The following is a 105,309-nucleotide window of genomic DNA, read 5'->3' as shown; positions in this document are numbered from 1 at the left end:
AGATTAATTATTTTATTATTTTTATAAAATAAAATTATTAATTTAATAAAATAATATAAAGCATGGGACGCCTTTAAAAAAAAAAAAAAAACAGTATAGTGTAATTATTTGGATGTTCTCAAAAACTATAACTCTCACTCTGGGCTTTTTTTGTTATTTTGCATTAGTTTTATTGTAAATTTTAAGAGCACTAAGTGACATTGTTATAAATTGCATTTATTAAATATAATTGAAAAATATGTTGGTGTCAATGTGTTGGCAACCCTCATGTTGTTTGGTGGCACATACAAAGCTATCTAGACACAAAATACTGCCTTCTAGAATAACATCTGAAAGGTCTTGGCGTCTTCGATGTAATGAGGTGATGCATGCTCCTAGTATGCACCAAGTTTAGCTACGACAACTTTTCTTTTCTTTTTTTCTATGTTTACTTTATTTCCACCTTGAATTTTATGTTAGCCCCTTAAAAAAATTAAATAAATTTCTGCAATTTATTTTTCATTCATATTTAGTCTCTATCATTTTGATTTTTTTTTTAATAAGCCATGAAATGACAAAGATTTTTTAATTTCACCCCTGCTATATTTTGATATTTTAAATTTGATTTTTTATTCTTTTAATTGCTATTTATTTTTTTTGTTATAACTTTTAAAATTGATTTTTTTATATATATAATTTCATCTTTTTTCTGTTAGAATCTATCATCATTCACATATATATATATATATTTGCAAGTTTTTTTAAAATTAATATTTTTTTCTATGATTTCATTGTTTTAAATTAAATTAGTCGGGAAATAAGTATTTTGGTTAAACTTGGGTTCATGATTTCTTGGGTTGCGAGTTTTAGAGATTTAAATCAAATCTAGAAGGTTCTCTAGGTCCAAGATTTCCTTTTGCTTTGCTTTTTTTTTTCTTTCTTTTTAGGTTGATTTTTTTTCCTTATTTTTTATTTGTTTTGCTTTGTTATTTTTTATAGTTTGTATTTATATGGTTAGTCCTAGATTCCATGATCAAGTTTACCAGTTTCAAAGATTAACGTGGTTTGACTTTTGCTTCCCCTTCTTTTCTAAATTATTTCATTTCAATCTCACCATTCAAACTTTTTTTTTATTTTATTTTTTTATAAAATTATCTCAATCTTATATTTATTATCGAGAAGTTTGTGATTTCAATCGATTTAATAAAGGCTAATTTTGTTTTTATAAAATTATTTTTTTATAGTTTTATCATTCGACATTAAATCGTTTGATAATCAAAATAGGTTCAAGTTTTTTTTTTTTTTTGTTATCATTTGTTTCTTGTTATATTATTTAAATTATGAATTAAACTAGTTTCTTTATTTTTTCACTCTTAACATTCCTTTTATTTTCATGCAGCATAACAAATCTAGAAACGAATCGTGGAGGGTGGTGGTTGACTGTAGGTGTTGGTTTCAGATGTGTAATTCAAGAGTTGTTTCTCCTATTATGTAAATTTTGCAGCATGATAAAGTCAAATTTTGTCGCAGCCATGTGAGTTCCTTTGATTTTTTTTATGAGAAAAATCGATGCAGATTTTCTTCTCAACAAAAAAAAGAAAGGTAAAATTTATATAGTTTTCTTAATTTAGCTGAACATTTTGGATTTGGGATTTCTTTAAAATAAAAATCAAATGTGAAAGGGAAAAAAACCATTATCAAGGAAAGTGAACAATTTTAAACTTCCCCTTCATACGGGTTATTTTTGGCTGTTGCTTTCTTTGAATATAGATAGATAAAGTTGATATCATTTTATTTTTTCTGGTATCATATATTCTTTATCGATCTTACCAGTTAAGGATGTTGGATGTTTAAAAATAAATTACAAATAATTGAATTAGTAATAAAAAATCCAGTTAATTAAAATTTAATGGTAAAGAGCTGCCGGACACAACTAACCCGAGATGATGTCAAAGGGAGTTTCGGCTTAAGGCATGTTAGCAACACTGGTACGGAGCACATTTATTCTCACCACAGAAGGCCCAGAATAGCGGGCTTCGTAATGCTAAGAGGAGATCTGTTTTTTATGGGTAAGGCAGGGGCGGCCCTGTTGGCTATTGAGGTCTTCGGCGGCGAGATTTTTTAGGTAAAATAAAGACCGATGACTGCGTTGTGGCGTCCCCGTGACTCTGTGAGGGCGGAGCTTCAATTGGTGAATTTGGTGCGATGGCCATCCTTGATTTTATCGGACTCTCTTCGAAATGCTATAATTACTTGCTCTCTCTCGTGATTTTTTTAATTTCTAACCATGAATTCTCGGTGACGAAAAGGGGTTTGTATATGAGAAGGTGCTTACAATAGCTAGGCCCAGGAGAGATTTGCTGGACTTCTCATTCAACAAAACATTGTCATTTTTGTTAAATATATATGTTTTTTAATAGGGAAAATTACCTGACCATAATGCAGTTTGATATTTATTCAGGATCACGACTATTTTTTAGAAAATTAAATTTTATATCATTGATCAAAATAGATTTTAAAAAATTTAATAAAATAACTATAATACCATCGTATATATCAAATCAAAAATTTCATCATTATTGTGCCATTAATTCTCTCTCTCTTCAACCTCACCTTCTTCTTTTTTCATGTTCTCTCGGTCATCTTCTGTGTCAAACATTCAAAAGGAAAGATTAAATACAAATCCATCATTTTAGATAAAATCAAACACAAATTCTCCTTAAACACCTTCTCTGTCACCTTCTTTTCTCGTGTTTTGATGTTGTAATCGATTTCTTGTTTGGGACTCAGCAATAAATGGTACATTTCAATTCTTTTCTTGAATCGAGATTTCAAAATCTATTAATAGTGTATTTTGTTATTGTTAAGTCATTAAAATATACTTTTTGTTTCCTTGATTTAACAAAAAATTAACAAATATGGTGCTTAAAATTTCAAACGCAAATCCTAAAGATACAATAACCTTAAACAATTTGATTTATTTTTGTTCAATCGATAAATTTCACACTTTCAGACATGTTTTGGATAGTAGAAAAGCAGGTAATTGAATTCTTATTAAAAAGAAACCCAGATTAAAAAAAAAAAAAAAAAAGAGTTAGTGTTCACGCAACCTTAATTTTCGAATGTTCTTAACTAGCTTTTTGGTTTGGTAATGAAATGGTAGGTGCAACTTCTCTTATAATTCATTTTCCCTTCATGTTGTCTCTTCAGGACAACGCATATTGGTCAATGAACATGAATGCATACAAATTTGGATTTTTTTGTTCCTGGGAGCACTTCTTACTACAGTCCATACGAGGTAGACGATAATTAACCAAGAATGGATGTGAGCAGGACAGCTTGGAAATGGACGTCAGTAGTGAACGCTGAAGATCAGCACACAGCCACAGACACGTGGTTTGAAGGAGATGAGGACATGGGAGTGCATGCCATTCCCGAAGAAAGTTAGAAGTTTGTTCCTTTTTTGGTTTTTCCAGTTAATTGATTACATGACGTCCAAAAGATGGCTTGTCCTCTTTGTCGATCACGGATCTTCCATTTTAGAAGTTCCTGGCTAGTTCGTCCGAGTTAGAAAGCATCTTTTTTTAGCGGCATTTTAGGTTTCGAAGCTAAAAGGGATCCACAATGTTTATCGATCTCTTGCCTATTTGATGCTTGCCTGAAGCTGTTTTCATGAGATCAGTTTTTGTGAACATCTTTCCGATCTCTTTTTGTCCACAGGAAAGAATTTCTCCTTCTGCTGAAGTCTTATGCATTTGCGTATATTTCTTACTGGTAGTTTATGTTTACTACATGTGTTATGCTCCAGACATCATCTTCAACTTGCACATTACTTAAAATTGTCCTGGGCGTGAGCTAACAAGGAAAGAAGTTCATCTTAAATCTTCATTTATTGATTTATTATCTAGTCAGAGTGCTGTACTAAGATGGTTTTTTTGATAAGGCATTTGAGTATTGCTGATCATATGGTCAAAAATTTAAATTTTATTATTTTATTTTATCTTCTAATTAAAATTAGCTAATAGCAAAAGGTTATCTAAGTTTATGTAAATTTTAAGTTTAAATAGTTTCTGTAAAAAAGGGTTAGATAGCAGGTTAGCATATCCAAGATTACTAAAAGGGTCATAAATTAAATAAGATATTTTTTTTTTACTTCAAGGAGAATGACCAGCACAAGAAATCCATCAAGGTGGTCCACGGCAATCATGCTTTAATCAATCCCAACGTTGACGTTGTTTTTCGTTTATCCCCTCAACCTTATCACCGAGGGAAGTGTCGCGACGATTTTCTTCCATGGAATCATATTCGGTAGACGTCTCGAAAAGGTCATCTCATTTCCCATACCTCCCAGTTCATTTCAGTGTACAGTATTTCCTCTTTGAAAAGACGAACAGCAGCTTTCCTTCGAGCAACGCCCCTCTCTGCTCGACATCCCAGTCAAAGAACTCATTTTCTTGAGATTAGAACTATTTTGCAAGTCAAATTGGGTACTACGACGGAGATGTTGACGATTTTCTTCATTGTGGTGGAAAAATATTTTTTAAAAAAAATTTAAATTTTTGATATTTTAAATTATTTTTACGTGCTGAGTAATTTTTCAAAATAAAAAAAAATATTATTGACATGTTTTTCTAAGTAAAAAATACTTTGAAAAGGCACCAAATACAAGGACGAGACGAGTAATCTGCTTTCATTGGAAAGAGTTATACTGGCATGTACTTAGAAGTAGACTAACATGTAAAAGGACATGATAGTTAATGTAGATGAGGACATGATAGTGTGTGTGTGTGTTTCCTTGGCACAGAATAGATTTTTCTTAAAAGAGTATTAGTCAAATTTACTTTAATGCACTCAATCAGTATGATATATCCAACTTCTGTACTTGATTATATGCTAAGCCTCTGGCTTACCTGTACACAGTGAGCGGAGAGAGGGGGCTGGCAGGCCCCGGTCCCTGCAGAGAAATACCTTTTCCTTATAAATATTTTATAATTTTAATAAAAATAAGTGTAATATTTTCTTAGCCCCCTCCTAATTTATAACTTGGCCCCCTCTAAATTTTTTTATCTTGTTCCGCCCCTGCCTGTGCAAGATTCGAATGTTTGTGGTTTTTGTCTAAAAAAAATAAGTTTTTAAAAAATATTTTAATTGTAATTTTAATAAATATATATATATATATATATATTTAATGAAAGTGGTTATAAAAAGAATTTTTAGATGTAAAATAAATCTTTATAAATAAAAAAACATGTTATTTGTTTTTATAAAACCAATGCTTGAAGCATAATTAGGGGGGACAATGCTAGAAACATAAACTAGTTTACTAACAAAGTAATTTTTTATTTGTAGTTGTGTAATAAACATAAGCTACCAATAATATAATCTTGTAAAAGTCATGTGTGAAAATTGTGTTTTTAAAAAAGTAATGGTTGAAAATAGTGATATTTTAAAAAATAATTAAAAATAAACTACCATAAATTACAAGAAAGGGAGAGAAGAGATAAAAGAAAGAGAAAAAAAAAAATTTTTTTGAATATTTTTATTTCAAATTAATATTTTTAAATTATTTTTTCATGTATTAATATTAAAAATATTTTTTAAAAAATATATATTATTTTAATCTATTACAAAATAAAAAAATACTTTTAAAAAATAAACTCTAACCCTTTTATTATTGCTTTCTTTCCCACAAAACAAAAGACCTAACGGTTACAAACTAAAATCCTAAAGAGTACTTAAAGTTCAAGTATTCTTCATCCATTAAACCACCATGCGAGGCAAAGTACAGTTATTCACTTAGCTCCTAACAAAACCCACAAATGGGAAACCGCTGTATTCCTGAACTCATCTGATCTTGTCTGCTTTTGGTAATTAATTGTGCATGATTATAATTGTTTTCTAAATTTTTTTTATTTAAAAATATATTAAAATAATATTTTTTATTTTTAAAAAATTATTTTTTATATCATAACATTAAAATAATTTAAAAATATTAAAAAATATATTAATTTATAAAAAATTTAAAATTTTAAAATTTTTTTAAAATTAATTTTAAAACACAGTAACAATCATACGACGTTTTCACCTAAAAGCCGACAAAAACAAACGCTGATCCTTTGGGGACCGAGATATACCAGATTCCTCTTTTAATTGAACTCACACGTGACTAACATTCTCCTTTCCAGAATTACCACAAGCCTAACACGCGCCCCACATCTCCTCACTCTCTCCACCGTCCTCCTGTCCCTCAATCCAATGGCCAATACCTCTCTATTTCTACATCATACCTTCACTCCGTCACCACTCCAATCTCTCACAAAAAATCAATGTCTTCAATTCTTCTTAAATAAAAATTAAAAACCCTGTCTTTCATTTTGTTTTCTCTTTCTCTCAGTATAAAAAAATCATGCTACTTAAGGCGGCACCAGCCTTTTCTCTGTTGAATACTAGAGGGGATAGTTTTGGTCCCCTGTTTTCCTCCGCTTCTTCTTTGTCTAACAATAATCTTGCTGTTTCTCCTTCAATTCTTCGCCCAAAAACTGGGTCTGGATTTCTTGTTTGTGCTTCAAAAGGGGCTACTAATAAGTCTTTAACTGGTGTTGTCTTTAAGCCTTTCGAGGAGGTTAAGAAAGAACTGAATCTCGTGCCTACTTTGCCACATGTTTCTCTTGCTAGACAGAAGTTTACTGATGAGAGTGAAGCCGCCATCAATCAACAGATCAAGTGAGGTTTTTTTTTTCTTTTTTCTTTTTTCTTTTTTCTTTTAAGTCTTGTTGTTGAGCGACTCTTCTTTTGCGGTGAAGAAATGAATTATTTTCTTTAATTGATGTAAAAAATGATATCTTTATATTGGAGCTGGATTAAAATTCTATGTTTTTTTCCTGTGTCACGAGTCTTTTTATAAGATCCTTTCTTTCTGATCTTTTGAGCTGTTTTTTTCCTCTGATTTGTTTCTTGTGCTCTGTTCTGTAACTTTTGTTTTTCTGTGGAAGATCGGTTTGAATCAGTATTGCTGAAGTACTCTCACGTAGTCTTTTTCAATATCTAGATCTATGTTTTCTAACCATAAATTATGTCTTTTTTGGAATGACAGTGTGGAGTACAATGTCTCATATGTGTACCATGCCATGTTTGCCTACTTTGATAGAGATAATGTGGCCCTCAAGGGCCTTGCCAAGTAAATTCTCGTGGAAAGTCTCTGTTCTTATAAGCTTGCTTCTCGGTTGTATGTTGCTAACGCTTATTTATGGTGTTGTCTCTCATAGGTTTTTCAAGGAGTCAAGTGTTGAAGAAAGAGAGCATGCTGAGAAATTGATGGAATACCAGGTAATTAGCTTCACATTGTGATATAGTCGTCTATTGTTTTTCACCTTTTCAATTTAGCTTTAGAAGTTATTTATTAGTTCTACAATGTAATTGAATCTTCAGTTACTGTTGTGAAATCTTTCAGAACAAAAGAGGTGGAAAAGTGAAGCTGCATTCTATTTTGATGCCCCTCTCTGAGTTTGATCATACGGAAAAAGGAGATGCGCTGTATGGTGAGTTTTGACGAGCCTTGTATATGTTAAAACGAGAAGTTAAGCAAAATGGATAGATTTTTTTAGTCATTGAAGCTGTTTTGTGATGTCCAATGTCATTTGCCAGTACTTTGAATATTTCTTCTCATTCTATGTTAATTTTGACCAGGTACTCATGTACTGAATTGATCATGCTAAGTCATGTAGTTAATGTATTGGAATGCGATTGATTTACACTAGGTCTATGCTCGAATATCTCAATCAGGGCATGATTTTCTTTTTTCTTTTTTGGTGCTTAGCTGTTTCTTGGCACAAGGTATAGTTGCGAATTTGACCTGATGGGAAATATTCAGTGCTGAAACTACATGGACCTGTGTTAAGAATCGTGTGTTAGTTATGGCTTCATAAGCAGCTTCTCAAATACTAGTCTTCGTCTCTGTGTTGTTAGGCTTATGATTCATGTTTAACTTAAAAGAATTTGTATGCATCCATTAGTTTACAAGAAATGGCCAGCAAAAGACAATATTTTGGTTAAGATTAGGAGTTGAGAAACTGATGGATGAGTTGAAATCTGTGCTGCAATGCATTGTTGTCTGTTTTTTTTAGTTATGAAATATTTAGTTTTATCTTCAATTTACCTTATTGTTGATTCAGCTATGGAGCTTGCCTTGTGTTTGGAGAAACTAACAAATGAAAAGCTCCTGAACTTGCATAGTGTAAGACATTTCCATTCCTCAAGTTCGAATTTAATGTACAGTACTTCATTACATGGTAAATTTCACTTTGCACTTAGCAAGTGATGCTGCGAGTAGTATAACCTTTTGGGAGACAAATTTTTTTATGCTTTCTAGTTTTGTTTGCCAAGTGCTTACAATTTGAATTAAATTCTGTTCAACAGGTGGCTGATCGGAACAATGATGTGCAGTTGGCAGATTTTGTTGAAAGTGAGTTTTTAGCCGAGCAGGTATGTATAGCTTTCATGTTGGCTTACTGCCACCGAGTTTTATATTTCACGGCTATGGCGGGCCAGCTGAATTTGGGTTTTGGCCTTTTTAATTGTGTGCTCTGTAGGTGGAATCTATCAAAAAGATCTCAGAATATGTTGCTCAGCTGAGAAGGGTGGGCAAAGGACATGGTAAGGAACTCTCTTGAACAAAGTTCTTCCTTCGCCGTATTTATTTATGAATTTTAAATGTGTTTTTTTCCATCCTTTCTTTGAACTGATTTATTTTTTCTTTGAATTATCAGGAGTATGGCACTTCGACCAGATGCTCCTCCGTGGGGAAGAAGCGGTTGCATAATGATGAAGCGATCTTGCTTAGCGTACCGTTTATGAGAGCGTTTTATGCAATCTTTTTTTTTTAATCTAGTTTTTGTTCAGAGGTTCTTGGAATGTGTTTCAGTGGTTGGTTAAACATACTTTAATGTTGTCCAGGATCGAACACGAGCTAAACCATCGTTCTTAGAGATTGAAGGTGGTTCAAAATTTATGGTTATCCTTCACTCCTAATTTTAGCGTATCTTGTTCTGCAATTGCAACCACTACAGAAAGAAAAGTGTAAAGGGAAATGGTTAAAAGACCTTCAGCCGCTCTACTCGCAGAATGCTGAGTCGAATTCTTGGTGGGCTCGTGTGCGTGTGCCAAGATACGATTCCCCAGAATTATAAAGTTGAAAGTTGAAAGTTGAAACTGAGGCGAGTTGATACGGGATAAATTGAAACATTCTTGGTGGGCTCGTGTGCGTGTGCCATGATACCTTACCTGAATTGAATCTCGATTCGGGTTAAAAATAATTATTTGTATCTTTACGTGAGTTGAGATTTATGACCTGATCTAAGTTTTGCTCCTGTTAGTTTTTAAAATAAATTTTAAAATTATAATAATTATTATTTGTTTTGCTCCTGATTAGATTTTAAAATGGGTTTTAAAATTATAATAAGAATAATTATTTACTTTTATATTGACCGGTCAGCAAGAGTTAACTTAATGAACCTTTTCAATTCGTGACTTAGATTCTCTTTCAAGTTGATATAAGAGTTGAGTTTTTAAAATATAATAATAATAATAATTTTTATTTTATATTAACCTGGATTTATGGTTAATCATCTTAAGTTTGTGAATTTATAATAATTATTATTTTTATATTAATATTGACACGGGTTAAACTTGGGTTGACCTTTCCATCTTATCGTTGATTAATATTTGAGTTGAATTTTAAAAATTATAATAATAATTATTTTTTATTTTTATATGTTTTAGTTGAACATTTTAAAATTTAAATTTTTTTAAGTGATATTTTAGAAATAAAAAAAATATAAATATTACCTCTCAAAACCTGTAATCTTATATTTTTATTTTAAAGTATAAAAAAATAATTCTAAAATGATAAGAGAAACATTTATTTTTATATTGTTATCTGTTGTTTTTTGAATCATTGCATTTCAATCTTTACCGTATTCATTCTTTTTATCCCATGAAGGGTAAGATTGTCTAATCCTAGTCTTCAATACAATAATCATCCATCATATCTGCCCCCCATATGAAAACATGCAATTACATTTCTTGATGCGACACCACTCTCAAGTGCTTGTCACCTGGCAAATCCTTATTTGCCAGATGGGGATGTCGAGGCTGATGGTACCTAATCTCTATTCCTACCAGTTCAAGAGATCGAGATTGCACCTGGAACGTGAATTGTTCGGGCCGACAGCATTTATCTTCAAGTATCCAATGATGAAGCGAAAATTACAAGTAGCCCACGGACCGGAACCAGTCCAAGGATATCGGCCCAGATAAAAATTAAGACTTTGGTTTGGTTTGGTTTGGGCTGAAATATAGCACTTGTTGACAATTTTTTACATGAAAAAAATCTAGACCAATCACAGCAACATCTGGTCATCTGCCCCCCCCCCAATAAAAAAAGAAAAAAATAAGACTGGAAGTTTTTTTTTTTTTTTTTTCCACGGGTTCGAGACAGATAATTTGAAGCAGCGAAACATTTTGAAGCAGCAGAAAAGGTCATCTATTTCCATTTTCTGGATTACATGTGCAAAAATGATTATGAAACCAAGGGAAATTACGGTAGTAGATATTGTTTTTAATGTTTTTTATTTAAAAATATATATAAAAAAATATTTTTAATATTAACATATTAAAATAATAAAAAATAATAACAATTCAATCGTTTCTACAGGCTAAATAAAAATATAAACCTCAAAATTTAAAATCTCATCTCCATTATTTTCCTTCTCTAAAGTAAAGCCACCACGATGTCACCATCAAAGCCGGCCACTGTATAAATTCAAGCCACGTACGACAATTGCAGCAACCAAATATTAAAGTATTTAGAGTATTGTAATAGTTATTTTTAAAAATATTTTTATTTAGAAATATATTAATATAATATTTTTTATTTTTATAAAAAATTATTTATAATATGGATACATTAAAATAATATAAAAATATAATTCTAAATAAAAAAATAATATTTAAAATCTGATCCCAAACAATCCCTTCATCACCAACAAAGAATATAACAACTCACATGTACCGTGAACGTCATCCTACGCAACAACATCACTAGGTCTCATATTTTTTATTGAACCCTAAATTGAAACGGATCATGTTCCCTTTCGACTGAGCTTCATTGGATAATAAGAGGGATGATGGATGGGAAAAATACGACAAGATCTTGGAGTTGCAAGGCGTAAGATAAATGAGTTTTAAGCAAATGTTTTGCGATACTTTTTAAAATATTTTTCTTGTTTAAAAATGTATTAATTTTTTTAAATATTTTATTATACTTTTTAAATGTGTCTTTTTATTTCTATATTTTAAAAATATTTAAAAAAAAATTCAAATTTTTTTATTTTTTTAATAATTTTTAAATTAATATATTTTAAAATTATTTTAATATATTAATATCGAAAATAATTTTTAAAACATTAAAAAATATTATTAACATATATTTTAAAACAAAAAATTATTTAAAAATCAACTGCAACAACAAGCTAAAGGGTAAAAAGACCACGTGCCATCATATTATTGGGTTACTTGCATCACGGCGAAAAACAAAAGCATCTTAATCGTGGCGAAAATCTGCAAGGCGCAAGCGATACACCGCATCAACAGCGTTTTCTTTCTTCTCCTTCTTGAAAACCGTGGAGGCATCCTTTCCCTGTTGATCAATTCCCAACTATACATTCTTCTCTCTTTACCACTCTACTACCGTCTAAAAAGAGAAAGAGGAGAGAAAAACTATAGACGCAACAATGTTTGCTATTCTGATCTTTGTGTTGTTATCGATAACGACGCAATTAAAAGCTGATCATGGATTCGATGTCCGTCACCACCTGTCCACTGTAACAACGTCTCTTTCTCTCTCTTTCTCTAGATAATCTAATTTAATTTTGTTTATGGAATAACTTGCTTAGTGCTCGCTGCCATAGGATCACAAATCAGTGTTCTCGAAGAAGAGAAAACAAGCGAATTGCTAATTAGTTAAGTGTAATTATTTAATTTTGTTTGATAAATTGTGTGCAGATATGATGTAGTGAAAGATATTGTCAAAGCTTCTGCTAATAGCACTCCTGATGGTTGCACTCCTATCCACCTAAACCTTGTGGTAATTTTTTTCTTGCAAAATTGTAGATTGATGTTTTCTTGTCGTTCATTTGAAATGTTAAAAGTCAATACCGTAGCTTGAGCAACTAGGGCGTCTAGATGGCTTGAGTTTGTCTTGATGGTTTTTGCTTTACGGCTGTTGGTGTTGGAATGCTAAAATTTTGGGTTTAAGCTAGCTGATAATGTAGCAGATTGTCTGTAAACTTTGATTAAGATTTGCTAATTTGCCGCCGAGTACCTGCTCAAGTAACTAACTGATATTGAAAGATGCTTGGGTTTAATTTTTTTTTCTTTGGGGTACGATTTGTTTCTAGGTTATGGGCATGATTTTGCACTTGTTGTCACGGAAAAATTTGAATTTCCCATCTTTCTCTGAAGATGATTCCCCGGACTCAGGTGTGGCTTCTTTAAAAAAAAAGCTGTGATGCCCTCAGAATTACTTGAAGCATCATTTTTTCTTTATAAATGAAAACTTTCAGGTGTGAACATAATGTATTATGCACTTGAAATCAAGGACTTCCTACCAAAGTCAGGAAAAAGGCACTAATTGTAGTTTCTGAGTTATTGAAATTTGTAGAACTGGAGCATGCGAGTTATCATATAGTGTAACTTGTATGTTAGCATGCCGTAGTGTGTGACAGCTGGAACGAGCCATGCATCTGTTCCTACAGTAGGTGTCACTTGTAGAATTTGCTTAAACCATTGTGACTTTTTCCTTTTTTTTAAGGGATGATATCTGGAGCTATCACTTTCTTTCTTGGTACCTTTTTAATGATAGCATGACCCTTTGCTTGGACATTTTACATTGTTGGTTACTTTGGATGGCATCTTTCCGATTCAACCTTTTAATTTTCTGGGTTTTTATGTTAATTTCTTCTAATTCTTGTAGTGATTAGGTGCTCTGATAAAAGTTATTACTGTGTATTTAAAACCAAAATGAATTTTAATCCTTTGGAACTTCCTAGGCAAGACATGGAACTCGTTCCCCTACCAAAAAGCGAATGAGAGAGTTAGACATGCTGGCTTCTCACTTGGAAGAGCTCATAAAAGATGCTGAAGAACAAAATTTGTCCTTGGAAAAAGTTCCCTCATGGTTACGGGGATGGAAATCTCCTTGGAGAGGGAAATTGAAAGGTGGAGAATTGATCAGGAATGGAGAAGAAGAAATGTACAATCTTGGAATCAGGATCAGAGAGAGATTTCCAGAATTATTTGAAGAGGAATACCACCCTGATGTTTATCCTATAAAGGCTTCACAAGTGAGCTCTGTTCTAAAATACTCTACAAGGAAAATTGTCTTTTCAATATCTTTTTAGATTTTAAATCTGAGAGATTGTTCTCTCCAATCAATCCCAATTTCATACCTGTGCTGTTCTTGTAGTCTTTAACTTTTTCGTCCGGTTAATTTCATTTACTTCCTTTTTATTCTCTCCAATCTGATAGATTCCTCGCGCATCAGCTAGTGCTGTGGCATTTGGCATGGGGCTGTTAAGTGAGAAGGGAAGTCTGGGACCTGCACGACAACGAGCTTTTGCTGTTACAAGTGAAAGCCGTGCGAGTGATGTAATTTTGAGGTTTCATGATTGTTGTGGAAACTATAAGGTACCGTCCAGTTTTACTATTTTTTTGTTCATGTTTTATGTTTTTATGCAATCCAAACAACTTGTACATTCCAAGTCAATATTTATTTTGTATGGTTATTTACTTTGTCTTCCCAATTTCTGAGCCCAATATGATAATAGCTTCATTACTTTAAAATAATTAATTTCTTTGTAAACGGATTTTAGATGGGACTTGTAGATTTGGACACTATGTGATGACTAGGATAGGATTTGTAATTTATTGAAGTTAATAAGATACATAAAAGTTGTGGATTTGCATATTAGCCCATGTTCTCTGCCCAGAGTTGTTATGATGCAGTCAATTTCCTCTCAGAATTACATGTATGGGTTCAGGTTTTTAGGAAGAGGCAGGAGCCTGCTGTCGATAAGCTCAAGGAACCTGTCCTGGATGAAATCACTTCTGCATTAGTGAGCCGCTATGGACTCAATTTTACTAGACAGGATGTTGCTATGTTGTGGTTTCTGTGTAAACAGGTGACGATGACTCTGTCTCTTTGACTATATAGTATGAAATAAATCTCATTCTGTTATGGGTCCTGAATTAATTTATTTAGTTTACTTACTTCTGGTGCAATGTGCCGTTGGATTTTCAATTCGGCAGGAAGCATCTGTCTTGGATATAACTGATCAAGCTTGTGGTCTCTTCAGCCCTTATGAGGTAATCTGGATATTGGGGCTGTGTTGTTTTAGGTCCTTGTTTCTCCTTTGGCTAGCGCTGGTGATGAATGAATACTGTTCACAACTTTTCAACTTGGTTTTTATAGGAAAATTTGAGCTGTCCTTAATAATTGTCCCTGATTTCTGTATGTCAATAAAATCATGAAGTCTGTCTAGCATGATCACTTGAATACTTCTTTTTTTGGTCCATGTGTTAAAAGAAATGAGAAAATAGAATGCTCATGCTGGATTGACAAGAAAGTTATACATGGCTGGGTAGTTTCAGAAAATTGGTGCATTTGTAATTGTATGATAGAGTGTTTTTATATGAAACCTGCAATGGTAATTTTTCGATACAATCTAAAGAAGTATTTCTCTTTTCTGCTTTATCGATATTGATCAGCAACCTATACACATTCTTAGGTTGCTTTGCTGGAGTGGACAGATGATCTGGAGATGTTTATATTGAAGGGTTATGGTAATTCAATAAATTATCGAATGGGAGTGCCATTGCTTGAAGATGTTGTTCAGTCCATGGAGCAAGCCATTAAAGCAAAAGAAGGTAATTACAAGTTGTCAAATGCTGGAGTCTGTGTTCTTGTTTTATGTCGTTGGTTAATTGTGTCCCTTTCTTTAGGTTACACAGTTGTGTCTCTTTGTTGAACAAAGCATATTTGAACTTTCATAGTCCCTTTGTTGAACAAATATTTTTTCTTTCATATGCATCAGTGAGCTGTGGCCAAGGAGCAACCTATTGACATTTTTTGTGATTTTTTTTTTTAGATTTGCCTTTTGATCAGGTTAGCATTTGGCACAATCTAAAACTAGCTAGCTAAAGCCCAACATTGAGTGCCAGGACCATGAACACTCGGTTATATGATTACCTTGTCATTTATTTGACCACCTTATTTTACATCTTATATTTTGTTCGAAGTTTGAAGTCTTCATTGGTTGCTATTGTTAATTCAATTTCAATAAGATATTTACAGCACCAAAGGGTGTAAATGAGGTGGTAAGTTGAGTGCCCGTGACAACCTAGGTCATGGTTTAAACTCCTACCCTTGGATAGCCACTCGCCATCCTATGTATGGGACCAGGTAGTTGAAGGGCCTGGGTTAAGCAAGGGCTTGGCTCACTCGGTGCAAATTGGGGCCTGGCACTTCCAATCCTGAGTGGTGGAGGATTTGTTTTGGTGTCCCAAGGTTCTGCAAAGACCCCAGTTCCTCATAGATTACCAAAAAAAAAAACGAGTTATAGGTGTCATCTTCAAAGAACTAGTTAAGGCTTTTTGGTGGAAATTTTTCTTCTGTGGTGCTAAGAGAAACAAAACATGATAAAGATGAACCTTTTCTTGCTCTATTGTTGTTGTTGTTTTTATATTGTTGATTGTCGTCATCTTATTATTATTGTTATCAGAAAAGCATGCTCCTGGAAGTTATGAGAAGGCAAGGCTGCGTTTTGCACATGCAGAGACTGTGGTCCCATTTTCATGTCTGCTTGGACTTTTTCTTGATGGTTCTGGTGAGCTGATTTCAACCTTGGACTCCATTTTTAGCATCTGTCTCTGCATGAATGAAACAATTTCATGATTATATTTATATGCCTATCAATTCAGCCACAGATGCAATACCTCCATAAAGGAGTCTGTCTGTGTTGTATACTGAATCACCATTTATTTTCACAAACTTTCAGAATTCCAAAAAATACAAAGGGAAGAACCTTTGGAACTTCCTCCAAAACCTCCCCAGAGTAGAAATTGGCGGGGCAGCACTGTGGCTCCTTTTGCTGGTAACAACATTCTGGTCTTGTACAGCTGTCCTGCAAATTCTGAAAGCAAGTACTTTGTCCAAGTTCTCCACAATGAACATCCCATTCTGATGGCGGTATACTTTTCTAGTTCACGTGCTGATTATGCTTATGATTTTGTGTGCTTTCTTGATACGTTCTTCTAGTAAAAAAAAAAAAATCAAATACTAACTTTTATGTTTATGTGAATAGGGTTGTGGTTCTGATTTTTGCCCATTTGAAGAGTTTAAGGTACTAGCATCATTCAACGCTTTGTTTCTAATTTACATGATTGAATTCACCTATGCTGATTGCATATTCTTTTTCCTTCTTCAGGAAAAAATAGTTGCTCCTCATCTGAAGCACGACTATAACAGTTTGTGTACTGTACACCTGGAAGCACCAGAGCAGAAGCCTGTAGCCAGTAAGTTATCACAACTGTTTCGTTGGCTCTTCTCTATGCAGAATGATGATACATCGTCCTCGAAAGATGATTTATAGTTTGTTTTTGAAGAATCAAAGAAAGATGATTTCTTACATGCTACTTTTTCCTTCTTGGTGCTCCCCTCCATGCATACTGATTTTCAGCCAAGGCCATCTCTCCCCTTTAGCCGAGTTTCTTTTGGATTGATCTGATTGTCTCACGGCACTGAACTTACTGGCACGATTCTGAATTCTGCTCAAGTTTTTTTTCCTGACAGATCTGTGCCTCCTTTTAACAGTTCTACTCCCTTTTGTATATCTGAAAGTGAGATAATCTTGTAATTTCATGTAGATCGCCTGATGGCTTTAGACTTTAGTTTAATACCGTCCCTTTTCTGCCATATGGAACTTATATTCTGGTTAGATTTTAATAGGCTTCACTTTGCGTGTATCCCGTTTTCCACGATCAACTACAATACGGATCTAGCCATTGTCTGCAACGGCGGTTTCGTTTAAATTTTTATGTACATGTATCTACATGTAGTTACAAGAATTTGTAGAGAGCAGCATATTGTGTGGGAATAAGGGTTCATATGCTGGTAAGGCGGAGGAATCATCTTTCGCTCTTGGCGATCTGCAGGGAACCGGATTCATCGTGAGAGTTTCGTTTGTATTGGAGCATGGTTATTAAACTAGGACCGGTCTGGCTGGTTGATTTTTGACACGGTAGTCAGGTCTAGGTAAGATAAAAAACTAAAATGAGCAACATTCGATTGAGACTTATGTTCATGAAAAAAAGTTGTGTTTTTTTAATGTGAAATAAAAAAGAAATTGTTTAAATATTTTATCTTAAAAGGATAATGTATTAACATAGTATTTTTTTAATGTGAAATAATTTTTTTTTTATTTTTTAATTTATTATTTATAATATGTATAGTTTATATTTATATGGATTGTTTTTAAAAATTTTTATATAAAATATTAAAAATTAAATAAAAAATTTTAATTTTTTAAGTTGATTTAGATTGATCATCGAGTTGAAACAGAGAATTTCAAGTCCGCATATCTTAGGATATGTTTTTATCTCATGACTAGAGGGCATGAGCCTAAGATATCTATCAATCTCCGGGCTAAACTTGTACAAGTATAACTCATGATAAATCATGATAAATGGTAATTTGGATTTATCGTAGATGTGAGTGTAATAAAGATAATGGTGCACCATTGTCAGAGGTGGTAACCAGTCACACTTTAATTATTTTTCTAATATTATTTAAAGATAAAAAACTAAAAAGGATCAACATTTCAATGTACATGTGTATTGGAATAGGAAAATGATAGTTTTGTTTTTTTCAAATAAAATTATTTAATTATCTTCCAGGGGCTAGAACAATATTTTCCAAAGTGTTTATTTGTTATTAATTTATCAATCAAGGATAAATTGATATATTATATTTTATAGTTAATTAAATACCTTTTAAAGCAAGAAAAACAAAAAACGAGTGTCTATGAACTTTTTCAGTTTTTTAATTCTTTGATTGCACTATAATTATATTGATTAAATTACCCTTAAAAAAAATTGATATTCAAAGGTATTTTTGTATGTTCACCATGGTTTTTATAGTTATAATCATTTTAAATGAGATGTAGTTCGATATTTTAACAAATATAAATATAATTAAAAAACATTAGCTGGCGCGTGTCACACACGTCTTAGTGAGTGGGGAGGCACTAATTCTATTTGAGCAGCGTGCACAACACCTTCCAGTGATCAAACAATGCCTTCTACAATAATGTTGGAAGAGTCGCGTCATCCTTTTTCTGGTGGTTATGCACGCGTGTATGATGGAGTAACAATTGTACTCTAATAAATGTTTTTCTTTCTTTTTCCTTTTCTCTCTCGTTGCCTCGATTTTCATCCTAACCCTTTCAAAACCTCAAATGTGTCATGTTAGTTTGTATTTGTATTAATTTTAATCTTCATTCTTTTAATTTAATTTCTTGTATTCAATTTAGTCATTGTTTTTTTTATTGTTATTTCTTTTTTTATATATATCTTTTTCTTATTTTTTTTTTCAATTTTATTCTGCAATATTTCATTTCATTTAATTTTTGTATCAGATTTGATCATCATTTAGTTTTTATGCCAAGTTTGGCACTTGTTATTTTAATTGTTATTTTAATTGTTTTAAAAATTTGGATGATTAGAAACTTTGCTTCGTGATTTTTTTCATGTTTTTCTTTTATATTCAATTCACGAGTTTTGAAGATTAACCTGTTTTTTTTTAAATTTTTTTCTTAATATTTTTTTAAATTTAATCCTTCAATATTAAGTGATCAAACCTTGACTTTCATGATTTTTTTGCTTTTCTTTATGTGAGGTCATCCTAATTTCATATCTTAGATCACGAATTAGTTGAGTTGACTTGAATTTTTTTAAAAAAAAAATATGATTTTTTTTATATTTATTTTTCATAATTTAGTTTGCTTGAGAGTTGACATCGATTGTTTTATTTTATTTCTTTTGTGTAGGGTGAGATTAGCCTAGTTTCATGATCGATTAATGAGTTTGGCATGTTGAATTGAATTGGGTTTTGTTGTCCCTTTTTCAATTTTTATTTCAATTTGTCTTTTAGCGTTTGTTTTGCTAATAATTAAGCTTTGAATTTCTTTTATTTTTTTATTTAGAAGGTTATGTTGTTCTCATTTTAAACTTTGCTGATCTTTGCTTTGAATACTTTTTTAAAATATTTAAAGAATATTGTTTTATAATACTAATAAATGTTTAATTTTTTCACTAGTCATTGATTTTTTCACTAGTTTTTTTTTTTAATTATAGTATTAAAGTAACCCGGTCCCAAAACTTTCATACTTTATAAAAAATAGTATTATCAACCGAGCATCTTTTTATTCGTTATAAAAAAATTAACCCTATCCATAATATATCGCTTGCTAAGATAACGATGACTAATTGAAAATCGACTATCCAATCTCTTTAATTTGTTTCTTTTCACTTCTAACGTTCCCCTTTTTGTCTAAGCATGGCTCTTCTTCTTTATATCTAGAAAAAAACTTTTCCTGGTTCATACCGTTTACATAGTCCTGTGAAGTTCCACGAACAAATTCAACTGGGATGTATCTCAACACGCATTGCTGAAGGTGAGTGCAAAAGAGAATGATATTACTTTATTATTTAAGTGACTTTTTGGTCTCGAGAAGCCCGTCTAGCTCAGTTGGTAGAGCGCAAGGCTCTTAACCTTGTGGTCGTGGGTTCGAGCCCCACGGTGGGCGATTTCTTTTTTGTAATCTAATCACAGACGCAGATCACGTGCTCCTGTAATCTAATCAGAGTAAATCCCTCCATCCATTTGGACCAATATTCAAAAATAAATAAATCAAATAATGATTTTAATTTACTAATTCTTGATATATTTTTATATTTCAGAAAAAAATGATTTTTTTCCCAATACTTTTCAACAAGTGTATCTTGATCCAATTAAGTCTACTTTAAAATGATTTTTTTCCCAATAAAATAATGATTTCATTAATGATTTATGATTTTTACATTTGCGTTTTTTTAATAAAAAAATGAATATTCGGTTTGGTTAATCAAATATTTTATTTTTTAACATTCTTTTATACTTGAAAGTACCCACTAAACTTAAATTTAAAACGCCTTTTCCAAGTAGATTAACTAGAAGTAGATACATTGTCTTTCAAAAAAATACTCAAAGCCAAAAAATTAAACTGAATGAATCTTTTACCCACCGTTTGAACAAATCTTTTGAGGGCAACCCAGGTTCTTTTAACTTTTTTTTTTTTTGTGATTTTTTAATTAATAAAAACACTTGAAATTTTTTTCCTAAAAATGTACACGTAATATTATGTATTGAAAGTCTTAAATCTCAATTTAAATATAAATTCATCCTGTACTTGGGCCTGATGCTCTGGAAAAATGTACATAAGTTGTTTGAAAAAAAAGAAGGAAAGAAATCGATCCTAAACACCATGAACATTAGAAAAAGGTTATAAAGCAAAAAAATAAAAATAAAAAAAAAAAAAAAAAATAATATATATATATATATATATATATATATTTCATTAATAATAATTCATTTTTTCCCTTAAATCCTCGTTTCTACTCACTATCAACTGCCTTTATGAAAAAAAACCCACATCAACAATTACTAACCCAATCCACTCCTGCATTTTGCAGTGACGATTTACCATCTTAAATATTATTTTCAATTTAATTTCATACTCAACGGACATTCTTATTCCTGCTTGTCAATTGTCAACGGGTAATAACAGTATCAATCCACCCTTCACTCTCCACGTGTACATTGGCTTACAAGATCACAGCCATACAACCCCTCAAAACAAACGAATTATCTCAGTTTTCCGTTTATTTATATCTTAGATTTTATATTTAAAATGCTGTAAAAAAACGCAAGCAATATATATATATATCTGAGTAAATTACATAAAAGCCGCTGTTTCTCACTAAAAATACCATCTCCAGCTACCACCCCTGCTCAAAACCCTAACCCCCACTTCTCTCTCCCCAAACACACACAGACTGCAAGAATAAATCTTCAAAGACGCAAAATACCCATTTCGATCAATCAAAGCAATCATGGCGACGCACTCACCAAATCTGGAGTGTCGCATGTACGAAGCGCGATACCCAGAGGTTGATATGGCAGTTATGATACAAGTGAAAAACATCGCCGACATGGGCGCTTATGTTTCTTTACTCGAGTACAACAACATCGAGGGTATGATCTTGTTTTCGGAGCTGTCTCGCCGTCGGATTCGGAGTGTTAGTAGTTTGATTAAGGTTGGCCGCATCGAGCCTGTCATGGTCTTACGTGTCGATAAAGAGAAAGGCTATATTGATTTGAGTAAGAGAAGAGTTAGTGAAGAGGATATTCAGACTTGTGAAGAGAGGTATAATAAGAGCAAGCTTGTTCATTCTATCATGCGACATGTCGCTGAGACTCTGGGTATTGATTTGGAGGTAATTTTTTATCTCGAATTTTAGGTTTTTTGTGGTTAATTGTGTCATTTTGATTTCAGTTTAGTGAAATTCTATACTGCGCTTTTTTTAGTGTTTATATATAAAATTTTAGGTATCTATTCAGAAGTAGATTTCTGGGTTTTTTCTCTCGATGTAATATTAGGGTTTTGTGACATTATTTTTTTGAAATTCGAGATTGTTACAGTTTCTATTTATTGAAAATAAGGGGTGGTTAGGCTATTTTGTGCTTTTTTTTTATTTATAAATCTTTGTTGTTTCAAGAAATTGAATGGGGAATCTTACTTGGAGTGAGGTTAATTTATTTTACAATGCAGCTAATTTGCTGCGATGGTTTCTTGTTCTTGTTTCTGGATGTGCTCCTAACTGCAAAGAGTACACAAGGGAAACAAGGGAAATTTATTGGTGGCTGAACTTAATTGAACCAATATAATAATTTGTTTGATTTGAGTATATCCCATTCATCTGCTCCTGTAATGTGTGGTTTTTGTTCAGTGACATTCTTCTTTCCCAGATTTTCTTTTGAGTTCATCATGACCTTTGATAACACTTAACAGTATGTCATGGTCAAGAATTTGAATGCTTTCAAATAGTTCATGCCTAAAGAAAATCGGTACTTATTACAGGAATTGTATGTCAATATTGGCTGGCCTTTGTACAGGAAACATGGACATGCTTTTGAGGTGAGAATTTGAAGCTCTTCTTTGTGGAGATTTTTCCTTCGTCTTAACCTGTTATGCAGTACTTAAGGAGTTGAATGCAGGCATTCAAAATCATGGTGACTGACCCTGATTCAGTTGTGGGTTCCCTCACCCGTGAAGTCAAGGAAACTGGCCCTGACGGACAGGAGGTAATCATTGTTCAATGAAGTCTTTATCATATTCTCTGTTGATTACTAATATTTCCTTCATGGCACAGGTAACCAAGGTAGTGCCTGCTGTGTCAGAGGAAATCAAAGAAGCCTTGATTAGGAATATTAGGAGAAGAATGACCCCACAGCCACTGAAGATACGGGCTGATATTGAGATGAAATGTTTCCAGTTTGATGGTGTTCTCCACATTAAGGTCCAACTTTCTTCTCTTAGTTTTTTCTTCATTCTTCTCCTATGGATGGTGTTAATGCACATGACCTAAGTTTACTGAATGTAGACTTTCTAGTTTCTTGATGCTATTCTAAATTACAAAAGCTACCTTTGACTTTGCAGGATGCAATGCGGAAAGCTGAGGCTGTTGGCAATGCAGATTGTCCTGTGAAAATCAAACTGGTTGCCCCTCCTCTTTATGTTCTCACCACACAAACCCTAGACAAGGTAAGCCTTATCTTGGGAACTCTCTTGGGATAAACTAGAGAGCCTTAGGTGATGATAAATTTGTCTTTTTAAAAAAAATCATGGAGGCAGCTGTGAAATTTTATGTGCAAGTCCCAGCTCCCAAATAACTGATGATGTGATGCTTTGGGAGAATGGCAATTGTGTAATGCTTATGTCTACATGCTGAATCTCATTGCTTTTATATTCTTTGATGCTTTACTCAACATAAAAGCGAGTAGGCAGAGGTCTAATTGATTATACAATGATGCACTAACACATGTTAGAGGATATAAGTAAATGGTCAAACTTGCTGTGTATTGTTTTTTATTCTCCTCCCTTGCACTTGAGGTGACAACAATGCTTTGCCCCTCACTTGTTTTCCCATTTCTTTTTAATCACCTGGTAGGGAGTGATTAGCTTGCCTTATAAAGTGAAGGCCAGTTCATTTTCAGATTTTGAAATTTCCTAGGTCGTCATTCATGCAAGATGGCAAGTTGTCACCGGCATGGTAAATCATCCTTCAGAAAAAAGAACTCTGATCAATTAGGATTTTTATCGTGTAGTTTCACTTAATTTATGTTGAGCTATTGTTGCACATTTTGTTGGAGGCCACAATATGAACTTGGCTGGTACCTGTTGATGATTAGCCAGTTTACAGGCCAGCATTCTGATTCCTATGATTTGTTTTCAAGCTAGAGTCAAAGGTCCTGTCAACCGTATTTTTAGCCGCTTCCTCGGAGATAATTATGGGATGCTGTCAGATGAATGGCTGGTATGTTGCTGATGAAATGCTCTGATTTCTACTGGTCTATGCAGGAACAAGGAATACAAATTCTCAGCCAAGCAATTGCTGCTTGCACTGAAGCAATAGAGGGGCAGAAGGGGAAACTTGTTGTGAAGGAGCCACCGAGAGCAGTGAGTGTCAATTTTTCATCTGCTCAAGGGTTTTTATTTTTTTAAACACTTAGTGAAACTTGAATCCAACTCTGACCTTTTGATGTCAGTCCAAAAGGGCTTCGTTTTGGACTATTTGTTTACTTAATGTAGAACTTGAGTTCCATTCTGGGCTTCTCTGACTTGGTGTATTGTCTTTTAGGTGAGCGAACGAGATGATAAATTACTTGCTGAGCACATGCTTAAGCTACGGAGTGCCAATGAAGAGATCAGTGGCGATGAAGATAGTGGCGATGAAGAAGACACAGGGATGGGAGATGCTGATGTGGAGAACTCAGCGGGCATAGTGGAATGAAAAAGGCAACGGATACTGCTATTTTTTTTTTTTTATTGTTTTCCCAAATTTTTTAACAAGGTTTTGGGAGCGTTGTATTGATGAGTTATTTTACCAGTTTACTGAATTATTGATAGTTTTTAGGAGGATACAGAACAAGTTATTGATCTAACTGCTAAACAATTTGCTATCATTCTCTGTGTTGCCCTCCTGCTATTATTCTTGTAACTTTTGCTTCTTTTTCCCCCTCGTAGTCTTCCACAAAAGTCCTAAACTGAAATGGTGGGGAGAGGCTTTTCTATTTTGATTTGCTTTCGAGATTTATTTTGCATAAAAAGGAAATGGTTTGGTTGCCAAGATGATATAAATAAAAAAATTACAAGTACGCCACTGTAGGTAAGATTCGCGACTTGTAGGAATCCTGTGGCTGGAACTTCTCACTATACGTTTAGCTTATGCATTGATTAGATTGATTCTTGGTTCTTAATTGACCATTGTGTAGGTAACTCGCCAATCAAGGCAGACCACACGTAACTTTTTCCTTTTGAGGGGCTGGATTCAATGCTCATAGCTGTACTAGCCCGTTTGCCCGTGGGCTGCTAAATGAGGCCTTTTTTTTTTTTTTTTTTATTAAACTACAATGAATTTAAAATAAATATTCACAAAAAAAAAATCATTCTAGAGAAAAAAAAAGATTTAATCAAATTCCTCTTTCTTACTAATGCATCTTTTTTTTTTTTGACAATCTCTCTTTTATCAAAAACATGTTTTTTTGAATAAAAGGCTTAAAAATTAAAATACATATTTCTAATAATTTTAATAGTTTAAATTAGGGGGGAAATGCACCTTTTTATATCAAAACTCTCTTTCCTTATTTATGTTTTTTTTTTTTTTTTTTTTATGAAAACATGTTTTTTTTTAGTATGGTTTGAAATAAAACATTATCAATAAAAAAAATATGAATTTATAATTTTAACATGGTTATATGAAAAATAAAATAATAAAATTTTTTAAAAAAATTATAATAAAAATGTCAGCGATAGTGCCCAAATGTCAGCAAATTTCTTTCTTGCTAACCTGGACGGGTTTTCTTTTCTCCTTTGTAAAAATAAAAAAGGTCAACGATAGTGCCCATATAGTTAGAAGGCAAACTTTTAAAAGGCCCTTTACCCTTTCTCTTTCTTCTCCTCCTAGAAAACGACATTTAAAATCCTCCAATGCCATATCCTGTCTGTGCTTCCTAAAACCCTAACCATAAAACCCTCTCAAAACGCCACCACTTTCACTCGGCTCCGCCCAAGATGTCGGTGATGCCAATAGTACAAAGGGCGTTTGACTGTAATGATCCCAATTCATCAAATGATTATGAAAATAATTCCAACACTAATTATAATTTACTAGTTGATTTGAAGATTAATAAATGGAAGGCGTGTAAAGGAGCGGCGGCAGTGGATTACATACCAGTGGTTGATTCAATCACTGAAAATTATGTGCTTATTCTTTCGATGTATAAAAAAAACATTTAATTGCTCAATCTTAAGGAGTTGCTACCATGCCGATATCATCAAACACCGATATCTATTGGACTATTAGATTTAAATTTAAGGATTCATTTAAATGCAAACCACACAACTTGTGTTCTCGGAGATCTCAGACTGAACAGATCCTACTGAAGAAACAGAAGCAGCATCCGTAGGCACTTGCTTCTCGTTGACACAACTTAATGTGCATGCGGGTCTGTATCACATTTGTCTATCGTCGAGTTGAATTCCGATAGCTCGGGAATCCTGACAATAGGGGCAAGTTCCATGAAGCTTCATGTATAGATGCTGGTCTCTTGGCATTATCGATGCAGTCCACCCCCCCCCCCCCCCAAGCTCAGGTAGGATATCATTTTCAGGCAGGTGGGATATCCTTGTTCAGCTTTCTTCGCTGCGTGGACATCTTTATATAACCGAATAACTAAATTAAATTATCGAGCAGATTAGTTCATCGAGACAATTTCCCCATCTACACACTAAAAATATCAAGCAGATTGGTTAATTCATCACTTCTCCCATCTACACAATCATCTCCCTTCTAATCATTTACTGATGACTACTAATCTCTACAGATGACAACCTACGGTTGTACATAACAACTAGTAAAGATTTATCAATGCACAATAATCAGAGCATAAAAACCTGAATCAAGTGCACATGTTATATAGTAAGACTTAAGAGAATCTGCAAAAAATCATCAACGAGACGAATGTACGGAATTCACATAGAATGGCAGGGCACAATAGCTAATCAAGTATTTCCAGGATATTGCAGCTTTAATTGGACACAGAAGCACCAGGGGTTGCATAACATATCAGTCAGCTCTATGTTATGTTAAGAAACAAGCACCCAAAAAGACTCCAAAACAAGCAAAGATTGGCTGAACAAGAAATTTTGCAACGAAATAGACACCGGAAACTTCTATTAATGAAAAGATGGACATGTACAAATGCAGCAGGCAGAGATTATTTGGAAATTTTAATACAAGAGAAACTAACATTAAAATGAGCGTAGTCAGATTACATTACATAAGTGATGGACATGCATAAGCAGTGTCGTCTTTGACGAGTTTTCCATTCAATGTTCCAACAGTCCTAACATAGCAACCTAGCTCGTCCCTGCAAACGTAAGTTTGATTCGTCATCGCTTCACCTGAAAGAACAGAATGATCCCTAACCTCTATCCAACCATTGGAAACCTGCTTGTTCATAACATGGCTTGACAACTTCCCGTTTTTAATCTTCTCACTCACTGCATGAGTAACATTAGTAACAAGCACGAAAGTATCATTCTTCAACCCAGGGAGAGTGACAGTAATCACTTTAAGAGGATACTTTCTCTTGACAATAACACGACTAACCAATCCACCCACATCATTCAACACTCTCGCTTCTCTTCTCACCTCGATATTCTGTTTAACAGTGTTATAAGTCCCCTTCCTTTTGAACTTTATGGCGCTCCTAAACTTAACCTCCTGCAATATACTTGTAGTTAAATTTCCTGAACTCGACTTAACCCACCCTTCTATTCGCGTAAACTTCTCCGCCTTGATCTCAAACAATCCATCAAGTGATTGAAACTCTTCACCACGACTTATTTCTGATGCAGGATAAACATTCACAACGTTCTTCGCTTCCACAATAGTCGAGGATGAATCCAACCAGATATGCAAATTCGCATCAACAAGCCAGTACTCAATCCCATCCGTAACTCCAACACCGAAAACATGATCTTTCTCGTCTAAAACCATGCCCAAAAAAGGCGTCAAATCAAAATCATACGAAGGTAAATTAAAAGCACCAATTGCTACGACAGGTTTCCAAAACAAAGGATTAATCCCTCCGGTAAATATCACCGGAAATGGCATTTCTGATCCTACTAATTTCCCATCAATTGAAACAAAAACCTCCCTAAACGCGCCATTACCCCTCGGATTACTCATGTTATTCATTCTAATGTAAGAACTCGACGGATTGGAATACCAAAACTCATCAGTTCCATGAAACGACACGTATAATTCCAAAACGAGCTTCCGTGTATTCAACGGAAATCTAACCTTCTCAAACTTAACATCAAAATCTCCCTCTACTATAAACCAATAACCCTTAGTGCTATCGGAAGCTGAAATCGGAATTATTAAATCAGCTGGTGGGTCATACATGCTCTTGTCTCCAAAGAAGGGTAATTGTAAAGCTGGAGCAATTAGATTTTGATTTTTACCCGTGAACGGAACCTTGATGGCGTTATCCGTGTAGAAATAAAGAGTGACGTCAACATGGTAGACGCCAGTGTAGATATCGTCGACGATGTTTTCGAGCATGACAGTAAAGTTAAGGTTGTTTTGTTGGAGGAGAGAGGAGTATCTAGTAATGTCTTTTCGAACCTTCCAGAAGATACCGCGTTTTCCGGGTTCGGCGGTGCTGGTGCGGAGGAGCTCGGAGCCACCGAGCCATAAGGCGGAGATGCGGTCGTGCTGATCACCTTTGGATTTGACGTGGAATTCGAGGGCTACGTGGGACCAAGGAGGGGGGCATTCGAATGGTGGAAAGTATGGGGTGGAGTAAGGAGGCTGGTTCATTGTGTTGGCAAATGAATGCTGGATGATGAGCAGTTCGCATGATGGCTTCAAACGATCGGACGGTAGAGGATGGGTGAGCTCGAAGTATTCTTTGGATTTGGGTTTGGGTTTGGGTTTGTGCGATGACGACAGAGGTGGTGAGGATGGTTTGAAGAAGCGTTCTGGTGAAGTGGAGTGTGTCAGTGGAAGGGACACTGTGAGGAAAAGGAGAAGAAACAGAGTGGGGAATGGTTGCATTTTTTCTTTTAATTTTTTTTTGGGTCTTTCCGTTTCTGACGACGGTGAGGAATGAAAACCCAGTTAAAGATAGTTAGCGCAGGCAAAATTTTAATAAGACGTGGTGGGCCCCAGACTAATGACATTTTCCTTGCATGTTACTGTTTTCGTAGTGATTTGTCTATCACAACACCACTTTTGGACCCTTTCCTTGCACGTTACTATATTTTAAATATAACATTTTATATATATATTTACTCCAATAAAAAATATTATTTTAATATATTTAATATTAATACAACCACTTACTTTAACTGATCTTAATATAATTAATTTAGTTAATTTTTATATAATATCTTTATATTTAATATTTTCATTGAAGATAACCTCTACAGTGCTGGATATATTGTCATTGTTTGTAGTTGGAGATGCCAATCATTGACCAATTGCTGTGTAGTTTTTTACCAGTAATTTTTTCAAATAAATTAACCATTTCAATTTAAATTATTTATTATAGTGTAGTATCAGATACGTTGCGTTCGTAAAATTCAAACATTTCACCAGCAAAATCTTCATTTCTAAGAGTGGATAATTATAATTTAATTTTTTTATAATTGATAACTAGTTTTCTCCATGAGCACACACAACGAAGTTCCACAACATAATTTCCTTGCAATGATCCATTCTAGATCCCCATATCCCCTGCTATCAGGTATGAAAATGATAAAAAGTTCGAGTTGAGAATGAGACTGTTATAAAGTGTTGCCCTCAAGACTGGTGCTCGATCCCCTAATAACCGATGACTTTAGCTATACAGAGAGGGTGGCACCAGCTGGACTGCTCTTGGCCTTAACATTGGCTCCCTTGCCGACCACCACCTCAACCGTCCAACGACGTCGCCACCCTCCACTGCCAAATGCAACGGGGCATGCATGACCTTCATTGTCTTGGCATTCTAAATCTACTCCAAATCCAACAAGCATCGAAACTATGTCCTTGCTCCCTTTCACAGCTGCTGCGTGAAAGGTTGTGAAACCATAATGATTCAAGACTCGCTAGCTCACCTCGTCTTGCGGCCATTAGTACTGGTTCTCCATACTCCACAGTACTGTAGAATCCCCAGAACCCCCTCCTGCATTGTTATGCGTTCTTTCAAATTGAAAAGCAAGAAAAAATCAACTATAAGAAAGGTAAAAGCAGAATAACAAAATTTAAGGGCTCGAGATTTTTACAGTAAAATCACAGGTTCAACTTTGAGTGATTAAACAAGCTGACGCTCCTCATCACAGCTATGCAATGTAAAAATATATATTATTTAAGAGAAACTAACATTAATCACGAAAGAAATAAACAAGTAAAGGAAGTTTATGTGGGTCTAACATTTCTACCAGTCGATCTCTCCATTGCAGGTGTGCGGAGTAGAGAAAGAGGAGTGGTGTCTTGTTGGTAACAGGCAGTGAAGTTTGTGGTTTTTGATGATCAGTGCATGTGAATACGAAGGGGTCTTTTCTGGAGACCTTTTTTTCTTCTTCATTAATTTGAGTATTTAAATTTTATTTTTCTTAATTCTCAACCGAACTTCTTTCCCCTCTGTGTCAATTTTTTTGTTATTTGATGAACTATCATCTGCTTTTAATTGTCATTTGTAACCCAACTTTAATTCTATGTCAATCGAATATATAAACTTTAACTTTTTATTTTTATTTTGATACACCAATATTTTTTAAATGTTTCAATCAAAAAAAATTTAATTTTTAATGTTGGTTTTTAGTAAAATTATAATAAATTAAAAAATTACTTTAAGAATTATTTTAATAAATGGCGAGTCATCTATATAAAAGACTAAAAAAACATTTGATAATTAATTAAAATAAAAAAAATAACTTATTGATACGTTTAAAATATTTATTATTTTAACCAAGCAAACTTATATTATATCATTGCAATATGAGTGCAAAAAATTAACGAAAAACATTGCGGCCATGGGCTTGAATTGGGTCACAGTGGCTTTTGATGCATGTGTATATGGCTTTCTTTTAGCTGTATCACGGATGATGGGCCTGGAGCTATCTCCGAGTTAGAGTTGCGTGTGTGTTTTTTTAAAAGTATTATTTTAAAATATATATTAAAATAATATTTTTTATATTTTTAATTTTAGTATACTATAGTAATAAACAAAAAAATTTGATTAGCTTTTAAACAATGCATTAAAAAATCAAAATTTCTTAAAATTTATAGTAAAATTACACTTTAAGAAAATGTTTTCAAATAATATATTTTTTTTATTTTTCTAAATTTATTTTCAATATTAACATATTAAAATAGTTTAAAATATATGTATAAAAAAATTATGCTTTAAAAAAAAAACAACTTTAACACCCCTAAAACACTAGAGCTTGTTTGTAAGTGTAATTGTGGTTATTTTTTAAAGTGTTTTTTATCAAGAAATATATCAAAATAATATTTTTTTTATTTTTTAAAAAATTATTTTTGATATTAGTGTATTAAAATGATTTAAAAATAACAAAAAAAAAATATTAATTTAAAATAAAAAAATTAATTTTTTAAAATACAAAACAAATAATATCGTAAATTTTATTTCATAAGCGTACTGGCAAAATTTTATACATTGGAAGTCAAACGAGGGCGCTAGCCTGGGGTCTGGCGGCCTGCCCTTTCGTTTCATAACCCTGCTGCTAATAACTTCATGTAGTTATGACTACATCCTTTGTGTAGCAAGATCAGATGGTTATAAAAACTTTAATTTTAATTAGTTGTAGAAGTTAATCATGTTGCTTAAAGCTTTTTAAATTATAAAATTAAATAAATAGTATTTAAACTATTTCATTTCTATTAAAATATTAATTTTTTCAAATAACATGTAAAAAAGAAAAGAAAAAATTAAGATCAGGATCATAAATTCATCATCCTGATCATTAATTTTAATTTTTGATATGCTCAATTGCTCATTGCCTGCACAAGACACCGAGCAAAAAGAGTGTGTCAAGCAAGCTGATCCGGTGGAGCCCACGGCCATTTTTCTAAACAACAACCCAGAGTCGTTATGAGCGAGCCTTTTCATTTTCAGCATGCCGGTGACAGACAGGCACTTAAACACCCCCACGTGTTAACATTTGATGCTCCAAATTTCTAAAAAGCACAGAAACGTTCATGACAGGCAGGTAAATTTATCGCCAGGAACATTCCATCGTACTCTTCTTCCCTTCCCGCAAAAAAACGCTCTCAGCTGCCAAGGCTGGTATGCCCCTTCCGTTTCAAAGAGAATAAAAGAAACAACACATACACACCACACTCACCTCTTTCTATAGCCCCCCCCCCCAAAACACCCCCGTCTCTTTCAAAACGACTTAGCTTTTTATTTAAAACGCCATTGTCAATACCTCTGATCCTCTCTTAAACTTCTTCTCTCTCTTTTGTTTTCAGAGTGAAATCCTCCGTGTCAATAAAAAATGTTTTACTCACACCAGCTTCTAGCTCGCAAAGCACCTCTTGGCCAGATATGGTGATCTCCTCTTCACCTTTTTTTGGAATTCTATAAGCTGCTTGCTTCGCTTTTTTGTTATTAGGATTTTAATTCTGTTTTGTTCTATGCATTTATCTCTATTTATTTTTTGAAGTGATTAGTAATTATGGTACTCAGCAACGCTCTATTTCTGCTGATTATCTTCTTCTTTTTTTTACATAATTACCCTGTTTTTTTCTGGAAAAACAAGGAATGTATTCATTGTGAATATAGATTACTTATATTGAAAGGATTTTCGGTTCATTTTTTGAACTGAGCGACTGGACGCGGTTTATTTTAAGCAAATATGGAGTGTAGTATTTGCATGATATTCTCTGTCTCTGTTAACTGAAGTGGGTTTATACGATAATCTGCGTTTCTTCTGTTTGACGAAGGATGGCTGCAACCATGCATGCAAAGATCAACCGAAAGAAACTCAATAAGCTCAACATCATCCGTATCTGGTTATTTTACTTTTAAACCATCTCTATTTTCTTTTCCTTTTTCCAAATCCGCTTAAACCGATTTAGCGGACTTCCTTTTTGCCTGTTTCTACAGTGAAGAGATTTTGAATCCCTCAGTGCCTATGGCTCTTAGACTCTCTGGAATTCTCATGGGTACTCGTCTTGTCTCTCTCATTTAAGAGTGTTTTCTTTTTCTTTCAAGTTAGGAGTTCTAACTTCTATCTGTTTTTAATCAAAGTTTAAGTTCGTAACAGAGACATTTCTCTTCCTCTCTTGTTTTTTTTTTCCTCTCAGGTGGAGTTGTTATTGTCTATGAACGAAAAGTGAAGCTCCTCTATGGTGAATCTCCTTTCATTCTTTTATTGACCAGTACTTGAATTTCAATTTCATAATCTTATTGATAATGCTTCTTTATACTCTGGTTTTCTTCGCAGATGATGTAACCCGCCTGCTGGTACATACATTGAAAACATATAATTCAACAAAAAAAAATCTAAATTCCGTATTGTTTTTCCGTTTCAATTTCCGTGCTATGATCAACTATTATTTCGTGACGCGTTGCTCGTTTCTTGATTTGATTTTCGTCAGGTTGAAATAAACGAAGCATGGAAAGTGAAGGTAGCCCCAGACCCCACTGTCCTTCCTAAGGGAAAATCACAGGCCAGGTCCGTCACTGTAAATTCTTATCCAAGCTCTAAATCAGCGTTTTTTAGCACATGTTTGGGAGGAGTGGCGTATTTTAGCATGGATAAAACCTGGCACTTTTTTAAAAAAAAACTTCATACTAGTTCAAATTTACGGGGACGACCTCCGCGCATTGTAGCACCGGTGACAGTTCACACCTCACAGTGATAACGATACTTCATGAATTTTGAGTGTGAGTTTTGGGTGCTAAAGCAAGGGTAGTAAAAGTCGAAGTGCATGGATTTTGTTTTGTTTACTTTGTGATGCTGTGTGTCTATGATTGAAGGAAAGAGGCAGTGACTTTACCAGAGAACCAAGAAACAGATGTGGGAGAAATTGAGCAATCCCTTAATTACTCCAATGCTGCAACCACCACCATGGGTTTTCAACAAACAGCCTATTTCACCATGGTAAATTGTTCATTTTATTCTTTTATAGGATGGTACATTGTTTAATCACTCTTAAAAAGACATAAAACAACTCCAGCATTATTCATTAACACTACATCAATGAGTTATATGAAGTTATGCCTTGTGCATTTTTTGTGGTCAACTACGCTGTGTTTACTTGGTGGCAAATTAGCGCACAAAAACTTGTGGACTGTCTATCTGGTAGGTTTTATTGTGCATGAGCAAATGGTGACCTTATTTTGTTTGATGGGAAGGTGTTTGATAAACGAACCCAATTAAGCATTAAGCCGCAAAAGGTCTTTAACCCACACAAATTCGAATTAGTTGCCTTATCTTTTATCTGGTAAATTTATGTTTAGTCCATTGTCTAAGCTGTTGGGTTGCAGTTATGGATTTTGCTTCAGATGCCTTGTGCATGTTACAAAATGCATATTATTGTGGATGTATAGCAATTAGCATTGATTATACTAATATTATGTCATTGAGGTAGAATTCATAATACAGCTTTTATGGTGCTACACTAGCTTGCATGTCAAATGTATAAATTTCTAATCTTACATTCAGTGAAATTGAAGTCAAATTTACAACTATGCATGATCTAACCTAAGTCATTGCATGTGATTTATTAAGGAATCAAAGCATATCAATGGTAATAGAACTACATGCACTCGCTGGGAAAAAAAAAGTTGTTAAAATGAATACCTGCTAAAATAGGGTATGCAGCTGATCACTTTTTGACCCCTCTATGTTGTTCAGCGGCTTGACAATGTGGATGAACCGTTTGTTAACAATGATACCAGGGAGGGAGATGCATCCCATCACTTACATCAAGGTTTCCATTTATTACTTGCCGGCTTCTCCTCCATCCAAGCTTTTAGTTATGAGTTTTCTGGCATGCTGATATTGTTCCCTTAAGTTAACTCAAGATGCCTTTTCAGCTGATGCCGACAACATCACGTTATTTGAACGTTTTGATTCATACCAGGCTGATGCTGATGCGTACAATCGCTTTGAAAGGTGAATTCAATCATGATGCAATATCGGTTCTGATTTGCATAATTAGTTCATGCTTTTCATAAAGGGCTTTGCCGCTGCCTGTGCATAATGTGGTTCATTCTAGTAAAATTGTGTGCATGGAAGTTAAAATTCTCTCCTTGTGGTTGACAAGGCATTTCCCTTACTTTAATCTTATTGGGTTTTCATTATATTCTCATATGCTGATCTTGGACGATGGTGTGGCAGATTTGATATTGAAGGGGATGAAGAGACACAGGTGAACTTCACTTCAGCAGATCATATGGATATCCCAACTACTCTCATACCCTCCCCACATAAACAAGACGAAGCTCAAAGAGGTCAGCAATATAAAATGCATGTTAGACAACTGCTGCTTGTTTTTTGATTAATTACTTTTATTGAATGATTTTGAAGTTGATATAGTGTATACTTCCACCTTGATTGACCTTTGTCCTTCGACATCTATATATTCCAATAGAAGGTTATGCGACAAGCACTTTGAATTGATATATACATCCCACCAAATCGAGCTATTTTCCTCTTTTTCTTTTTACCAACCCTTCTCCTTCTATGATTGTCATGATAGAACCTGGTTATAATTAAGCTGCACATCATTTTATGTTTGTGTTGCTTGCTTTTTCAAGCTTAAGTCCTTCGAGTTGATTTATCAATATGCTTGGTGAGGATAGTATCCACCGTCTCAATCTCCTTGCCCATTGACATCAGTATGCAAATCGTAGGAAAACACAAAAATGATAGAAACAAGAGGATGCTCTTGAATGACACCTTATTAAAAGTGTTATGTCTTGCAGACTGAATTGGAAATGAAACAGCACCTCATTTTATTTTATGTTTTATTGTTTTTGACTTATTAATAAATTTCTTTATGAAGCTTGTAACTGGCTTGATGTCATCGCTTCATTAACCCACAAACATCATGTCTAAACATGTACTTCAGAGAGAGGAAGATCAATCAAAAGGATGGCTCTCTAATTCCCTTGCCTCCCTTTTTCTTTCTACCTCTTTAATCCAGAAGCCTGTATATATGACTTAGTGATTTTCTGGGTAGAAGCCAATCATTAAACAATTGAATTATTTCAGATATGGGAGTTGACATGCTGGATGGTCAATCATCAAATGCCCAATTAAAGTTATTATTTATTAAGATGTTATACTGTTGTTGTCTTCTTTCTAAGTTTTGTCCTTGATTTGAGAGAATGCCTGGGTCCTTGTCACGGATGTGCCAGTATATGTAACCTTTGTAAATTATTCTTGATTTACATGCATGGCTCCTTCCACTGAGATCCTACCTAATCTAAGTTAACTGGTTGCGTGACTAGCCCCATTAACTTCATTTATTTGTAACTCTTTAGCGATTTTATGCTTAAAAGTTTTCGGAGACTACTTATACTGATAAAGAGCATTCAGCAAAGAAACTATCAACCTGGGTACACGTGCTTATGTTAAGGTCTTCCTGCAGCGGAAGAAAACCAAGACCATCATCCAGAATTCCAAGTCAATCAACAATTTAATGAATGCAAAGGAGCCAGGCAGGTAATTAATTGTAACATCTCCTGCACTGATAATATCATTTTATAATAAAAGAACAATACAAGTACAACAAACTTCAAAGTATGGATGCAACAGGATCAGCAGAAGCGAAGGCCAATTAAAAGGAAAACAAGAAGACAAGCAACTACTACCGTTGATTATGAACAAACCATTATTCCAGGTCATGTATACCAGTCATGGATTCAAAATGCTTCTGACATTGTCTCAAGGAGAGGAAGAAAGAGGAAGGTCAGATCTCGATTTCCAATATGATTCGCATTTCAGCGAAGGTTCACCAACTAAGCTTGTGCGAGGAAAACTTTGTGACTTACCATCATACGAATTACATAGTTTAAGAATTGCTAATTGTAATGGGTGCATGAGTGCTCTATGATACTTGTAATCGTCAAATTTTAAAAAATCTTGAAATTGTTACCCTTTTGAAATGGAGAGCAAAAGGGAAGGGAAAAAAAAAATTATCTTGATGCTCTATCGATAAGTTCCCTATTCTGCTTTTTTTTCAGGCATGCATGGGTATTATGTCCACTACAAAAATATCTAACCTCATGGAGCTCCCACCTACTGTTCTTATTGATGATAATGGAAATAGAGAAATCTATTATCCAGCTCCTCTTCTGGAACTTTGGAACAAAAGTACCCAACCTCCTCATGACTCCCCTTCTGGTGAGATTTAAACATTATAACTTTTAAGATTGTTATCCAAGAAGATTTTCCTAACAATGATTAGAAATTCGTTTTGTACTTGTGTAAGAAGAAAGGACTTCTGCACCACCGCCACCAGAACCATCAAAATCGTCACCACAAGGAGTAAATTATCAAGATACAGTTGGATATGTAAGTCCCAGCAGCAGTGGCTTGGTTCTTTGTTTTTTTCTTTTTTCAGTAGAAACACTATAGCCTTTCTATGTTGATTGTTTGGAGTGTAGACCTTTGATGATGTTCATAGTGGAGTTGGCTCTCAGTCACTGGGTACTTCGATAGAGAAGCTAAGAACAAACGTTGTGAATGATGGGTTATCCATGGATATCCTCATGGAAGAACTAAAAGCCAACCTTGGGAACAATGGTGTGAGGATGACTGAAGCCAATATGGCAACACCTAGGAATTCTGGTATGTTGCGTCTATCTCCTCTGCTTCAAGGTAGTTAGAGGATTATGATTACACTTCTCAAAGTTCTTTTCTTGATCTGAATTACAGGAGATGGAGTGGGGTCTATTCCAAGCTCTGGATCAGGACATGGCATTCCACCACATTATTTGGAAGTCAATTTAGGACGGTTAGTGGAACACATATAAATTTAGCTAGAGTGATGAATGACTGTGTAGGAACGTTTCATTGGGATCACTGTGGAGTTAGCTTTTAAGAGTTAAGACTCATTATGCTCTTCAGATAAAAGAGAAATGATGCATTTGGTATTTAATGTACTGACTATCGACAGATCAAGTAAGAAAGGACGTCATTCCTCATCCAGACACAGTGGCAGTAGTCTTGAGACAGTAGTTGAAGAGGATCCTTGGCGGTTTGCTGATCCAAATTTTGAGTTATCAAGGCTGTCTGAGAATGGCCCAACACCTGATCAAGGTAAATGCAATGGCAATTCATGTCTTTGGCTGCGGTGCTTTGGCTATTTGGTTCTACCTTTTCCAATCAAAGAACCTAAATCCTAATTCCCCCCTGTTAAATTTGAACCTAAATCCTAATTCCCCCCTGTTAAATTTTCCACAGAACTGTTGGTTGAAACTGAACCTACACAAACCCAACATCTGTTTGTTGGTCAGCCTGTTGACAAGATAGCTGATTCTATCCGAATGTATTGCTCTTATCTGGCCTTTTGTTGAATTTATTTAGTTCTTGCGTTTGTCATATGATCATTAAACTCATTGACCATACTTAAATGTGCACAGGCAAATGAAAACGCATTTTGAAACGCCAGGAGCCCCTCAAGTAGAATCCCTGAACAACCTGTCTGCTGGGATGAACACAAAAGCAGCAGCTCTGCTGTTCTATCAAACTTGCGGTATCTTCTTTCTCGTGTCATCAGCAGCAGTTGCTCTTTAATTTTTAAAATCAAATGCTAGCTTGACATAATTCCAACTGACTGAAACTGTGATTTTTTTTTTCTTGACCTGATTTGATTGAAACTTGGATAAATTGTATGCAGTTCTTGCGTCCCGTGATTTCCTAAGAGTTGAACAAAAGGTGCCTTATGGGGATATTCTCATCTCTAAAGGAGCCAAGATGCATTAATAGGTCATCATCTTGTATGTGTACCTTCTTTTCCTTCTCTTCGGACATTTTTAGGATGATGGTCTTACAAATAACTCACAATGTTTGTTTTATGCAGCTTACTGTTTTATTGGAGAGCAGGAGTTCACATTCCTGTGAGATTCGCCAACGGTGAGATAGCATAAATAGCAAAGGAATCTCCTCTCTTCTCAGGACAGTTTTTATAGTATTAAACTGTTCTGGACTCTAATGTAATCAGGATTTTACTCTTCTTCCTTGCATTATAAACATGTTGTATTCATGTTTTTTCCAATATTTTATAACTATTGAATTTAGATTGGTGATTGGGGTTCCCTGTGCTCAATAGATCAAAAACTATATTTCTCACATGCACACGGAGATTTAAGACATTTTTAGAAAGACTGCAAGGGAACCAAAATTGCTTAGTGCAAAAGCGAGCAAGGGGGTTCTCTTTCCCAATAATCTGTCTTTGGCCTGCTAACGTTAAATTAAGAACATTGTTATGAAGTAAGAACGCTACTGTGTTCCTGAAATTAAGGACTGCTTGAGTGATGGTGTATCAATTGTTTTGCATTAAAATAATATATTTTTTAATTTTTTAAAATTATGTTTGATATTAATATATTCAAAATTTATTTTAAAAATATAAAAATTATTAATTTTTAAATTAAAAAAATTAAATTATTTCAATTGATTATTTTTGTTTGATTTGCGTTTTAAAAGCGTTTTTGAAAAAATTTAAAATTTTTTTAATTTTTTACTTTAAATTAATTTTTTTTATGTTTTTATATCATTTTGATATCATTTAATATCAAAAATTATTTTTTTTAAAAATAAAAAATATATTATTTTAATATATTTTCAAATAAAATATATTTTTAAATATAATAACAACTACACCTTCAAATACGCTAAAAACAATCACTTAGCCGCTGATTAAGAATGTAAAATGTGGTTCAATGACTGCACTCTAAAATGTTACCACGAGCTTTTTCTCTTATTTATGTCTTCTGGAAGCAATCCCGTTGGCAAAAGCAATAAATGCTTGATTAATCTTATATTAGAAATATTGTTGAAAAGTAAAATGACAATAAGAATATGAATAATTTTTTTTGTCTATTGGTGTGAGTATATAATTGGATATAAAAAAATATTAAGAATAAATTAAAAAAAATAAAAAGAACCAATTTGTTTTTGCCATCCCTCCTATTAAAAACAAAAAGATGGATATATATAGTTTCTCGAGTAAAAAAAATACATATGCATATACAATATATGTATATGTATATGTATATGGTATATGTATATGTATATGTATAGCTACATATGAATAATTGTTTTGGTGAAATAAATGAATTTGCTATATATAAGACGCAATTAATTAAAAAAACCAGGAGACATAAAGTAAAAAATAATAGCCAATTATATGTATATGTATATATATATAGATGTATATGTATATGTATATGTATATGTATATGTATAGCTACATATGAATACATTGTTTTGGTGAAATAAATGAATTTGCTATATAAGACGCAATTAATTAAAAAACCAGGAGACATAGAGTAAAAAATAATAGCCAATTGGGATGGTATATTCTGTTTCTGTTTCTTTAACAAACAATCCCTTGTATATTAGAGGTTGAAGATAGAAGCAGAGACTTAATTTACCAAATACTTCGTAATTTGCCTGTACATGACTTTCAACAACATCAAACCGAACTTCATTTCATTTTTTATATTTTTTTTTAATTCATGAATAGGTTTTCTCGTGTTTTTTATTTTCTTGAAGCATGACTGGTGCAATTTATAATCATAGAATATGTCTACGTTGTCATGAAATTAATTAAAGGCAGGAAAACATATGATGCACATGAGATATTTCAACAGTATTTGGAAATATGGTTATGTTGTTTTTAAAAAATTAAAAAAAATTGCTAAAATATTAATTTTTTTTTATATATTTTTTGAATTATTTTAATGAGCTCATCTTAAAAAATAATTTTTTAAAAAAAATTAAAAAATATTATTTTAATATATTTTATCATGAAAAGTAATTTTAAAAATAAGCATGACCAGACTTGAAACTGGTGTAGCTTCGGTTGCCAATGCATGGATGATTCATGAGCAGATAACAATAGGCAAACAAAAGGAAAAAATTTTCCCACTACTTCATACTTTATCCATTTATATTGAATTATATATATTAATTAATAAATCATTTGAAACTGCCTATAATTTCATTGATTTTAGAAAGAAGAAAATCATATATCAACTATGATATGCATGACTTAATTTAAAATCCATGAAGCGTGGAGTGATATACACAATCCTAGAGTACTTAAGTTTTCCATCTGAACTCTTAAAATTTTTTTTGTAAGAAATGACATTCGAGAATTATGTATGATTTTTATGCGGCTGAAATTATTATTAACAAGCACATAAAGACATGGTGTATTCACTAGTATACACAGTTGTAGAAACTTTTGTAGGTTATTATGGATTGTTGCAATTTTATTTTTTTTCATTTTAAATTATCAAACTCTTTTTTCTACAATTTGATTCCTGTGTGATCAAAATTAATGATTTTTTTATTATTATTATTTCCTAGGGAAAGATAAGATTTAAAAGAAAAGGGATTAAAGTGAAAAAAAAAAGAAAGATAAGTCAATATTAGCTTAAAAAAGTTTACTTCTGATACTTTATTTTTCAATTGATAACTTTTGGTACTTTTAGTTTTTGAAAAACTTAATTTTGATTTAAAACTTTAAATTTTTTGTTATTTTTTAGTCATTAAGTTTAAAAAATAAAAGAGAAAATCATCATATTTCAATTAAATAACAAAAACATTATCGCTTGAAATAGATTTTAACCACAAAAAAATCAATTACAATGCTATTAAATTTCATTTGATACGAAAAGTTGAACTAGAAAGTTCTTTTAACTTTTTTCAAATATTTGTGAGGGTAAATCCCAGCTTAAAAGTGGGTTTTTTATTTTAAATTAATTTTGAATTTTTGAGATCATTTTGAATGTTTTAAGGTCATAGATGAGTTTATAAAGTTATTTAAAGTATGTTAAAAAAATATTTTTAATAAAAAATAAAAACTGTGTTGAAAAATATATATATTTTTTTAAAAAAATCAAAGCTCCAAACTTTCCAGCAAATCTCTGGTCGCTGATTTCCAGGGCATTTTCAGCCACTTGAATTACAAAATTGATCCTTTATCATTTAAAGGTTTTTTTTTATTATTGTTATTTGACCATAGAAAGAAGCTTTTTTATTTTGTCGCATAAGCTTTAATCTTTTTTTTTTTTTTCAAGAATATTTTTTGACATAAAAGTCTCGCACACCTTAGTTGTGTTTAATATATAAGATAAATTTTAAATAAAAAGTTATCAAATCAAGATAGTGCATGATTTAGATAAATTAAATTCGGGTTCACTTGAGTATCTTTTAGTTATTTTTTAATTAAACATATATTTTATTTAAATTATATTCTTTAACATTTAACCTTGATGATGGAAATTAATACATTATAATTTATTTGATTTATTTTTATGAGATGATTAAATTTTCATGACTTGACTTGTGAGTTAAGCTAGTAAAACTAAGTTGATGTAAATCGATTCAATATGTTGTCGTATAAATATTTTTAAAAAATATTATTTAATAAGATATTGTCTTGATATTTTTTTAAAAAATATCTTTTAATATATGTTGGATTTTGAATTTATAATTTGAAAATTATTCTCTTAAAAAATATGTTTACCAATGCATGGATATTAATTTTTAAATTTTGAAAAAAATAATTTGACATAACGAAGCGTGAGATAAATAGTATTAATACTACTATTATTTTGGTAACAACAGGGCCGAGTTCAAAATAACCTGGATCCATTGCATCTTTAGCCAGGGCCTTCCTAAAAAAGAAGGTTTATTGGTATTTGTATTTAAATTGTATTAGGGAAGTTTTAAAAAACTAATCAATCAGTTAAACAAAAGAATTAATTATGAAAAAAAAACTAAAGAAACCAATTTAAAAGTCAATTTGGTTTTGATCTGGTTTTAGTTTTATAAAATTGAAACTGATTGAGCTAACCAAACCAGATCAATCTTATTTATTTTGAACTTATTTATTTAATAGAGCAAGAAACAAAGTACAAATACAAACTTATGCTAAACCTAAATCATTTTTTCCTTTCAGCCGCCCCTCCCTTGCCCTCTCTCTCTGATACTAGAAGGCAGAAGCATTTGCAAAAAAGGCACAAGCGTAGGATGCAAATTTTTTTGCGACTGCATCCACTGCCGCCACCTCCCCCAAGCCTTCCTATTGGCAATGCCATTGCAAATCCAATTGGGCATGCCACTCATGAAAAGAGTTATTCAACCTTTTAATCCTAAGATCCCCACCATTTATGCTGAAAGTTGAACTGGGTTGCCTGCTTTTTCTCTATTGATTCATGAATTCCATGGCCTTTTTAGCCTTATGGTCTCGAGGAGTGTTCCGGGAACTGGTGAAGTTTTTGGCACCATCTGTGCAGACAATGGGTTTCCCGGTTTTCAAGCAAAAAGACCGGCCCGACCCGGTTCGGTTTGAACCGGTTTTAAGCTCTGTTCGGGTCAAAAATTCTAAAAATTAAAAATTCCGGTTCAGTTAGCTTAAACCGGGCCGTGAACACCGCCACGTATTGGTGGGGTTTCAGTGGTGAGAACGTTGTGGCGAGTGAGGCAGGGCAAATGGTTGCAAAGTCATGACAACTCAGACTCTATAAATGATTTTTAAAAAAAAATAACTAATAGCACAATAGCAATCAAGCGGATAGCATTAATAGCTTGTCAACAATTATTATTTAAACACTAATAAAATTAAACCATTTTTGCATTTTTTATTAGGTAATATGCATTGAGATTAGCGCGCGCGCATATAATTCCATCCCAGTGATCTGTACTAAATTGAAATCATTTTATAAAAGTCATAATTATAGATTCTATATGTATATATAAAGAGAGGAATACAACTTTGAAGATATTGTATAATTCTTAATGAGAAAACTTGTTGGGTTATTTATGCTAGATTTTTTTTTTACCTTGAAGCCTTCGATATTTTTTTACTGGGTAATCCTTTGAGTAGCCAACCGATTTAATTTAGTTTATTTTTATATTATATATTTGTAGGAAAAACAAAACTTATCAATAGATAGAGGACGACTTTCATAAAAAAAAATGATGTTATGTCTATAAATTAGTAAATTTACATGCAAATAAAGTAAGTGTGGGTAAAAGATTTAAAATCCCTGCCATTTACTCTGTGAAACAAACAGCGGATTTACCAATGTTTACACAAAAGTTTCTTGTAGAAAAAAAAAAAAGAAACAAAAAGGGGCATTAAAGAACATACCATATTAATTTCTTGTAACTCCATAACAGAAAAGCACTTATTTATACTTTGTTCCCCCCACGTCTTCAATAACACATAATCACAAATCACAATATCTCCGTCATCGTTTTCTCAATAGCCCCCAGCAAACCCTTCCTCGCTTAGCAGTCTTCCACTTCCCTAAAAACCTTCCTTACTCCTCTCTTCCATTCATGTGGCTCAACTGGTTAAGATCGCCCTCAAGATTTCCCTCCTCCCCGAGATCACAATCTCCATCACCAAGATTCTGTTGCTCTTCCTTCAAGGATATCCAAACCCTCGTCACTGAAGAACCCGAACCCATTTCCCCCAAATCGCCCTCCCTTTTCCACCGGGCCCGGATCTCCACTTCAGTCCTCCGTTCATGGGCCCACCGCCATGCACACCCATCGACCAAGCTATCTATTTCACCGCCGACCCACCTGGACCAGCACATCATTCTATACTTTACTAGTCTCCGCATTGTCCGCAGAACCTTTGAGGATTGCAGGACCGTCAGATCCATCCTCCGTGGTTTTCGTGTCCAGATAGACGAACGTGATTTATCGATGGACGGTATGTATTTAGACGAGTTACATGATATTATTGGGTCAAAAAGAGTTACTTTACCGATTGTTTTCATCGGAGGAAAATATATTGGCGGGGTCAAGGAAATCACCGAATTACATGAGAGTGGAGATTTGAAGAAGCTGATTGGTGGGTTACCGCTTTCTGTCACCAATGCCTGTGATACATGTGGAGGGCTCAGATTTGTTCTCTGCGAACAGTGTAGTGGGAGCCACAAGATCTACACCGCCAAGTATGGGTTCAAAAACTGCACTGCTTGCAATGTTAACGGTCTGATTAGATGCCCCACTTGCGTTCCTTCGCTACGTAGGCGCGGGTCATCATCATATTAGCCCAGAAAGTCAAACTAAAATTATAGAGGACAGTGTTGTTTATTTATGGGAAATCCCGTGTGTATTTTAACGGCTTACATTTATTTTGTGGGATTTGTTTCTTTAGATGTTTCGTAGTCCCAACAATTCTTTTTTTTATTATTATTATTTCTTTAGTTCTTTTTTTTTAATCTTACCACCAAGGTTTATTTTGCTAGTTCAGACAACCAAAAAAAAAAAACTTATGTTGTTATGTGGAATGTGGAATGTATTTGAGCTTATAGTTTAGATCAATGGTAAGTAGCCAATCAGGGGTAAGTCGCATATTTTAATGTCGTCTTGAGTTTTATCATCCTTTTCTTGAAAACTTCGACAGTTCTAAATAAAATCACTTTTAAAATGTTAGAGATTCATTAAGTCGTGTTGAATTCAGTTTGCATTTTCTCATGAATTTGTGCTTAAAAAAAAACCTTTTCATCTCATCCCAGCGCTTTTCCAAGGCATTCATTGAGTGGAATATTTATTATTCCTTGATTGCTCTAGGCATGGAGATAAAAATCTAAAAAACCGATGCTAAAAGGATAAGATATATTATAATTTATTTTTTAGGGTTCCAAAGTAAGAGGTGGAGGGAAAAGTACATAAATAAATGTTATAATTATATCTTCGAAAAAAGTTGCACCGAGTCAAAGCGAAACCCCCCCCCCCCGCCCCTACCCCCAAAACCTCAGAAGGCTTACAAACACCTTCAAAGTAAATGTATTACTGGTATTGCTATTGCCAAAAAATAGTTTTGATTTATTGATAGGAATCAAGCTGATATACATGATATCTTGCATGTATCATGATCCATATTTATTTGCTTAAAAGGGATTGTCTCAAAAATAATTTAACGAACTTCTGGTACCATAATATAGGCAATCCATAAACGCATTCAATTAAAAAAATTAAAAACTATATATAAAAAATTAAAATCTAAACATCATGCTAACTAAACAGTAGTATTAACTCTGAATGAAAGGTTGTAGCACAAAAAAAAAATTTCGTACGTATCAAAAATTATTGAATTAATGTATGATAGTCATAAATCTATCTTTGAATTCTAAGATTCGACCACCAAATACACCAATCTTGATAAAAACAACATATTTACAATTACTACTCCATTTGTGCTGTCCTGACAATGTGCATCTCCTCGGCACATTTACTTTGAGCCAGAGACAAATTTACATAGCAATCACATTCCATAAGATTTGTCAAGACAAAGGTTGCTGGTCGAGGTGCAAATTTAGCTTTGATCTCGAATCGCTTATGAAAAGTAAGCATTTTTACATATTTCTTGATTGCACGCAGTTGAATAACTTATCAGATATCAAGACAAGGTTGCTGGTTCACATATATTGTTATGACTAGGCATTTTAAAAGTCATATCAGATAGCGCTTGAGGTGATCGAAGGTAATTGTTTTTTTTTTTTTTGCACTCGGGTTTTTGATTTTTTTTGTGTATGCTTATCATTCAATGTGGTGTTTTATCTATTTGTTGGGCTTGCATGATGTTCAGTGAGCCTGAGATTAGTCATGATACACGTAAGCTGACTAGGATACCTTAACTTATTAAAAAAATTAGTATCAGATATCAAAAACAGGTTCATGTGATCTTTTTGGTTTTCAATTTTTCTTTTTTCTTTTTCTTTTGGTGAATAAGAGTTAAAATCATATCAAATATTTTCAATTAAAAAAAACACAATCCAGAAAAATCTCAAACAAATTGGGATCAAATTTGAAAACCCATATCATCTTTGTAAATTCATGTTCTGCTCATAGTTTTGGTTCTATTTGATAATTGACAATGATCGGCTTTGTTTTCATCACACATCCACAAGACATGTTTGAACCATTCCATTTTTGTAAGAAAAAATAGTTTTTTAATCAATAGTGCCATAAAACAGAATTTTACAACCAACGTATTTTTATCATAATTTAGGCAATGTTGTAGAGTTTTCTCAACAGCTTCCCTGTAAATCTTATTTTATTTCTATTTTACAATCCTAATGTTTAGTCTCGATTTTCAATTATGGCCTTTCCCTCTACTGATCTCTTTTCTTTCCCTTTATTTCTCTTAAAGCCCATCAATAATTTTCAATTATTTATAGTTTTTCCCTTTGTTGATATTTAAGACTTTCAATAATTATGATAATTAATACTTACAGGGAGAACATGGGAATGATGGGAGGATCATATCACCACTGTTTCCACTCCTATTTTTTCGATGATAAATTTAATAAAAACTTCTGAGTTAAATAGGCACCATGCATGATAAATTATTTTTTATACTAGGGCATTAAAATAATATGAAAATATTAAAAAAATTTTAATTTCAAAAAAAAATTTAATTTTTTTCAAAAATATTTTTAAAATACAAAAATAAATAGATGTAAGTTTTACTTATTCCCACAACTGCACTCCTTTCTCAACAGGGCGGATGCAAGAAATTTTGTTGGGGGCAAATTAATAATAAAAAAAAATATTTCTAGAGTGTCAAAAGTTCGAAGTTAAAAATTAAAGTTATTCAAGAAAGAGGCATGGAAAAAAAAAAAAAAAAAAAAGACTTGCAGGTGCCGGGCCTGCCAGCTCCCGTGCCTCCGCCCTTGTTTCTCAACACGCATGAACATTTTGTCGATCTTCCTTGCCATTAAATATACTTGGTTATAGAAAATCGGTAATAAGGTCAACAAATTTAATCTAGTTGTTTTTATTACTATTTATTTAGAAGTGGCAACACCAAAATAAATATAAATTCTAAACTATCATCGGAAAAATCCTTATAAAAAAATAAGATGTGCTAAGCTTACTCAAATTAAAACATACATGTACATTGGTCATCAATTGCTAAGTTCTAATGACATTAACTGACAAGGGGTTGTTATTAAATAAAATGCAATATTATATTTATAAAGGATCCAATAAAATATTGTTGAGAATTCTCATTTTTTCTTTTTTGTTCAATACTAGCTTAATCGGGTTTATTATTCTTATTTTTAATTACCGTATTTGAAGTTGAGACTAAATCAATTTTTTATTAAATTATATTTTTTTTGTTTTAAATTAATGTTTTAGTTTTTTAATTATTTTTATGTGTTAATAAAAAAATAAATTTTTAAAAAATAATATATATATATATATATTATTATATATATATTTTTTAAATAAAAAATAGTTTAAAAATATTTTTTATGAGAAACAAAATCCCTAAATCCAAGGAAAATCAGGCTCCACAGGGACGTGCATTTGTCGAATGGGCTTTGCTAGATCAAACTCTTTTAAAACCAGCATGTGCACAAAAAAGGTCCGGATTTCTCTCCTCCCCATTCTCTTGTAGGCTTAAACCTCAAGCCATGGTTCTCGAGATCCTCCACAAAATCCCCAATTAATCATCTATCCCAGGCCCATCTCCTCCTCGTTCCTTCGCCTTTCCCCAGCTCAAAATAAACAATCTCTTACAATGTTGCAAGTTTTTCTCCATCAAATCTGCAAGCTTATTTTGTTTATCCACGTTAGCACATTTAACTAACAAGCTCTGTCTTTGTATCTATTCCGCAACACAATCCAGTAAATAGGTCGTTTAAATGGCATTATTCTTCGTGAAATAGTGTTTTTATGGCTAATTAATATGGATCTTATTGGTACAAAAAGCTATGGTGTCTTAGTGCTTGCACTTCGGTGATCAGATTTTAAGTTCTGATGATTTAGTCACTAGCGGTTTCTTAAATCAACGTTCTCGTCTTTCCACTTCCAATTTGCAGAGCTGCAGAGAACAAGCTCTCCAGCTCTTCAGTTCGTTTTAAATTGATAAACCTTTAGCTATCTGTTTCGTGAAAAACCAGACAGTTTCTTCGTTTTACAAGTGATCTACAATTTTTTGTTGTGATCAAATTGTTAATCATGAAATTAAATGCTCAAATTAATATTAACATATTTCCATATTCAAAAGGCGTGGTTAGAGTATTGAGTTATATTTCAGTATTAAAGGACTGAAATAATTTCATGGTTCTTCTTTTCCTCTGTTTTGGCTCTTCTGCAGAACCCCTCTTTTAGTTTCTTATTTGCCTATTCCAGGCGTTATCTTGTATCTCATGCTTATAAAGAAGAAAGGGACACTGAAGTAATTATAAGAAATTAAAGAGGTTCGAGGACTGATATTAGCAACTCAACTAAAAATAGTTGAAAGACTACACTAATATAATATAAAAATAACAGGGACATATTTAAGGATAATTTAACTGATTAAGTTTTTGGTTTTTTCTTCAATAATTATAAATTCAAATCCTTTAAAATTATCAAAAATTTATATAATTATTAACTTCAAAACTTATAAAATTAATTAAAATGCATATAAACTCATTAAAATACCCGTATTCGGTTGATAACGTTTCAGAACGAATTTGTGAGAGATAAAAAAAAAAAAAAAGGAATGGTTTTCCGAGAAATATCTGGTGTCGTGTTAGATACTGTACAATGAAAGCACTAAAAAAATCATCGACCTCAAAGAGATAAAGCTTTGTGTGGCTACAGGCCTCAAAACAGCAACACGAAGCACCTCCAAACAAAAGCCCTTATCGACTTGCAATTCTTCCACTGTTTCTCAACCATCCATGAAACACTGTTATGTCTGGTTCATAAAAATGACATTGCGCGCAGTGGAAAATTAAGACATGAACATTGAGAGGAGACTTGATTTCAACCAGGGGTTCTAACTTCTGACTAGTTCAACAAGGACGACATTAACAAAAAAACAATTAAGTTAATATATAATTCGTATCTTTTGATTTCTTAATTTGTCCGTTGCTAGCCAGGTCTTTTCCAAACACCAACCGCGAAGGAATCTGTTGGCTTTTCGGTTTATGTGTTCTGGACGAAAAGAAAACCAGTCAACTCACTTCCTAGACGTTGCTGATTAGATAATTTCTACCATGGTTACTAGCATACTGTTCCTGAAAAAGGAAGAAAAAAACATGGTAAGATCCAAGTCACTACTACCTTTGTCCAAGTTACATTTGTCTGCTGTAAGGATAAAGATCAGAAGAAGAAATCAAGATGAATATTCATCTAATAAAACCAGTTCGACACTCAAGCTGTACCCAACATATCTGCAAACCTTACTTAATTCTCATGCCTTGGGAGTAAGGGCATGACTGGTTCTAAGTGAATGACTGTGACATATATCTGCCATGACTGGCAATCGTTTAATAGATTATTCAATTTCTTTTTAATCTTCTCTCTTCATCAGTCTCAAACCTCGAACGTGATGGTTTTGGTATAAAGTCCAATGCCAGCAGATTGCGGGTGAGGCTGGTGGATTATTCAATGTCACAGCTTCATCTATAAATTTATTGATCATCTATAAATTTAAAGTCTCGGAGGAATGCCCCATGGATTTACCTACCAAGTAAACTACACAATTTAATGTAATTATCACGCCTGTATTTCTTATACCTTTTAATTGGTAGAGGATAATATAAATTATATCTTGAAATTTCACTTAACAACTTAAATTACTGAATTGAAATGATTCTCTGATATGGTATCAGAATCTTAATGACCAAGTGATCATAATCTTATTATCTCTATTTATTTAATAAAAAAAATCAAGCACAAGATAATATAAACTTATACAAGTTTTAAGTCTAAAAAATTTTATTTTAAAAAATAATATAAAATCATAACTTAAAATTCATTTAACCATTTAAATTATTAGATTGAATTTTTAACACTAACAATACAAGACAGCTCAGCTCAGTACTTTTCTGATGCATGCATGTTTTTACAGATATTAGAACGCAGGCATCTATAAATGCTTATACTTATTACATTATAAAATAAATCTGAATTTAAAGATCGCTTCCCATTACTTTATTTAAATTAATTTGTTGGTTTAATCTGTATTGACTTAACTTCAAATGAGAACAAACACGCAACTTAACTTCAAACGGCTTTAATTCTTTATCCGACGAGCCAATTTTCAAGATTAAATTCAACTCACAGATTTTAATTAGGTCTTATATTCCGATAACTAATTTGCGCGTTTAATTTCTTCGACTGCACAGCATTTAGGTTGATTACAGATTCTATGTGATTTTGATTTTTCCTAATTATTCCTCGTGTCAGAGGAGACGTACGAGGGTGCTTTTATTATATCTTGGATTGCAAGTGATCTGGGTTCAGTTCATCAGTCAATACAGATTATGCTTCAGAGTCTTTTTAAATAGTTTATATTATTTTTTAGAAGATTAAACCGTTCTCTAATCTAGTTTTAGACAAATCGCTATACCTGAATTAGAATCCTGTTCGAAATGAATTTATTAATTTCTCTTAATCTTTAAATTCAAAATGATAACTTAAATTACAAGTCCTCCAGTAACTCGACCCGTCACCTCAGGAGTGTGACTGCATATGATTCATTGACACGGTCATGACTCGGGACTGCTAAATACCCATAGACGACCCCCGTGTTTTTTTCGTTCAAAATCTGGATAAAGCTGGTTGGAATTATTGGCTTTGACGTGCGCTTTGGTTAAAGAGAGGGTGGACCCCATTGCGTTCTTTCTCCATATACAGACATCATTTCCCTTTCGTTGTCTGCTCAGTGCTTCCCTTCCAATCTAATTAAAACCAAACAGTTTATTTAATCATGTTTTTCCAACACAAGCATGGAAGATCGGAGGTGGATGTATAGCACCGGTCTACTCCTGATTAACACCAAACAGTACTGAACCGGAACACGAACCATATGCATGCTCGATGTTTCAAGTAAAAAGATGATGTTATCTCTCATAAATCATGTTAAAGAGCAAGCGGCCAGCTATTAGAAAACAAAATGAAGAACACGAGCGAAATAAGATTTTCCAGCATATATCATTTGATTGGTGATTGAAACCCACGCGCTGGTTCGTTATTTTTATCATCTTCGCAAAGTACAAATCTTGAATTCGCATTACACGCGCTAAGACTCAGTCTTCTGCTTCAGAAATTCTTGGCCACCCACGCTGAAGAGCACAGGATGGTTACGAGGCGGCGGTGGTGTTAAGGTTTTTTTTTATTTAAAAATATATTAAAATAATATTTTTAAAAAAAATTAATAATATATTAAAATAATTTGAAAATATAAAAAAAAAAATTTAAAAAAATAAAACAAAATTTTGAATTTTTAAAATCACGTTCTCAAAAACTTTGAGATAGAATCATTATTATTTGGAAGATTATACGGTACAAAGGTCCGGTAGGTGTGGCTTATCACTATATAAGATCTTAAAATCACAGAGCCGATTGAAGTTTGCAATTTACGTTTGTAATTATAAATATATAAAAAAGACGAGGTCTACCATGTTTTGTTTGGTAGTCAATTTGCTGGTTAACTTACTTCCCAGGTTTCGACTTTGCTAACATAAGCAACATACTTTTCAAAATAGCTAGCAATTTCCTTTTTAATATTGATGAACACGTAGTAAGAACTACTTTTTCGCACTAATAAAGTGCAAAAGTCTAATCAGGCTTCTACAAGGGAGGTTAATTCAGCTGTATGGTATTAACGATTGTAATAAGGATTGCTGCAAATAGGAAAAACACTATAAATTCTTGATTAAAACCCTACATAAATAATTTTAAAAAATATAGTATAATTGGTCAGATATTAAATTTATTTTATAAAAATTATCAGTTTGAGTCTCACAAATCTCATAATCACTAGAGACTTACATAATTGTTAACTTTAGAGCCTGTAAAATTAGTCGAAATACCTACAATTCAATACCAATTTAATAAAAATAAAAACCCTACAGAAGGCAACAATAATGTTGCTATGCGAGATCGGTGTAATGGTGAGACCACTTCTCTTGAAATTATGGAGCAAATCAATCATATATTTATTTAATTATATCATGATTGCTTGTATTTTTATTAATATTTTGTTAATCCTTGCTGACGCTGTAGAAGGTGGGCCCGGATATGCTTCTACAAGGGAGGTTAATTCAACTGTATGTATTAACGATTGTAATAAGGATTGCTGCAATAGGAAAAACACTATAAATTCTTGATTAAAACCCTACATAAATAATTTTAAAAAATATAGTATAATTGGTCAGATATTAAATTTATTTTATAAAAATTATCAGTTTGAGTCTCACAAATCTCATAATCATGGAGACTTACATAATTGTTAACTTTAGAGCCTGTAAAATTAGTCGAATAACAATTCAGAAGGCAACAATAATGTTGCCATGCGAGATCGGTGTAATGGTGAGACCACTTCTCTTGAAATTATGGAGCAAATCAATCATATATTTATTTAATTATATCATGATTGCTTGTATTTTTATTAATATTTTGTTAATCCTTGCTGACGCTGTAGAAGGTGGGCCCGGATATTCTATTTTCACAAGTAATGTTTCTGGTGGAAGATGGAAGGAGTAATCTGAAAGCGATTTAAAGAAGACTTTGAAGGTGCCAAACTTTAGGAAAATACGTGGCAACTGATTGGGTTGCTCATAAAAGCAATTTTTATTTATTTTCTTAATTTTTCTTTTGTTGGTGCTTATGATGAGGCGCACCCATTCACCATGCAGTCTCATGCCTGCTTATTTTATTCTTTACTGGTTAGGATCTATCTTTCGATTAAAGGGTAAGCAGAGCTAAAGAATAAATATTTCGTTTTTAATAAACCTAAATGCATAATTATTATAAAAAAAATTAAATTTAAAAACTAAAACCTTAAAATTAATTTTTTTAAAACCCGCGGGGTGACTACTATAGGTCCATCCATAGGCAAGTATTTAAGTTTGTTTTTGTTTTTTTTATTCAAAAAGCATTTTTAAAATTTTTTGAATTTATTTTATAATTTTAAATCATTTTAATGTGTTAATATTAAAAAAATATTATTTTAATTTATTTTAAAATTAATTTTTTAAAAAAATAATTACTATTATAATTCTGAATACATATAAATAAAGTGAAATAAATTTATTTTTCTGAGTAAATAATTCATTAAACAAGTTTCTTTCTTTCTTCCCGGGCTGGCAAAAAGTTTTCCATTACTCTATCGATTAAAATAGTTGAATTAATATGTTTGTTTTTGTATTTTAAAAAAAATTTAAAAATTTTTAAATTTTTTATTAACTTCAAATTAATATATTTTGTATTAACTTCAAATTAATTTGTTTAATGTTTTCAAATCATTTTGATGTGCAGATATCAAAAATAATTTTAAAAAAATATTATTGGCATATATTTTTGCACGAAAAATTATTTGAAAAGCAACCAAACTATCAAATAAAATAAGATCAATTATAATTATTTAAGCTTAAATCCATCACCTATTAAATTTCTTTAACCTAAGATGCTAAAGAAAATTCTTACAGTGAGCATTGCATGGTTTTTAATACCTATGAATTTTTTTAAAATAAAAAAATAATAATCATGGAAATAGAAGATCTTTCCCGTATTTGTCGAATTTATCAAAAAAAAACTGATCATTACCCATAACTACATGGAAAACGTTGAAAATGAGATTATGACTACGAAACAAGAAAACGCTGCTAATTAATCAGTATAATAGTGTCATTAAGTTTGCCTCGACCCCGAGATAACATCAGCCTCGACTTTAATAGAGACATCAAGGAAACAACCGAAGCTCCCACTGAATCCAATTACAGGGCGAGTTCAGCTTTTTACTGTATAAATTTACAGTTTATGACGAATGTTTTTAGTTTTTCAATTGATTTGCTTTTTAGTTATATTTTTTTCTGTTTAATTTGGTTTTTAAATTTTATTTTTTTTCTATTTAGTTATTATACTCTCGTAATATAAATCTCAGGTTTAACAAGTTAATTTGATTTAATGAGTTAATTTAGTTGATTCAAAAAAAAAATTTAATGAGTTTTTTTTTTAATTATATATTTTAATATTGATTTAATTGAAAATTAAAATTTATAATTTTTTTAATTTTTTTTTATTTGATTATTCTGATCTCAGGAGAGTTTTTATCATATTCCTCATTCCATAGCATTATTCATTGTAATAATACTTTGTATTATTATATATATATATATATATATATATATTTTTCTTTTAAATTATTATTTTTTTAATTATCATATTTTTATGGCACGGCCTTACAACCAAATCCACATCCAAAGCTTTTGGGTTTGATGTTATAGTAAAGTTGAATCAAATAAGTTTAATATTATTATTAATATTAAAAATATTATTATTTATATTATAAATGTTATTTTTGGATCAGTTGTTGTAGTAGGCTCTTTTATCTAGTTTTATAGATAGGTTCAATATTTTTTGGTTTTAAGTTTTTATACGTATAATTTTTATGCTAAAAAAAAATTCCACGGCATAGTGCGGTGACCAACCTAGGAATCACTATCCATCAATATCATTTTACTATTCTTCTAAAATATTCCAATTAATGTCCAGGCAGTAGGCCGCATGATTACTTGGACAGCAATTAGTTAGGAAAGCGACCGAATTTCCCGGTTACCTTTATTTACTTCTTCTTACCGATCAAAAAGTCTATAACATTGACGGCACCTGACTGGAAGGACTCCAAAATTAACAGTAATGCCTGATTATTTCATGGAAAGTACGGGATATTATTTTTCAGAACGTGCTGTTTATCGTTACAAAAGTTCTCAATAAAAAAAATATTTTAATTAAAATAAATTTGATTTATGCTTAGAAAAATATCATCATTTTATTTTAGATAAAAATTACTTTATAAAAGATGTGAGAAATTCAAAAATATTTTATTATTTGTTAATTATATAAAATTTAATTTTTAATTTTTTAATTGCTATATATATATTTGTTTTTTTTTTATCCCTTAAAACTTGATTTAATTTGATTTTTATATTAATTTTAGATATTGATATTTTAATTGTTATTTTTTTTTCCTTATCTTTTTTTTAATTAAATTTTTTTATCTACTAAGTTTGATATTTATTATTTTGATTACATCTTATTTTTTTAAAATAATTTCTTAAATTATATATTTTTTAATTTTATTATTTTTCAATTTTTTTTGTTAGATTTAATCTTTATTATTTTATTTGAATAATTTATTATATTATTGTTTTTTTAATTTTATTTTTATTTAACTCTTTTACATATAAGATGAGGTTCTCCTTTTTTTAATAAATTAAAATTTTTTTAATAAAAATTTTTAATTTATTTTTAATTTAATAATTTATTTTTTAATTAAATACTAAAAAAAATATTATTCAGCTTATTTTTTTACAATAACACCAAACATAAAAACAAATTATTTTTCAGGAATTAAATAAATAATGTATTTTACAGCAGTAAAAAAGAAGTCCAGTACCAGAAATTTAAAAGAAAAAGAGAAGACGCGTTTTCAAAAATCAAAAGCGTCTCTCAGGGGTCTAAACATGTCTAAAAAATCCAAGCACACACGCGAGAGAGAACATAGTTTTTGAATGTTATCTTCTTCTTCCTTTCCTTGTTTCTCTACCTGTTTACAATTCAATACAGCTGGTGTTTGGGCACTGTTGTTCTCATGGAGATCAATAACTGGAAAATCAGTCGGTTTGGAGTTCTAATCTTGTTTTTGGTATATCAAAACTTGATTCTCTGCTTTTCGCTTAATGATGAAGGTAAGTAAGTGTGTCTATGCTTGTGTTGTTCGTTTCTGGGTTAAGCTCTCGAGAAAGTAAGTAGTGGAACAAGTGATAAAAAGAGCAAACGATGATGATGATGCAGGTATGGCGTTGTTGAAGTTGAGAGAGGGAATTGTGAGTGATCCATACGGTGCGTTGAAGAGCTGGAAAATGGATTTTGGAGTGATTAATCCCTGTTCCTGGTTCGGTGTTGAGTGCTCTTATGATGGCAAAGTTGTAGTTTTGTAAGTTTTTTTTCTTCTTCCCTCATCTTGTTTTTAAGAGATTTTGACTTTTCTGTTATGTTATGTTTGGTTTCTGGGAAATTTAGGGAAATGAAGGAGTTTGAAAGAAGCTGTAAAGTTAAGGCTTACTAATTTACTAACTTCATAGTATTTTTGTTTTGAGAATTCAAGGTTACTTTAAAATTTAGGATGTTAAAATTTATGATTTGGTCAACTTTGTTATTGTTAGTTATGTAATTAATCAAGTAAGTCAATGAGGAAGTAGTGGTTCTTTGTAATTCTTTTCGAAAAACATGTTAGAACAAAGTAATTCTCTTTAAATTCCTTGCGATACTTCTAAATATTTTATTTGATTTGCTGTAAAGATGACTTTTTGCTGTTGTATTTACATACAAATTTTCTCTTCAGCAGTTGGTATTGATTTCATGTGGTCATTCTCTCAGTAGGATTATTTTTAAGTTCTTGTTCTAAAGGTGAGTTTGTCATATAATTCGCAGGAACTTGAAACATCTTTGTCTTGAAGGAACACTGGCACCTGAAATCACAAACCTTGTCCACATAAAGTCTATGTGAGTATTCATTAGGTGACTGATATTTAGAGCCCTTCCTTCTGTTTTATGCTCTAAATTTTAATCTCTAGCATTGTCTCTTAATGTTTAATTGCAGTATTTTACGCAACAACTCATTTTCTGGGATCATCCCTGAAGGGATTGGAGAGCTGAAGGAGTTGGAAGTGCTAGATTTTGGGTACAATAACTTCAATGGGCCCCTTCCACCTGATCTTGGCAGTAATCCCTCCCTGGCAATCCTGTGAGTGTCAAACAATTTTTATGGTCAACGAAGTTATCTTCTGCTTCTGTCGATATATTAACTTATTTTCTACCTATATCCAGTCTGCTGGACAACAATGAGCGACTCAGAAGCTTATCATCTGAAATTCAACATCTGGAGACGCTTTCTGAATTTCAAGTAGACGAGAACGAGTTATCTAATGCAGCTAAAGGTTCATCCTGCAACAAAAGATCCATTACATGGTACGTCACTATGATCAACTTGATGATACACTCTTGTGGGTGATATCACTCTGGATGTCTGGGGTAAACTCCAGGAGATGGGTCCTAGTGAGGTTCTTGTATGGGCTCTTTAGACCATGGGGTGAAAAATTTCCCTAGTGTCTTTGACATTGAAGGGACCTCTGAATTGTCATACCTTAAGAATTTTTCTTGAGTTTATCTTGTGTTTCTTGATCTTCTTTGTTCACAATGTTTTAAGTGCTCCATGCTTTTATAATATAATGCTTTTTTTTTTTTTCATTTTTTGATAGGAATCTTGTGCATATAGAAAATGCAGTTCACAGACGACAGCTGCAAAAAAATAATAACAGTACACGAGGGCCTCCCCTACCGCCATCTCCAAAGCATGCAGCACCAATATCAACTGTGACTCCTCCTCCTCCTCCTCCTAAGAATGGTTCCACAAGTGATCCATCCTCAAATGGTTCTAATTCAACTTCCAATTCAGCTCCAGCTCGTTCTCCGGGAATACCATCTGAATCTTATGTTGCAATCATAGCTGGAGCTATAGGGGGCACCCTAGTTATTCTCATTTCAATCATCAGTATATATATCTGCAAAACCAGCAAGGCTTCTGTCAAACCTTGGGCCACAGGATTGAGTGGACAGCTTCAGAAAGCATTTGTAACTGGCAAGTCTTTCTTCTTGGTAAAATAATCAAGTATTTATTGGGACTCCATTTCCACATTGGAAAGAAGTATTCTTGTTCCTACATCTATTCCATAAATATATTATCTGAAAACCTGAACCGGATAATATGACGTGATGATATTGAGTTTGACTAAGTTGAGTTAATTTGGTGTTAATCTTGCATGCTTTTGTGATGATTACCATCATATTTCTGTATTTGATGTCATAAATGTTCAACTCTTGACCAACACGAGTGTTTTATATTTCCGTGTTCATGTTTTAACCTTGTCTTTGCACTAACATGATTTAGATTTACATTTCAGGTGTGCCAAAGCTTAAGAGATCTGAGCTTGAAGCGGGCTGTGAAGATTTTAGTAATGTAATTGGTTCTTCACCAATTGGCACACTATACAAAGGGACGTTATCTAGTGGAGTTGAAATAGCTGTGCTAGCTGTGGCATCTGTTGCAATAACATCTGCCAAGGATTGGTCAAAGAATCTAGAAGTTCAGTTTAGACAGAAGGTAATCTACGTTTAACTCCCATTGAACAATATGTGCTTATGGTGTGATCTGGCATTTGCTAATTGTTTTCTCATTTTATGCTTCAGATCGAGACATTATCAAAAGTGAACCACAAGAATTTTGTTAACCTTATTGGGTACTGTGAGGAGGAGGAGCCATTCACAAGAATGATGGTATTTGAATATGCTCCAAATGGGACACTCTTCGAGCATTTACACAGTGAGTGAGAATCATTTGTTATTGGCATCCTTGTTGCAGAACACATACCAAAAATAAGATCTTTGTTGTTGAGATTCATTAAATAAAAACATAAAGATCATCATTTAGTGTGTGTTTGGTAAGGCAGTTGAAAGTGTTTTTTCAAAGTGTGTTTCATCTGAAAATGCATAAAATTAATTTTTCAAGTGCTATGATTTTGACTTTCTCATATCAAAACTATAAAAAAACAATAATTTTGGTGCCTTTTCAGACAAAAAGCACTTTGTAAAATCACTTTAATAAGCACCTAAACTGCAATGCTAAATGGAGCCTAATCAACTTGTAGAGTTAATGCAAAAACTTTATATGAAGTATATTTTTAAAACAAATGATGTTTGCAAGTATTGCCTCATTAATATTCATATTAAAACTATTGATTTCTCTTATTTTCTTAGATCTACCTTGTATCCTGAGTCGAGTCTTTCATATGCAAACGATCCATTAACCTCCGATATTGAGAAGATAGTGTAAAGAAAATGAATGTTGATTAAACGGAGTGCAACTTTACAGGTTTCTTTTTCCCTTGTATGGGTTTCATCACTTTGTGAATAAGAGATTTACTTTGCTGCACTGAGGTTATGGAAGTTTTATGTGCTTAGGATCTTGAGATGGCCAGCGGGTCAGGCATTTGAAAATCATAATCTATCTTTAGTTCTTGCCCCTAGAAAAAGAAAATTTCCTCTCTCCGTTTGCTTTGTGTTTGGTTTTGTTGTAGATTGTAAATCTTATTATTAAGTTTCATCTTGCAGTTAAAGAATCTGAACACTTGGACTGGGGGATGCGGCTAAGAATCGCAATGGGCATGGCATACTGCCTTGAGCATATGCACCAGCTGAATCCACCAATAGCTCACAGCAACCTGACCTCTTCGGTGATCTCTCTAACTGAGGACTATGCATCCAAAATCTCAGACTTCACCTTCTCAAATGACATAATTGCAAATGAGATGAAACTATCTGGCAAGAAGCTCCCAGATGTGCCTTCGGCACTCCCAGAAAGTGATGTTTACAATTTTGGTGTCTTGTTATTTGAAATGGTTACTGGTAGGCTACCATACTCGGTGGACAATGTCTCACTTGAAGCCTGGGCATCAGACTATTTGAGAGGGTACCAACCCCTCAGGGAAAAGGTGGATCCAACTCTGGACTCGTTCGAAGAGGAAAAGCTGGAGAGAATTGGTGAAGTAATAAAATCTTGTGTGCACCCGGATCCAAAACAAAGACCAACAATGAGAGAAGTTACTGGAAGGTTAAGAGAGATAACTACATTAACACCAGATGCAGCAATCCCAAAACTTTCTCCTCTGTGGTGGGCAGAGCTTGAAATTTCGTCCGCAGAAGCCTGCTAAAATATGATCGGGCTGTAAGTATGAGCTCAATTTCTCACTGTTTTTAGTTATAGAGGCACAAAACCAGTTGCCTGGAGGTTTTTCCCCGCTTGTACCTATCATAGGGAAGGGAGATCAGTTACTTGTATATACCCGAGTTGGTGTGCCTCTCTCTCCCTGTTCTATACATATATCTGTAATTTCTTTCTTTTTTAGGTTGGAAATTGGCTGGGAAATGAGCCATAAGCACAACCACACGTAAATTAGTTAATATTCCAGTTGTTCTTGTTCCTCCTCTCCTCTCTCTATCTTTCACTCGTTGAATTCTGATGGTGATGGACTTCAACTGAAGATTAGAGGCATAGAGCGAGCAGCGCCAGATTAATTCTTTTTTTCTTTTTTCTTTTTACCTTTAACCATAGTATGACGATTCAAAGCATCCCTGTCTAAATAAATATACTGTGATTTGTGATGACTCTGGCTGCCAAAATAAAATGTAAAGATCAACTATGGAGCACAATATCCACGAAAGTTCAACGAATCTGCCCCGTTTGGGGCTGCGGTCAATGCTCAACACGGTGGCTTTCTCTCATCCCAGTGGATTTTGATTGCTTTTCCAGATAGGCACGGAAGGGGCTTCCTTTTTTTTAAAAAAAAAACAAGGTGAAGGACGTAAACATGTAAGATGTTCATAAATATAGTAATATGTTTTTTGGAACATTGAAACTTCATATTCAGGTACAATATTTCTCTTTAAAAAATATTTTTATTTTTTTTTCAGTTTTGTACTAAGTTTTACTGTTTTTCAAATAAAGAAAATGAATAATACAATTTGTTCTTACATACAAGCACTTTTTAGTAATGTAAAATATTAAAATTATTTTTTTCATTTAATTAGTGTTATAAATTTTTTTTATCATAAATCTAATATAAAAATTTCCTTTTTTAGATAATGATGGTTTTTAAATTTGAATAAAATAAAATAAAATAAATATTTTGTAATTAGATTGTCATGAATACAAAATATTAAGAGAGCTATTATAAATTAAATTATAGTTTTGATTTTTTATGAAAAACAGTTGTAATCTTGACTTTTTTATGAAAAAAACCATTTTCATTCTCATCAAATGAATGCATCTTTTTATTTCTTATTGAAAAAAATAAAAATAATTTTATATTAATTCATACACCATTATCTTTCAAAACTCAATGGTGCTATGTATGGAAGAAAAGTTAGAGTTTGTTTGGTATTCTTGTAACAGTTGTTTTTCAAAGTGTTTTTTACTTGAAAATACATTGAAACAATATTTTTATTTTTTAAAATTTATTTTTTATATTATCACATCAAAACGATATGAAAACATATAAAAAAATAATTTAAAATAAAGAAAAAAAATATAAAAATATAAAAAAAAAAAAAAAATTTCAAAATATTTTTAAAATAAAAAAACAAACAGGATTTTAATCAAAGTTATCATCTCTTATTATTAAAACTGAAACCAGGGTATACTACTTTCATTTTCAGCATTCTCAAAATGCATTTCAAAGGGAGGGAAAAAAAGAAAGAAAGAAGAGTATACACTTGTCATTCTCGAAATACCAATATACAGATCTTTATGGATCAAAAGTTCTATAGAATTAGCACAGCCATAAACAGCAGGCCCAAGTCCACAGCCCTTTTGAACATATTTTACGGGAAAAAACCTAAAATCTGTTTGAAAATATGCAGGCCGAAGAATTCTCCACAATCATGGTGTTGGTGGGCACATGCGAGGGTTCGATTATTCCCACCTGTGAATCTTGGGCTCCATTCTTTCAAGCAACAGAGGCAAAAATCATACGTCTTCGTGCTTTTCAGAACAAATAAGATACTGCATAAATCTCTCTCATGCGACAGAAGAAAAAAATGGAAGACGTATTTCTTTCTTCGTGTTATTTTTTATTCAGGAAGGAAGGTGGTCTTCACGTTAACACGAGCTTTAAAGGATCGAAGTTAGCAGTTGACATGCCGCAACTTAGTAGTCCCCACGTCTATCAGAATCTTCAAACAGAAATATGATCATGGACCAACAAATTTCCAGTGCTTATAAATACCTGCATATTCAAATCTACCCTCACACAATTACAAATCACTTTTGCTCTCTGCTTAAGCTGCAACAACCTCCACAGAGAATATGGCAAGCAACCAGCTCACAATTGTCGTCTGCTCTCTGTTGCTGCTCCCATTAGCCTTCCTTTCAACAGCTGCCCATGATGAAACTACTCCAACCAAGCCGGTAGAGAAGAAAGTCGATGTGGTGGTTGAAGGCATGGTCTATTGCCAAAGCTGTAAGTATTCTGGATCATGGTCTTTGACAGAGGCCGAGCCAATCCCTTCAGCTAAAGTCAGTGTCATTTGCAAAAATTTCAAGAAACAGGTCACTTACTACAAGGCATATGAAACCAATGCATATGGTTACTTCTATGCACAGCTTGATGACTTCAAGATGAGCAACAATATTTTGGACCATCCCCTCCATGGTTGCCATGTGAAACTCATTTCATCTAGTCTTGCAAACTGCAGCCTCCTCTCCAATGTTAACTATGGACTCTATGGTGCTCCACTTCGATTCGAGAACAAGGTGTTGCGAGGAAGTCATTACGAAGCTGTGATCTATGCTGCCGGTCCCTTGGCTTTCCGACCAGCTCAATGCACTCCTGAAACTCATGTCTGATATTACTGCTCTTTCACTGATCTTTTAGGTCGTGACTTATCTTCATCTCTGTTTTTATTCTTGTTTTGTTCCCTCCCCTGTTGATTTTAACTATAATCTAGGAATGGTGGCTATCTGTTCCATTTATTCAACGACTTTGTTTCCTTTGCATGAAGTGTTACTTCTTTACAATCACAATGTTGTTGTAAGCTATTTCTTTTTCTTGGCTGTATTTGCGAAAGTATTATAATGACATAGATCACGCCACGATGCAGATGAAGATGATCAATCGTCATTTTCGCTTTGATTCCTGTTTTAATCCCTCTTCTGTTGATTTTAGCAGTTTTATCCGGCAATGGTGGCGATTTGTTGTATTTCTTCAATAAATTGAATTCCCTGGCATAAAGAGTTGCATTTTATCTATTACAAAGTCGTTGTTTAGAAATTTCTTTCTCTAGGGCCCAGGCTGTATTTGCAGACATCACAAGGACTCCGATGACAGATCACAGCACAATGCAGATGAAAAGCATGTTTCGAAACACAGTCCAAATCATGTGTTGATATCAAAAATAATTTTTTTTTAAAAAAAATTTATTTTAATATATTTCTAAATAAAAATTATTTTAAACCAGAACCGTTGCCACAATTCAAAATAAGCTCAAAGATAATGAGCTGCAACAGAGATTGGAATAAAGATAGTGCAGGCAAACGCTAAACCACATTCGAAGATTTTGATACGAAGCATGATCAACGTGATCAAATTTTAACGAATTCAAGCACAAGGCAAATGTTGTGGTAAATCACAACACATTAAATAAGCTACAGATTGAAATCTTATGTGCCATTAATAATAACTGTTCCTAAAAGTCCAATGGCATTCCAAACATTTTATTTATGTCATCCATGGCCGCTTTTGTAAAAACTGTTGGCTCAAACAAATCAGTGTTGCTTACTCTGGAGGACTTGGGTGGTGGCTGACCTTGTTGATGTTCCGGATCATCATCAGGAAGTATTGAAAATCCGCAAACGTCTTGTTTCATAACCGGTGTTTTATCCTGCTTTGGTCTCTTGGTTCTTACAAAATCCATTGGTTTCCCAAACATGTTGTTGATATCATCCATAGCCTCCTTCAAATTGACTGTAGGATCTACTAATCCGTGGTGGCAAACATTCTCCACCGCCGCCGCATCTAAGATGGTAGACCCGACAAACCTGTGAACAACTGTATCCTCTCTATGCTTTATTCGAGGCAAGCTCTCATCATCCATATAATCAGAGCTTCCAGTTGGAAGATCCTTCGGACTTGGGAAGACAAAAGCATTTAAAGGTAAAGCAGATGACCGAGAACCTTCTGCCAGATTTCGAGTCTTACTCTCCTTTAATTTATTCTTCTGAGTTCTGTCACCATTTTCACCGCTTTCTTCATCATCAATGAATATTTGGAATGGTTCTTGATGAATCCAGGAAATTTGAGCTCTACCATGCACCTTCAGGGAAATACTCTTTTCTTTTTTTCGATGTAATGATTCGGTTCCATTGTCCAAATTTTCATCAATAAAGACATCAAATTCACTGTTCAAACTATGCTCTTCTTTTGGTCGACTTCTTCGTGATCTACTTATTGGAGCAATCTCTAAAGGCTCTCGAAACATGCTATTGATGGCGTTCATGGCCTCCTTCATATTTATTGTAGGGTCCAAGAGTCCATGATGGCAGGCATCTTCTGCTTCTTGCTTCCCAACTATTGCAGTGTCTACAAACTTTACCACGACCGTGTCATCTCTGTGACACATCTTGGATTCATCTGACTCTCCTGTATCCCCTTGCTTCTTAGATGCATCTCTCGGTCCAATCTTTTTCACATGCTCCTTCTTCGTGGACAGATCACTGCCCAAGCCAAATTCACATGAATTTCCTGAAAATCCAACATGATTAGATTCCTTCATTGGCTTTACATCCTGAGAACTCCCATCCGGTATCTTTTTAGGTCTATCCTCAATTCTGTATACATTCTCATCGTTCTCTTCTGTCTTCCTGGTAGATTGAGGTCTTTTATCACTCCTTCCTGTCTGGTGCTGCAAGACCTCTGTGAAAAGTTAGATGACAGAAGACCTCTACGAATAATGAAGGACGGTCAACATCTAAAACAAAATGAACACCACCTGGATGTCCTTTTTCTTGTGTTTCTCCATGCGATGAAGGAACTGCTCATATGATTTCTGCAATTCATCAACAGGCTCGGCGAGGCTGTTCAGAAGTTGTTTCAGATGGAGGATATTGCTTAGTTCTATTTTCAAAAGAAAAAATCACACACCACCCAAAACCATCAAAGGGCTATGTAACATAATGACATACAAAAGTTACTATTTTAGTAAATGGTGTATTTGGCAAGTTGCTATTCTTTTTGTAATGCAATAAAGCTAGTAATTAGCAGCCATAATATGTTCTTTGCATGGTAGAGGTAGATGGTCAAATAATGAATAAGGTTTTCATTCTCACATGAGTTCAGAGTGAGGTTTAGCTTATATTGACAGGAAGGGGAGAACAAAAAAAAACAAAATATAGCTTCTAGCATTCCCTCAGGAACCAAGAGGTGAAGCCAATCACATGAACAAAATGCAAATACTCAGTAAAATGACTGCATTTTGCAGTCCATTTAGATAAATATATGTGTGTATGTGTGAGTGCTCAATCAAGCCAGCTGCATCAAATGAAAGGTGAAAGTGGCTAAGAAACCCAGTTGAAAGGGAAAGAGGCTTTCATCTAAGCTCGTAATCCACTATTTTCTCAGAAACCTTGACATTCTCAACCTTTAGCCAACAGGTAAGAGTAGTCCCACCTAAAAACTACATTGCCGAGAAAAAAAAAAAAACATGCCCACTGTCTAGATGCAGAACTGGGAAGTCACTAAACTGCTAATCGGCCTCATGCTTCCAAAGTGTTGCGTTACAAAATCCATGTACCACTCATTCAGATGTGTTGTAAGCATTTACTGATAATGTGCAGTAGAACTAAACATCAAAGGTTCTCTTCCATTCAAATATTGAGATGTATTTTGAAATGCAGAAACTTACTTCTGAACCCCTAAACGGTACATGTTCTCAGCCTCTTCAAATTTCTTCATCTTCTCATAATACAGAGCATATGCCTGGTAGAATAACGACCGCTTTGTTCCTATGCGATTCATTTCCATGGTGCTCAACAGCGCTCTTGGATCATTCACATAATCCATCTACTCAATCCCATTCAAAATAAACAAATAACCAAAATTACAATGATAAAATACAGCCAGTCTTTCTTAACCTTTAATACACTTTTATTTTCTCCGATTTCATTTTCTATTCTGTTTGCCCATTTTACTCAAACACTAAACAAAAACAGAGAAATCAAGCAAGAAAATAAACAGCCCAAGTTCAAAAATCAGAGTTATCTAATAAACCAATCCAAAAACCAATAAATTAGACAAAAACATAAAAAAAGGGAAAGAGACGGATTCTGAAATTCACCAGCTGTAACCAAACACGAAGGTAGCGCAAGTCATTTCTGTAACGCCTATCCGACTCAAAACTCTGTGTGCATTTTTGCAAAAAACGAGGCAGCTTTTGTTTCAGTGCATCCGGAAGCAGACACTCCTTCAGTTTCTTAATCCCCCTGTTTAAGAACAGATAATAAAGTTTGGTTAACAAAAGCAGCGGCAATATTATTATTAAAACAAGCAAAGAAGAGAAAAGAGAAAGATTAGGAGTACCGGAGCCAAGGAAGAAGAGGGTCATTGCCAGTGTAAGATTTGATGTCCGATATTAAAGAAGAGAAGAGATCATTGTGTTTGTGGGTTATTGACTTCTTTGTTTCCATTTGGAAATACAAGAGTTGATTAGTTGCTTTGTTTTGTTGATAGAACACCAAGTTAAGTTGAAAAGAAGCAACCAGAGAGAAGAAGAGGGAGGAGCGCGGAGGATTGTGGGTTTTTGAATTTTTTTATGAAACTACTATAATCAGAGTATAGACCTGTAACCTGTTACTTTGTTCATGGCTGAACCTGACTGGGTTCGATTTGGGTCTGGGTCAGGCCAGACTTATCTTTATAAGTCCAAAGCCCGGACCGACCATGTTATTCAGGCTGGTTCATAAGCCCGGGCCCTGCCCATGATACTGTAGCCAGGAAAAAACCATCAAGTTCATGCATCACTAAGACCTTCCCCGTCAATTATTGGGATTTTTCACTGAATTAGAACATCGATCGATATTATATAATCCCATTTATGGACAGGAAAGGAGAAAGAAAAAGGAGATCGGTGGCTGAGGGCGTGTTTTGAGAGAAAAAGTTCAAACAACTGATCAAATAGAAAATAAAATAAAATAAAATTTATTAGATGGAAAATTAGGGGAAAAAAAAGTTTAAAAAATAACTCAAGTGTACTTAAGTTAGTCTGTTAAATCTATTATTTAACCGTGAGATTAAAAATAATTTCATAAAAAGTCAAATCAAATCAAATTATGAAGCTAACCCAATATTGAATGGTAAAAAAAAATATTGAAAAACCTAGAAAATAGAGTTAACTCAGCTTAATTTTTAAAACTTATAACCCAAATCATGAGGTTGAGATTACCTCATGGAAGGTAAACCTGAAAAAAAAAATCAGATTCATAATCAATTAGATGCCGAGAGATAAAAATGAGAAAAAATCAATAAAATAAAATTTACAACAAAACAAACAATAATCAAAATAATTTTGACCTAAAAATAGAAATAAAATGTCGATTGGTGAAATTTAAAAAAAAAAAAAACAACTAATAGAATGATCTAAATAAAAAAATGAGAATAAAATTTATCTAAAAACGACATTAAACCAAGTGTTAAGTGATAAATTTTAAAAAATATAAATCAATTAAAAAAACTTAAAATAAAAAAAAATCAATTAAAATAACAATAATTAAATTTGAAATAAAAACAAAATGTCAAAACACTTTTTATTTTTTGAATCTTAATGAGATGAGAGAAAAAAGATGGAGAAGAAGAAATAAAAGAAAAGCACACCACCATCTTGTCATGATTGACCACCATAAGTAACCTCACACATTGTTTGTTTGTAGTGGATAACTCCTGTATGTTAGTGCGTGCAATGCACATGTTGATCACTTTACTCTGTCTGTTTATCATTATCCACCAAATTTATTTCGGTTTTAATTTTGATTTCTTAACTCTTAGCTGTTTGAGATAAACATGATTTTATTTAATTTTTTTAAAATCAAACACTTGAATCTTGTTGCGACATTGCGAGAACTCCATATCCAAGCATCTAAAATAAAAATACAAAATCAAATCTCAAACAAAATCTGTGTGAAAGGATCAAATTAAAAAAAATATCCAGTGACAAAAAAAATTTCTTTAACCGTGTAAATCAGTTTCTAATGCTAACAAATAAAAGGAACCTGGTATTTATTTAAGCTCTAAATTTGGTCTTCAAAGCTCTAATTCTTGTAAATTAATGAAGTTAAATTTTATTTTGTCAAATCAAGTAAAGAAATATTCCTATAACATCAGGAACACACAATCATACAAACAAATCACAACAATCAATTCTTAAAAAATAGGATCAAATTTAAAAAAATAATCAAGGTACCAAAATGAAAAAAATGTAACGGAAAAAAAAATACTACACTAAAATCCCTCACATGACACGGTGAAAACACTGCATTGATGCCCTTTATTTGTGTATTTATTTTTAATTTTAAATCTAATAAAGATGATACGGGATGGACATCATATTGAGCGCCAAAAATGATATTTGGAGGCATGTGCCGCGGTCTCTTGCCTCTAAAGCGTTGACACGAAACAGGAGCAAATTGATCATGTAGGACCAGTTTCTAAAAAGCTACAGAGGATTAAAAACTTAAAAGCTAAAAACTCAAAGTAAAAAAAAAAAAAAATATTTGACTATATATAAATAATAGTACGGTGATAAAAACTTAAAAATACGTTATTTTAAGTTAAAATTTTATAATTGATAATATAATAATCACTGTAGATTTATATAATTATTAATTTTAAAATTTATAAAATTAGTTGAGATACACACAAGTTGATCTGAACATTTATGTTAATAAAAAATTTAACATGTATATAAACAGTAAAATAAATAGAATAGTAAAAGAAAAAACAAAAACACTGATTTATCATATTTCTCTAATCCCAGTTCAACCCTTTTCAGGCATTCCACTAAAAAAATCTGAATTTCAACTACACCAAATGTTTAATAACGCAGAAGGCAGTTCAGGGAGCTTGACAAACATCTGTTCTCGACTTCTCGGGGCGTATAAAAAAACGTGTTTCTGATTTTTTTTAATGATTTTAATATAAATATTTTAAAAAAATATCTTACCCTACTGTATAAAACACACACTAGGACACAAGGGCGTACACCAAGGTCATCTATAAACATTAAATTGTTTTTTTAAAAACTAGTTATATAATTTTAATATGTTAATATAAAAATAATAATAATATTTTTATATTTTTAATTAAAAAATACTTAAAAAAATAGTGGTACGCCATAGAACCAAACTCAAGTCACCTTCATCTCCTTCTTAAGAGTATATTTAGCAATATAATAGTGGTTGATTTTCAAATAATTTTTTATATCAAAATATATGTTAATAATATATTTTTATATTTTAAAAATTATTTTTAACATAGTACATTAAAATAATTTAAAAAAATATAAACTGAACTTTAGCAAATAAAAAAAAAAATTCAAAATTTCGACTCTTCTCCACCTAAACCCTCGCTCTATTTCCCTCCTCGCCTCCCTCAATTCTCCCTCACTATGGCAGAACCAGAACCCGACATTTCCGACCCGGTCGTACAAAATCCTAACAATGAAGACGAAGAAGATCTCTACGAACAAAGCGACGACGTCGAGGACGACGATGAGGACGAGGACGAGGACGAGGACGAAGACGAGGACCTCGAATCCCATAAGGCGAAGCTCCGAAGCCGATTTCAGAATTTCTTTCGCCGAATACAACACGAATCGGTCCCAATTCGTGTTCATGATGTTGTAATCAAAGGAAACACGAAAACTAAAGACACTTTGATTGAAGCAGAAACGGCGTCGCTTAAAGATGCGTCTACCTTTAAAGAGTTGTTTGCGGCTTCAAGCGATGTGAATTTTAGGTTACAAGCACTTGAGATTTTTGATTCGGTGAAGATCACGCTTGATTCGGGCCCGGCGGAGTTGCCTGGGACTGCTAACGTGATTGTCGATGTTGTGGAAACTAAGAGCCCTCTCTTGGGTGAAATTGGGGTTTTCAACAAAGGCGAGGTATACATCTTGAATGTATTCTTGTTCTAGTTGGAATTGGCGGTGTTTGGGTAATTGAATAATGTTATAATGTGCGTCTTTGTAGCTTCGATTTCTTGTGGTTGATTTTGTTCTAGTGATTGTGAGTGATTTTGATAGAAATGTGGGGAAATTGGTGCTTGTTTAATTGATGACTGAATAACGATGCGCGTCTGTTAAACGGGAAATGATAACAGTGGAAGGGAGGAATTGCATTTCTGTAGTTGGTTTTGTTTAATATGGTGCTATAATTGGTCACTGTCTAGTGTCTACCATCTAGGCACACATAAAACGGCATTTTTATACTTTGTTTCAATTTTTTGGAATTGCGATTAATGATTCGGTGCTGTGTTTGGTTGCTGAAAAACAGGGGAAATAGAAAGATTTTAGTGGCTTAACTGGTTTGTGTCATTACATATTCGTATTAGTGACTAGGAGCATGGAACTGAACATGTCTAGTGTAAGGTGGTTGATGTGGGCTCATAATGGCATGCATATGTTTAATGTTATAATTCGTATCAGTAGGGCATTAGATAGCTGAATATTCTGCATTTGCATAATTATAAAATCTCTACTGAGTTTGATTCACGTTTTTACACTATAGGTTCATTTCTCAAGATTTATTGGAAACTAAGGGGTTCCTGAAATTGTAAGTTGGTTTTGTAGGCTTCATCATCAACATTGGAGGGTACACTCAAGTACAAAAACATATTTGGTTATGGGGATCTTTGGGATGGCTCTCTGGCTTATGATTGTGACCACAAGGCAGAGGTAAGTGCTGGTGTGTTTTTGCCAAGATTCAAAGGACTTGTGAACCCGGTAACAGCACGACTATTCCTGCAATCTCAAGACTGCCTAAAGTTTTCCTCTTTCAAAGAGCGATCACTAGGGCTATCTCTTGGCTTATTCTCAACCAGGAACCATGATGTGGTGTACAATCTTGCCTGGCGTACATTGACAGATCCATCACGAACAGCTTCGAGTTCAGTAATGGGGCAGCTTGGTCATGGTTTACTTTCATCTTTAAAGTACACATTTAAGATTGACAGGAGAAATTCACCTCTGAGGCCAACACGTGGATTTGCTTTTGTTTCTACTACCCAAATTGGTGGCCTTGCACCTGGTAGTCGCAGCTTACGATTTTTGCGCCAGGTTTGATACTCATTTCATGTTTGATCTTCTGGTTTTCCTAGTAGCTGTTTTATTCAGTTCTTTCAAGCATTTTTCTTTCCTGGCAATACTGCCACTTTTTGGCTGTATGCAAGCTTGTTTTGACTGCCTTCTTTGCTCAAGTCTCCACCTCTCTCTATATGTCATTTGTTTTTATGTAGCTTAGCTTTGTCAGTTCTCTTTTACCATAAAAACTAAATGTCTGTGGTGTTTTGAATCTCAATGCTGTGGGATTAGATCATACTGAAATGTACTCTTGTTTTTCTCTCAGGCCAGCCATTTAGATTCTGGAAAAGCTCTGTTGGTCACTTTTTATTCCTCACAGTTATTGATGGCTTGTAATTTTTATTATGTGTTAATAACACCTTACAACTTTTCTCCCTGCATCTCTGAAACTTTCCCATTCATGATTTTGGCATAGAAAATAATGGCCATCTGCTGTATTTTAATGCAAGCTATGTTTTTGAGGTGTTCTTTTGACTGTGTGTCGGGGCTCACTTTGCCTTTTTCCAGGAGAAGCAAACAAATTTTTTACTTCAATTTTTTTCATGCTAACAGATCTAAGTACTAGGCTTTAGTTTTTCTCCAGGTCAACTCAAACTCCATTAATGATAATCAGTAATTGTCTTGCCGCTAGCTTTGTGGGGGATAAAGTACATGGATGGTGGAGTCAACTATTCTGCACTGAAATATTTGAGTCCTTTAGTCTAGCAGGCAACAACTAGAATGCTTAATGTTGATCCCTTGCACTGGCTAACATTGTCCCCACTTGGACAACTCCATGCCTACTTGTACAAGCATGGAAGTTGGAAGCACCAAAACTGCATAACTTCTAAATGACAAGCTACATGCCATGCCTTTTTTTACGTATTCTTTCCTTTTTCGTTAAGAAAACAATGACAAACAAAGTTCCATGGCCTCTTTTTGTTAGATTTGTAAGGAAAACATATTCGATTACCAGCTTCCTTGTTGAAGAAAAAAGAACTAATCATATTCTTGCTCTCATTCCCATCCTAAAATTTTCTGGTTCCGCCAGTGGCTGCCAATACAGGTTTTATCTAGAGAGCAAGTACACTATATATACTAACTGTTCAGATGTGGTTCACCATAAAAAATAGAGAAATATATACCAACAAAAGTCAAAAGAATTTAAAAAGAAAATTTTGAATTTTCTTTTTGTTGTGTTAGAGTATGAAGATTGTCTGGGTTTGAAAAACCTTTCATGTGTACCTTTCTAGAATACCAATCTCAAATAATTTAAATTGGGGAACAAAATAAATGTTCACACAAAAGCTAGCATTTCGATTTGTTTGTCCTAAACTTGAAAGCTAACATGTCATTCTCAACATTTTAAATTCATGCACGAGGATCTGCTCAATCTTTGTTTGTTAAGTGGTTAATTAAGCATGGATTAGTTGTTGCATGTTACTTGGGAATAATTCACACCTCTTGTTTCTTGAGCTGTATTTGTTCGATAATGAGCTATTTTTCATTAATAAATTTAATTTTAAGCATGGTTAAGAGCTTCAGGTTTTCAACTGGTCTTCTCTGTTTACATCATATATGTATATGAGGTTGTATTTGCTATGGTTTCTATTTTAAAACAAATTGGTCTGCTTTATGCTACTATGTTGATTATACTTAGCTATTGGATACCTCATTAGAATATGAGATGCCTGTTTTTTTTTGTTCCATCTCCATTACTTGCACTTTTAAATCTTGTGTGCTTTCCATTCTTTTCTTACTTAAAACAGGAGCTTGATCTTCGTTGTGCTATACCTCTTGGATTTTACCGTTCTGCACTGAACCTGGGAATATCTGCTGGTGTTGTTTTTCCCTGGGGATCTGGATTTTTAAGCATGCCTTCACCACTGCCAGAAAGGTTCTTCCTTGGTGGCAACTTATCTCCAGTTTGCACTTTGGGTGGTCCAACATCATTATGGGGGTTTAGGACTAAAGGTCTTGGCCCTACTGAGCCTCGAAGACAATTGCAAAATAACCCAGCTGATGAGAATGCTGATTCTGGAAGGGATTATCTCGGAGGAGATCTTGCTGTTGCTGCTTTTGCAGATTTTTCTTTTGATTTTCCATCAAAGTGGTTAAGTGCAAAAGGAATCCACGGACACTTTTTTGCTTCTGCTGGGAATGTCGACAAACTAACAGAAAATTCATATCGGAATTTTTCTTTGCAAAAGTTCACTCAATCATTCCGTAGCTCTGTAGGAGTTGGAGTTGTTATTCCTACAAATCTCTTCCGAATGGAGGTGAGTAATTTTCTTACTTTTTCATTTTGTGCCTAAGCAGTAGAGGACATTTTGGGCTTTAAATTGTAGCTGTTGAGCACAATCCTATTGAAACAGTGGGAGAGTCGACATCAAAAAATTTAAATGTCATGAAAATGTGAGCTATCTCGTCAAGACATTGACCAAAGAACTTAAAGAGTCATGGAAGGGTTTCTCTCAATGAAATATTTATTCTTCTTGTTATACCAAATAAATGGAATGTACTATTATAATTTGTGCCACTTACATGTTGTTTAGTAACAAGAAATGGATGATGGGAATGAAAGTTTCCATTTTGAAGTTGTTTGGTTGAAAGGAATCAATGGGGGATGGAAATGAAGAGTGGGAATGGAAATGAAAATTTATTTGTTTTTTTTCTTATTCTCACGGGGGAGGTGGGAATGAAAACTTCATAGTGATATCTCCTGTTTTAATCTGTTTTTTTTTTTTTTATTATTATTATTCTTTTATTTATTTCTACAAGACCTCAGAGGCATTTCATCTCTAATGAGTTTGATTTCATTTCCAGCTGAATTATTGCAACATCTTTAAGAAATTTGGCGAGGACCGTGGCAAGTCAGGATTCCGTGTCAGCTTTTCTTCTCCATCATAGAATACAGAAAGTCCTCCATGCCAGGTGGTTGAGTTTCCTTTTCTTTTCTCCATTTGTTTTTGGCCTTGCGAAGAAAATCACACATTAGACAGCCTTCATTTTTTTGTTTCAAATGTAATTTTGATGGTGGAAAGTCGGTCCGGAATTTTATGGTGCACAAAAAGAGGGAAATAATATGATAAAACAAAACGTTGACGTAGGCAAATGTTATAAGGTATTCCATGAAACCATTGAGTGGCAAAGTATTTAGATCGTTATCCATGCCATTTGTTGATTGCCTGTCACGACTCGGGAATCAGATAATCTTTTTATGTGCTTGAACTGCGGGATTATTCATTTTAATATGGTCTTTGAATTTGCTGAAACTGTGAAATGTACTTCAGGAGGGTGCATATCTCGGTAATGCTGACTGTTTTAGCTAGGAGACCTATAAACCTATAAGGAGGGCAGATAGGATGGGTAGGAGTCATGTGTGCTAGACCTGATCTTGTTGCTAGAGGACCTAAGCTCATTATCTTCTTGAAGAGGTTGAAATATAAAGCAGGAAATTTTGATGAAAGGAATTCCAATTAAGGGGAAGTAGATTGATACAAAATATAAACACATGCGGGTAGCGGGCCTAACCTGAGATGGTAGGCTTCCAGGGAAATAGTAGACCCGGCAAGTCTAAATTGAATGGCCCAGAAATTCACGAGGTACCCCTGGTCAGAAAGCCGCCTGCCTTTGTTTGAGGATGGACTGTGTCCTTTTAAGCTGGGCTTTCTTTTTGTTGGCCCAATTAGCGAATAGTTTCCCACCTTTTCACAATAAGCTGTGTTTTAATGGTCTTCGATACCAGAACTTTCAAGTGAATTAGTTAATGGTCTTCGATCCCAGAACTTTCAAGTGAATTAGTTCAACACTCGCTTCTCGAGTATTTGAGAAGCTGAAGGAAGACGAAATCATCACTTAAGATGGAGTCCAATAGCAGCTTGAGGGAAGGTACGTCAATACATATAGCCAATGCTTTTAATCTCCTGCCTCTTTCCTTTATTTTTTCTCCGCTAAGGTGACGAATTCATGCATGGTCCATTGAGGTTATAGTCAATCGAAGATGATAATTAGTGAATGGGAAGTTATAGAGTCTCTTGGGGTTGAGATGAAAAGGTTTTACTGTAGACATAGCTAGGCTTGCAACGTTTCGCTTGTCAAAATTAACTGCTGATTTTGGCAGTCAATTTGCGCCAGGCCATGATGAATCTCTTGCTGGCACATTCATTTCACATGGTCCCCTCTAAGGACTTGAAATCTAATTGTTCTGTAAAAAATGGACTACATGAGGTTACAAGGTCATTGAACTAGAGCCAGCAGTTTCGCCGTCAATCAAATCCATGTAGAGGAAGCCAGCTCTATACAGGGTCTGCTAAGTCAAGAAGCAAGACCTAATTTGAAGAGACCATCGGGAAAATTAATGATCCTCACTGGATTCCAAACTATACTTTCAATTGTTGTGTGGAAAAGAAAAGAACTGCCAATCACTCTCGGCATTTCTATCAATCTTTCTTTCCTTCTGTTTTTGGTCTTCTTTTATGAATGGGGCCTGTCTAGCTATAAAAAAAATAGTAAATTGCCTAAATCAAACTAGTTAGTAACAGCCTAATTGACTAATAAAAAAGTAATTTCACTCCTTTTCCTGCCGTAACTAATTAATGGCCCGACAGTGGATATTGTTAACATGGTGCTTGAAGAAGTGCTAGTTCTTTCAACTTAAAAAAAGAAGAGAGAAGTGCTAGTTCAACGTTGAAAATTGCAACCACGAGATCCATGCAACTAGCCTATATAACTATTAACTAGGGAAATACAAATGACCGGTAATTTGTCACGGCCGTCGCTGTGGTGGGAAAAAAAAATGCTTGAAAAGGAGACAAAACATGCCTATGAGATCAACTAGCATATTCTGCATATTGCAAGATTAATGTTCAATATTATAAATTTCCTTTCAGCCCATGCATACGTTTCCTATGTGAAGGCAACTCAATTAATCAATTAACTAGCGTTTTCTTCTGCTTAATCTAACACACAATGTTAATTAGTAAGCATATATCCCATCTCACAACGTCAGGAACTTCCATCTAAAATTGACCAGTTAATTGATGAAGCTTAATTAGTTGTTATGCTCTCGTTTGAAAATGAAGCTTTCATTGATGAAAAACTTGAAAGGGCAGCTGCTAGTGTTGAATATGGTCGCCATATCACATGCATATATCATGTTGCCGATCATCATGCATGGACTCTACATGATGATGATGATGATCATCATCATCATCATGGTGGTGGTGTTAAATACAGTTGTGTGTTGCATATGTAGCCAGGAAAAAGACAGACATCCTCGTTCTCAAAGGATGGCAGATCCGCATTAATAGGTTCACGTATTCTCATGCACAATAGAAAAGTAGATTAAAGAAACAGTGGGCAAAAAGAAGAAAAACAAAGGTCCTGTTGCGAGTTGACTTCACAGGTTAGGTGTTCGATGCTGCATCTCCCAGCCCCAGACCCAACCTTTTTCTAGCTTTATTTTAATAGTTCTCACAGGGAAACCAGCCTATACGATTGCTAATGATTTAGAAATGATCTACACACACATATATTTCGAAACAGCATCTGTTAATTAATTATTCCTTTTTTTTTTATTGGATGCTAGCTAGCAGTAGCATTGATATCTTAGAATTTCTTATCAAGTACATTTCATTTCATCTGATATGTTGTGCTGTGATCCCAAACTCTCCTAGGAAGAAGTGAACAAAAAAATGGCGACACCTAATCTCTTTTCAACTAGTTAAGTTTGATTGAAGTGTAGTTAATAATTTTTTTGTGATATCAATACATTAAAATAATTTCTAAAAAAATTATTTGTGATATTAATACATTAAAATAATTTAAAAACACTAAAAATATATTACTTTGAAATTAATAAAAAAATAAAAAATTTTAATTTATTTTAAAAATATTTTTAAAATATATAAATAAACAAATAGGTGCAATTATTACTAGGAGGTAATAGCATGCCTTTAAGTAAGACTTAAATGAGATTAAAGTTAACTATGTATTAGTTATGCAACAAACCACAGCTTGCAAATAACTCTTGTTGCATGTTGAATAAATTAGACAATTTGGTTGAGTTGATTTTTTTTATATATATTTATATAAAACTATTAATCAAGTTCATCCGTGAATAAACTCATTTTAGCTTTGTTTTTTTTCTTATATCAAAGTTGAATTGACTCATTAAATCTATATATAGATGGATTAATTTCAAGTTCTTTTTTCATTCAGAGACATTCTTAGTTACGCCCCACGCCTAATAAATTTAATTTTGACACCAGCCAACTATATCAAAAGATGACTTTTCCAAAAGAAACCACTGATTCTTGGGCGGCTTTGATTTCTCTCAAGACCCTCGTGATGCTGGGTATTTTTTTTTTTAGCAAAAAGAAAGTAGAAAAATCTTTAGTTACGTTATATGTCATGTAAAGATTTCATTACATATACACGTAGCTCTAAATGTAGTTAGAGTACACGAGGATGGAATATTAGGTTTCCTGAAGAATTAATACTATATGCTACTTTTCCTTACATGTCAAAACCTGAAATTAAATGGTTCGTGTGGGTGAAATCAAGTGCAATTTTCTTGAACATCGAGTCACTTGTTAAACGACGATGATCTTTTGACATTAACTATAAAAAATCATAAAACTATCGCGGCCTATAACCACCTAAGAACAAGTTTAGGACAAACAACACATAGGCCGAGTAATTATTGTATCATACATTTGTGTTTTTTAGAGAAGTTTTGGTTTTTACACCCACATGCATGCTATTGATCGCAATTATATTTTAAGTGGGATGAAAGTGAGAGAACTTAAACAAAATTAAATTAAATTGAAAAGTCATTGCAATATATATATATATATATATATATATATATATATATATATATATATATATATATATATATAATTACTCAACCATTAAATTAAATAACGGAGGAAAACTCGGGATCTTGAGACACTGCTAGTTTGTCATAAAGCCTTCTATATCTATCTAAATTTGAAAATGAGTTTTTTTTTTTTTTATATTAATTTTCTGGTTGAATGGACTATTCGACAGGACCCTCCGATGGAACTTGTTGACCGCATCAAAATGCTTCCCAAGTCTAAATTTTTCTGGTTGAATGGACTGTGCAGTTTGATTAAATTACAAGATCGATCGTTTTCCAAATGAAATTCAAGAACTAGATTGGTATGGAAGCCAGACATCACAATAATCAAATCGATTCTTTGTTAGAAAGGAAAATCCTTTCTTTTCTCAATAATCAAATCGAAGTTGAAGGCTGAGGATGTAATTATTGGAATTTGGAGCTCTTGACACTAGTAATGAATTTTACTTTTGTGCACAGAATTATTCTACTATCGTTTCATCATTTTCCCAAGCCAATGTTGCTCGCCCTGATCAATTATTTCTGGACTGGCGCAGAATATTCGTCTATATATAATTAGAGAGGGAGGCCCCTCCGAGACGGAAAATATGCTAAGCAATTCCCAACAATTGGATTTGACAAGGAAACCATGAAGTACAAGAACCGAGCTACAAATTATTCTAGACAAACTCTAATTAATTAAATTCAACTCATTGATGCGAAAACGCGCAACTAATTTTGAATAAAGATGGAAGTCAAGGCTGTAGTTAATAGTTATAATATCCTTTTAGACTTGCTAGCTCTAGTCTATTATTTGGGTCTTTATTTAGTTAATTTCCTCACTAATATGTATGCATCCTGTAGTTTTATAATCTTTTCTCAATTTTCAAATGCTGGCCCATGCCAAAACCGGCCGTAAGGTCATGATGGAGCATGCACATCCAATCGAGTTGTTGTTCTTAGTCAGCGACTGACCATCGCTCAAGTTTCCTGTAAATGGAGTTCCCAGCTTTGTCTAGCTAGTTATTTTCTTAATCTTAATGTTATCTTTGGGTATTTAACTTTCATAATCATGATCTCGGAACAATTTTCCTAAACCAACTCTGGCTGTTTCAAGAGAGGCAAACTATATGGCTGACAACCTTGCTAAACAAGGGGTGAATAGAGTGTGAGTTTCACGCTTGGATTTGAAACTGCCATGGCTCCTCTCCACAATTTGCTTCTTCTAGGGTATTATTGTTCATGACTACTGTGGTGCATTAGGTTATGGAAATGGCAATTGCCAGGAGATTGAAATGAGAAGGCCTATTTATCTGTTTGTTTTAATTGTATGCTGGATTTATTAAACTCACAACCCTTTGGGATGCTTGTCCAGCCTATAACAGGCTTTATTTTGCTTATCAAAAAGAAAAAGAAAACCATATCTGACATTGGATATTGCTAATAATTGACACTAAATAATATCTAAAGTTTTACAGAGGACGAATCTCCGATCAAAATCACCAATTAAACCCGGTATGGTGATTCAATTGGCTTTTTTCTTTGCGGCGTGCAAATTAGCACATTACACTTGCATATCTGAAAAAACTCATCACCAATTGGTTCTCATCAGTGTTATTTTTCTTTGCGGCGTACAGATAGTTAAATTAACACTTTGCGGTATTTTTAGTTTCTTTTAACCTGGACAGAGAGAGTGAAAGAGCATCTTTTTCCAAATTTCTTCTCTTTAATTTTTAATATTTACTATACATAGTCAAATAACACGAACATTCTCTTGTCCAAACTATAATTCAAGTGCCCCACCAAGAGCAGTCATGTTTGGCGTGGTTTTCGTTAGGTGTGGATTCTTATAATTAATTCGGAGTAATATGTCAAGATTAATATCATAATTAACAAGAGACTTAGGGCGTAACAATTAATGTACTAGCTCCTATATTCACAATTAATGTACTCCTATATGTCAAGATTAATATCATAATTAACAAGAGACTTACGGCGTAACAAATGTACTCCTATACTCACAAAGACCCAAGAGAAATCGAAGAGTTGTTGACATGGGTGCCAGGGCAAGCAGTCTTGGATAAAGAAAGACAAAATCCGTGATTCTCGACGCAAAGCCAGTACTGGGGCATGCATTTTTCCAAGTTAAGTTGTGTGTGATGACTGATGAGTGACAGCCAGCAAAGTTTGATAGGGATATCCTCCATTGATCGATGAGCTATGATTTTCTTTTTTGCACACATGCGCATACTGCCTTAATTTCTCCCCTATATATCATTAATTTGTAGCAAACGCAGCATGCCTTCCTCGATCTACGAGTCACAGGCTGACCATATGAGCATAACTTTTTCTTTGTGAGTTAATGCCATAAAGAAACCCTTTCAAATAAGTGCATAGAAATTCCATTACATTATGCATTATCAGAGATCCAAATTAATATGGAAACATGAGTTTGAAGAATAGAAAAAAAATAAAAAGCTACTTCTATGTATCATATTATGCTGTCCAAATTCACCGAGCCTCGGCAATTAATGAACCAGGCTAATAAATAAACTATGACTCAATTATTTAGATATAGTAATTATATATATGTACTTATTATTTTGAAAAAGAATTAGAAATACAAGCTATTGTACATGCTAAATGCCATTGTCCACACACACATATTCAATTATCTATCATTCATTCATCTACATGCATACATACATGGTATAATAAATGCATGACAAACTACATTATATATGCATGTATGTCATAAATAAGTATAAAAAAAGTAGACAAGCTATTAGCAAGACAGTTCAAAGAGTCAGCTAGAACTACATATTCAAGGGCTAGGGTCTTGAATTCCAAGTCTTGTAAATATTATTATTACCGATGCTTATCTGATTTTATTCCAAAAGAATATATATAAACTGAAACATCAAAAGTCATTTTATAAGACGAAACTAAAATTCCTAATCACTATTTCTTGATCATTCACATAGAATTGATAAGGAAGACAGCTAAGCTAAGAAAGATGAAGGGAAGTGATAGTTTTGAAGGCTCCAAGTCAAGCTATTCTGACAAGAAAGTTGGACAAGATGAAGGAGATGAGGAGGAGGTGGAAGGAATTAGTTTTAAATCAAAAAATGAAGGACAGAGCACAAGCAACAGCTCAATTGAAGAAAATAAAAAGAAGGCAGCTAATGGATCCTTCCGGCAATATATTCGTTCTAAGATGCCAAGGCTCCGATGGACGCCGGATCTTCATCTTTGCTTTGTTCATGCTATTGAAAGACTAGGAGGACAAGACAGTTAGTACTTGGTTACTACTCTCTAATCATCTTCTTTTTTCTATTTGGTTTTTTTCGTTAAATGATTTAATTTGTTCTTGTTAATTGATAACGGGAGAATTCTAAGAGGAATTTGCTTCTGATGGTGGCCTTAACTGTGTTGATCTGTGCAGGAGCAACACCAAAGCTTGTTCTTCAGATGATGAATATCAAGGGCCTTAACATTGCTCATGTGAAAAGCCATCTTCAGGTATTTTCATCTATGCTATTACACAAGTAACAGTGTTTGTTGATGTATTTAGCCTGATTTCCCTAATTAATTTTGCGCATGTATTGTTTGGTTAGATGTACAGAAGCAAGAGGAGTGATGATCCCGGTCAAGGTAAATTATTAATTGATCCCTTTCTTTTTATCAAAGAAGTAACCTTTCCTTTACAAATAGAGAGAAAATTAGGGTTTCTCTTGGGGGCTGTACTCTCTCTGACTTAGGAGACACTCTTGATAGGCCAAGGGCTTTTATTTGAAGGCGGGGATGACCATATCTGCAACCTTAGGCAACTTGCCATGCCACAAGATTTCAATCAAAGATCTCCTTTCAATTTAAGGTATGGAAATCTTAACTCCTTATACTCCTATTCCAATAACTAACCAATTTGAGATTCTAATAATTGGTATATCCTAACTATGATCTCTTTCTCTCTCCCTCCTTTTCCCGCCTTCAAGATATGGAGATGCTTCTTGGAGAGGTCATGACCACATGATGTGCAGCGCTTATATGGGAGGAATCACTGCACTCAATAGAGTCAAACATGGACTGTATGGCTCAGTAATTGGATGTAACAATCACAATTCACTTAATTATGGTTCGAGTGTCCACATTCTTTCTCTGAATGGGAAAGCTACAGGTAGAACTCATCAATCTCTTGAAGCGGTCGAGTTGTTCCAAGTATCCCGACAGAATGAAAGTACACCCAGCTCAATGGAGTCCGATTTCATAACCAAATTGCAAGAGAGATCAGGAATGTTAGATCAAGTGGATTTTTTGAACACCTCTAGTTCCGCTGACAAAAATTGGAGAACAATTCAAGAAATGCAAAAGGGTTTAAAGAGAAAGACTTTGGATCCAGATTGCAACTTGGATTTGAACTTGTCACTGAAACTAGCAACAAAAGATGATGATGAACTTGAAAAGTGTGTGGAAGGTTGTGAAGTTGATGGTAGTTTGTCTCTTTCGTTGTCTTCATCTTCATCCTCAAAGCTTGGCGGATCAATGGAAGGAGATGAAAGTGGGAAGCATGCAAGGATGGCAAGTACTCTAGATCTGACTTTATGAATGAGACAATTCTGAGTGAGATCTTGAGGTACTTACTTTTCCAGGAACAACATGCTTGAAGATAATTTCCTTACCTGCATACAAGGTAATAGTACTCATTATTTGATCTTTTGTTGTTGTTTTTCTGTTTGTTTACATCACAAGCTAGTTGTAGGCTTTAGTTTGGTGTTACCAATGAATAGAGATGAGTATTTTTAGCGTTACAAAGCATGCACATTGGGTTCTGGGAATTGTTTTCTGATCAGTGAATATATTTATGGATGTATGTATAGCCTATAGGTCTCCAATAATTTAGCCACTCTTGCTTGATTAGCTAGCTACCTTGAAAACAAAATATCAAACAAAATAAAAATAAAAATGACATTGAACTACTCAAATCATATGAATGGAAATCGTTTAATTATGTTATCTATAATGTGACGTAGCTATAGCTATGTTAAACTCTTTCTCTGTATTCTTGTAAGCCTAGAAGTATAGTGGATAGAGTTAAAATTAAGTAGTTTTTTTAGTTATGTCAATCCAGGGGACATGCATTTACACTTGTTTATTTAGGGGGCTCTGAGGAGTAACATATAGGGGCTTAATATCTCCACTTTCTTAATTTGTAAAGCCAATTAATTTTCAACAAGAGTCACAAAGAAAGTGAAAATCGCGCGTACCCATTGTAAAGTAAAGAAAAAAAAAAGACCCTATCTAGTGATTTCACTTCTTTTTAATTTTCTAAACATATATGTTTGCCAAATCCTTCTTATAATTTAGGAAGTGAGATAGATTAATTTTCCAGAGGGAGCTGGGGATGGTTTTCCAATGGAATATAGCTCAGCGCTTTTCGCACTGCATGTGTTGATGAAAATGTCTGATCAGTTCCTATACTGGAAAACCAATAACGACTAATGATGCATGGAGATTGGAGAGACAGAAGAGTTAAAAGACAAACCTCTCTCTCACATGCAAGTAATCCTAAACCATAAAGAGTAGGGCAGCATGTACGGGTCTGCGTCTACTCAGCAAGTAACTCATTTAGTTTCCAATTATTCGTGTTTGGTTTTTCAGATATTCATAAATGCAGGAATTGTTGAGTCTGATGACAATCTTAACATCTCACAAGATCAAGCTTGAGGCAAGATGGTCTTCTAATTAAGAAATAACATTGAAATCTTAATACGAAGGAGAAACAATGTTCTGCCATTCAATGCTTTTCCTTAGCTTTTTCAGCAGCCTAAGTTTTCTTCAACAGTAATTAAGCAAGATTAGTTTCATGATAACTGCTGTTTTTGTGCAGAAAATAATTATGTGTAGAACGAATATTGAAAATATAAGAGAATGGAATAGAAAATCTATAAGAAAACTAAATTCTGGATATTGAAAGATAAGGATTCGCTGTTATCATCATGCATGTGGCTTCCCCCCCCCCCCCCCCACCCTGTATTCAATGCTTGGATGTGTTTTCCTATGAAGAGAATTTGGATTTTTGTTTTTGGGATTTGATTCTGGGTATCAAGTTGATTGATTGGATTTTTGTCCTCGTGACAGAAAGTCAAGGATAATGTGATAAACGGGTGTAAAAGTGTAAGGAGTTGGTTTGCCATAAAATTGTTGTTTGCTTTGAAATTTTCGAATTTACGTTCAGGAATAATAATTTCATATATTCATATATTCCACAACCTTAAACTCGTGTCCCAGATTCAATACGCAGCACGATGAGTGGTTTGCCATAAAATTGAGTTGTCTCATAGTCATTTGAAAAAACAAACTCGTGTGTGTGTGTGTGAGAGAGAGAGAGAGAGAGAGAGAGCATCTTCATCGCAATCCAATTTTATATCAGGCTCGGCTTTGCTTAAACGACTTAGATTTTTCTTGTAACCGCGAGGAAAAAAAACACTTAAATTTTTCAAATGAAAGACACAATAGATGGTGCTATATTTATGAACGGGCAACGCATCCATTTTAATCATACGGGACTGAAGAAATGGATTAATCAATTATTGGTCGAAGACCTCGAAGAAAAGAAAATTATAACCAACGCCTCACAAGATTCCAAAGCACTATCTGTCAAGATATATGATGGTAATTAAGAATATAAAACGCATGTGCTAGCTGCTTCAAATTATAAGAATACAAGCCGAGGAGCCCGCACTTGCCGCGGGACAATGTTCATTGTCTTCCGAGTTTTTTTTTTTTAAAAAATATACTGTAGGCCATATTCCTCAAGAAAAAAAACTGGAAAATTGAAGAGCATAGTATACTTTCAGTTTCAGGTTTTGCACAGTTTGAGAAATGAAAAAAAAAAAATCCGGATTCTGCTGCGAGATTTTCACGACACAGCAACACCAAAACCAAAAAGAAAAAAATGACAATTTATTATTAATTATGTACATATTAAGTACAGACGGAGACATTGAAGAGGAAAAAACACAGAAGGAAATGCGTGTGTTTTGGAGAGTTTTTTAAAAACCCTCATTTTGCACACATGATTGGAATTATTTTGTCACTTTGGATCTAGCAATTAATTTAAAATCAAGAAAAGTCTATGTAATCCTCTCTATATATGCAGAGAACGATTGATTATATGATAACAATTAAGTATTAATCAACAGCATAATAACGTGTTTTGATATTGTGATAAAATTATTTAGTAATTTAAGGATTTGAAAAACGAAATCACACTGGGAATTTAAAAAATGTGATGACATTACTGAAATCCTCAAGGAGAATTAAGTGGCAAGCATGCTGCCCGCCAGGGCTAGAACAGAAGAAAAGGCTTCCTAACATGATACTACCGATTATTTAATAATTATAATTTCCTTATGGCCAATTAAAACGAGACCGACCAGCCTCACTTAAAGCTAATTAAAAAACTAAAATTAAAACCTAACTGAATGCTGCTTTGATGTGAACTCCGAAGTGATCTGAAATTCTACTTTTTCAAGGAAGGCTCGGAGAAAATATTCCCATCTGAAAGCAGTAGACTTGGGCCCGCGGGAACTTATGAATTTACAGTTACTATCAAATCAAATTCGAGCCTGTATGGCAGTAAACAATATTTTGCCCAAATCCAGGTTAGGTCCATCCAGGCCTGTGGCGGCCGGCAACAACCCAGATAACGAAAAGGGCGGAAAGAAATTTATGCTTCAAACTATTGGAGAACACTCCAAACGTTGTCCAATTCAGAAAACAGGCATTGAAAGTGACAATTTTCAAAAGGTCTGGATTATTTCTCACGATACTTATCTGGGTTCTTAATCATGTCCGTGATGGGATTGTAGATGTCCATATACGCAATGCTTGACACTCGCACGTTGAAGCATGAGTTTGCTGGGCAACAAACTGCCTTCTGTCAATTGCATCGGCAAGCACCCATTCGATGGCAGACCCACCACCGTCAACCCACGCCCTCCCGCATTGGATAACCTTTGTGGTGTTCATGATTACAATAAAGATATTAAGCAATCGTAAAAAATATGAAAAATACCTCAAAAGCCACGCTTCAAGTTTAAACTTAACATGCAAATTAAAATTCAGAATCCAGAATCCGTTTGGATAAAATTGATCCTTTTTGTTTTTTGCAGTTGATCACATACGAGCATTCAAACCATCCTGAGATTCATACATGTGTAGCGTCTGTGCACACTTACATATGATCTGCTTTTGTATATTAAAATAGACTGCATTTATACAGTTCGATGTTTTACAAGACCATTATTCTCTTCGACAGTTGATAAAACGTATTGGTTTCCCCCTTTATCTGGCATTGTTTCTGAGTGAAAGGGGCCAAGAATTGCTGCATACTACTTTCTGAGGTCATTTGTCACAAGATGGCAGCTTCTGTCCAAGTAGGTGTCCATGGTATGTAGTTTTTAGTCTACTAGGATAGCAGGAGTGGTTTTTGCTTTTATACTATAGAAAAACTTAGAATTTCGGAGATCATACTGTTATCTTGGTCAATTTGATCTGGTACACGGGTCCCAAACATGCACATCGCTTTCTGGTTTGTCCAGATTTAGGTGACATAGGTGTAGGGAAACTATAATGAAACTCATGATGTCCTGTTGATTTTTTCGTGAAAATCAGCTTGTACTGCTTTATTGAGGCATTTAATAATCAAGCTGGCACTGGAATTACAAGATATATAAATGTCGCTCATATTTAGTTGGAATTGGTAGAGATGTAAAAGTTGACAGTCGTTCGCAATATGAATCATGGTTCAAAAATGAACTGAAAAGCTCACCTTTGTAGTATTAACTGGTTAAACACAAGTTAAAATGTTGAACCACTTACTCATAGGATCCTTTTTGCAGTAATGCTTTGAATTAGAGCCTTGTAAAGCCTGCTCCGCATCGGCTAGCTCTTGTAACTTTCTTCATTATAAATACACACTTTTTTCCCTTCTGTGATATAATAATGTACATCCAGTGTACAAACAATGTAAGAATTCAAGCAATAAAAGTAATATTTCCGTAGTTATAAAACTTGGTAAAGCCTAATAAATCAACTCGATGACCCACCAGCCCGAGCCTGAGCTGGGTTTTACCTCGAACCAATTTTTTCTACCAAAATACTGTCATTTCGTTTGTTTTTTTTTTTTTTTTTTTTCAAATTATAGCTTGGGTTGACCCGTTGACTTATGGGTCAACACTCGGGTCAACCCGGACCTTATGCCAGGTGAACCCCGGGGTTGGATCTTATAAGTGTGCATGTCTCTCTCTTTTTACCTTTTTTTCTTTCCATGAGAAAATATATTGAATTGGTTTATAGTTATTTTTGGAGGGCCGATCAGCTGCAGTTGAATCTTTGATTTATCTAAATTGTGTAACGTGGTTATGCCCTTTTCTATTCCAGATTGAATTATATTCGATTCTAACATCAGCTACTGTAGGTAAGTCGCGGGCTTTACTGGTATATATGACGAGAGAACCAAAGAAAACATTGGAAAAAAAAAGCGCCGTGGGTGCTGCTGAGACAAAGCTATGGGGAGGATTGAAGTGATCGCAGCGAGGAATTGATATAAAAGATTGAAACGTTCTTCGTTGCAAGTATATTGGTTATTAACTCTTTGTGATCGATCTGACCAGTACCAATTGTTTTGAGTTCATCTTTGGAGTTTACTTTCGCTTGTTCAAGCTGCCTGAAAACTAATTTTTACTACAGCTTTCAATTCAACTCTTTAATTGGATTTGCTGCTGCTCTGATTTCTGTGTTTCATCAATTTGAAAATCGAACAACTTAACTTGCTATTTCTTTGTATATCCTTACACAAAATGCACCAACTCTAAATATTGTAACAGCTCGGGATTAGTACATTTGATTTTATACCAGGTTGGGTCTGAGCCAGTGTCATGAGGATGAAAGCTATGAAGGTTGAAGGAAATGGGCATGGTTCGCATTGAAACTTCACTATTTATTCTTTTTGGTGCAAGGTAGCCCGTGCTAGGGACGATTTACAAACATGTAGTGCAAGTTCTTTCAAATGAAGCTTTGAGAGTAAACTACAGAAACAAGTGAACACCAGTATAATTGTATGATTTCCAGAAATTTACTCTCCTTTTTGTATGTTCTCTTTCTCTTTTTAAGCAACAGGATTGTGGGATTGGGAGCAGCACCTATTCAGTAATCTGACCAATGCATCAGCTTTTCTTCTGGCTTTTAGAGAACCATCTGAGGACAAGCTTTGAAGGGAAGGAATACATCTCGGATTTATTAACAGACACCTTGCAACCTCCTCTCCTCCATCTTTGCACAGCCCCAGCAACAGAGTTATCAAGTTCTCCTTCCCTTTGGTGGATCCAAATCTCAAGAGATCTATAACCATAGGCATAAGAATTCTGCTCTGTCTTATCTCCTCCAGTCCTTCAGAGCAACCCGAGAGCAAAACCAGCAATGCCAAGGCATCATCAGTTATGCCTGTCTTGTCATCCATCAATAATTCAATGAGCAAAGGAACTGCCCCAGCAAAAACAACACTTGCCTTGTTAGCATTATAGACTGATAGATTGAATAGTGCACTTGCAGCATCCTTTTTTCCAGTTGCTGTGCCTTCTCTCAGAAGCCCAACCAAGGCTGAGAATGCTCTAGGACGGGTGCCTATAGTCACCCTACAATCGCTTATGATCGACAGGCTAAAGATTGTTGCCGCTGCATTTTCTCTTGCCTCCATAGTTTTCCCTGATTCAAGAACGTTTATTATGCTGTCAATTGAACCAGCAGCCATAATTAATAACTTGTTGTTGTCAAATATGGAAAGGTTAAGCAAGGCAGTGACTGCATTTTCTTGAATTCTTGGATCAGTGGAACTCAGTAACGTCACCAGAAAGGGTATGGCTCCTGCCTCAGCAATTATCCTGCGGTTATCCATTCCAGTCTTTGCTAATAATCTCAGCTCATAAGCCGCCTGCCGTTGAATTTCTGGGGATCCCATTGCTAGCTTACCGACCAAAAATTCAGCTGTCATTTTGACTGCATCCATGGCAGCTTTTGTAGCAGAAATGTGTTCAGTAGCTTTCTCACTTAATTTGCTCTTGCTGCTGCTTCTCTCAAATTTTGAGGAAGACGAAGTTGAATTCTCTATTAATGGGACATTGTTATCTTGGCACCACTGATGCACCAGACTCTTAAGTGCATAATTAGGTATCAGGGCCCTGTGAATTAGTCTTTTCCCACTCTTAGGACACGTATGGTGCCCTGAGTTGATCCACTGAGCAATTGAATTGCGATCGTAAGTGTGCCCAGATGCAACTATCACAGGGTCTTTCATCAAGTCAAGGGAAATAGGGCACCGGAATTCATCTGGTATATTTGAAAGTATTGACTGAGAAGATGAAGAAACATCTTGATTTCTATTCAAGGACGCAGACAGCTGCTTGAAGTTTTCCTTGATCTCCTCTCTATGTCTGTCAATAAAAATCACGGACTTGGAATATGTTAGCAGAGAGATGAGATTGTTTATATTGGAAATCACAATCAATCCTCCCGTGCCTGCCTGCTTCTCCGCTTCTGCCTCAAGCTTCGAAATTTCTTCTTCATAATCCAATGGACTTCTCAAACCAATGCAGCTGAAAACTTCTTTCACTTTGACAAAATCAACGAATCCCTTGTTCCTGCTGTTCTTCTGATTGTTGCTGGCCATTATTTGTAGAAGCTCCTCTCTTCTTTGAAGTTCTTGAGGATCAACAAGCAAATCAACCCTCTTTGCTTGCTTGCGAAGAAGTTCAACTTGCTCTCTTGTGTCGGTGCTTAAATTAAGCAAGTTTAAAGGAAGAATATCAAGTGCCCCGCCCATCTCCTTCACTAGCGCATGGAATTGATTAGATAAAAACTCTGTCTGTATAAGACCCCAAAGAGAGCTACCACCCTTGCACCGTTGAATCAAAAGCTTGACTCTTTGGATCACAGAAAAGAGCTCGGTGAGACACAGGAGGGAAGATGGAGGAAGTGGGCTATTTGTTTCCCTTATATCTTCAAACAAAAACGAAAGAAATTTGATCCTCCTTATCATGGTTGAAATGTTCCTAAACTGTGAAAAAGGAAGCTTTTCCACTGATGCAACTTCATTGGATATATGAATCAACGATTTCATCAAAGGCCCAGTTGGCATTAAACCTGATGAGATCATGATAGGAGGAAGAACTACATCCATGGCCTCTTACACTATTTGAGTTGAACAGTTGTTCATTTTTATTATCAAGTCGAAGCTCTTAGTTACGAGTTAGATCACTTGGAGGAACTGTCTTCCCTCTGATTTTCAGCTACCGAGAAAATATTAGATTATTTGCATGCATTTTTTACTGTTTCCTTTTCGTACAGTCAACATAAGAGACAACAGGAAGGATAGTGGAAGAGGAACGGATACTTGTTGGGATGCTGCCACTTGGAAGAAGCACAGGGTTCAGTCGGTTAGTTGATATTCCCCAGACAATTTTATAAATATTCAAAATGAGTTGCATTGAACAAGCCTCGTTGGTTGCTTGCAAATACGCGTGTCCAGATTTAGCGTATCTGATTAGGTAGCTAATTCGAGGCTTTGGGGCTGTCGCAGGGTGCGAGCCGGCACGACATTGTCTAGTGATGGCAGGAGGTTATTGTCGTATTTCTTGCATGAGGTGTGGTATGATGAAAAAGTTTTTAGATTTAATTATAAAATTATAATTAAAGTTTAGGAGTTATTGTCTATTATTATAATTATTAAAAATCTATAGCTTATGAGAATCTGAATAAGAGACTGGTTATGTAAGAAAAAGATGCATTACCCTCAATGCACCTTGTTTAAGATAAGTTACATTGTTATTTGATTGTGTTTTCTAAATCGTGTTTCTTTTTGTTAATCTTTTCTAAGGTTCAAGGTGGATTTCTTTTCATGAGAGAGTCTCTATTTTATCGGGTTAAATCCTAATCGTTCTAAAGTTTGAATTTTAGCATTGTATTTATTTACACCTTATATCTTTAATATCTGAGGGTGTATTTTATTGTGTAATTTTACATCCTACAAGTATTAAAGTCTACATTTGACCCTAAAAAAAATGAAAAAAAAGTTTTAAATATTTTGGCCAAACTCTAATGGATAATCATAAACTGGTTATGATATCCGATTTTAGAATTTTTTTTAAACATGAAAAAGATGCAATTTTGTGTTTTTTTTTAATGAAAAAAATGATTGGAAAAATTTTAGGATTTGGCCGTATGCAACAATATATATATATATATATATATATATATATATATTATATATATATATATATTAAAATGTTTTGAATATATTTTTTTGACAATTTTTGGAGAAAACCAAGTATTTTAATACCAGATTTGTATTTTACAGTGTAGAAAAAAAATTTTTGAAAGGATTTTTTGAATTTTTTTTTAATACTATAATATTATATATTATTATAAATATATATATATACAGTAAATATACATGGGCTGAGCCTAGGAACTTTGGGTTGGGCCGATCTCGACCCAACCCAACCCAACCTTTTCTCTTTTCTTTTTTGGGCCAGGCCGGACCCAAATGGTCGGCCTAGGCCCCATGGTTGTTGGCCCGACCCAACAACCATGCATAGTAATTATGCTGCATGCAGCAACTTAGTTGCAACAATGGAGAGGTCGCACTACCTGACACCTGAGTGACTAAATGAAGGCCTGGCTGGTTGAGATGGGGAGGGGCTGATGTGAGGACAGTGGTTGAGGCTAAGGCTGAGGCTGTGACAGAGGAAGTAGAAGAAGAAGAAGAAGAAGAAAATGGGAGGGGTTGCAGATAGGAGAAAGAAAGGTTCACGGTGGCTCTCGGTGGTCGGTTGGGTGGCTTCCTGTGGTGGAGCTGATGGTAGGAAGATCGATGAAGAGGGTGGTGGTGGCCGAAAGCCACGGCAGAGAGAGAAAAAAGAGAGGACTTATAGAAAAAAAAATTTAGGGAAAAGGCTGATTTTTTGTGATTTTTGGATCCAATTTTCTCCCCTCAAGCCATCAAATCCACCTCTATTTATAAGAGGTGGAAGAGGTCAATCTCGTCTATACAAGGAAAACATTTTAGCCATTGATTCAGTTGGGAAGGATCTCAACCGTTGGCTAAAAGTAGGCATTCTAAGTTGTCAATTCTGTAGAAAAGGCTGATTGAGTTAACTCGTTTAGGCCGGCACCGGTGCCGATGGGTTGTCATTCCGACTGACCTATTCACATGTAGTTGTAGAGGAACTGCAGAGAATCATTTTCGTGCAAGTTTGGTTAAATTTGCTGGACATTAGATGCATTTAGGTAACCGGACCAGCATTAACCAGGTAAAAGAAGAAGATAATGAATAGTAAACAGACGACGCATCGTTTGGTCCTTTTTTATATATATATACTCAAAATGGTGTCATTTTAGGTTTGAATTAGTGATTTAAACTGATTTTCAATATAGTCCTCCATCTTTCACTTCCTTTCAATTGAACCTCTAATTGACTATAAACTTTTGATTTTATTGCAATTAAGCCCCTGATGAACTTCAATTGCAGCCTTGTATTTACACGTCTTTTGCAATATGGTCCATGATATCTGATTTATGCAATTTAACCCCTAATTGACCAATAAACTTTCAATTTCTTCAATTTCACCCTCGTTTTTGTCAATTAAGCCCCTATAATTTTGCTCCTTTTGCAGATTAGTCTTTGACTGTGAATTTCTTCAATTTAACCCCTAATTGGCCCCGAAACTTCAATTTTCTTACAATTGTGCCTCTTATTTCGATCAATTAATTTAGTAAAAATTCAATCTGGTCTCTTAAAAATTCAATATTCTCAATTAAGCCTAAATTAGGCTCTCAAACTTAATTTTTCATAAATTAAGCTCTAAATAAAATTAATTTGACCCATTTAAAGTATAATTAAGTCTTTGTACTTAATTAAATCCTTCAATTGGACCCAAATTAATTCTTAAATATAATTAAAATTCAATTTGGCCCATGATTAAATCAAATTGGCCTATTAAAAATTTAATTATGTCCTTAGACTTAATTTTTATGCAAATTCATCCAATAATCATTTAATTTGACCTTGAATTTGCATTGTTTTCTCTATTTTGAGCATAATGACGTATAATTATGCCTTGAATTTTCTCCAAAAATTACAGCTTGATTTTTGTAGTCCTTCTTGATTTGCTTTCTCCACATTACTATCTTTTATTTTATTTTATTTTTAAATTGATTTTTTGGGTTGTGACAGGCAACTGCACTGACTTAATTTCGGATTTTGAAGCACTTCAACTTGACCCTTTGTAAACTGGCCACAAAATGGATTCATTTTCTTATAATCGTTTTATTTCGCTCTTAATTGCCTCAGAATAAGTTCACCTGGAGGAAGGGGGGGAAAGGATTAAAATAAGGGGTTTAGAAAGGGGGGAGAAGAAATATATACCTTAACCAACAAAATGAATATTTTCCAGAATTTTATTTTATTTTTGTCTGTATTTGTGGTGTGTAATAAACTTTTCTACGTTACATGCAACATTTCTGTATTGATTTTGTATGGGTGCAGGATACTAATCTCAGAGTGTTTAGGATCTCATTTAATTCAAATTAAAATTTCTTTGTTGTTGGCAGGTTATGTTCTGAACAATCGTTATATATGTGAGAGCTGTAGAAAGCATGAGGATGTATGCGATCCTGAATTCGACTCTTGCTTATGAATTGGTTTCTGATGGTAAGGTTACGGGGGAATCAGGTCTACCAATTTTTAATCTAGTTCAATCGTTGATCAGTGTTATGTTGCGAACTAAATTAATTTTTTTTAATGTAAAAAAAATTTTAGAAAAAATTTAGATGCTCTACAATTTTTTTTTTAGAAAGTTTTTTTTTAATCATGTGAAGGTTTATCTAATATAATCCGAATGAATTTGTGAGTTCAAAAATAATTCACACAACTTGTAAAAATATAATTTGACTAAATAAAATTAAAAATTACATGTTTTTTTAATATTAAAATAAAAACATATTGAATTAATTTGAGTCGCTCCAGGTTAAAATGTCAAATCGGCGACCTAGGTTATGAGACTATGATAATTTTATAGAAACTGAATCAAAATAAAATTATGAAACTTAATTCTTAATTAAACCAATACTGAAGTATGAAAATGAACAAAAATTAATTAAAAAGGGGCTTAAAAAAGTGACTCGAGTTAACCAGTTAACACATGCGACTCGGGTCATAAAACTGAGATAAACTCATAGAAAATAAATTAATTAAAAAATAACCTGAGTTAATCCATCAAACCTATGACTCAGGTCATCAGACCGAGATAACCTCATAAAAAAATATCTTGATTTTATCTAGGTTAACCTATTAAATTCGCGACTTTGATCATGAGTTTAAGATAACTCTAGAGATAGCAAATCAAAACAAATTATAAAACTCAATTTCAATCGTTCTTTTCAGAAAAAATGTTGAAAGATGAAATGTGCAAAACAAAATACAAAGTCAATCTTAGTTAACTTGTTAAACACTATTCCTAAGTCATGTGACCGAGATAACCTAATAAAAAACAAACCAAAATAAATTATAAAATCTAATCTCAATTAAACACAATAATATTAAATGATGAAATTGAGAAAAAAAAATATTAATTAAAAAACCTAAGCAACTGAGTTAACTCGCCAAACCCACTACTTGGATAATGAGACGGGGACAAACTAATAAAAAAAATTCAATGTTAAAGAACTCATGACTCGAGTCATGAAACTAAGATAATCTCTTAAAAATAAAATAAAAGGAACAATTCAATGTAATCAGGGTTAAAATATCAAAACCAGTAGTCTTCATCGTGAAATCAAGATATCCTCATAAAAAATAAATCAAAATACATTATGAAACTCAATTCACAACTAACCTAGTGTTTGATAATTAAATTGGGATAAAAAAAACTCAATTAAAATTAAAACACAAAAAATAACTCAAGTATACTCGGTATTAACTCTTTAAGCATTATTTTCTAGTCATGAGACCGATATTATATAATTAAAAGTAAATAAAACAAATCAAGAAGTTTAATTCTTAATATTAAAGAATGAGATTGAAAAAAAAATAATTAAGAAAAAAAGCTTGAGCTAACAGAGTTAACTCGCTAAATCAGATTAACCTTTTAAATCCGTGATTCGTGTTATAAAAGTGTTAGTAACCCAATAAAAAGAAAATTAAAAAAAATAAGCATTAATTAAAAAAAAAAAGAAGCACTGTTACAGTAAAACTCCTCATCTTTTAGTTTATACTTAATTTCTTTCTCATCTCTATTTTGTTCAATCCATTAATTAATCTACTAGAAATCTGAAATTTGGTACACGCCAAAATGCTTGGCGATAGCATATGAGACAGTAGACGCATACCCACTACCCAAGGAACCTGGAAAAACTTTTTAAAGTAATATAACGATATTTAACTAATGTATAATCATAACAATTCTTCAAAAATTATGTGCTGAGAATACGCTCTTTTTTTTTTGGAAAAAAAAGACAAGAAAAATCAACGGAGGATGCTTGTCTTGATCTTATCTATGTACTTCGGAGATTCTGTCTTAAATTTTATACCCACAAAAAAAAAAAACCCTGGGGCGTGATATAAAAAAATAAAACTCTGGTGAGTGCCAGGTCAGTTAATAGGGAAGTAACTACTAACTAGGGTATCCCACTGTAGACAAAAACCAATAGACTGGGAAACGAAAAGCACGTGGGCTTTAGCTCGTCGTAACACCAATTAAATGAGAGCCTTTAGCCCCCATTGTCTGGACTGGGCCAGCACTGGTCAAAGAGTTACATGTGTATCTTTTATTATTTATTTTTGTGTTTCAAAAATATTTTTAAAAAGTTAAAATTTTTTATTTTTATTTTAAATTAATATTTTTTTATGTTTTTATATTATTTTATATTTTAATATTAAAATAATTTTTTAAAAATAAAAAATATATTGTTTGAATATATTAAAAAAAAAAACATTTAAAAAATAATTTTTTATTATCTTTCAAATCCACACAACAATCAGATAAAAGATCCCCTTGAAGGTAGGTGGTAAGTAGCAGCTAATAACCAGCAGGGGGCTTGTTTCTTATGTCCTCATCTCAGATTTTAGAGAAGATGCAGAGAAACTTTCACATGAACACGCACCTGAATCACTTGAAATTTTACAGAGGGAGTAGTGTCTGACCCGAGGCTGAGGATATTCTTGCTATTAACACTAAAAAAGAAAATCCAGATCAAAGATAACCAAAATATCTTACTAGCTAAACTTAGATGTCTGAAGTGATTGCCGCATGCTCAAAATTGGATGGCTTCTCGGGAAGTATCTAACCTATTTTATATAAAGGTATTTGAAAGAATAATAGAAGTTGTTTTTTAAAATATTTTGTTATTTAAAAATATATTAAATTAATATATTTTTTTATTTTTTAAAAATTATTTTTGATATCAACATATTAAAATAATTTAAAATAAAATAATAAAAAATATATTTTTTTTTTTCAAAATAACAAACAAGGCAGGCAAAGATGCAGCACTTTTTTTTTTGGTTGAGGTGGTGAGCACGATCACCCCGCTGCAAGTGGTGGTGCTCCAAAAGTCATGTCACAAACGTGCAAGTGCTTTATCACACTGCAATTATTTATTTATTTTCTGGAGGGGAGGTGGCGGGGGAGAATTTTGCAATAGCGTCCCCCACACAACACATCAATACCCAAAAAAATCAAAGAAAAGTGGACCTCTACTATCTGTGATCAGTACACTATTCGGGCCGGCCCATTATCCCTCTCTATCAAACTTGTCCCATCCTCCGATTTAGCTCGTGTAAAGCACTGCCCATTGGTTTTGTGGCCTGTCCGTGATTTTGGCTGTGATAGAGTCGAGTGGTGGCGCGTGAAACACGATGCTAGACACGCTTTTCCTTGGACTGGTTTTGTTCTTAGGAAAACGACGGGCATTAAACAAGTGGACCTCTTGAAGGGGAATGGAAGCTTTATCATATGCTCCCTTTTCAACTCCCTACCACAAAATGTCTGATGTGATATTTATGTAACTCATCCCTTCCTTGACGTGATTGAAAAGGATGAAACATAAAACGAAAATTATTGGTTCATAATTCCATTACACTGGAAATTCAATGAAAGTTATTCTACCCATCTCGCATTGCCAGTAATAATTTTTTAAAAACAAAAGTTTAACTATTTAACTTTTTAAAAACGTTTTAAGAGCGTGTTTGGCAGTGTGGTAGCGGTTGCTTTTCAAATAGCTTTTCGTGCTGAAATACATGCCAGTAATGTTTTTTCATTTTTTAAAATTTATTTTTGACATCAACACATCAAAACGATCCAAAAAGTACAAACCGCACTTAATTTTAGCAAAAAAAAAAAAATTTAAAATTTGATAAAACACAGGTGCAAACGCAATGCCAAACGGTACAAATCGAGCCAGTAAATAAATTCTTTCATTGCCTAGATTAGGAAATGCGTCTCCTGCAAGAAGTTTGGGTTCCCTGCAACTCTCTAGATCCATTAATTTAACAAGTTCTGAATCAAAAACTGCATCAAAATCTTATTGCCTTCTTGTGAGAGCAGAGGTAGCCATATTAGGGTTTTTCCTGAAATATGAAGGGGGAAAAAGCTTTATATCGAGGAACAACCCGGCATGGTCTGTGGTTCTGTCTCTGTGGTGATTTTTTCTCTCGGCTCCACCGCCACTGACCGATGTAGATTCCGAACTGGTCTTTTCAGCCTCCAGGTTTTCCATCTTGTGGATAGGGCCAACTTTCTTGAAGGGTGTTTACTTTTTCCTGTGAGGTTTCTCTTAATCAATCAAATTCAATGAAATATCCCATCCTTGTTGATGAACCATCATGTCTCATCAGGAACTACCGCTAGAAATATAATGTTGCCCCCACGTTATATTATCCAGGCCCGAATTTGCTTGTCTGTGAAATTTCGCAGAGATTTCGTTAAAAAATAACATTATAATTACAAGTAATAGTAAAAGTGGAGGGGTTTTCACTATAGCCCCGCACATTGTTTATATATATATATATTTTTATTATCATTTTCTTTTTTCATTCCAATCAAAACAAAAGAATTGGGATAAAAAGGGTAAGACATGGAAAAATAGCATGTCTAATCTAGAATGCATGATAAAAATATTCTAGTCCTTTTATTTTTTTCCTTCTTTCATTATAGTCCTTTGACTTTTTAAATATATTTTTTTTATTCAAAACTTTATCTTTTTTTTTTATTTTTTGTTCCTCGTCTTGAAAGAGGAGAGAGAAACTCATCTAAAAATTAAAAACAAAAAAGAGAAAAAAGCATTGATCGACAATGTTCCAACATTAAAAAAAATCAGTATTAATGTCAACAAGTTTTGTTTAACGAAAAGAGTCTTATTAAAGTGTTTTTTTGAACCTTCATCATGGTTGAGAGAAGAATTCCTCCTAATTTGATTTTGTACTTTAGATTTGATTTTTTGGGCTCGTTAATTGGTCTATTGGGGTTTTAAGGTTTTTGTTTTTATGAAAATAAGATGAAAAATAGATTTTTTGATAAAAAAAAATACTTGTCTGATTTTCTAACTACCTCTCCGGTGGTCAAAAACTAAATAGACAAATGATGCATCATCTATATTATTTATTTATTTAAAAAAAAAATTGGGGCAAACTCTTTGCCTAGACAAGAGAAAAGGAAAAACCTATAAGAATATTAGTAGGGCTTCTTTTTGTACAAACCTACATAATTGTTTCCTTTATTTTTATTCAATAACTTTCCTTTTACATTTTTATTTTTGTTATTCTCTAATTAAATGAATAATTAATTTCAATAAACCAAATTATTAGACCTAACCAGGTCTGTAATCCATAATATGAAATTAAATATCTGAGTCTAAATCTAATTTATATGTTTATTTTTGTTATTCTCTAATTGAATGCGCACATTAGTTTTACTATTTGCATGATATGAAATTAAATATCTGAGTTTAAATTTATTTTTTAATTTTTTTTATTTAGTTTTTAGTTAGCAAATTTTTATTTGTTAATTAATACATATAATTCTCAATTTATTTAATTAAATATCCACACTAGTTTTACTATTTGCATTAAAAAAAGTCTCTTGATATAAAAAAACATAATATTTGTTTTTTGACATTAAAAAATTTACTTCAACCTGCGGCAAAACACGTGCAGTTGAAAGAAAATATTTGGGGCTTCAAGGCATGTACTCGAACATGTGACCTACGAAAAGTGTACTGACAGGATAAAAGCCCAACCTACAGTTAGAATACCTACCTACAGAACTGTTACTTTAACCCTATGCGCGAGCCTATTTATACGAGGTAGACAGGAAGGAAAGGACATTGCAGAAGTAGACGTGATATGAAGACATGAGAAATCAGGAGCCTCGTGCGAGCTCTTCATGTGCAGCTTGTAAGTTCTTGAAAAGAAGATGCATTCCTACTTGCATATTTGCTCCTTATTTTCGCTCAGATGAACCTAAGAAGTTTGCCAGAGTACACAAGGTTTTTGGAGCAAGCAATGTGAGCAAGATACTGATTGAAGTGCCCGAAGAGCAACGCGAAGACACGGTGAATTCTCTAGCTTATGAGGCTGAGGCAAGGCTCACAGATCCAGTCTACGGTTGCATTGGTGCCATAGCTCTGTTGCAAAGAAAAATGGTTGAGCTACAAGTTGATCTTGCCATTGCTAGAGCTCGTCTAGCTCGGTACGCTGCCAATTCTCCTCCTATCTTGAATGATCATGGTAGCATGATACCAACCTTGGCTGAATTCCCTGCTTGTGGTGGATTGGTTGACAGTTTTAGCCAGATCAGTTCATCCGATACCATGAATGATTTCAGCCAATTCCCATTTATATTTTAATAGATTATCCCGTTTCTCGCTCTCCTATTGTTCATGTATTGTAAATTTGAAGAACTTGCGGTTCAGTTTATGTACCCAATCAAGAATTAAGATTTCTTTGAATTGTTGGGACCGTGGATGGTAATTGAACTGGATGCTGTTGGTACTCTTATGTACTGCTTAATTAGTTTCTGCTGATTATTCGATTAATTTCAGAAAAACCCAACCAAATCGAATCTTGAAAAACATCCCCTTATGCCCTGGCTATCCTGCCGTCATCGTCTATCCGCCGGACTGGCCGGATAGCAGAGACTTTTGAGCCGTCGTAGTGTACTGAGTTGATCGGAACAGTGACTAGAATTTCCGTCAAGAGCCAACAGTGGCGCGCATTAAAACATCAAAACTGGCATCATGGAAAGCCTCCTGTAATCAGCCAGACCGAGCATTGGCTAATGATGCAACCAACCCCACAACATGCCCATCCACTTTAGTTGGTGCAATGCGAATCCAAAGCTTAACGTTGAGGCTTTGAAGGCAAGTGAGTTCATACACACTAACAGCACTTTCCCTCCGCCAGAATCGGGAGGACCCCACCCAGCTTCCGAAAGCTTTCTAGTTTTCCGATTTTTAATAAGAAAAAATTAAAAAATGTATGCTTTTATTTTTTTCATCAATGATTACAATTATTTTTCATAAAAATATCAAAACTATAATTTATAATATTCATCTTACTATTTTATATTCTGATGATTATAGAAAATTAATTTTATTTCATTAAAATTAAAAATTATCATAGAAAAATTACATTTTGTTAGTTTAAAAAAAATGTAAATTTTTATATTGAACCTACAATAAAAATTAAATTTATCACACCGGCTAAATATAAAAAATGTAAAAAAATCAATATTTTACATTTCTAAAAAATACATGTATATAAAACAAATTGTATTGTTCGTTTTTTTATTTATTTAAAAGACATGTAAGAAAAATACTATAAAAAGCTCCTAAAATGTGTTTTCCAAACTCAGTATAAATTTAAAAAATTAAAATACTATTTAAAAAAAAAAAAATGAAAAACCATTACATTTGAACAAGAACTTTTTCTTACTTATTTTTCCAAAAAAATAAAGTATTACTTTGTGTTTAGAAGGTCCATAAATAACTTCACAGGACACTTTGATCACATGAGTGGGCATGCAGGTTTGCAAACAACCTATTCACAATTTCACATAGGCCACAGCCAAAGCTTCCACAGAAATTCAATTTCCACCTAAACAAGTTTGATAATAGTAAAGATATGAACAGTAAGAGGTAATCATTCATTGCCCTTTTTATCCTCTGGTGTCCCATGAACATCATTTGCACGAGAGACAAGCTCAATCAGCAAGGAGTGCCTTTGCTGAGATACAAGGTGATCATATATTTATATCACTCAATGGAGAATACGATGCTTAAGAATGTAAGGAGCTGACACAGGTTACAGTTTGGAAGATTACAGAGTACAGAAAATCTTCAGCATAACAACTTATGATGCATGCAGAATAATGTTACAGCCATGGATACGGCAGAGGTTGGTCATGATCATTCTTTAAAAGCTTCAAAGTTGAATCAGTTGAAGATGTGACAGACTCGGGATGATGCGGTAGAGGACTTCCACTCTTCAGCTAGAGATCAAAGGAGGGCTTTCATGGAGATTTACACACTGAAGTCCCCTTTTGAAAATTAGATTTTTGAGCAATATCAACTACAACTTCTTCCCTGTTCAAAGTGTCCAAAAATCATTTAAATCCCAACCGGAATACAATTTAAAGTCTAGAACCAACATTGACACAGTAAGAGGATATCAGGCCAGGATTGTGAACCCAGTTATTATATATACAGAAGAAATAATTTTTGTGATACATGCGTGCATGCCCAAGCACATGCATGTGTCTGAGTGTCGCTATGAGTGCATACACATAGAATAGCATCTCGGAGGGATGGAGAGAGGGAGACAGATCCAATGCTCAAACAAAACCCATCTTAACCACAATTCTGTACCAAATCCAATCTGATTAAAGCTAATGTCTTAATAATCAGATTTTATTAAATCCAATCAGATTTTAATCAAATCTGATAAAGTTGTATATCAATAAATAATCACGTGCATGCATGAACAGAGTACTTCAAATTTTTCCATCGAAAAAGAAATACATCATGGTTCATGTGTATGCATGAACAGCGTGCTTCAAATTTCATAGTTGGAGATCAAATGCTTGATCTGGACTTTCTTCAGTTACACAACATGAGTACACAGAGAGCCAAGAGTTGAACAACAGTTTCTGATTCTGAATGATGAAACGAGAACATTGTGATTGCAGGATGAGGTGAGGCAAAATTCAAGATTGGCATAGAAACTAACAGGTATGAAACATTGCACATTACCATCACCAGCAAGGACACCAAACACATCAGTCAAATTTGAGTCTTCTAAGCTTATCAACAACTTCAAATGGTATTAGTAGCTCATCAAACTACAATGAGCAATGAATCAATATTTTGCAGGACAGGAGCATGGAGTAAATTGTGAAGCAGGTGTTTAAATACATTAGAGCATTTCTGGCAACAAAGATCCCACTCAGGTAGGTTTCGCATTGGGACAGATTAAAAGACTAGTGGAAATCCAATTTTACAGATTCAGCAGTTTGCACCTTCATCCCAAAGGGAACTCTTTCTGGTTACTATTAAGCCCATTCAGACGTACAACCAAGTCACCTATAACAAGTTGTCTGAATCTAATTCATGTCCAAATGACTAAGAGTGACCACCCCAAAACACACTAGCTGAGTTACTGAGCCTGAGCCTGAGCCTGATTTGAGTCAAATGACTAAGTTTGACCACCCTTAAACCCACATTAGATGACTTAAACTCCTCTACCCTTGATTGCGGGGGAAAATCCATGAATCACAAATTTTAGTGTGAACTGCAAATTTACCAACATTGTTAACTGAAGAGAATGGGTCTTGAATATCCACATCCCTTGCTTTCCTAAACATACGATGGGCAGAATTACAAAGATTTGACATGAAAGTTATTTCTAACCCCCAAATTACTCTTATTTCCTCAATTCACTTCACCTAGGAACTAAGAAGTACAACCATCGGCAATTCATAAAGTAGCCATTTTTAGCATGCGGCCCCTTCCTAATATGTTCAAATGCAAACTATCCAGTTTTTACACTCTAATGGTTGAACATAAATGTAAGGGTGCAGGGCTCTCCTAAAAATGAGAAAATCTTTGCACCGCTAAAAGAATTTTGACACAGAACCACAAGCGAGACTGATACACTAGACCTGTAGCACAACTCCAATACATGCAAATGGTAGAATTTAACCACGAAAAAAAATAATCAAGCAATCACATTAGCAACAGACCAAATGAGAAAACTCAATATCAGCGAACCCCAGATCAAGAAAAGACAAACAACTTCCAATATTTCATTGAACAAACCTGAACTGGAAGCAAATTTATCGCGGCTGAAAGACTTCTTTTTGAGCTCCAATTGAGCATCAACAAACAAATTCATTCTTTCAAACTCAACTTCTTTAGTTAACTCCATTCTCTGTTTCTCCAACTCCATCATTTGCTGCTGTTTCGAACTCTCAATTCTCTCATATATCTCTCCAAACTTCAATATCGCTCTCGCTAATTCCCTACACGCAGCCCCATCAGATAAATCTACATCCTCCATTCTATGCCGTTTCTTTTTCACTCTCTCATCAAACCACGCCATATCGTCGTCGTCGTCGTCAGAAGAGCTCTCCCCACAACTTGCCAAGCCTGGATAAACATCATTTTGAGGCTTTGTCTTTGACTTCACCGTGAAAGTAACGGAGGTAGGTTTCTTGAAAGTGTTAGTAGCGTTACTGTTAGTGCCGAGGAGAGAATCGAGCCGATGATAAAACGGCCAAGTCGACGGAGGGGGCTTGGATTTTTCGATCTTGTATTTTTTCTTCAATGTGTCGATTCGGTTTTTACACTGGATGTCGGTCTTTTTAGGTTTGCCGCCGTTTCGATGGTTGTTGACGGCGTCAGCGACTTCTTTCCAGTCTTTTTGACGGAGGTTACCTCTGTTAAGATTTACGTAACGGTCACCCCAGGCTTCGACTAGTGTCCCAGTGGCGCCATCGCTCCAACAATCTTCGCGACCACCGTGGTGAGGCCGGGTGATGGCGGCGGAGGGGCTGGGGTCCATGGTGGGAGTGGTGGTTTTGGGTGCTAAAGTGCTCCGGAGGGGGAGGGGAGTGTAGGGTAATAAGAGAAAAGAAGGAATTGTAGGATTGGAAGGAGAAAGGAAAGAGGATATGGATGAGGGTGATGGCCGTGCATTGTGACCGGCGGTGACGTCAGCTCCCGTAATGGGGTTGGAGGGGAAATGTTTTTGTTTTTGGACATCAATAATTGGATTGTTAACATTATTATTATTATCAGACTATTACATCTGCACATAGGTTTGCATTGTTGGAAGTGGAAACTTGAAAAGATGTTTGGAAGTGGTTTTCGTTTGAGCTTTTTTGGGCCTTGATGATGTAAGATGTTACGAGTTTCGGCTAATGTAGCAATTCGAGAAAGATGATTTTAGGAGTAGGGGCTGGGCCTTGAGGCTTACCATCTTTTCAAGACCATGGTGGTTGATTCTCCCGTTTCATTTTCAAGAGAAAGATTACCACCAAAATACATGATTGAGGTGGAATAATCGCAGCGATGTTCAATAGCCACCGCTCTAGGTGGTTTCTCCATCTATACCGGAATAATCGCAGCGATGTTCAATAGCCACCGCTCTAGGTGGTTTCTCCATCTATACCAAGG

At 33.8% G+C, this 105,309-nt stretch overlaps 14 protein-coding genes and 1 non-coding gene across 18 annotated transcripts; 11 read left to right on the top strand and 4 right to left on the bottom strand.

Moving 5' to 3' along the window:
* Window positions 1–6,198: 6,198 nt before the first annotated feature.
* On the top strand, window positions 6,199–9,006 carry LOC118055916 (ferritin-3, chloroplastic). Its single transcript, XM_035067952.2, has 8 exons — window positions 6,199–6,702; window positions 7,073–7,156; window positions 7,245–7,305; window positions 7,430–7,517; window positions 8,151–8,212; window positions 8,395–8,460; window positions 8,568–8,631; window positions 8,745–9,006. The coding sequence occupies exons 1-8, from the start codon at window positions 6,386–6,388 to the stop codon at window positions 8,795–8,797; spliced, it is 795 nt and encodes a 264-aa protein (XP_034923843.1). The 5' UTR covers window positions 6,199–6,385; the 3' UTR covers window positions 8,798–9,006.
* A 2,580-nt stretch (window positions 9,007–11,586) lies between these two features.
* On the top strand, window positions 11,587–17,107 carry LOC118055917 (uncharacterized). 2 transcript variants are annotated; one of them, XM_035067955.2, is made up of 12 exons: window positions 11,587–11,866; window positions 12,040–12,121; window positions 13,086–13,379; window positions 13,564–13,722; window positions 14,076–14,216; window positions 14,344–14,400; window positions 14,823–14,961; window positions 15,816–15,920; window positions 16,092–16,282; window positions 16,398–16,436; window positions 16,521–16,608; window positions 16,773–17,107. In XM_035067955.2, the coding sequence occupies exons 1-12, from the start codon at window positions 11,769–11,771 to the stop codon at window positions 16,793–16,795; spliced, it is 1,416 nt and encodes a 471-aa protein (XP_034923846.1). In that variant the 5' UTR covers window positions 11,587–11,768; the 3' UTR covers window positions 16,796–17,107. The 2 variants fall into 2 exon arrangements, with proteins under 2 accessions (XP_034923846.1, XP_034923844.1); XM_035067953.2 differs by having other exon boundaries at window positions 16,521–17,107.
* A 2,718-nt stretch (window positions 17,108–19,825) lies between these two features.
* TRNAK-CUU (transfer RNA lysine (anticodon CUU)) lies at window positions 19,826–19,898 on the top strand. Its single transcript has one exon. It is a non-coding gene; the product is annotated as a tRNA-Lys (tRNA).
* A 1,205-nt stretch (window positions 19,899–21,103) lies between these two features.
* Window positions 21,104–24,376, top strand: LOC118055890 (eukaryotic translation initiation factor 2 subunit alpha homolog). Its single transcript, XM_035067915.2, has 7 exons — window positions 21,104–21,627; window positions 22,272–22,328; window positions 22,409–22,495; window positions 22,564–22,710; window positions 22,851–22,955; window positions 23,772–23,870; window positions 24,052–24,376. The coding sequence occupies exons 1-7, from the start codon at window positions 21,244–21,246 to the stop codon at window positions 24,202–24,204; spliced, it is 1,032 nt and encodes a 343-aa protein (XP_034923806.1). The 5' UTR covers window positions 21,104–21,243; the 3' UTR covers window positions 24,205–24,376.
* Window positions 24,377–26,629: 2,253 nt separating this feature from the next.
* LOC118055920 (peptide-N4-(N-acetyl-beta-glucosaminyl)asparagine amidase A) lies at window positions 26,630–28,586 on the bottom strand. The gene has a single exon (XM_035067958.2). It carries the CDS (start codon window positions 28,537–28,539, stop codon window positions 26,749–26,751), a length of 1,791 nt encoding a protein of 596 aa, XP_034923849.1. The 5' UTR covers window positions 28,540–28,586; the 3' UTR covers window positions 26,630–26,748.
* A 3,279-nt stretch (window positions 28,587–31,865) lies between these two features.
* Window positions 31,866–38,794, top strand: LOC118055923 (sister chromatid cohesion 1 protein 1). 2 transcript variants are annotated; one of them, XM_035067963.2, is made up of 21 exons: window positions 31,866–32,041; window positions 32,437–32,505; window positions 32,600–32,658; window positions 32,800–32,844; window positions 32,940–32,959; window positions 33,094–33,170; window positions 33,476–33,599; window positions 34,356–34,431; window positions 34,538–34,616; window positions 34,842–34,954; window positions 36,097–36,170; window positions 36,264–36,416; window positions 36,692–36,851; window positions 36,943–37,022; window positions 37,115–37,298; window positions 37,386–37,464; window positions 37,627–37,769; window positions 37,914–37,998; window positions 38,093–38,205; window positions 38,350–38,449; window positions 38,533–38,794. In XM_035067963.2, exons 1-20 carry the CDS (start codon window positions 31,989–31,991, stop codon window positions 38,433–38,435), a joined length of 1,872 nt encoding a protein of 623 aa, XP_034923854.1. In that variant the 5' UTR covers window positions 31,866–31,988; the 3' UTR covers window positions 38,436–38,449; window positions 38,533–38,794. The 2 variants fall into 2 exon arrangements, with proteins under 2 accessions (XP_034923854.1, XP_034923852.1); XM_035067961.2 differs by having other exon boundaries at window positions 36,940–37,022.
* Window positions 38,795–43,903: 5,109 nt separating this feature from the next.
* LOC118055888 (uncharacterized protein At5g39865) lies at window positions 43,904–44,820 on the top strand. The gene has a single exon (XM_035067911.2). It carries the CDS (start codon window positions 44,031–44,033, stop codon window positions 44,754–44,756), a length of 726 nt encoding a protein of 241 aa, XP_034923802.1. The 5' UTR covers window positions 43,904–44,030; the 3' UTR covers window positions 44,757–44,820.
* An 11,334-nt stretch (window positions 44,821–56,154) lies between these two features.
* LOC118055889 (inactive receptor-like serine/threonine-protein kinase At2g40270) lies at window positions 56,155–60,757 on the top strand. Its single transcript, XM_035067913.2, has 9 exons — window positions 56,155–56,407; window positions 56,514–56,655; window positions 57,153–57,224; window positions 57,322–57,465; window positions 57,549–57,689; window positions 57,980–58,359; window positions 58,682–58,881; window positions 58,968–59,100; window positions 59,889–60,757. The coding sequence occupies exons 1-9, from the start codon at window positions 56,311–56,313 to the stop codon at window positions 60,485–60,487; spliced, it is 1,908 nt and encodes a 635-aa protein (XP_034923804.1). The 5' UTR covers window positions 56,155–56,310; the 3' UTR covers window positions 60,488–60,757.
* Window positions 60,758–62,640: 1,883 nt separating this feature from the next.
* On the top strand, window positions 62,641–63,180 carry LOC118055918 (non-classical arabinogalactan protein 30). Its single transcript, XM_035067956.2, has one exon. The coding sequence runs from the start codon at window positions 62,641–62,643 to the stop codon at window positions 63,178–63,180; it is 540 nt and encodes a 179-aa protein (XP_034923847.1).
* A 723-nt stretch (window positions 63,181–63,903) lies between these two features.
* Window positions 63,904–67,140, bottom strand: LOC118055921 (uncharacterized). Its single transcript, XM_035067959.2, has 5 exons — window positions 66,908–67,140; window positions 66,666–66,810; window positions 66,234–66,391; window positions 65,322–65,406; window positions 63,904–65,234 (listed from the first exon to the last, which is right to left on the bottom strand). Exons 1-5 carry the CDS (start codon window positions 67,012–67,014, stop codon window positions 64,020–64,022), a joined length of 1,710 nt encoding a protein of 569 aa, XP_034923850.1. The 5' UTR covers window positions 67,015–67,140; the 3' UTR covers window positions 63,904–64,019.
* Window positions 67,141–69,897: 2,757 nt separating this feature from the next.
* On the top strand, window positions 69,898–74,833 carry LOC118055887 (uncharacterized). The gene is made up of 4 exons (XM_035067910.2): window positions 69,898–70,484; window positions 71,169–71,654; window positions 73,427–73,936; window positions 74,484–74,833. Exons 1-4 carry the CDS (start codon window positions 69,987–69,989, stop codon window positions 74,565–74,567), a joined length of 1,578 nt encoding a protein of 525 aa, XP_034923801.1. The 5' UTR covers window positions 69,898–69,986; the 3' UTR covers window positions 74,568–74,833.
* Window positions 74,834–81,447: 6,614 nt separating this feature from the next.
* Window positions 81,448–83,351, top strand: LOC118055922 (uncharacterized). The gene is made up of 5 exons (XM_035067960.2): window positions 81,448–81,815; window positions 81,968–82,044; window positions 82,140–82,176; window positions 82,300–82,399; window positions 82,518–83,351. The coding sequence occupies exons 1-5, from the start codon at window positions 81,539–81,541 to the stop codon at window positions 83,125–83,127; spliced, it is 1,101 nt and encodes a 366-aa protein (XP_034923851.1). The 5' UTR covers window positions 81,448–81,538; the 3' UTR covers window positions 83,128–83,351.
* Window positions 83,352–88,504: 5,153 nt separating this feature from the next.
* On the bottom strand, window positions 88,505–90,965 carry LOC118055926 (U-box domain-containing protein 1). Its single transcript, XM_035067964.2, has one exon. The coding sequence runs from the start codon at window positions 90,758–90,760 to the stop codon at window positions 88,694–88,696; it is 2,067 nt and encodes a 688-aa protein (XP_034923855.1). The 5' UTR covers window positions 90,761–90,965; the 3' UTR covers window positions 88,505–88,693.
* Window positions 90,966–99,949: 8,984 nt separating this feature from the next.
* LOC118055824 (LOB domain-containing protein 21) lies at window positions 99,950–100,653 on the top strand. The gene has a single exon (XM_035067830.2). The coding sequence runs from the start codon at window positions 99,988–99,990 to the stop codon at window positions 100,480–100,482; it is 495 nt and encodes a 164-aa protein (XP_034923721.1). The 5' UTR covers window positions 99,950–99,987; the 3' UTR covers window positions 100,483–100,653.
* Window positions 100,654–101,759: 1,106 nt separating this feature from the next.
* On the bottom strand, window positions 101,760–104,940 carry LOC118055825 (trihelix transcription factor ENAP2). 2 transcript variants are annotated; one of them, XM_035067831.2, is made up of 2 exons: window positions 103,951–104,936; window positions 101,760–102,219 (listed from the first exon to the last, which is right to left on the bottom strand). In XM_035067831.2, the coding sequence occupies exons 1-2, from the start codon at window positions 104,693–104,695 to the stop codon at window positions 102,206–102,208; spliced, it is 759 nt and encodes a 252-aa protein (XP_034923722.1). In that variant the 5' UTR covers window positions 104,696–104,936; the 3' UTR covers window positions 101,760–102,205. The 2 variants fall into 2 exon arrangements, with proteins under 2 accessions (XP_034923722.1, XP_073267295.1); XM_073411194.1 differs by lacking the exon at window positions 101,760–102,219 and adding an exon at window positions 102,226–102,974 and having other exon boundaries at window positions 103,951–104,940.
* Between the last annotated feature and the right edge of the window lie 369 nt (window positions 104,941–105,309).

This window comes from Populus alba, chromosome 8, assembly GCF_005239225.2.
Source record: "Populus alba chromosome 8, ASM523922v2, whole genome shotgun sequence".
NCBI classification, from domain to species: domain Eukaryota; kingdom Viridiplantae; phylum Streptophyta; class Magnoliopsida; order Malpighiales; family Salicaceae; genus Populus; species Populus alba.
This window is presented reverse-complemented; position numbering and strand designations above follow the sequence as displayed.

Coding starts and splice junctions, on each gene's coding strand:
- LOC118055923 (XM_035067961.2), top strand. CDS start 31,989: ATGTTTTACTCACACCAGCTTCTAGCTCGCAAAGCACCTCTTGGCCAG. Junction 33,600..34,355: donor AAACAGCCTATTTCACCATG/GTAAATTGTTCA, acceptor TATGTTGTTCAG/CGGCTTGACAATGTGGATGA. Junction 36,417..36,691: donor GGAGAGGAAGAAAGAGGAAG/GTCAGATCTCGA, acceptor CTTTTTTTTCAG/GCATGCATGGGTATTATGTC.
- LOC118055825 (XM_035067831.2), bottom strand. CDS start 104,695: ATGGACCCCAGCCCCTCCGCCGCCATCACCCGGCCTCACCACGGTGGT.
- LOC118055824 (XM_035067830.2), top strand. CDS start 99,988: ATGAGAAATCAGGAGCCTCGTGCGAGCTCTTCATGTGCAGCTTGTAAG.
- LOC118055887 (XM_035067910.2), top strand. CDS start 69,987: ATGGCAGAACCAGAACCCGACATTTCCGACCCGGTCGTACAAAATCCT. Junction 70,485..71,168: donor GGGTTTTCAACAAAGGCGAG/GTATACATCTTG, acceptor TTGGTTTTGTAG/GCTTCATCATCAACATTGGA. Junction 71,655..73,426: donor GCTTACGATTTTTGCGCCAG/GTTTGATACTCA, acceptor TACTTAAAACAG/GAGCTTGATCTTCGTTGTGC.
- LOC118055890 (XM_035067915.2), top strand. CDS start 21,244: ATGGCGACGCACTCACCAAATCTGGAGTGTCGCATGTACGAAGCGCGA. Junction 22,711..22,850: donor ATGGTGTTCTCCACATTAAG/GTCCAACTTTCT, acceptor TTGACTTTGCAG/GATGCAATGCGGAAAGCTGA. Junction 23,871..24,051: donor TGAAGGAGCCACCGAGAGCA/GTGAGTGTCAAT, acceptor ATTGTCTTTTAG/GTGAGCGAACGAGATGATAA.
- LOC118055918 (XM_035067956.2), top strand. CDS start 62,641: ATGGCAAGCAACCAGCTCACAATTGTCGTCTGCTCTCTGTTGCTGCTC.
- LOC118055920 (XM_035067958.2), bottom strand. CDS start 28,539: ATGCAACCATTCCCCACTCTGTTTCTTCTCCTTTTCCTCACAGTGTCC.
- LOC118055889 (XM_035067913.2), top strand. CDS start 56,311: ATGGAGATCAATAACTGGAAAATCAGTCGGTTTGGAGTTCTAATCTTG. Junction 57,225..57,321: donor CTTGTCCACATAAAGTCTAT/GTGAGTATTCAT, acceptor GTTTAATTGCAG/TATTTTACGCAACAACTCAT. Junction 58,882..58,967: donor AAGTTCAGTTTAGACAGAAG/GTAATCTACGTT, acceptor TTTATGCTTCAG/ATCGAGACATTATCAAAAGT.
- LOC118055921 (XM_035067959.2), bottom strand. CDS start 67,014: ATGGAAACAAAGAAGTCAATAACCCACAAACACAATGATCTCTTCTCT. Junction 66,392..66,665: donor TTCGTGTTTGGTTACAGCTG/GTGAATTTCAGA, acceptor GGGATTGAGTAG/ATGGATTATGTGAATGATCC. Junction 65,407..66,233: donor TACCGTTTAGGGGTTCAGAA/GTAAGTTTCTGC, acceptor ACTTCTGAACAG/CCTCGCCGAGCCTGTTGATG.
- LOC118055888 (XM_035067911.2), top strand. CDS start 44,031: ATGTGGCTCAACTGGTTAAGATCGCCCTCAAGATTTCCCTCCTCCCCG.
- LOC118055922 (XM_035067960.2), top strand. CDS start 81,539: ATGAAGGGAAGTGATAGTTTTGAAGGCTCCAAGTCAAGCTATTCTGAC. Junction 82,045..82,139: donor ATGTGAAAAGCCATCTTCAG/GTATTTTCATCT, acceptor TTGTTTGGTTAG/ATGTACAGAAGCAAGAGGAG. Junction 82,177..82,299: donor GAGTGATGATCCCGGTCAAG/GTAAATTATTAA, acceptor CACTCTTGATAG/GCCAAGGGCTTTTATTTGAA.
- LOC118055917 (XM_035067953.2), top strand. CDS start 11,769: ATGTTTGCTATTCTGATCTTTGTGTTGTTATCGATAACGACGCAATTA. Junction 11,867..12,039: donor CACCTGTCCACTGTAACAAC/GTCTCTTTCTCT, acceptor AATTGTGTGCAG/ATATGATGTAGTGAAAGATA. Junction 14,217..14,343: donor TGTGGTTTCTGTGTAAACAG/GTGACGATGACT, acceptor TCAATTCGGCAG/GAAGCATCTGTCTTGGATAT.
- LOC118055926 (XM_035067964.2), bottom strand. CDS start 90,760: ATGGATGTAGTTCTTCCTCCTATCATGATCTCATCAGGTTTAATGCCA.
- LOC118055916 (XM_035067952.2), top strand. CDS start 6,386: ATGCTACTTAAGGCGGCACCAGCCTTTTCTCTGTTGAATACTAGAGGG. Junction 6,703..7,072: donor GCCATCAATCAACAGATCAA/GTGAGGTTTTTT, acceptor TTGGAATGACAG/TGTGGAGTACAATGTCTCAT. Junction 8,461..8,567: donor GTGAGTTTTTAGCCGAGCAG/GTATGTATAGCT, acceptor TGTGCTCTGTAG/GTGGAATCTATCAAAAAGAT.